The sequence below is a fragment of the Echeneis naucrates genome, chromosome 15 (genome assembly GCF_900963305.1).
Source record: "Echeneis naucrates chromosome 15, fEcheNa1.1, whole genome shotgun sequence".
NCBI classification, from domain to species: Eukaryota; Metazoa; Chordata; class Actinopteri; order Carangiformes; family Echeneidae; genus Echeneis; species Echeneis naucrates.
Window position 1 is genome coordinate 20,821,585 of NC_042525.1, and position 144,179 is coordinate 20,965,763.

Consider the following 144,179-nt stretch of genomic DNA (forward strand, 5'->3'; position numbering starts at 1 on the left):
CTAGCAGAACAGTCAATGTCAGAAATTTTCCATCACAGCGATATGCAGCCAGTGTTAAGGTGCATTACTGCCATCTACTATGCTGGAGTTTGGACTAGTTAAACATCCTCTCTACACAATATATATAGCTAGATTGATTTATTTGTAATTATCACTTAGTTTTTTTCTGGAATGTACTCACTATTCCAATGGCTAAAACATTCTTTAAGGGTCATTACAAGTTTCTTGATTTCATTAATTTGTTCTGTTTTGGACAGTATTTACATGCTCTTACTCCTTTGCTCAGCAAAACTCACATAATCCTGAAAAATGCTTGTTCACGACATCCAGTGGATGGTTTAGTTTGATATATCCAAACCTCTGCCTTATTTTATTCTACCTCTTAATTTCTCACTGTGTGAGTCAGCCTTTTTTCCCCCTGTGACCCAGCTGTTCTACCAGAACAGTTTCTTTTGATTATTCCTTTTGCTCCTGTTTGCTAAGAGAAATGTATGCAACCTTCTTACCTTTCAAAGCTTTTTTGTTCATGAATCTTTCGTTGCCCTTTGTCCGTCTGTGTCCACATCAATCAAATCAAATCAATTTTATTCATATAACGCAAAATTTTGCGCATTAAAAGCCTTGTATGTTAGCAGAAGAATTTTAAATTCTACTCAGAATTTTACGGGAGCTAATGACAAGAAGCTAGCACAGGAGGAATGTGATCTCTTTTTCCATTTACTGTTGCTGTTACTGTTACTATGCAGCAGCATTAGAGAGTAATATGAACACCTTCTCGTCAAACTTGACAGGTCCGTTGATCTTAGTTGACCTTTTGACCCTGCCCTAGTCGACCAATGAGAGAGTTTCCCTGCCCCTTTAACCACTCCCCTAGCGTGTCCACACCCCTAGTGATGAGGTCACAACCAATCAGATCGTTCGAGGGCGGGTATTAGAAGAAGAGCACCAAAGTTGTAGAGATAGGACGTAATCCTCTGCTGTACTGAAAGGAGAGGAAACCCCAAAGTGTTGAGAGCAAGAAAAAATGGCTACCATCCGGACTATCCTGATCGCTGAGAGTCCATTAATGAGTTATAGCAAATTACGAGGCGCTCCCAAGAATAGGGTGACGTATTTGTGTCAGATTCAGACTCCAGCACCCGAGGCTCTCCACAGAGATTGGAAACTGTTGGACGGCAGTGCCTGGGGGTACGTGTTCAACTATACTTACCAAGAGATGTTTTTTTATCAGTTGGAAAAAGAGGAGGTTTACAGCCTGACGGGATCGAGAGCGACACTCACCTCGACAGACTGGTCAGCACTGACGCTGGTGGGTGTATCAAATTTGAGCGTGAATGCTGTGAAAGAAGGAGGAGAAGAAGAAGAAATGGAATCATCAGGAGTTCTGAAAAAAAAAATTGTAGCCAGCATTGCGTGGGAGACCAAGAGTACCCCGTCGGGTTGATGGTACTACAGAGCTGCCCGTTGGGTGAGTGAAGGGTGTGAGGACGAGTTTGTGTTGGAGTATTAGAACAACGAATGCGGAGTGTTTCAGAGATGTTTGCACATTCAATTCAAGAACTGGTTGACGGTGATGGAGGAATACACGGAGAAAATTAAAACTTTGTTTGCGAGCAGTCAGAGTTCCAGAGACATTCTGCTGGTGAGAAAATTTCTGGTGTAATAGACTCCACTCCTTCTGTGCCATTGGTCTACGAATAACTCCTCCTCGTCCTCCTCCTGACCAATTCCAACACGCTTAAAAAAAAAGTTCTGTTCCATTGGTGTGCGAGTAACTCCTCCTCTTGGCCATACTGAAGCTGTCTTAAAAAAGAGAGAAAAGAACAAGAAGATAAAATCATGTTTTTCCTACCCACATTGGTTTGCCTGCCCAGTCCTTGTCCTCGTCCTTCTAAACTACAGGGTAGTCCTAAGCGGTCTTCAACACCACCAACAGCTACGCAGAGCGTTCCTGACACGCTTTACTCCCAGCTGGCTAGTCTGAAGCAATCTTCAGAATCTTCATCGAAAAGTGAACCGGAGAGAGGGGCTGCGACCAACGGACGGCTGTCCGCCATTCTTTTGAACACTGTGAAAGCCGTGATGTCTCATTTGTTGAACCATGTCATCACAGACATTTTGCCACGGCCAGCAATCTGAAAGCTTCGGTGGTGGAAAGATTCAACCATACATTGAAAACTAGAATGTGGAGGTTCTTTTCCTCTCAGATACAAAGCCAAGTTCAAGATGACTATGAATCAGGGGGACACAGTGAGAATATCCAGACTGAGAGGAAAGTTTGATAAAAAATATGTAAAGAGCTTTAGCAACGAGCTATAGTTGAATAATCTATATTCAATTAAAAATTTAAAGTCTAGGTTCTCCTTTAACCTTCTGAGAGTTTTATATTCCTTTCTCATTGCTTTACACTCACTACACTAGCTACACTACCTCAACTTCTCTCACTTTTATTATTAAACACATTTCTATCTTCCATCTATGGCAAAGTATTTGTTTATCTATGCCCACAACCTGGTTACACAATTTGGAAGTCAGTATCACTGGGGTCCTGATAGACTTGTACTTTCCTTGCGAAATCTCAACGTAATTTTCAACTCCCCAATTTATTGAATGCTCACCACTGTTCCTCCCACAGAGCCTCTGCTGTTTTTATTTTCTTTAAACTTATCAAATCAAATTGACCCCATTATTATATATATCTTAATTTTCTTACTTCCTTACTTCTCTATGCTATTATCACTTAAACAATGCCAGAATCACCCCACTCCGGTCCATTCACAACATAGTTGTGCCAACCCAACACAGCTTGGACCACCTTTCAGACTTCTCTGACTGCTTTGTTCTAGTGTTTTAACATACGTTTTTGCAAACCAAACCTACTGCAATATTGTCTTCAGATAAAATCACCCTCCACAGCAAATCCTCTTGGATTACAGTGACACCAGCCACCACAGCATGATGATGTTCCAGAGACCAGAATAATGGAGAGAGGGAGGGGCATCAATGCTTTTAACTTATTTAGTCTCAACTTTATTTATGGACAGGATTTATTTTATAAAATGTCCCTAATTTAACTTATTTAATAAGATGTGAAGTCTGAACACACCCTCATAACCCTATTCAGTTACACTTCCTGTAGTACCACAGTGACAACATAGTTTTTAGTGAATAGTATTCCTGACACAGTGTGGCGAACGTCTTTTGTGAAAGGAATGTTTTCCCAGTTGTTGCCTGATATGTTACTTGAACTGGTCAATGGTCTGCACCAAATGTTTTCAACTGGTGAAAGTTCTGGACGGCAGTCAGAGCAGTTTAACACCTGTACTCTATTATTAAGCCACACAGTATGTGATTTTGCATCTATATATATATGTGTGTGTGCATGTATGTATAAAGAACATATATACAGAAGATCTGGTTCTTTCTCTAATAGTCTGTATGAAATGTGAGGTTTAGGGGTTTAGGTTAGGTTATTTCTTGTACATTCAGCTAATTTCCTAAGTCCTGCCCTTAACCCAATTACTTATACTCAATTTTAGGCCCATCTCAATTTTTCCATCATCTGTCAAAGCAATTGTATTCCTATTCTTAGAGATACAGGTGGCAGGTTAATAGAGACATAAATATTCCAAACATGATGACCCTAGATACTTTTTCATTGGCTTTTTATTTATCTTGAAATGCTTTCTTACTGCATTCTTATAGAACACAAAATTCAAACTCTTTCCCTTCTGTAGGCAGGAACAGTCGTAGTTTTCAACCTGCCACATTGATAGTGTCTCCTCAGTTTTTCTTCAACTCAGGGGGTGGGAATATTGCCCAGGGCTGTGCATTTTTAAATTTTGTTTTTAAGTGTGTTTATATGAACATTTGATATAACTTGAAATAAGGAAGCTGATGCATATCACAGTAACATGCTACTAATAGTAAGTATCAAGATTTAAATTCTTTAATAAACAAATTGCAATTTCTCTTATGTGAAAGAAATTATCTTTGTATTGCTTTGCCAATACTGCAACATTGTAAACCATTGGACTTAAAATGCCTTTAAGGAGGTGAGGAGGAGGAGGTGATCTTCTCAGAAACTCACCTTCAACTTAAAATATTCTTGCCATGCCTTGCTTGAGCAGACAAACATATCTTTGTTAACTTACGATACCTGATGATTCAGTTTTTGATTGGGCTCTCACACTAAAAGCCTTTAAAAGCCGCCTAAATTCATGATACCACAGTTCAGGTGCGTCATGGTGTTAGTTAGAGAGCCAATGTTAACATGATTGTTATTGTGTCTGTATCTTAAAAAAAAGATCCCTGATGTTACCCCCCACCAGGTCATTGATTCATTTAATTGCTAATTAATATTAGTAGTTAATTATGTGGCAGGAGATAATGTAATAACCTGGTACTACAGGACATAAAAATAGAATTATCTCATGGGCTAATGACTGAACCTGATCTTCATCTGTATGCCTGGACAGGAGTCTCTCTGGTTAGTATCCAGTCAAATGGACATCACACTGAACACGTGACTTTTAAGTATTGTTCTTTCAAAGTGTCATGAGCTTCATTAAGTACAATGACTGAAGCTGAAGGAAAGGTCATCAACCTTCTATGAACACACCCTTCATCATCAATCCACCATCAGTGCTTTCATTATCATCCATCCATCATTCTATCATACATCCATCCAGCCATTATAATCCATTAATCAAATAACTTTAACTTGAGTATTGGTATTTTATTAACATTCCTATCACTAATATTTCACCAAGTTACGAGGTAAAATGATCCTTCAAATATATTTAAAGACCCACTTCCTGTGTTTATTTTGACCTGGTGGGCTTCTTGGTCCTGTATAAATAGGACAGAGACATCCCACTATTATAATCTTACTTCTAATTTAACCTGGCCCCAAGTCCCAAATGATAACATTTAAATCAAGTTGTGGACACAACAGGACACTAACTCTGAATCAGCGCTAAAATCCAAGAAGTTAGTTTGGGATTAAGGGAAAGTACCAGTTTTTTTCTGGATCATTTAATACACATTGATGTTAAATGGATGACATACTGTCGAAATCTTGGGGGTCTTAACTGGTAATGGTGTGTAAACATTCATGTTAACTCACTGACAGATCCATAAAGCTGAAGAGGTTAAGGAGACACTTGAGCTGTCCCAAAGCTACACTGCTGATGCTCTGTTGGATCAGACTGTGGCCACTATCAGGGTTTGTTAGTGAGGACTTCAGTCCACAGAGCAGCAGAGTCAGCTCTGACATAATACAAACCAGTTTGGTCAGGGCATACTGAGGCGTTAATGGAGCTATTTGTATATTTTGTTATATAGCTATACAGACAATGTTACTATTAAGCTGTTCACTTAGCAGTCTAGAGGAAACATTACTAGTTCATCATCAAATTTCATATGTTTACTCATCAAGAGCTGTCTCCAAAGGTGGAAATCAACACTCTTGTTTTGCTTCTATCGCTATAACATATTTTCCTTTACTTCAGTTCACATGCTAAGCAGGTAGCCCTTGCCCAGTTGGACTCATCATCACTCTCTCATCACCCTCTGCTCCCTAATCACTGCAGCCACTAGTCCACTGTGAATAAGCAGAGCTGCTTTTAGAGCATGAGTTGGAGATGTTAAATACATGCTGGTTGAAGCTCTTGCCAAAACTGCTGAGTAAACAGCTGGTAATACTAACACTATGTAGTGATGGCAGCAAACAAATTAACAGTTACAAATAGCTCCTTTACCACTCTTCCACTTTCTTGCTGTGACCTTAGCTACCACACATTAACATTAACCACTCTCCATCAGCGTCAGTTTAGCCCTTGAAATTGCTCGCAGATAAACACTCATAAGTTTTACAGCAGATCAGTTCTTGACATTCAATGGTCCATCTGCACAAAGTCAGTTTAGGTTGGCTCACTAAAACGTATCAGATACCTGGCTGTTTCTTGTCATATGTTCGAGAGCTTCAGTGATGAACTGATGCTTCATTTGAGCCATTGCTTTTGGTCCAGAAATTGTGACAATCTCCAAGCAGAGTTTCCATCAGAGTGATGAGTCTCCTGTCTGAGTACAACACCTGCAATCTCAGAGGGACTACTGTTACAGAGTTCTGGAAAGAACTCATCCTCTAAGCCCCAACCAAACCAACCACCACACCCCACCCAATTCTACGTGACATACTCCTCATCATCACTAGGTTCTGATTTAATGTGGTCTGGTTGCAGTAGAGGTAAGTGTGGTACTGTAGTCCTAGTGCAGACATACCACTCTTTAATGTTAGATAACTGAGGTAAGGCTGGGTTGACTGAACGCTGGCTCCTCCGTGGGGTCCTGCTCTGCTGCTTCTGGGACAGCTGATTCTTCAGGCCTGACAGGGACAGGTCCAGTGGCATGGCCATTGGAGATGAACTCTGCAGCAGCAGCTTGTGGTCCACGTTGCTGGCTGAGCTGATATCTGTCTTATAATTGGACAGAAGAGGAAAATGAGCATTTTTGTTGGCAAGTGAAGGAGAGAGGCAGTTAATTTTGAGGTTGAGGGGCTCAAGGAGTGCCTGGTGAGGTTGTTGGAGCTGATGAGGAATGGAATCGTATGAGTCCTGGGGTTCAGAGGTAGGTGATGACTTGATGTGAACTTTCATGTGTTTTCGCAGGGAACTGGGGTGGGTATAGGACTTGGTGCAGCCCAGGGCCTTGCAGTCGTAGGGCTTTGAGGCGGTGTGGACCTGCGAGTGCTTCTTCCGGTCACTGCTGTTGGCAAAACGACGTTCGCAGAATTCACACTGGAAAGGCTTCTCACCTGCAACCACAGGACACTTACCATAACTAAGATCATAAACAGATAAATTATATTCTCCTGTGTGAAAACTGTTGATGATTAAATGTAAAAACAATGATCCAATTTGTAAGAAGTGATCTAAACTCATTTACATATTCTGGGTCCATTTTAGTTTGTTTTACTTCTGATATTCACTTAATTTAAATGTAATGTCTACAGTATTTTTCTGCTGTCTGTTGGAGGATGGAAATGAGCAACAGTGTGATCACATAACGAAATCTGATGACAATCAAAGAACTTTAGGGTGAAATGTAGGAGTGCAGTGTCAGACAGCTGGGTCATCAGAGGTCATATGGATCCAGAGCATACTTAAAAAAGCACTTAGACATGGTCAGAGACAAAGCACTGAAAAGTCCTGCAATTGCCACCAATGAGTGCAGACCTTAAAGACCTCAAAACAGCAGCTTGAAGAAGCACCCTTCAAATCTTATAGACCTGTAGTAGATGCCAAAGAATCCAGAATTCAGTGCTCCAAAATTCTATTAGAGAGGTGTGAGGGAATAATTCATGGTTTTAAGAAGTTATTTATCTCAGTTATCTATTCTAAGAGAAATACTACCAAATATTAAGTTGAATGTGCCATTAATTTTGTCTTTGGAGTTTATGTGTGGACTTTTCCTTTTTTTAAAATAGTTTTTTGTGTTGTTTCAATGTAAATAATAGAAACAAATACATAAAGACCAAAGAATTTGTAATTGCATTGATAATACACTAAAAAGTGTATTATCTCTCAGAAATGCAAGGGTTTCAATATTTGTGGCTATGACTATATGTATATGTATATCTGGAAACTATGTGTATAGAATGATAAACAACCTCAGACTTTTCGTTTACAACACATTAATGACAATGCACTGTTTTAAGCTCTCCCGTCACGTTACTTCTGACTCTTCCTCCTGCTGCTCTCTACTGCTTTCCCGTCACCTCAAATGACTTCTGCAGCTTGGAGTCCTCGAGGAGACAAGGGAGCTATGAAGGACGGAGTATACCATAACTGAACCGGGCCTCCGTAAACATGGAGGGATTCCTCTCTGACCGCGGACGGTCTTTTAACATCAATTGTGTGTGTGTCAGGAACTGCTGTACTGACACGGGTTGCAGATTACAGTATCCAGCTGTGTATGTGTGTGTATGGGCTTAGGGAATTATTAAACCATACCAGTGTGAGTGCGCGTGTGGATCTTGAGGTTCTCTGAGCGCGCGAACATCTTGCCGCAGTTAGGAAATGCGCATGAAAACGGTTTTTCCCCGGTGTGCACGCGGATGTGGTTGATGAGTTTATATTTAGCTTTAAATGCCTTCCCGCCGCGCATGCACTCGTCCCACATGCAGACATGACTAAGGGTCTCGAGCCCCGCCGCTACATGCTCGGTGGTGACGTGGTCCACCAGCTCGTGCATGGTGTTGAAAGTTTGGTCGCAGATAGACGTCGCCGTCCGCCCCAACCTCTGTCTGGAAGAAGTTCGATCAATCCATTTGCAGACCAGTTCAGTTTTAACGGTGGGGCCTTTGGAGAAATCCAACAGGCCCTCCACCCCGCCACTGCTATCAGCAGAAGCGGTGATGGCTCTTTGCTGGGGCGGTGTGACGATGCTCAAAGCTCCGGAGTTGTTGTTCCCCAGCGGAGAGACGAGGCCATTGTGCCTGGCCACTACAGCCGACCGCTTCATGCTCGGCACGGCGGGCTGTCCCGCTCTCGTTGCCAACCGCAGTCCCCCTTCCTCTCAAAAGCAGCTCTGTCCGAGAAGCAGAGCGTCCGCTGTGTCTCCGCTACCTATCTACGTAAATTCAGTTAAAAGTAGGGCCCATGCGGCGATGTTTTTACTCCCGCTGATCGTTGTTAGATCCTCAGAGTCAGAGCCTCCATGCTTTTATTTACTGTGTGAATGGAGGTGAACGGAGTCGAAGGAATTCAGTCGGCCGCGGCCCAACACTTTTTTGTAGCATCCTTGTATCATTTCCTCCTCTTCTTATTTCTTTATCCCTGTTGCGCAAAAGATTCAGATATTTCTGGGAAAATATGGGCATCTGCATTATTGAGGTAACACAGCACGAGAAACACGAGGAATCAAGAAAAATTTCCATGTACCGTAATGTTATTCTCTTCAGTTACGAAATCATATCACTCATGTTGCACTGCCAACATAATAATATTGGTAAGTATCAAGATCTCCTCTATGTACTCAGAACTATTCATACTGCTCACTGCATTTCAATGTGCTTCACATGATGACATAATGAGTCATAAGAAAGTAGTATGACAAATTAAATAAGAAATTGCTGATGTATGAACACACTTAAATATTTAACATTAATATCAAATCATGGAGGGATTTGTTTATTTATTTTTTTATTTTTTTAATAATTCTATAAAGAGTTTGATTTAGCCCTCTATATGGCAACTGCCATGAAGTGTTATGACTTGGTGCTGTATACATTAATTTGATTAGATTTTTTTTTTTTTTTTTATAGAAAAAACAACTAATTTACTCTAGGGACTAATGACTTAAAACAATATTAAATGAAAAGATGGGGACTGTCCAACAGCTTTGAAGAAAAAAAACTTTATGGTCTTTGCAATAAATCAAAAAGTAATGGTTTTATCCCAGAATCATCTAAAATGCTAATATCAGAGGGCCAGAGGAGTCACTGGTTCATAGTGGTTAATTATGTGGGACTTAGATGGTGGCATGAAGGGATTTCAAAGAATATAGAAAATATCACAGTTCAAGGTCACCCACAGAACACAAATCTGGGACAAAGCTGGACACCAAACCAAAGAACAATGCCCCTCATTGATGTATTTTAACACTGAAATGGTCTTTCTGGCGCAGATCCTCCTTACGAGCCCCGTAACCGTCGTTAATTTTCTGCCCGATAGGTGGATGTTGAAGGTCTTTATCTGTGGTGTTCATGTAAATGTAAGATACTCAGCTGATTTTAAAATATTACATCATGGTTTTCATAATTAGTTGAAGTGACAAGTTTAATTTGACACTGAACCATGACTGTGCCAAGTTACACTGTTGAAGTGATAGTTTGGAGTAACTGTGAAGTCACAATGTGAAGTGACTGTAAAGTGGCAGTGTGACTGGACAGTGTGGAGAAAATGGCAAAATTACAATTTGAAGTCCCAAGATTTGAAGTGACAGAAATTACTCTGATGTTTAAACATGAGGTTAAAAATAACTTTTTGTTATTTAAGTAACAAAACAGTTTGAAATGACAGTGGGACTGTTTTAAGTGACAGTCTGACCTAACAGTGAGATTTGCTATTGTAGGGTGACATTGTAAAGTACATTGTAACATTGATACAATGTACTTCACTCTTTTCTTCAAACTTTGGCCCAGGAACTTTGATCTCTCAGTTCCTGAAGTGATCTTAAATGAGGTCTTCTAAAATATCTGCTTGACCCAATAATCCCCCGTCACCATACAAAGTTTTATTCATTATTAAATAGTATGATTCATGACATCCTTTAATTGGCTTGTTCATTAGTTTATGATTGAATAATCAATCTATGGTTAATCATTGTGATTGTGCATTCGTAAATTGTATTTGAAAGGTAAACATTTTAAACATTTTTGTGCCTCTTCTGATTAAGATAAAATCAATTGTGTCATGTTTCAAAGACATCATCATGATGCCCTTGTGTTTTCAGCCTGCTTCAGTAAGGCCCAATTTTAGCCTAGCTTTTGTCCACGTTCCCCTCTGTGCTTTCTTGGGATGGGTCCACCACCTTCAGAATGGTGGACTATTAAGCCCTCTGATGGCCAGTCTGCATTAGTGCAGGTTTATCACTGTGAAAACAGGAAGTGCAACTAGAAAACAGAGGAAGAAATAACATAGATTATAGGTTCCGACCTTCACATATCCTTTATATACCCTTCATTCCACACATTCTCATCAGCTGCGAGAGAGACTTGACCCTGGAGTGACACTTGGTATTGGGTAGTGGTTGGTTTATTGTTCTTCTTCTTCTTTGAGGTTTTATGGCAGCTGGCATCCTGTTAGTTGCATTACTGCCACCTACTGGAAATAAGTATGTCTATTATTTAAATTCTCCTTATCAATGCTGTTCTTAAGAGAAATTCAAATGAATATATCAGGCAGTGCCCTCTCTCACCACACTCAAAAATACTTTTAAGACCTGTCCCTATCAGTCCAACCTTTCCCACTCACATCATCACATTCTGTCTTTCCTAGACGTATCTCCTACAGTTAATAATAGCATGTTCTATTGTTTCAGCTTGTTGATAGATATCACACACACACCAGTTGGATGTTTTCCAATGATCAAGATAAAGTGTCTCATTTAAATTACTGTGTCCTATTCTAATTCTACGCATTGTTACCACTAGTCATTTATTTCCTCCCCTGTATCTCTCAGTACTCTCTATTTTGCATTGAATGAAGACGTCTTCCCTTTGTTTCCTGATCCCAGTATTGCTGCTACTCAACATTGACTTTCTTCCATATAATATCCTTTCTATCCCTGTGACCTGGAAACGAAAAAGTGGTAGAACATGGATTGATGGATGGATAATATTCTTTCCCTCTGATTTAGAAAGTTTTATTGTGATGAGGGGTAGGTTTGGGATTGGGTCTATGTTCATAAACCTTATTTTGAAATTTAAGCGGAAACTGAGAGGGAGGAAGATGGAGAAATGGAGATGATTCAGAACAAATGTTCAAGGACGTTTAGTGATGTTTGTTACTCTTCTGAGCAAAGTTGTGAGGAATGAAAGGGAGGACAAACATACAATATAACTAAACATAGTCCGGCCAGACAGAAGAGAGAAGAGGAGTGGAAAGTTATTGTTACTTTGGGGAAGGAAACCAACCACTTCCACCTGGTTCGGATTACCAAATCACTAGAGAAGGAAATCGGTAAAATCAAATTTGCTAAGCTATTTAGTAACAGATGGATTATGATTTCAGCCATTGATAAGAAACAGCAGGCAAAGATACTAAATATGAAATATTTATACATATACTTGATAAGCACGGGCTAAGCATTTAAGTACATGTCCCAGGGGAGAAGGCCAAAGTGAGAGGAATCATTTAAAATGTGCCACTAGAAATGACTATGGACGAAATAAAGAATGAAATAAGAGGACATGTTATTGAGGCCGGGAGACTGCAAACAAGGAAATGAGGCTTCTCAGTGCTAGTTGAGTTTGAAGTTTGAAGTTAATGCCAATGGAGGTGAAAACTGAGAGGATTAATTATAAGGTGAGGGACTACATTCTTCAACCACTGATATGCTTTAAAAGCCAAAGAATGGGGCATACGGCAGTGCAGTGTAAGGGAAGGCAGAGATGTGCAAAATGTGTCAGAAAGCATGAATATGGAAAATGTGACAAAATTCCCAAGCCAAAATGCTGCAACTGTGGTGGTGCATATGGATGTTGTAGGGTGCAAAAACAAGCTAAAAATTTATATAGGTACAAAATCACAAATAGGGTGTGTCAAGATGAATGAAGGAATTGAAAGGCCTACAGAACAGAATGAGAAAAAATAATAAAAAAATAAATAAAATGAGGTTTGAGTGGGCAGAGGGTACCTCACAGAGGGCAAGCGGTGAGCAGCAGAGACCAACCAATACACAGTAGATACATTCATCTACCTCCCCTTATTGAGTTAGTGTAATAGTTTGTATTTATGCAAATATGTATCCAAGGGATGCTATTGTGATGTTGTTGGTTTTATGTAAGTACTAACACTATACTAATTTCCTGCAGATGGGAGGATATAAAAGGCAGTGAGGGATTTTTAATGGATGATTATTGTTGGAGCCTGATGTCAGGAACAATAAATGGCACCTTCGTGTTTGTATTTTAAATTACCATCTCATGCCTCTTTCTTAAAAATCATGAAAAAAATTAAAGCCACTGCCAGCCCATCCAACAAAGATGGTCAAGCGGGATGCATCACACTTATAAGAGAGGGGATAGCAGCTAGAAGTTTGTGCAATACAACACATTTAGATTGTGTAATCACAGAAGTATGCAAGGCAGATGGAAACCTAATTATAGTCAACTTCTATAACCCATGCAAACCTTTAAAGGTAGAATTACTACAGCAGGTAATAAGCAGGCCACAGACTGGTACTCTAAAGGAAATATGGTGTGGAGACTTTAATGCACATAACAGCCTTTGCGGGAGTAATCATAAAGACAGTAATGGAGATATTGTTGAGGAACTGATGGATATAAAAATGTTTAAATGACAGCAATGGAACAAAAATAGATGTGAGAACCAACACAATGTCATGCATTGATCTAATATTAATTTCTAGTGATTTAGCTAGTTCATGTGAATGGTGTATTAAAGACAACTCTACTGTAATTGACCATTTTATCATAACATGTGGCATTAATGCAAATGTAAACTTTCAAGAAAGGGACACAATAGAGAAGTTGTGCTTTTCAAAAGCTGACTGGGGAATGTTTGAAAAGGTATGTAGTGAAGCAGCTGATTCAGTTGAAATGGATGGTTCAGTAGAAGAATGTACGCTTCAAATCACAAACCTCATAAGACGTACAGTGCCGAGTAGCATCCCAGTAAAAGGAATAGGGGGAGCAAGGAAGTTGGTACCCTGGTGGAATGAGGAATTCACAGTAGCTGTCAGAGAGCGTGATAAAGCACTCAAAGCTCTATAAAACTACTTAAACCAGGAAAAAGTAATGGACTATCAGAGGAAAGAGGTAATAGCTTGTAAAGTTATTAAGGATAGTAAAAGAAATACCTGGAGGAATTACTGCTCCACAATAGGAAGAGAAGTGGATATTGGAGAAGTCTGGTCAGTGCTGAAAAAAAAAAAAAAATTAATGGGGAAAGGGCATCAGTGAGAATCCCAGTGATAGAAGCAAATGGAGTTTTAGCAATTACAGATAAAGAAAAAGCAAATGCTCCTGGAAATAACTTCACCAGTGTACATAGTGGGAAACATCTAGATGAGCTGCACACGAAAAGGAAAGAAGTGATGAAAGAGAACAGAGATGTTCACAAAAAGAAAGCTATAACACATCAGTCAGTACACTGGATGCTAACATCACCATGTTAGAGCTATTATCAGCTTTAGATGGAACTGGATACACAGCAGCAGGGGGAGATAAGTTAAATTATAGAAAGCTATCGGAACAAGTGTTGAATCCAGCATTGCAATTATTTAATAATAACATCTGGGAGATAGGGAGGATGCCGGTGAGTTGGAAAAGTGAATTAATACTTACATTTAATAAACCAGGGAAGGATAGGAGCAGTCTTGGCAGTTATAGGCTAATAGCATTAACATCACATTTGTGCAAATGGATGGAAAAAAATACTAGTTAAGAGGCTGAATTATTTTTTAGAGAGACATAATTTAATAACCAAAGTTCAAGTTCAGGTTTCTTGTACTTGTCCCTGTAGGGCAATTGGTTTTGCAAACAAGCGACAAACAAAAGCACACAGGTACATACAATCACAGCCCAAGAGGGAAGGGGAACACAGTGTGCCAAAGCAACAGTAGACACTGGGACATAGTTGATAAGAAAACAACAACAACAACAACAAAACCGAATATGCCAAATGCATACATGTAAATAGACTACACAGAGTAGGGAAAGTGCATGTTACCAGTATGGACATCATCATCACCAACAATACCAATGATAAGCAGCATCAAGATCAACATTACATAAAAATCATGAAAAACATGATCCTAATGAGCATCATCATAGACAGCAACAAATGAGCTAAATGAGTACCCACACATTCAAGTACGACTCCTCCCCTGATACGCATTCAAGAAGGAAATGGTTGTATGGATGAAGGAGTGCTTATATCTGTTATATCTGCCGCCGACCAGTGACATTTGTCAGTGACACCGGCATCCCGGTCGAGGCGGATCGGGTCGCCAAAACCATCAATAGCCATTTCCGCGTTCGAGTCACTGTCTGACAGCCAGGTATCTGTAAACGCTAATAGACATGCGTTTCTGAATGAATGAACATGAATGTTGAAATAGAACATGGACTTTGCAGGTCATCAACTTTGTTCCGGATAGACTGGGCGTTAGAAAGGGGAATACGAGAGAGCAACTGTTCTTAAAGATTCCGCAAGTATATAACAGGATCTTGATTGTAATATCTTTACTAGTTTGTTGTGCCTGTTTGATTGGTTGTTTGTTCGTCTCGTAAAGAAGAGAATACCCCGTCTACATCCCATCCTCCGATACGGTAGGTGGCGGTATGCACCTGACAATAAAAAGTTGCAAGAACAAGAAGAAAAAGAAGCGGAAGCGGAAGAGGAAGAGGAAACTGGGATAATGTCATCCCTGTCATGCGCCTCATAGACGAACACCACCATTCTACTTTTGGTTAAATTTTGAGATGTCGGATTCTCCGGACGCCAACAGCCTGCTCTCCGCCTCCTCCCAGCTCAACCTGGTGGAGGTGGACGCGGTGAGACTGTCTACTTCGTATTGATGTGATGTAATGGAAAGAACTGATGGTTGTTTTCTCACCGTTTCTGAACGGTGAGATGTGGCTATACAAAATGCCACCGCTGCAGATTATGTTTTTATGTTAGAATGTTGAAAGTGGTCATCGTGAAGAAAACATCATGCCATTGATGCTGCTGAAATCACCACAGCTTTGTTTGAGGCAGAGCTTTAGAGCTTGTCCCAATACAACCCCTACCTCTACTTTTTAAAATTGTGCGGTCTCATGAGGGTTGTGGTGTCCAATTCCCTTTTCATGTAGGGGTAGGGGCTGTAAATCTAGCCTTTCAGATCGAAGGTTTTGAGATGCTGACCTCCCGAGGAAGGGTCAGTTAAAATTTCCCGGAATGCTGCACGTCATAATTTGCACACTGAATCAAACAACAATGGCGACCCCCTGAGAGCTAGAGGATGCGGAGAAGTCGGAGAAGAAAAAACACAAAAAATTCACAAGAGACAACAGACGTCGATGGTATATTCTTCTCCGTGTACTTCTTGATTTATTTATCAACCGAAGCATGATGAATGCTAAAAAACCGATCGCAACCGTAGACTCAATGTTGCTGCCGGGGCTACGCAGTCACTTGCGTGCCCGAACGTAAACTATGAGGTAAAGTTGCAAGTGGTGTTCAAATGCCTAGGGAAGATTACAAAGCCCTACACGTTGTGGCTTCTTTTCGAGGGTGAGGGCTAGGGGTAGTGATTGGGGAGAACATTGGGATTGGGCCTAAGACTGAGACTTTGCCTGTGTCCGTGCTCAGGTGGATATTAGTCACCTTGATCACATTTCCAGGACTTTGCTTAAGAATGGTTGGTTTGATATTGGCCAATACTTGTTTAGTACTTTGGCATCAAGACTGCTCTTCTTTAGAGGAGGCTAAATGACAGCAGTTTTTAAGGCCTTTGTTCCAGTCTGAAGTGAGATGTTGACTAGTTGAGCAAGTTGTGGTAACAAAGTGCTCAGCACAGACTTTAGAAATCTAGTGGTTAACTCATCAAGGCAGCACGTTGATGGGCTCAGATGATCTCTTCGACTGTTTTGCCACTGACAGGTGTGACGTGTCAGCTCTAGGTGTCCAGCTGGATTCAGAGTAGTTATTTGTGTTATTGAGGTCCTGGTCAAAGCTCAGTCCAAGATTCCGAGCAGTGGAGCTGAAGGCAAAGGAAATGCCGTGAAAAGTGGTTGGATGATTAGATAACGCTTCTCTAAGGTGCTGAGGACTAAGTACAATAATTTCGGAGTTCCAGGTTACCCAGGCCTTAATGTCTGTAAGATGTGCCCCAAGTTTGACTAGCTGATTCGTTTCATTTGGCTTCATTGACAAGTTCAATGAAGAGTGTCATGAGCATAACATTTGGGAATTGATGCTGGGCTTCCTGACAATAAACCCCTAAGGAGGCATATATAGAGTGAAATAGATTGGTCCGAGTACAGAAATGTGGAACTCCATGATTAACTACAGTGTTTGAGGAAGAACCATTGTTAATGTAAAGAAACTAATATTTGTTTGATAAAAATGATTTAAACCAACTTAGTGTGGTTCTTGTGATCCCAATTTCATGTTCTGGCCTTTGCAATAACATGTTATGGTCAATGGTTTCAAATGCATCACTAAGATCCAACAGGACTACTATGGAGGCCAGTCCATTGTCTATAGCCATTAAAAAGGCATTGGTAACTTTTACTGTCATTGATCATTACATTCCTAAAATACAAATCATTCTCATACATCAATAGTCAACTGGAAAGAATAGCCGAGATTCATAAATAAATATTTTCTAACCATACAAAAAGAATTCCAACTGGCTCAGCTGGAGACAGTTGTGTGCATGCTCAGTGGATTGGGGGAAACATTGTCTATACGTGATGTTAGTGCATAATGAGCTACCCTCATCAGAAGTAATATGATTCCATTGTTCATTGTGAGGTGTAGTCCTCCTTAATACACCTACACAGCTGGAACATGGATGTATTTGTGTTTGATGCTGAAACATGACTCATTCTTCAGTTAAGAAACAAATACTGTCTCCTTTTATGGTACTGATTTGATATTCTGCACATATTTCTGATGGGGTAAGATCTTTTAAATTTACTTCAATAAACACAAATCAATAGCTGCCAGCTATTAGCAGTCATGGATTCTGTTCTTGTGGCAAAGGGAAATCAAGGGGGCATGGCTCCAGCACCCGCCGTGACCTGGAAATGGATAAGTGGTAAAAGATGAATAATGAATGAATGAATGTATGAAGGGAATCCAACAGTAAGGACCTTCTGTATCACAACAGTAAGGAGCAAGCATGTGTCCTGTCTTTAACATTCCCCAGCAGAGAACAGTCAGCTATTTTGATAAAATTCTCAAAAAAAGGATGTGGACTGCGCTGTGTTGTCGCTGTTAATGTTCTCCAGCATGGAATTGTATGGACTGGGCTGCTGTTCCGGGGAGAAGCTTCAGATGTGACACAGAGAATACACTCTGCTCTCTAATATTCTGTTTTCATTCTTCTCAGATTGATGATAAGGAGTTTGACATTCCCCAAGTGGACACACCCCCCACACTGGAGAGCATTCTCAACGAGGTCAAGTACATGTTACTGTTTGACTACAAGAGGGTACTGTACTGTATCACGAACTGTTTAGCAATGATATTATCTGAATTAACTGTCTCACCTCTCCACAGTCTTAAACATTGATGTCCTGAAGTGTGGTTCTTCTGGAGTGACTCTCTTTGTTAGGGTTCTGGAGTTAATTTAATTTTTATTTGCATTGATCAGCTTATTGTCAACAAAAATAAGTTCTCAGGAACAAACCGAGTTAACCTTCCTGTCATGTTCACCTCCCACCCCTTTCTTTAGTGTTCCTGGTCAAATTTGACCGGTCTGTTTTAACTACTCTGAAATTGTGTGTGTTTTTGTTTGTGTGTATTCTTACACCACATCATAACAAAGTTGCGTCAAGGCACTTTACATACTGAGCAGGTCTAGATCAAAGGTTTTATAAAATTATTTTAAGAGACCCAACAGATATCCCCATGAGCAAGCACTTGGTGAGAGTGGCAAGGAAAAAACTTTCTTTAAGAGGGGACAACAAGCTCACTGATTAATTTTATATCTTTTCCATGAAATGAATGGCTTACAGTTTAAAGAAATCTAACACAATGTTCAAGGAAGACATGCAGGCAGATTGTGTTCAGAATATTCAGAGATGAATATTACACAGGACTGTGTATCCTGTTTCATGTCCGTATACAATAAAAGCTCATATGGGGATCAACAGTATCACAGCCTTAAGAGGCAGAACCAGCCTCTTGGAGGGGGGAGTAGGGAGAGAATGAGAGCAGGAGGAGGAGATATTCAACACAGATTTAAGCAGGAACATATGATACTATATGAAGACTAGAGTTCTTTGGGGAAAACATGGTTAGAACAGGGACTTCGGGGAAACATGGTCAGTAGTATGTCAGCGCATGCAAGGGGCAGGGAGAGGAAGACAAAGACAGACCGATGCTCAGTGCTTCCCCCAGCAGTCTAGGCCTATGGGAGCATAGCTAAGTAGTAAGTGAAAGTAAGTGACTTTTTAGCTATAAGCTCTGTAATATAGAAAGTTTTAAGCCTGGTCTTGAAAATTGCTAAATAGTCTGCCCCTGGACTGGAAGTTGGTTCTGTAGAAGAGGAGCCTGATAACTGAAAGATCTGCCTCCAGATTTACTCTTGGAGACTCTAGTAACTACAAGTAAACCTCCATCTAGAGAGCGGAGTGGCTTACTAGGACAGTAATGAACTATAAGCTCTCTGAGATATGATGGAGCTTGGTCTTTAAGAGCTTAATACGTTAACAGAAGGATTTTGAATTCTATTCTGAATTTTAACAGCAGCCAATGAAGAGAAGCTAAAACAGGAGAAATGTGATCCCTTTTTCTAGTTCCTGTTAATAATCATGCAGCAGCGTTCTGAATCAACTGAAGGCCTTTCAGAGATTTGTTTGGACATCCAGATTGTAATGAGTTAGAGTAGTCCAGCCTAGGAGCAATGAATGCGTAGACTAGATTTTCTGCCTTTCAACCTTATATTAATCGTGTGTGTGTGTGTGTGTGTGTGTGTGTGTGTGTGTGTGTGTGTGTGTGTGTGTGTGTGTGTGTGTGTGTGTGTGTGTGTGTGTGTGTGTGTGTGTGTGTGTGTGTGTGTGTGTGTGTGTGTGTGTGTGTGTGTGTGTGTGTGTGTGTGTGTGTGTGTGTCTACAGTTGGAGGATGAAGAGGAGCCATTTGTTTTGGAAGACACATGTGTACTGAGCACAGATAACATGGATGCGCACTCCTGTGAAACATCCTCTCTAGCCAGCTCTGACAGTGGAGACCCAGCACACCTCAAACGGCATGAACTCACAGACACACAAAGACACAATATTCTTGAGCAGTGAGTGGGATTTGCTCCCACAACTAAACATTCCCCAGACACAAGCAGTAAATGCAGATATCACTGTAGCTAATAAAATAGGTAATTTAATCTGTGTGTGCATGTACATGTCGATATATTTTTATGTGTGAAGAAAGCGGAAAACAGTGGATTTGAACACCACCGTTCATGGCTCTGTTCTTCGACACAATCTGTTGAAGGGGATCTCTGCTCAGATCGTCTCTGCTGCTGTAAGACATTCACAAACACACTCATACTGACACACCTACACACAAACAGACCGTATGCACCACTGGTCACTCTGTTAATATCTGTGTCCCTCTCACTCAGGACAAAGTGGATGCTGGGCTACCAACTGCCATAGTGAGTATTAGTAATTATGTCAAAATAGAGGTGATGTCATGTCGAACACTAATGATGATGGTGCAAATAGGAACAGAAGGATGCCAGAGGTACTGATCACATGGTCACCTGTAAAATCACTCTGCTTCTGTACAGTAGGCTGTTTTATAGGACATTCATCAAACCTAGAGCAATGTTTACATAACATATTTCTCAGCTGTGAGAAACAGGAAGAGAAAGGTCATCAGGTGATGACTCCTGGCTCTCAAGTGAACAGCTGCAGAGCTTAGTATTCATTGTGTGACATTAATACACAGATGTATATGTTTTTGTGGACAACTGTATGTCACCTGAGCTTCTCCAACACACATATATATATATATATATATATATATATTTATTTTTTTTTGTTTTTGTTCAGACAGTGTCAAGTGTGATTGCTGTGGGGACGTCTCATGGTCTGGCTCTGGTTTTTGGTGAGTCTTGACCTGATCATTCTTTTTAGATTGCAGAGTCTAGTTACTGAAGTGATTCAGACTTAGATATAGAGAGATGGAGTCATGACAAACAGAGACATACATGTTTACACAAACCCAGACTGACGATTGTGGAGTTTACACTTTCCTGCCCTCCAGTGTTCGTTCCTGTCATCCACACTTGATACAGGTGTCATCAGTTTCAGATTAAGTCCCCCCTTTACATTTAGGTTTTCAGTCAACATCCTCTCAGACCATGTCATCCTGAGGACAGGTTAAAAAGGCAAACGTATCTGTATACTTTCTGTCGTGCCATGGCCTTTTTGTAAACACTAACACCTTGCCTCTCAGCAAGCTGGAAGGTTCCTCCAAGAGGTTTGAGTTCAGGCATGAATCAATACATATGATTCATGTCTGAGGAGAGCAGTTCCATGATGTAAGATTTAAGATTCTCTGTTAAGTGCTTGATTCTGGTCTTTAAAGCAGATTTAATTTAAGAAAATCGGCACTATTGTCAGTACAGCTGTGTGCGAGCATGTGTGCATGTTTTTTTTACTGGTTGGATTAGACACTGTGGCAGCTCAGACTTAAGAATGTTGAAGTCACTGATCTGGACAGATAGTGATTACAGAATCTGATAGATCTGAAGTTTTTATTTGTCAGACATCAGCTTTAGAAATGGACAGTGATTACTGAGCACTACTTCAGCTAAATAACAACTCTACCAGAAAGTTGAGGTGGCTGAAACATTTAATCCACCTTCATCACATGTAAGAACAACTTGACTGTATCAATTAGTACATAGTAGTGTCACTAATATTCACTCTCAGAGTCGCTTCACTTGAGTCTGACATGGAGGCACTGACAACAACATAGTCACCCTCATAAGAAATGCATGAGCCATCAGCTTTTGCCCTTACAAAATTGTTTTCACATCCATTGTACATGATATCATACAGATTGTAGTCGCAATTGTTCCCTCTGTCGAATATCCCTACAGCAAACCAGTTGGAGTAGAGGTTTCTGTCATAGGGCACTGAAAACATGACAGCCATAATGTGGCTGTAATCGTTTAGGTCTGCATTGAAAAGGTCGTAGGTGAAAACACCAACAGCTCCAGTTGCAGCACCAGTTGTCTTCTTGAACAGGGCACTGACAGCCGAACAGGGACCCACCATGGGTGGAAGAGGGACCTCACAGCAGCCGCTCTCGGTGAACACCCTAAAGACACAAACTTGTTGTTAAGGGGTCGCTTGAACCCAACCACTGAGTCAACTGTGTCACATGAGTTAAATCATTATAGACCCCTTGATGTGATATTGTAACCTGTAATTCCCTCAGCCATTCCTTTTGAAGTTCATTACCAGGCCACTTAATCAAACCACCACTTTCAGAAGCTGGTTTTGGGATGATGTCACAGGCACCAATATAGAATGCTCCCAGCTTCAGTTAAATTTTCCGCTTAACTATGTACTGGTGGATCAGAGTGGATGCCAAATGACTAAAGGAACAGCACCTCTTCATATCAGATATCTCACTTACACAAAACATTTAACAGGCACTAGGGCTGGGCGATATGGAACAAAATCCTATCATGATATTTCATATCAGTCGATATATCATGGTATAAACAATTAACTATTTCTGTTAAGTTTAAAGCAGGTCTATGGCTCCTCAAGCGTCTGTGGATGATCTTGAAGGTGATATGGCAGAGAGGGAAAGTCGCTGCCCAGTGGAGACACGCTGAAGGCGTCTGGATCCCGAAGGAAGAGAACTCCAGGAACATAGAGCAGTTTTGTATAACCTTGCTGCTCAGCGTTGAGCAAGATTTTGAGCAACGACTAACCAAGTTATGCCTACATGGACACCTCTGTCCAGAAGGGGTGAGTTCCTGGAGTGCCTGGGTGCCTGGAGCATACAGGAGTGGTGACACAGTTGATTCGGGAGGCAAGGGAAAGCAAAGGAGACTTGGCAATTCTATGGCTTGACTTAACCAATGCCTATGGATCTATCCCACACAAAGTTGTTGAAACTGCACTGACAAGACACCACGTTCCTGGGAAGATCTGCAACCTCATCATGGACTACTACAATGATTTCATTTCAAACCAAGTAACATCTGCCTGGCATCGCCTAGAGAAGGACATATTCAACGGCTGTACAATCTCGGTGTCGGTGTTCTCCTTGGCCATGAATATGATGGTCAAGTCTGCGGAGGTTGAATGCAGAGGGCCAAAATCAAGATCTGGGACGCGGCGGCCCGCCATAAGAGCCTTTATGGATGCCTCTAGTAATGAAAAAAGATGAAGTGGCCGATCATTGCTGCTTTACAATTGGAGGGACCAAGATTCCAAGCGTGACTGAAAGACCCGTCAAGAGCCTGGGCAAAATCTTTTTACAGCTCCCTAAAGGATGCAGTGGCTTTGCAGCAGACCAAGAGTGACCTGACTTCTTGGCTCACAGCCATTGACAAATCTGGTCTCCCACCAAAGCTCAAGGCCAGGTTTTAACAGCACAGAGTCTTGCCTAGAATACTCTGGCCCCAGTTAATCTACGAGGCGCCAATGACAACGGTAGAGGTACTAGAGAAGACACTCAGGCGGTTTCTAAGGAAATGGCTGAGGCTCCCTCGGACCTTGAACAGCATTGCCCTATATGGCCAGTCCACCAAGCTGCACCTCCCTCTCAGTGGACTCTTGGAGGAATTCAAAGTCACCCGCTCCAGAGAGGTAATGATGTACAGGGACTCTGCAGATGTCAAGGTGGCCTCGGCAGGAATCGTTAAGACTGGGAGGAAGTGGCAGACACACAAAGCCTTAGGCAGAGTAGTGGCACAGCTGAGGCACAAGACCTTGGTGGGCACCGTGGCAATGGGGCGTGCAGGCCTTGGTAGCTTTCCTAAGCCACGCTACAACTGGGCCCGCAGCAAGGATAAGCGACAACTGGTCCAAGAGGAGATCCGTGCAGAAGTGGAGGAACAATGTTGCAGCTAGATGGTCAGCATTTTCAAGCAAGGAGCATGGACAAGGTGGGAGCATGTGGAACCTCTCAAACTCACCTGGGCAGTGCTCTAGAGAGCTGAACCTCTGTGTACAAAGTTACTCATACAGTCTGTGTGCGATGCCCTCCCAAACCCGGCTAACCTGCACATCTGGCACCTAGCAGACACTCCGGAGTGCAAACTGTGCCAGAGGAGGGGCAGCTTGGAGCACATCCTGAGCTGTTGCCCAAAAGCGGGGGCGGTATCTCTGGTGCCATGACCAAGTTTTTAAAATCCTTGGTGGATTCCATCTGCACAGCGATACAAAACAGCAAGTCCCAGGTCACCCCAAAGCAGTCAGTCACCTTCATCAGAGCAGGGCAGAAGGCAAACCACCAGACCAACTCCTCAGGAGGGCTCCTCACCACCGCTCGTGACTGGCACCTCCAAGTTGACTTGGGAAGGCAACTGAAGTTCTTGGCCAACATCACTACCACTTCACTTTGCCCAGACATGGTGTTAACATTGGAGTCAACCCAGCAAGTGGTGCTACTGGAGCTGACTGTCCCCTGGGAGGACCGGATTGACGAAGGCAATGAGCACAACGGGGCCAAATACTCAAATCGAAACCGGGTGCAGAGGTTTTGCAGGTCACTCACTACAGCGAGTGTTCAAACTACTTGGCATTAAAGGACTGCAGTCGAGGAAAGCCACCAAGAACATCCTTGAGGCAGCAGAAAAGGCCTCCCGGTGGCTGTTGATCCATAGGGGGGATCCGTTGTGTGCTACTTGGTCACCGGGGTGTCATCACCCCCAGCTGGGTCGCCCGGGTGAGGGTGTCTGATTAAAGACCCAAAACACCCTATGACCCCAGGTTTATCACTGATGACGTGTCCAAGTATCACCGTGAGGTGTATTTGAGTTCTAAAGGTTCTTTTTTACTCCTATGTGAGAAGATTACACATTAATGTTGGTTTAAATATAATTTATTTTCTGTCAGAAGTTAAACATATGAAATGTACTACAGACCTTGTAGAACTGTATTTCAAAGAAATAAAATGATTATGTAACTAAAATCTTAATTCTGACTAGTCAGAAGCTTTTCTAGCTGGCTTGGCATGGCGCGATTCTCATTATCATTGGCTGTTTGTGTTGTCTGTCAAAACATGGATGGAACCAGTTCTATCGACCATGCTTTATATTTCTGTTGAGGAAAAGTTTATTTGCAATCATTATCATTTTATCGCCCAGCCCTAACTGGCACCCTCCCTTTTATTTGAGCCTTTTTTTTTTTAATTGTTCTTGTTAGGAGTGGGGCTTACACCTTTAGCTTTATAGTTATTATGTGAACAAATAATTAGTCAGAACTGATGTCTGTGAAAAGTCAAATTTGTTATCAAATGCAGAGATGTGAAGCTGCAGCTCACCTCTAGCCCCTGACTTGACCTTGGCTCCTACCCTAATACATATGGTCCTCAAATTTGTATTTTTCCAAACTCTGCATATATTTCTCATGTGGTTATTGACATTTATATTTTTTCTTCTTTGATATAAAAACTAAAGGTATCTGGAGGTTCTCAGTCATCCAGATTTTCTGAAGATCTGTTTCTTTTACTATCGTTCTTTCTTTTCTTCACCTGTAAGATTTATCAACTTGCTTTACTGTAACTGTAAAAACTCTTAACTATTTTAGCAAAGTAAAAAATTGAGGATTTTTTTTGAAGATGTGATTTTTCATCTCCCCCCCATTTGCGATACATTGTCTTCTTACATCTATTCAATGTTATCAGTGCAACACTTGCTTATGCCAGGTTTTAAACTTTAGAAGAAGACAAGTACAAAAGCAGCATGTAACCTCGGGTTGGCCAGAGTGTAGCAGCCTGAGTTGTTGTTAATCTCCACAGAGCAGTTGCGATGAGGCATTGTGATGAGGTGTGGGGCAGTAGATGGAGGAGCAGCAGATATGTACTGGAAATTAGATAGAATCAGCTCACACAAAAGCCATAATTAAATATACTTTAAATACCATATACTACAATTTTAGTTTTCTTACAGTGCTTGTATATAAAATCTCTTGTGAACATGAGAACTGAAGACAGTGGTAATATAGTTTGATCATATTCTGCGACTGAGACAAATCTCAAACTGAACTCAAAATAAAAATATAGCTCAAATCAAATCAGATGTACTTAGTATGATTGAAACACACAACTACAATCCTAGACTACAGCAAAATTACAAGAACATTGATTACGAACTGCTGATGAGTAAATAATAGCTTGTTTATACCTGGTTGCTGATGCTGTTGATTGCATCATGAGTATCTGCTGTGAACAGTTCTTAAATATGTAAATGTGAACTCACTCACCTTCTTCAACTTGGGATTAAAAAGCTCCAGGCTGTTGTTTGAGCCGAAACTGTTGGCCCAGGTTTCAGATTTGGTCCTCAGTTGCACTGCTTTTGAAATAGTAGCTCTGTATTGACTCAGGTTATCAGGATCTTTAGTACCTGCCTTCTATCTGTACTGTATCAGCTGCCTGCTCAATTCTGTTCCCGGACCTGATAACCACTATATCACTATGGCTGAAGCAGTTTGACTGATTAAATATGGCCTGTGCTTTTGTATATACCTTAGGAGATTAGGAGGCTAAGGATGCATTGTCATGCAACAGTCACAAGTTAACCATAGCTATCATAGCAGAGACTGATGAGGATCAGCACTATTCTGTTCACAGACCGTGTGTGAATGAGGCTTGTGCTCGGTGGACATTGACATCAGTAAAAATATCTCCTTTTAACAAAATAACAAGGCACCAGTCTTCTGTAAAGGGTGACGTGTTTTGCACAGACTGAAGTGATAACGCAGGCACTGTTGAGAAATATCTGCTTTGTCTAAAAGCACAAATATTTGTATATCAGTTCACAAGGTTATGATAGAACAGTAGACCAGTTGATAAGATTGATTTAATCACTATTGTGTGTATTTATTATTCCAGTGGACTGTGTTCAGTAAGTATACTTAAGTGTAAAGGAGTTGAAAGAGCCTCTTGTGACTTTAAATATCTTTCAGAAAGGTTTAAACACAGATGAATTGTTTTTCTGTTCTGTAGGGGGGAAAATAGAGAAGAAATGACAGTGATCGTAACAAATAGTGACAGTAAAAGTTACAGTAAGAGTTGCACTAATTATGATAGCAATCGTGGCAGTAATAATAAAAATTGATTAGATTATATTTCCTTTATTGTCCCACAATGGGGAAATTCACGTTGTTGGAGCAGCAAGATTTTTAATTTAGGAGATAGAGAGAACGTCAATCAAACAGCAAACAACAGAGACACACAATAGCAGGTAGTACTACCCATAGCAGCAGTTGTAACTGGCCAGTTTCCTTCCCTTTTATATAAATATTGCACAGTATTATTCTTAGTGTGTGTGGTGTCTACTGGGCGGTCAGTCCTGGTCACTAAACAGTTTTACAGCAGCAGGAAGGAAGGACCTACGATATCTCTCCTTCACACACTTGGGGTGAAGGAGCTGCACAGTGCACTGATGGTGTCCTGCGTGGGGTGGGAGGCATTGTCCATTATTGATCATAGCTTTGCTATCATCTTCCTCTCTCCCACCAACTGCACAGACTCAAGGGGGCAACCTAAGACAGAGCTGGCTTTCTTTATCAGTTTACCGAGTCTCTTCCTGTCAGCTGTAGAGATAATGCTGCTCCAGCAGACCGCTCTAGAGAAGATGGCTAATGCCACAACAGAGTCAAAGAAGGTTCTCAGGAGCGCTCCCTGCACTCCAAAGGACCTGAGTTTCCGCAGCAGGTAGAGTCTGCTCTGACCTTTCTTATAATGTGCATGGGTGTTATGAGTCCAGTCCAGTTTATTATTCAGGTGAACACCCAGGTACTTATAAGAGTCCACTCTCTCTATGTCCATTCCCTGGATGTTCACTGGTGATTGGGGGGCGTGATTGTGTCTGCGGAAATCCACCACCAGCTCCTTGGTTTTCCCCGTGTTTATCTGGAGGCGGTTCCACTGACACCAGTCCACGAAGTACTTGATCAGTTCTCTGTATTCCCTGTCATCGTCGTCAGTGATGAGGCTGACGATTGCAGAGTTGCCAGAGAAGTTCTGCAGATGGCAGTGTGCAGAACTGTGCCTGAAGTCTGCAGTGTACAGGGTGAAAAGGAAAGGAGCCAAGACTGTTCCCTGTGGAGTCCCCATACTGCAGACCACCATGTCTGAGACACAGTTCTTTTTCCTCACATACTGTGTGAAGGACACTAATAGTAACCCTAATAACACTAATAGTAACCCTAACTGGACAGCAATAACAGTGGTAAAGATGTAACAGTAGTTTCAGTAATCACGAAAGTCATAGTGACACTATGGAGAAGAGATGGGCTGAGTCAATCCCTAAGGACGAGCATTTGTAATCAATGAATACAGCTGTTGTGTGAGTTATCAACAGTCAAATTATCATTTGAAAATACAAACTCACACACAACCTCATATTTGAGGAAATATGAGTCCACAGATATGAAATGTGTCTGAAGTTTTAATAGTGATGCATTTGAGATGTGACTGGAACTATACATCTTCTCTTTTTTACTGCTAACAATGATGCCGGAGCAGGAAAAGGTATGCTTCCTTGCAAATTTTATTCATGTTCTGTCTGGCTGGATTGATTCTGAGCCATTACTGCTCATACCCATTTTGTTTTTGCCAAGCTGCTCTGATGCATGCTTTGTCCTTTGGTTTCTGCAATAATCAATTTGTATTGCTTTTCTTAATTTGATTTCTGGTTTGGTATACATTTATACATTATATATATATATATATATATATATATATATATATATACACACACTTTTGCAGTGCAAAGTTTGTCACAATCTAAGGTAGTTAACAAATTATGTAACGTTAATTAACGGTCATTAGAACGCCTGTACAGCAGAGTAACAATGTCTGTAAAAAGTCCCAATGCTGTTGTACTCAAATTACTTGATTGGAACCAGCTGTTGTATAACATGTATTAATATTGAGTCAGACTTAGAGTACCACCTACTAGATGCTGGAAGTCTCTTTCAGGTCCAACAATTTTAATCCAAACTATTTCAGAATCACTGAGCATCATCTCAAGACCTTGAAGATGATATGATCTTGTTCATTCCTGAAAGGTGTGGCTTGGCGCTGATTTCAATGTGTTGCTGTAAGACAGGAAATCTTCATAACTCCATCATCCATCATCCAATCTGCCCCAAAATTTGTACACATGCTTCAGGTCCAGGCCTATTTCATATTCTACACAGGGATGACTCAAAAAATTACCTTGAAATTTAAAATGCCCCTGCTCAGGATTGATTTACATGAACCAAAATTGGTACACATCTGTATCATTAGGAGCTGCATAAAAAAAGTAAAAGGACCAGTATTCTCACTCAAACAGGGTGTCAGCCATCCAAATGACTTCACATTTGCTGATTGTCCTCTGAAGACCTTGAAAATGAAACACTATCAAAAATCTTTTTTGTCAAGTATCTTAGCCTGTCACCAATTTCAATGTGTTGCCATGGGAAAGGAAGTCCTTGTAACGCCAACATACAATGTCCAATCTTCACCAAATTTTATACACAAGATTCGACTCCCACTCTGAACACCTCTATGTCCCAATCCTGAGTCACACACAGAGCGCCAGAGTTTTGTGCTGATTTTTGTTTCCTCTTTCCCCCTTTTAAATTTGAGAACAAAAAAAAAAAAAAAAACAACTCAGTTTCTATTTTTCTAAAATGATTTGTCCTCATCTCTCCAGATACCAACCAGGCCCTGCGGCTGTGTCTGGGAACCAAAACAACGGGGGCAGAGTTTGGAGCTGTCTCTGCCCTCAGCATCAACCATGACTGCTCGCGACTTCTCTGTGGGTTTGCCAATGGGCAGGTACTGAGTCCACTGATATGCACACATACACACACAAAAAACACAAATATGCTTTTCTTTTCCCTCTATTTTTAAACCTTTAAGGAATTAATACGAATGGTGCTATGTTTGTATTCAAGCCTGAGCCCAGCAGCGCAAGCTTTTAAATTGTTTTCTGATGCCCTCTGATGATGCACCCCTCTGTTGTCTCACTCATGGTACAACTTCCGGGTCACAGAGCAGAAAGAAAACAGGAAATAGAGAAAGGAGTTTTCCACGGTCGTATTTTAATTCCCACTTTCCATTTAAACGCATGAAATTACAACGGATAACAACCAAATTTTCCGTTTTTTATTAAAGAAAAAAAAAAAGCAACGTTTTTTTTTTTTTTTTTAAATCTTAAAATAAAAAGACGAATGGCTGTGCCGTCCACAGGCCCTTTTAGATCCAATCCCCAAATCACTTTTAAAACCATTTTATTGATTGAGTACAAGCTTTGAAATATTGTCAATTTTTTAAATAAGAACAGTATTTTAGAGAAATATCAATCTGGTTTTAGGACAAATCACAGTACTGACAGCCCTTTTAAAAATTGTTAATGATAAAGAGTACCATGGACTCAGTCCCGTTGCTGCTGGATCAAAGCGCTGCTGTTGATACAGTAGATCACCACATTCAGTTGGATATGCTTAGAAACCTGGTAAGACTGTCAGGTACTTAACTGGTTTTATTACTATCACACCGATTGAAGATTCTTAGTACAGTCAGTATGGATACATGATCCTCATGAACCTATGAAACAAAGCGTTAAATTTTGGGTCCAATACTTTTTACTATATATGCTCCCACCTTGGTTTCTGCCTAAATGTCTATCTCTCACAACCTGCTTACCTGTCTGCCTGTCTCTCTATAGATTACCATGTGGGATCTGGCCAATGGGAAACTTTTGAGAACCATTACTGATGCTCACCCACCAGGAACAGCTATATTACATGTGAAGGTACAGACTTACACACATTCACAGAAGGGATTAACTTTTACACTGAAATTGTTCACCACTTGTCTGTCCCTTGTCTGCTATTGTTGTGTAGTTCACGGATGACCCAACTCTTGCAGTGTGCAATGACAGTGGAGGATCAGTTTTCGAGCTGGCCTTCAGGTAACTTACTCACTCTACATTAACAATAATGACCTACTACCTTCTCCTGCCTCTCTGCACTCTTTATATTTTTCAATATAAAACTCTGTTTTCAGAGAGTTAACCTGTGTTATCTGGCATATGAGAAGTATGCCAATGAACAGACATAGACTGATAATCAGATACCACTGTAACCTGGTTATTATGAAAGCTATTATGTTAAACACACATTTGATGAGAGTAATAATGTTCACAGAGTGGCAGTTAGTGAGATACACCACACGATAACGAAGAAACGCTTTCCTGCAAGACAGCCACTGTGAAACAGACCGGATAGTTGATCAGATCCCAGGCAGTTTACAGTGTGAAAAAGTTCACAGTGAGACAGATCATTCACTACTCACATTACTCACTACGAGCAAAGTATCTTGCAGTCATTAATGTTGGAGTTGTAATTTTTGGAGCTTGGAGGTAAGGGATATGATTTAAGAGCAGGGCAACCTTTGTCATTTTGATGTCTAAGACTGTGTGCAGGAGTAGGCATTGTGGTTCTCAAATTGAACATTGCATATACCGTCAAGCTTTCCTCTTCAGAAAAGTAAGGCTTATTTAAGTGATGCGAGATCTTTGGGAAGCCGCATTGTGACCATGTGTATGAAGGGAAGTGGTGTTGGCTTGGGTTGGAGGGAAAAGGTTTGCTTCATGTCAGACAGTTGAAGCTGGAATTCTGTTGCCAGGGCTGGGCTCTGCTTTTGTTGTGAAATCATTGTCAGGCAGCTGAGTGTCTGTGTTCTGTGTTTTGGCTCGGTAACGAAGATTGTTCTGCGCATTGTGCAGCTTTCAAAGGACTAGAGTCCAAATGTAGCATGTACTACTACTGTGCTACTATTTACATCGACTGCAGCTTCAAGGGCTTTAACCTTAACTATGGCGGAAGCTTCCTCTTTTTTATAATTAAGCATTTCTATTGAGGCTTCAAACTTACCTTTTTCTAGTTTCAGAAAAAGGCAAATTTTCTCCTTGACGTCGGACATGCTTGGCCTTGCATGGCCTTGCTGCCTCTGCTCTTGGTCTTGTCTTGGCTGCAGCAGACCCCGTTGATGATCCGCTTGAGTACGAAGCAGAACATGTGGTGCGGGGCCGCATCTTTATTGAAGTTGCTCTCCGCCATGGCATTGTGCTGTACCTCTGTGTAGACACTGCTGTGATGGTCATCCACTATCCACGTCCTGATAAAGGGAAAATCAGAGATTCGGATTTCTTTGCAAAATGTTTGTTCAATATTGGGCCACACTTAGTCTAACGAGTTTGTCTTAATCCATTTTAGTATATATTGTAATCTATTGGCCAAGTAGTAATAAAAGTAAAAGTTTGGTAATTCCAAACCACCATGGTCTTTACTCGTTTCTTTAAGCTTATACATGGTGGTTAAGCTTTCCAAAGAAATTTGGAGATGTTAGAGTCTAGTGATTTGAACCAAGTCAGGGGAGGTTGGAACCATCGAAAAACATAGTTAATTTTTGGCAAGATCATCATTTTCACTGTTGCTACTCTTCCCATAAGTGATATCGGTAGTGTCCTCCACCGGTTGAAGTCGTCCTCTGTTTGTCTGTGTATGTGTGTGGAAACTGAAGAGCTTAATATATGATTTCCTGCTTTGGGTAGATGTCTGCTTATAAGTAGTGTAGAGGTGATAAAATCTTTTTGCTGTTTTTCTCATGCGCCAATTTCACGGACATTCCAAGTGACAAACTGTAATTTGTTCATGTCTTTTTTTTTTAGAGTAAACACAACAACTTATGCAACAAAAAAATGGACCAGATTCAGTAATTAACTCCCTTACAACAAACTTTGCCCTGCCTCTTTGGGGTCGTCAGGTGGGAACCTCCTTTCACCGGTGTTTTGTCTAGTCAGTCCCACAACACCTCAAGGAGGCTAGACAGTGATCACTGGCGTCCCAGAGTCACCCCCCTAATGCCAGCCATCACTGCTCCTCACACAAAGACAATTATCTCAAGCAGCACTACTGTCAACTACTCTGACCTCTCACCAACTGCACCAGTGAAAGCGGGGTGGGGATGCAGACCCTGGTTTGGGTAGGGGGAGAAATAAAAGAGGTGTAGATAAAAGTAGGGATGGGATACAGACCCTGGTTTGGGTAGGGGGCATGAAACTATAGAGGGTGCAGGAGGTGGTGAACAAGCTAAACTAGCAGATTCAGCAAACAAACTCACCTGAACAGTCCTATAATCAAACCAAAGGAAACCAATACAGGCCAACTCACCTGGACTAAACACCTAGTCTCAAAGAGGCTCAAACAGGCCACACCCTCCACTTAAATACACTTCCTCTTCCTAGATTTGGATTGGATCCTCCAATGCTGGCTGTTCACCAGCTCCTTCTGCTTGAAGTGTTCAATATGTAAACAGTTTGTCATCTTTTATGTGATTGTCTCGTGCCCACTAACCAAGGAAGAACAGTTATAAAAAAAAAAAAAAAAAAAGCAGTCTTTGCTTAGCTTAGAGATCTAGTTGGTCTGATGGGGAAAAACTGCTTCAATTATAGTAATGTGCAGCAGTTTTTGTCAGTAACCGTAATGGCGTTATAAAGATTGGAAGAGTTATCAATTAGATTAATCTTTAGACAAAGACAAAGAACCATTCATTCACACCCCAGGGCAATTTAAAGTTACCAATCAACCTAAACATGCATGTCTTTGGATGGTGGGAGGAAACCCGAGTACCTGGAGGAAACCCACGGAAGTACGGGGAGAACATGGAAACGCCACAAAGAAAAGCCCCATGCCTAGTAACCAAACTCTCAACCTTCTTGTTATGAGACAACAGTGCTAACCAGTATGCCGCATGCTAACTGCTGCCATGTTGTGTAACAGTAATGCAAAAAGGATTATAAAATGATGCTCATATAAACATGTATTCACTTGGCATACAATTAAAGTAAACTAATTTGTTGTAAAATAAGCCTTAATTCAGGTTCAAAAAACCTGCAAATTTTAGTATCTTTAAATTATCACTGATTCTTGAAACTTTGGCAAAAACATGTCTTGCTAAGAAAAGTGCTAATTCTTTTGGAAATAACATTTTTGTTATTCTTTTTTGAATAAAAAGAATCAAAGTTATAATCAGTGAGTCCTTTGCACGTATGTAAGGCTCTTTTATAGGCTTTCTTTTTTTTTTTATTTTTATTTTAATGATCACATGCTGGCTGTTTGGCTACAAATTCAGTTAGCCTCGGATTGGAGATAAAAAGCAATAAATTAAATAAATAAATAATAAATAAATACATTCCAGATGACCCCATTTTCAAAGCTTCAGCTTGACAGTTTACATGTATGTATGTTAGCTATTATTTCTTAAACATGTTGATATTTTTGGACACTGCTACTGTCACAACCATGACATGTCTACATGTCTCTTTTGTAAAAGATTTTTTAGATTAGATTATGTGTGAGAGTCAAATGGTCCTCATCGGAGTCTAGAATATACAGTAGTGTTCAAAATAATAGCAATCCAATGTGACTAACAAGATTAATCCAGGTTTTTGGTAGATTTTTTTTATATTTTAGTATATTTCGTAATATAGAAATGTAAATGAACTGTGGAATGGTTTTAAAAAAATCTTGGAATGGAATAACAGCTGAAAGGTGCCACAAGTTTGTTGACTCCATGCCACACAGATGTGAAGCAGTTATAAAAAACTGTGGTCATACAACTAAATATTACTTTAGTGATTCACAGGATTGCTAAATCCTAGAAACAAAAAAGTTTGTACAAAAGTTTGTCTCAAATAAATCAATAATATATAATAAGTATAATAATACATATAAGTAATAAAATAACCACACTTTATGTATGTGCTAAAAATACATCACACAAACATAACCACACACACACACACACACTGCGTGCCCAGTGAAGCAAACAATTTAAAGGCTGACCAATTTAAAGGGCAGTTTCTCTGCGAGATCTTTTTCAAACATGAGCAATGAGAGGCTATTCAGTCTGTCTGTGAGCATTGTCGCTCTGATGGCTTTGATTCTGCTGACAACTGAAAAAAGGCGCTCCACAGAGCACCTTGCAACAGGCAAAGATATCAGAATACAAAGCGAACAGTTTATCAGTAGGTTGCAGGTGCAGGTGTCACGAGGCAATTTTTACATGTGAAAATAATTTTTTTTTAATTTTTATTTTGAATTATTTTGAACATCATGATTATATACTAATAGTCTAGATTTAGACTACATCATGTTAATAAGGCTATAGAAAAATAAAAAAAAATGTAAAATTTTTTGGGTGTGCCAGCTGTCTCTGTGGGTGGCACACCGTAGCACACCCGTGGCTTTGCCACTGTTACTCAGAACAGCTTCTCACACAACATCCAAACATGCACAAAATTTGAGCCACATGTAGACGGAGCTGGGGCATTGCTTCAGGAATGGAACAAATAAGCTGTGTGGGCCTTGCAGTTTTGTGCTTTGCCTTTAGTGTCCCATTACACTGCAGCTCAATCAGCTCCAGCTGCATCTGTACAGGTGCAGTTTCCACGAAGCAGCTCGAAATAATTTTTTTGTGCTTAAAAGTCACCATAGTGCCGTGCGAACTCAGTGTGCAGTGGGCTCAATTTATTATTTTAATTTAAGTGCGCATTTTGGAACACCGTTGTGTCGACTTGGTTCATCATTACTTGACAACAATTTAAGTAACTTTTTTTCAGAATTAAAACCTGTTTTATCCAAATTCTCAAGAATCAGTGTTATAATGGAGTGTGGAAAGGAACAGGGCAGATTAGCAAGGTTATAAATATCAAGGTTTTGCTCATGACATCATTGATGTAGCTCCCTTACACCGTGTTTACTTTTAGATTGAATTGAATATCTGGTCAATTCTTACATAATCTTAATAATTGCATCTTCAATGATGGAAACCTTTAACAAGCAGTAGGTGTTTTGATACAAATGATCTGCCAGGGCACTGACTTTGTTATGAGTAATACTAGTTTACATTTTAGAGTTATTTATCGGCGCAATAAAAAAAAGAACAACAGCTTCACATTGTAGCTTTATAATTGCTATTACTATTATAATAGTGTTACTTCTTCATATGACAGCCATGTGTGAAGCTGTGTTTTTGTGATGGTTTGTCCTTGTTTTTAGGAGGATGATGGGGATGCGCTCATGTGACTCTAGGTGTCTATTCAGTGGTTCTAAAGGAGAGGTCTGCTGTATTGAACCACTGCGTGCTCCTCCAGACTTCAGAGACCATCCCATTACACACCACTCCCTGTTGGCCATGGCCTCTCTCACCAAAGTATGCAAAAACACATCCTTCTGCAATATGCTTGTACAAAGAAGTTTTTAATAAATCTCAACTAAAGTACACTACTAAAACGCGGTTTGTCCTCTCAGATTCTTGTCATTGGACTAAAGCCCTCACTGAAAGTCTGGATGACTTTCCCATACAATAAGGTTGGTATTGATCATCCTGTTAATGACCAATGGAAAGGTTCATGTTGTGTTCATATTGTAAGTTCATGGCAATTAAAGGTTACAACACCTAATTGAAGCTGTGACTAAAAAGTAAACAGTAGTTTTCAGACAAAGACTGGTCAGTCTACTTTTTTTATGTCTATGTGTACTCAGGTCACAAGGTTTTAAATATACTCCAGCTGAGGTCATCAAGGGGGGTTGAGGTCCTGCAGTAATTCTTTCATTAACGCAAACCTTGTCACCAGTCTGTCCTGATCCAATGACCTAAACAGTGACAACTGTGTATTTCTTCATAAGTTTTCTGGCTTCAGTGGTACCAACATGAAAACACACATACCTCCCACAGAGAGCCTCTCACAGTCTGTACAACGTATGGGTTAATTGACTAATCTAAATGTTGCTTTAAAAAGGATGTAAGTTAAAAAAAAAAGTAAGTAAAATGTAAAATTCATACAAACTGTTACATTTTCCAACTTTTTCACTGCTGCATCATTATTATTTTATTATTACATATGAGATTCTCTTTTCTCTTTCTTTTCTCCAGTCTGATCCATCCAGTGTTCCTCAGCTGGCCTGGCATTTTGTTCCTGTCCAGAAGACAGTCAACCCAGTTTTGGCTTTTTGTAAAGGAGACATAGTCCACTTCCTCCTGGTATTCAATCATTCATTCATCTTCTATCGCTTATCCATTTCCGGATCGTGGGGGATGTTAGAGCTAGAGCTCATATTGTGCGAGGGTGGGGTACATCCTGCACAGGTTCCATCACAGGATGCCATAATATGTTTATCTAAATTTAGATATTGTTTTGAGTTCATTCAAAAGACATTTTTTATGATCATTGTGAACTTTAATCAGCTCTGTATGATTATTACCATAATAATTTTTTACAGCTAGCAAAGTTTTTCAATTTTGAACTTTGTTAGAAATATATTTCTACCTGTTTCTGCTGTACTATTCCAGGTGAAGAAGGAGGAGTCAGGGGCCATCCATGTCATCAAGCAAAGACAGCTACACCTCAGTTGTGACATCATTAGTCTGAGTGTAAGTACCTGACTTAAATTTTTCATGTTGTACACAGCCTAGTTGAGAAATACAGAAAAATCTGTGTCTTCTGTCATACACAACCCATGCCTTGTCCTTTCCTGTCTCTGTGCCTCTGCAGTGGATTAATAGTAGCACACTAGTCCTTGTGGACAGCCGAGAAAAACTGCTCGTTGTGGACCGGCCTAGTCAGGAAGTTTTGGAGACTCTGGACTTGGAGCAGGTGCAGCTGGTCTATAACAGCCGACATTTCAAATCACTGGCCACAGGAGGGAATGTCTCCCAGGCTCTGGTGAGGGATCAGCTGATGTATAATGAGGTCAGAGATAATGCATCACATTTTTGGGTTAGACGTAGTGTAATAGCACTTCAAACTGACAGTAATGGCAAAATTTGATTGATTTTAAATGTATCTAAAAAAGCTAACTTTTCATAACCAAATGACTGATACAAGTTTAGCAGCTGTTTTGGACTATGGGGATGTCACTAAAAGGTTAAACCAATTTATTTTCAAATTTTATTCTGTCAAGATCAGCAGACCTAGTGAATCCAAACTTCAATACTAAAGTCAGCAGCAAATCATGGGGCTATTACCAATGCTTAATTTATAAAATATGAGGTTCTGGAACACACACGGGGGTGGTACTGTCCACTGAAGTTGTTTTTAATTGCAGTTCTTCATGCAGAGAAAATTTGCTAACAAAAATTAACATGTCAGTTTTAATAGCCACTGATATTGGGTTCTTTCACTTCTGTCTTTTAGGTAATGATTAGATTTAGACTTCCTATATTGTCATTACTCAAATTACACAGCAGTGCATTCAGGGAACACAATTCCGTTGCATTAGCTTCCAGAGTTGTAGCAGGCAGTATTGAGAAGTAGGGGAAATTACAGCAATCGTATGTGTCTATATACATATATATACATACCTAAACATATGAGTGCAGTAAATATATAGAAATATAGAAATGAGTGCAGATGACAAGATATGTACATGGAATATTGAACAAACATTGAACATAGCTGCAAATAGAACTGTGCGCTTTCAGTTGTGGTTTGGATAGAAATAAGAATAGATAAATAAACAGAAGCATATTGCACTAAACATTTAAAAAGTAGTCAAATAGTTGAAAAGCCAGAAATACAGTCCATGTAATTGTTATTTGGCATTCAGCAGCCTGATAGCTTGGGGGAAGAAGCTGTTCCTGAGTCTGGTTATTCTGCAGCGGATGCTGCGGAACCTGCCAAACGCCAGCAGGGAAAACAGTCCATAGTGGGGGTGGGTGGGGTCAGAACGGATATGGTGAGCTCTGGCTAAGCAGCACCTGTGTGCAATGTCCTAGTTGGGGGGGGGCAGGGTCCCAATGATCTTCTCCACTGTCCTTCTCCACTGTCCTCACCACTCTCTGCAGAGACTTCTAGTCTTTGCAGCTCCCAGACCAGACAGAGATGTTGCTGGTCAGCAGGCTCTCGATGGTTCCTCTGTAGAAGGTGGAGAGGATGGGAGGGTGGAGGGAGGCTCTTCTCATCCAGCACAGGAAGTGCAGGCGATGCTGTCCTTTCTTCACCAGGGAAGTGGAGTGAAGTGACCAGCTGAGGTTGTCTGTGATATGCACCCCCAGGAACTTGGGGCGAGTGACGACTTCCACAGCCGTGTCGTTGATGAGGAGTGATATGTGGCTGGGTCGGGTTTTCCTGAAATCGACAATGATCTTCTTTGTCTTGTCGACATTCAGGAGCAGGTTGTTTGCCCAACACCAGTCCACTAGATGTCTCACCTCCTCCCTGTAAGCCTGTTTGTTGTCATCCTGAATGAGGCTTACTACCGTTGTTTCGTCCGCGTACTCTAGGATGTGGTTGGCGCTGAGAATGTGTGATGACGGTAGTGGATCATCAGGGTGAACAGCAGGGGGCTCAGCAGATAGCCCTTGGGGAAGCTAGTGTTCAGGGAGATGACACTGTAAGTGTTTTTGCCCACCCGTACAGACTGTTTTCTGTTGGTGAGGAAGTCCAGTAGCCAGTTGCACAGGCTCAGATGGAGAGCAGTGGAGATGGCATCCTCAGTGGAGCGGTTTGGCTGGTAGGAAAACTGGAACGGGCCTAATGAAGGGGGGCAGTGTGGAGATGATAAAGTCCTTTATCACCCTTTCAACGCACATCATGATGATGGGTGTGAGTGCAATTTGGCGAGTCCTTAAGGCAGGTGATGGTTGGTTTCTTAGGCACTGGAATGATTGAGGCAGACTTGAAACACGGAGGGACAACAGCCTGGATCAGTGAGGTATTGAAGCATGTGGGCCAGCTGGTCACCACATTCCCTGACCACCCGTCCTGGAATGTTGTCAGGGCCCGCTGCTTTCCGCACATTCACCTTTCTCAGGGTTCTCCATACAGTGGTGCTCGTCAGAGTGGGGGGTGGCTTTCCTCACAGGGGTGTTATTGATAGCATCAAACCTTCTGAAGAACTTGTTGAGCTTGTTGAAGAAGCTGATGTCGCCTTGGGATGGGAAGAGGTAGCTTTGTAATTAGTGACAGTCTGGATGTCCTGCCACAGTTGTCTGGTGTTGTTGGGGTCATGGAAGAAGCCTTGGATCTTCTGGCTGTGGGCACACTGTGCTGCCCTGATATCATGGTTCAGATTGGCTCTCACTGATCTGAGTGCCACCATGCCACCAGATTTGAATGCAGCATTACACTCCCTCAGGCTTGCATGCACCTCCTTGGTCATCTAAGGTTTCTGGTTGCCCCGTGTGACAATCGTCTTGGTGGTTGTGTGTACCTCCAGGCTTGTGAAAGCTTCATTAAAGGTGTCAAGCAAAACTGGGGAGATTGAATTTGCAAATGCTTTAAAAAAATTCGGCAATAAACCCATCAGGGCCAGGCCTGTTAGAGCATTGCATACTTTAATTGCACTAATTAATTCTTCGGATGAAAATGGCTTGTCAAGGCTAGTCTTGTAATCAGGTTTTATGTTAGGTGTTGGCAACTTGCTTAGGAAATAATTTACTAAAGAATTGTGGTGGCAAAAAGTTGACAAAAACCCTAGGAAAAGAGTCTGCACATGTCAGTTGTCTTTTCTTGAGTTTAATAGCAATAATACCGTATGAACAGTCAGTCAGTGAGAGAGCCCTGAGCTCTCCAAAACATACAGGTTATATAGTATTCTTGATAAGAATGGGTTTAATAAACAAAATATATGGTGTTAGCGTCATTCTCATAACAATCTGTCCTGCTGAGACCTTGAGCACCTTGACTTTTCAGTAACCCCAGCAAAGCTCTTCCATAATACTAGCAGAACAGTCAATGTCAGAAATTTTCCATCACATTTCCCCCTTTTTAGCATTTTAATGGTAAACGGAGCATAAACTAATAAATCAGTAATTGCAAATAAATGTGTTATTAATGGGAATGCACACTTGTGAGAAGGAAATTAAATGAAAGAATACCAAAGTTCAAAGAACCTTATGTCAAGAACGAATACGAATAAAAAGGAATAATGAAAACAAAAGTGAATAATCATGTGAATACACGAACTTAATCAGCAATACATATGAATGTGATTAGACTTATCTAGACTTATCAACTGCTAAACTTGACCTTTAACTGTCATCATGAAAGAACCAATTTTATTGGTTAGATGTTCAAAAAGGAGTGGTTGGTACGCCAGCATCGCAAACTAATTAACACATGAAAGGCGTCCTTTATACAACGAAAGTAGGCATGGTTTAATGAAAATTTCAACGTGGACATTTTCAGGAAACTTTCAACAAAATGCCCAAAATTTTTGAAGTTTTTAGTTGTTACGGTTTTATCATAGTGACTGAAAATGCCTCAAACAATAGAAGACGGCAAGCCCACTAGCAACGTCATGCCAGCAACAAAGGGTGTGTGAACATAGGTGTATTATCTTTAAACCGTTTCTTTCACCAACAAAATATTGTATACTGTCAGAGAAACAAAACAGAGAACAAAAATTTAGTTTATTTCCCAATTAAGTTTTCAACGAGCCTGCTCACAAAAAAGAAAAAAAAAATTGGATGCTGTTTTCTATTGCTGTGGAGTATGAACGCTCTTCGATCAAAGCCCTACTAAAACATTGAATAAACTCAGTGGCTTGGGAACCGGAGGGTCGCCGGTTCACATCCCAGCCCGGACAAAGAAAAAAGTGTGATGTGTGGACTGGTGGATGAGGTAGTGCCAATCCACTTCCAATCCACTTCCCTTGCGCAAGGCACCGTCCCCCGCTGCACTGACCAATAGCAGCACCTTCACTCTGAAAACAGGGTCACCTCTTCGCATGTTTTATGACATAGGCCTGTGTGTGTGTTGTCTGGGGGCCCACACATATCTCTCTGAGTGTAAATGTAACTTCATTGTGTGTGCATTGATCTCAGTATGTGTACAATGACCAAAAAAAAAGCTTCCATTAGGAAAAAATAGGTAAATTGAAGATCTAAACCTGTCAAATCTGTATTTCACTTTCCTCCGCTGAAAAACTAAACATTGTGATGAAGTAAATCCTGTAGATTCCCCAATCTTTGAGAGGGAACACATGAATAAATGACAACTCCATTGTGACTCTGCTGAGGTCACTTTGTTCTCTGTCCATCCTGCCTACTTGCTCTCTCTCCCATTTACTCATTAGCTCTGTCCATTTTCTTATTGAGCTGATGTGTATGACTTGTATGAGCCATTGAAATCTAAATTCTGTTAGCTGGAAGTGAGTATGTAATTTAATAATTTAATGTTTCTATGTTTCAGGCTTTAGTTGGAGAGAAGGCTTGTTACCAGTCCGTCTCCAGCTACGCCGGACAGATAGTCTACCTGGGCACCAAGGTACTGCGTTTTCTGTCTCTTTGACCAGTTGTGATAACCAATCATTGTTTTTATCTATGTCTCAGGAGGCACGCACTAATCGGAAGGTTGGTGGTTCTGTGTGTACTGTACATACAACTTTAGTCTATTTAAAATTGAACCACAGTATGGTTCATAGTGAATGTTGATGACTTGCATCTGCTATCAACACTGATGTCAGCTCCAACTTCACCTTGCACTTACATGATTCCAGTCTTTTTAGCTTAGCTGAGCACTCAGAGATATACTGGTTAATTTGTAGAAACTAGTAATTTAAGTTCAATTTCAGATCAGCAACAATGAATACACATATAATCAAAAGAAGAACAACTCTGAAGAAAGTTAGTAGCATGAAAAACTAAATATCACTGATTCTTTGGCAACTTTGGCAAAAACATGTCCCACCAAAAAGTGCTCATTCTGTTGGAAATTAATAACATTTTAAACATAATATTTTATAATCAGTGGGTAGTTTGCACATATGTAAGGTTCTTTTATAGGCTTGTTTTTAACTTATATTAGTTTAATGATTACATGCTGGCTCATTTCACATTCAGTTGTCCTAGGATAGGAGATAGTCTGTAGTCATGTACAGAACGTCAAATACTGTGACATAGTTTCGTGTTTTGAGATGAGAAATCCTCCCTAGTCAAAGACAAGGGTACAAGACAACAATGTATGAAGCTTGGGTTATAGTCAACCAATGAGAAAAGTACGTCCTCACAGCAAATTGCATCTGTATGGTGGGGCTAAGTAACCTATTGCTTGGTGATGAGGGCTTGTAGATAACAGTTCAGCGTTCTGAGATATATGTAGTTATGCAAAGATGAATTATGCTTTTGTGTTACTGTCCTTTCAGCTGGCTATTACCTTTCTTTTCATATCAAAAATTGTATGCCTTGCTCTGGAACTTTCTCATAAGCAGGCTTTGAAACATTTCATGAACAACGCAGTAACAACAGGGTTCAAAATCTCAGCATCCAGTATCAATCAGTTACATTCAAAACCTGATTAAGCTTAGTATACTTACTCACATGTCTAGTAAGTTAGACATTTACCTGCTTCATAGTGTGAGCCGAGATTTGTATAGAGCAAATGCTACTGTCAAGCCCCACTCACAACATTATGGATCAGCTAATATGTTTATTATGTTTTTGTGAAACACTGCAGACGTGAGCATTTTTGTTCTGAAATGGTCATGATCCTTTCGAAATCCTTTAAACCTTTAGTTTGCCGGTGGAATAGCGATTCGTACAACCGTATACGCAACAACCAGTCAAGTTGAAGCTGGGAACTGTTTGTAAATGTTTGACAAGCAGTTGTTACCTCCTTTTTGTCAGTCAGAACTGCTGGTGAACAACAGCTCTTCCCTTGCCAAGATGTGCGTGCAACATTATATGACATTGGCTTGAAAAACGGTCTATAGGGGATGAGGTGTGCCTTCACTCACTTTCTCATTCACTATTATGCCATGTTCATTTGGCTGACGCCATTTGGGATGCACATAGTGCACCTCCTATCTACCTACATAGTATACAATACCCCTTGTAGGTTATGCATCTCCAATAACTAAAGCCAAATTAAATGGCATGACAACATTTAACAGATCACAACTGCCCTTTTATGCATGAATAAAATGAATATGCATGGAGTGACTTTATTCCTTTTGTTACCAATTTAATTATTTATTTATATGGTTTAAGAAAAACTAACCTGATGTTTGAAATTTTAACTCACACAGGAGGTATTCTTATTTCCATTTATTTTATCAAGCACTTATCTGCCTCTTAAAGGAAGTTTTTCCTTGCCACTGTTGCCAAGTGCTTGCTCATCGGGGGATCTGTTGGGTCTCTTTAAATAAATTTATAAAGAGTTTGGTCTCGACCTGCTCTATATGTAAAGTGCCTTGATGTAACTTTGTTATGATTTGGTGCTATACAAATAAATCTGATTTGATTTATTAATTTATTTATTTATAACCCTTCTTTTATAGGTTATCTATGCTTTTATGTATATATGTATGTATATATTTAGAAAGAAGAAGAAAGGGAAGATAAAGAATATCAATGTTATCACAGTGCACAGGATTGTTTTTGGACCAAATAGTGAAATAAAGTTGTTAAGCAACGCACCATTGACTTGAGAATTATATGCTGTGATGAGGCCACTGTCACCACCGTCACATTAGTGTTACCACTGTCAGAGGGAGTTTTATTTGTATTGAAAAAAATATGCTTACAATGTTTCTTCAGAGCTGTTGATTTATGAAAATACTAGTCTCTTTTAATACAAAAATATGTTTAAGTAAAAAAAAACAACAAAAAAACTTCATATTTAGACTTAAAGTAAACGTGTGATGTTGGATCTTTTAAGGACAGTATAAAAAAATGAATTTTCAATATTTAACAGCCTTTATGTGCACTAAGGATGCCAGATAATAATTTTCAAGTTCTAAATACATATTAGACCAAACAAAAAAAAAGTTGCCTTTTATTGTGTCTGACGGTGTTCACAAAAACAAGATCATAACTGAAAAAGATATCGATTTTATGAAAAAAAAAAATAAAAATACACAATCTGGAGGTGGCACCGGTACAGCCAAGACGTCACTCTATAATGATATATGTTCAGATTTTGTAATTTAAGTAACTTTTTATTTTCAATGTTCGGTTTGAAAAGTGTGCATTTGATTATCAGCTATAAAATCAAAATGTATTAAATTCAATTAATAATGTGGGGCACCACCCGGAAACTGGGACCAATAACCAAACTGTAAATGCTGCCTCATAAACAGTTGTTCAATTAGAGGACCCGGTATCTGAGATATCAGTACCACTAGGTGAACAGTGAAGGTGTGAAATCCAAGCTCGGACTCTCTCAATCAGCTACCTGTCACAATAAAATATGCACAGTAATGAAAAGAAGACTTCCCAACAATTGTTTCATTTAATAAATGTTTTACTACTAATGTTAGACTAGGCGTATCCGGACTAGACCAGCAATTCTTAAATTGAAAACTCATGAATTTAGTGTAAATACCTCAGACTGCTTTATTGCATGTTCCTCCTGAACATGGAAAGGTGGAGCACATAGTCCGTAGCCGCAATGTTTTCAAAGACTTCCAGTCCACTGAACAAAGCAATCAATTTGGCTAGATTCATGTTAGCCCCGCCCTCTGATGGGTAAGTTTGACAGATAAAATTAATGAATTAATGAAGCACTGCAACACAGGACCATGAAATAATTAAATATATAGTGAAATTACTATATATATTTTTTGACATTACATGAACTAGTATTTTAATTGACACATTTAAGTAATTATTTAAAGATATATTTATATATTTCATTCTGTCCATTTTGGTCCTCCGTAGTGCTATGCTGGCGTTATCTGACGATCGGATGTGTGGCGCAAACCGTGCATGAGTGAATGAACGTGTAGGTGTGTTTAGTGTGGGTTAGTAAGAGAGAGAGGAAAGGAGACCGGCTTTTGGTCCTGCAACTGTGAGAGGGGAGCAGTGGTTGCCTTGACTACAGAGTCTGCAGCAGGTAGTCTGTAGCCCTCTGTCTGGTTGTAGACTGACAAAGAAACTTAGTATTGAAAAAGTATTGAACCATGTACGCCTATTTTTTGTATAATAAAAAAATGTTAATATGATCATGCCGTGTACAACTGGTTAGAATTCATACAACAAAGGACAGGACAGATCGATTGAGACTACTGGGGTTGAGTTGTGAAGGCTCTCAGCAGTACTGAGACAAGAGGTTGTATTAGGAGCCTGCTGGTTCACTTCAGTGTAAATGTTGATCAATCAAAGTATATAATTTCACCTGCAATATAATTATTTATTATTATATTATAATTATGTAAGTTCAGCTATGATACATTTAATATACTAACATTCTGTTGCAAAGACCCATAAACGTCTTGTGGGTCTTTTTGATAATGTTTAATCAGGCAGGTCATAGAATCCTTTAACAGCCTGATATTCTCTTGTGTTGCAGTCGGCTCACATCATGACTCTAAGGAACTGGAGAGAGGTATGCTAACATTATGCTTACATATGATTGAGAGGTCACAGGATAGCCACACTTCTGAATCATAGGAAAAAACTGATTTCCATAACTAGAAACATACGGTCAATGTAGAGTGTTAATATAAAGCTGTTAATAGAATGAGCAAAACAACCAGCACCCAGTTTTAGTACTACCATTCACAAGCATGTGTATTTTACTCTATTACCCACAGAATGCAGCATCCATTCATAATGCTACTTAATTTTATAATATTATTTTTCATAACTTTTGTATGTTGTGTATATATGTATGTATACATTTATTTGCTATCTGTGACATCTTTGTGTTTTATGTTTGTTTTTCTTCTTGTGCACCAGTTTGAGTTACACCTTCAGTTTTATTGTTTGCTCTGCTTTCAATGACAAATAAGATTATTGCCAACTCAGGCCTTCAGGCTCCACTCCCCTTTCTTCCTCCCAATTGGCTACCAGAAAGAGTATTATGGCTTCACCCTACAAGGCCATTGTTTTCGGTTATTGGTGCTTCTGTTTGCTGTCTCCCTCCCCACATTGGTTTTCACCAGTTGTGATACAACCCTCTTGTGCCCTCAAGTCATGGACCATGAAAATTCTTCTGTACCTGTCATCACAAGTTCTCTCTTTCGGCTTTTACCTTATTTGGGGCCTGACAGACTTGCATGATTGTTTTTTCCACAGTTTCTATGCCAAATGCCCCTCCTGTAGCAACCCTCTCCATTACCTGGGCTTGGGGCCAGCACAAGCCTACCACTGGTTTGTGTTGTGGCTGGATTTTGAGCCTGGGACATGCAAAGCATGTGCTCTACCACTGAGCTACGTCCCTAGGACACCCGTCATCACAAATAATGCTATTAATATCCAATCAGCACAGTGCGCCAGCAGTCCTTGTCTTCTCCAACCCTCTGTGAGAATGTGGTTGGTGTTTACAGCCGACTGACAACAGTGCGAACTGTGTTTTAAGAGCTTGCAATATTCCTGTTAATTTGAATGGGAAAGTGTGTCCAAAATTTTGACTGATAGTGTATGTATGTACAGGTACACAGACACGCATGTGTTTGTGAGTGCGATATGTGAATATCATTGAAATAGAATGTTGATACACAGACAACTACCTTTGACTGACTTTGATTAACGTCACCATCTCTTTGTGACTAGCGGATAGACTGCCTGCTGAAACAAGACCATTTTGTGGAAGCGCTCTCTCTGTCCTGGTCCTTCCACGAGGGAACTGCTAAAGCTGTGGTTGGTGGGTATAATGCACATCGCTAAAATGCTCTATTTTTACAATGTAGCATGTAAGCATGTAAGTTTTCTGATTTTGACATTTGACCTGCTACACTTGGTCAAGGACCCATAATCAGACCACCATTTCTTTTAGTCCATACATATTCAAAACAAACTTATTTAGCATAATTTCTCAGAAACAGTAGTTATTCAACTAATCTTCAGTTACAGTCAGTCTGCTCAACTTGCACTCAGATGTTGTAGTCTTTCTCTCAAATCAAATATGAGGTAGGGTTAGAACTCAAGACATAAAACTAAACTTCAAGACCAGGGCAGATACTTGTAATCAGTAGGGGCCAAGTGGAAACATTCCAGGGGAACTCCACATAGTAGAGGGTGGGAAGGTGTAAGGCACCATAAGACATCACACATCTGGTTGCTGTTTGTGAGATGGAGAGTAGCTCACTGTGGCCTTGGGGAATAAGTTAAAGGTCAGTGGACATCAGGAGAAAGCTCAAGGACCAGAGACCATCTTTGAACTTAACTTGCCACATCTCTTTATAGCTCAATTTGAGTGGCCGCTACTGAAGTGAAGTAAGGTCAAAGGGGTTCCATAATTACTATTATTAATTAATATAATAATTATTATGATATTATTACCCATTTTAATATCTATTCATTTCTAAACCAAAACACTTGCAGGTGCTTTTGTTCTCAAGAAGCATCTCTACGATGCACTGAGATGCGTCCCAGCAGCTACCCACGAATAAGCCGTCTTTAACCCAAGTGACCTAGTGGCTTTTTCTGTAGCCTCACTGGCAGATTGAATGGCCCTCTTCTTTTCTGCTCTGGTGACCGATCCACGTGAGGACCTAACAGAAAGAATGTCCTGCAAATACTCTACAGCCAAAGTCAATGGGCTCGTAGAATGTCTTCCAGCCTCTGCCCCTGCACTCCTCCACTAGTTCCTGGTATTTGGCACGCTTTTCCCAAGGCACTGTCAGTTCTAGGATGATCAGGTGTTTTTTGACCCCTGAGATGAGGATCATGTCTGGACGGGGTGAAGTTGTTGCAATGTTCTGTGGGAATGTCGGCGCTTTCCCAGGTCAGCCTGCAGCTGTCAATCAGAGGCTGTGTGGAGGTGACCTGTTACTGGGTTTTTTTTCTCCAGCTTTGATAAAAGTGACTGCTTTCTTTGGTGCATGGCGGTGTTTGCCAGTGTTAGTGGCTGACGCTAAACTCTCAGCAACTTCCATAGGCACCTGGTCAAGTCGCCACTGATAGCGGCCATCTGTTAGAGCCTTTTGGCAGCTGCTGAAGAGATGTTCTAATGAGCATCTTCCAGAGCAAAGTGGGCAGGAGGGCGTTTGCTAGGCTTGGCAAGGCGTTGTAGACCGCCTGCACCAGGAACTGGACGTGACAAATCTGCCTGCATGATGTTCGACCAGGTGATCCTGTGCTGCAGTGTATTCTCCCATCTGGTCCTGGAGAAGGTGATGTCTTTCCTTGCCCTCGGCCTTGCCGACCTGAGTCCTATGGAAGTAGCCAAAACTCGCTCTACCGATTGCCACAGTGACCACCAATGCCTTCTGTCTCAAGTGTGCCACCTCCACTGCCTTCTCTGCTTTTCACTTCCGTCCTGTCCTCACTGCGATGCCGGCTGCTGACACTTTAGCATCCCTGTATTGGAGGTATTCCCGTGTGTGAGTGAACATGAACTCTTCTTTGAGTCCACTGAACAGTAGCTGAAAAATACTGTTTTTATTTATCGATAAATTGAAAAATAAATCAGCCAATCTCAAAATTAGTTTAGTATAGGTTAACTGGAAACTGAGTGTAGGAAAGGAGGGAGTGAGCATCTGGCTTCATGTTCCATGATAGTTTCTGTTCCACAGAAGGTTCTGTTCTCCAATTCACAGGTTTCCTGATCTAAAGAGGGGAATCGGTTCAATCCAGGGCTTCTCTTCATATTTCCAGGGATAAACAGAGAGATGAGTAGCAGCTGGGAACAATGAGATTATGATGAGAGGCAGGAATCAAAAACAGACAGGGTCGGTAGCAAGTAATCAGTCCAATTAAAAGTAAACACAAAAACTTGTGAAAAAAAAGGACCAGACTCAGTGATTAACTCCCTTAAAACAAACGTTGCCCTGCCTATGTGCCCTACAGACAATATCTAACGAGGCCAGTGAGCAATGATAGCTAACATGTCTTTGGGGTCATCAGGGTGGAACCTCCTTTCACCGGCGTTTCGTCTAGTTAGTCCTACCACACCTCCAGGAGGCTAGACAGTGATCACTGGCGTCCCAGAGTCACCCCCCCCAATGCCAGCCATCACCGCTCCTCACACAAAGACAACTATCTCAAGCAGCACTACTGTCAACTACTCTGACCTCTCAGCAACTGCACCACTGAAAGCGGGGTGGGGATGCAGACCCTGGTTCGGGTAGGGGGCATGAAAGTATAGAGGGTGCAGGAGGTGGAGAACAAGCTACCACCCTAGTTGCTCCGCTTCCTTACCTAGATCTCCATACCTGAGCTTTTTCCTTTCAAATCAAATCAAATCAAATCAGATTTATTTGTATAGCGCCAAATCATAACAAAGTTACATCAAGGCACTTTACATATAGAGCAGGTCTAGACCAAACTCTTTATAAATTTATTTAAAGAGACCCAACAGATCCCCCGATGAGCAAGCACTTGGCAACAGTCGCAAGGAAAAACTTCCTTTAAGAGGCAGAAACCTCGAGCAGAACCAGGCTTTCATATACTTCTTCAACTGAATCCTCCCATGGCACAGTCAGCTCTATGAAATACACTCTTTCTACTCCTAGACCACAAAATTATATCAGGCCTTAGCTTTGTACAGGCTATTTCCTGGAGAACAACAAGCTTTCCTCCTAAATCTGCCTGCATCTCCCAGTCACTGGCATTCTCTAAGCTGCCTTGCCTCCTTGTTATCTTATTTACTTTCCCTCCTTCTTGAACAAACTGAATTGCAACTCTCTTTGCCTAGGACCTTCCAGAATTTGCCTGCCTCCGTATATCTTCAATGCCTGCAGCTAAGTTTTTTAAAACCTGGTTATGTTGCCACGTATGCCGTCTTTGTGTTTTAGGTTTAGAGTTTTAGGTTTTGGTGAGTTGGCAATACTCCACAGCTCTTTCCAACTAAGCTTTTTCTTCTCTACACCTTCCCAGTTCAACTACTGTCCCGGCTTAGCCTGAGCCCTTGCCCTTGCATAATATTTCCTCCTGTCTACGAACCTGCTCCACGACTAGCATGTCAACTTGACAGCTAAATAGACAACTTGTCAGCAATGTTAGTGCCAAGATATTTATAATTATTGACCAGAAATGCTGGAATGTTGAATGCTGGAAAGTTGTGCATGAACAGAGGAACAATCTGGCAAAGAGCAATGGGAGAGTGGAACTTGTATGGGGAGAAACCAGGTGAAGCCAATAGAGCTGTGTGTGATTGCATTGGAGCAGAGCAGAGAGTGTGTGATAACGGGTAGTGTTCAGTCATCAGGAGTGTTAACATTATGAGATTTATAAAGAAGTTATGTGTTCAACCAGATATTGCGTAGAATGAGTGTATTATTTTTCAAAAATCATCACAAACTGCAGTAACAAATCTCATGTCCTGTTTGCTACAGTAAACAGATTAACAAACCCTCCTATTCCACTGCCTTTAGACCTATATCTACAATGTTTACAGTTTACAGTACTCTTTAATGAGAAAGGAATTAAAAAAGAATTAAAAATATGATAACCTCCGCAACACAACTAACAGCTCGACATCCAGCTAGACACCTAGAGCTGACACATTTCACACCTGTCACTGACAAAACAGTCGAAGAGATCATTCGCAGTCTGAGTCCATCCTGCCATGAGTTACCCACTAGGTTTCTAAAGTCTGATCAGTTTGTTACCACAACTTGCCCAACTAGTGAACATCTCACTTCAAACTTGAACATTTCCAAAGGCCTTAAAACTGCTGTCATCAAGTCTCTTCTAAAGAAGAGCAGTCTTGGTGCCCCAGTAGTGAACAACTATTGGCCCATATCAAACCTACCATTCTTAGGCAAAGTCCTGGAAAAAGCTGTACACCAACAACTTACTTACTTTCTCCTGTCTAATAGTGTTTTTGATACTTTCCAATCAGGCTTTAGGCCCCACTGCAGCAGTGAGACAGCTCTGATCAAGGTAACTAATGAACACAGATGCAGACAAAGTCTCAGTCTTAGTTCTGCTGGACCTGAGTGCTGCCTTTGACACGGTTGACCAGATAATCTTATTACAGAGGTTAGAAAACTCAGTGGGAATCTCTGGTACTGCTCAAAACTGGTTTAATTGCTATCTCAAGGACAAATTGGCAACTCTGAATCCAACCAAATGGCTGTGATCTGTGGGGTTCCCCAGGGGTGAATTCTAGGACCCCTATTTTTTAATCTGTACATGCTTCCATTAGGCTAGCTAATACACAGCTATGTGTCCTACCACGACTATGCAGATGACACTCAGATCTACATGTCACTGACAGCAGGTGAACATGGGCCTATAGATACACTCTGTCACTGCATGGAACAGATCAATGTGTGGATGCAAAACTATTTTCTCTAGTTAAATTCAGACAAAACTAAAAGTTTTGTCTGTGACCCACAGAAACAAAGAAAAAGAGTTAGCAGTCACCTCAAGACTCTCTCTAAAACCTAATAATCAGGTTAGAAATCTAGGGATAATTTTACACTCAGACCTGAACTTTAACAGCCACATTAAATCAATAACATGAGCAGCTTTTTTATCATCTAAAAAGCATTGCCAAAATCAAAAGAATGTGTCTAAACCAGACTTGGAGAGAGTAATCCATGCGTTTGTCTCCAGCAGGTTAGATTATTGTAATGACCTGCTCAATGAGTTGTAAGACAACTGCAGTACATCCAGAATGCTTCTGCTTGAGTCCTGACTAGAACCAGGAAATACGGCCATATTAGCCCAGCGCTCAGGTCTCTGCACTGGCTTCCTGTCACTCAGGGAATAGACTTTAAAACAGCTCTGCTTGTGTACAAGTCTCTTCATGGTCTGGCACAAAAGTACATATCTGACATGCTAGAGCCATATGAACCATCTCAGGCTCTGAGAACCTCAGGGAGTGGTCTCCTGGTGCTACGCAGAGTCAGGACTAAACATGGTGAGGCTGCGTTCCAGTTTCGCAGTTATGCTGCTAAAGTCCGGAACAGTCTTTCAGAAGATGTGAGACAGGCCTCAACTCTGACGATGTTTAAATCCAGCCTGAAAACAGATCTATTTAGGTGTGCATTTGACAACTGAAAGTATTTTATCTGGACTTTTTTTTTAAGCTTTTCATTCATTCAATAATTATTTTATATGGCTATTTGTATGGCTACTGTGAGAGAGATTAAATGTTCCAGAGAGAGGGTAAAAAAGAGAAAGAGATGATGACATGAAAAAAAAGGTAAAATGTTCTAACTCAAACTGATGGTCATTGCTGGGTAAACTACCAATTTTCCAATAATGCCTCTAATGGGAATGGTGATGAAACAGCAAAATCATTCCAGAGTTAAAGAGGAATCTTAAGAGAAAGGACTCAGAGAAAAATCTTTATTCGTGGGTCTTCTATACACAAATCTCTGAGGTATAGAGAAAACAGCTGCTAACCAAAAAGAACATGCAGGTGTATAGACAGTGGTATGAAAAGGTTTAGGCAACCCTGACAATTTCCATCATTTTTATTTTAAATCATTGGGTGTTTGTATCAGCAATTTTATTTTGATCAATCAAATAACTTACGGACAGCATTATTTCAGTAGTGAAATTAGGTTTATTGGGTTAACAGAAATTAACATCAAAATAAAATTAGACAGGCTAATATAAATCACATCAATATTTAGTCAAGCTTCCTTTTGCAAAAATAACAGCCTCAAGATGCTTCCTATAACCTCTAATACAGAGATGTCCAAATCCAATCCTCGAGGGCCACTGTCCTGCATGTTTTAGATGTTTCCTTCTCCAAAAACCGCTGATTCAAATTAGTGGCTCCTGATCAGACTTCAGCAGAGCTTGATGATGAGCTGATCATTTGAATCAGGTGTATTTGAGCCGGAAACGTCTAAAACATGCAGGACAGTGGCCCTCCAGGACTGCAGTTGGACACCCCTGCTCTAATGAGTGTCTGGATTCAGGATGAAGGCATTTTGGGACCATTACCCCTTACAAAGCATCTCCAGTTCACTTAGGTTGGATGGTTGCCGAGCATGGACAGCACTCTTCAAATCATCCCACAGATTTTCAGTGATATTCAGGTCCGGAGACTGGGAAACATTCAAGAACATTGTACCTGTTCCTCTGCGTGAACGCCTGAGTAGATTTTGAGCAGTGTTTTGGGTTGTTGTCTTCTAACTCAGCCTTTGTTTCATCAGGCCACAAGACATTCCAAAATGAAGCTGGCTTGTCCAAATGTGCTTTTGCATACCTCAAGCGACTCAGTTTGTGGTGTGTGCACAGAAAAGACTTCTTCCGCATCACGCGCCCATACAGTTTCTCTCTGTGCAAAGTGCGCTGAATTGTAGAATGATGCACAGTGACACAGTCTGCAGCAAGATGATGTTGTAGGTCTTTGGAGGTGGTCTGTGGGTTGTCTTTGACCATTCTCACCATCCTTTGCCTCGCCGATATTTTTCTTGACCTGCCATTTCTGGCGTTGACAAGAACCGTACCTGTGGTCTTCCATTTCCTCACTATGTTCCTCGCAGTGGAAACTGACAGTTGAAATCTCTGAGATAGCCTTTTGTATCCTTCCCCTTAACCATGATGTTGAACAATCTTTGTTTTCAGGTCATTTGAGAGTTGTTTTGAGGCACCCATGTTGCCACTCTTCGGAGGAAAGTCGAAGAGAAAAACAACTTGCAATTGGCCACCTTAAATACCTATTCTCATGATTTGATGCACCTGGCTATGAAGTTCAAGGCTTAATGATCTCACCAAACCAATTTTGTGTTCCAAGTAATCAGTTCCAAGTAGTTACAGGTGTTCAAATCAACACAATGACAAGGGTGCCCAAATTTTTGCACCGCCTATTTTTCATGTCTGATTTAATTTCATACAACTTAATATTGCCACACTAAAAATCTTTGTCTGGAAATTACCCTAGTTCAAATAGCTTTTATTTGAAAATGAATGGCATGCCAATGTGATCTTTTCCTGTAAAGACAGAGCACCATATTTTTCGCACTATAAGGTGCACTTAAAATCCTTAAATTTTCTCGAAATTCAGAAGTGCGCCTTATGCATGAATTCTTATTGTGCTTACTGAACAATTTTTTGTGGTACACTGTGCTCAAAAATCTTTCTAAATGTTCTGGTGCGACTTCGGTAAGCAAGCCGCTCTGCTTGATGGATTGTCGTAGCATTCCCAGTTGATACAACAACAATGTATTAACGTTGGTCCTTGGTTGGATATGGGTTGCAATGTCAGAAAATATTAGATAGATTGTGTAGTGCTGGCAAGCAACCATCATCCCAACATTTAGCCAATGTTACCTTATTATAATTACACGTCAAGCCAACGTTAGGTTTCTAATGTAAACCTAATCTTCAAATCCATATCATGATCCAATTATAATAAAATTTTGGGATACAACGTTGTTCCAATGTCACACTAACTTCAGGTGTTTGCTATCTTGGCAATGATAAACCAGTCAGAGAACAGTATGCAGTATGCTTACCTCTATTTGTAATACCGCTACGTACTGTGCTTCACTTTATGTTTTATCATGCGCCTCATAACCCGGTGTGCCTTATGTCTGAAAATAGACCTGTTCATTAATATTGCACCGTATAATGCGGGGTGCCTTATGGTCCGCAAAATAGGGTAAATTATTATGCAGCCTCAGAGGGGTGCCTAAACTTTTTCATACCACTGTAAAGTGGAAAAAAGCTTCTGCCAGAAGAGGTTCCTCAGAATGCTATGAATTATTATTAAATAGAGATTTTGTGAATGTGGAGAATTGTTGAAATAAGAATCTGTTATGTGTATGTTTCAGGCCTATTTGGAGACACAGTAAAAAGGAAAGGAGTGATAAGTGACAAGGTAAGAGCAAGAGACCACTGACTGCTTTTTTTAATCTACCCCTCCTGGACATTTTTGTGCACATCTTTGACCATAACTCTCTGTGCACAGATGGTAGAAATCCTTTGCAAGTTTGCAGAGTATGCTTTGAAGAAATGTCCAGAACAAGGCAAGATTCAAGTGATGGAGCAACATTTCCAAGTAAGCTTACATTTCTTAAATAACATACAGTGGGCCAGATGAGGTCTGGCAGTAGTGTCCAAAGTGGTGGTCTAATCTTCCAAATCAGCTGCTGAGTTCTTCCAAAGTTTCAGGAAAAAAGATGAAGTCCTTTGAGGTTGCAGTTTTACTGCAAGTATTTGAACAAACAGCTGAGTGGGTCAGACCCTGGGGTCTGAAAGCACACTGAGTGATAGCGCTCCATCCCTTCCTCATATACCCCTGTGGTCCCTTGTTTTCTTAGCCTGAGGCTTCCCCTTTCTTTTAGAGACAACTTGCCTGAGCAGAGCCCCCACCATTTGAAATCCACCCACTTAGTGTTCTTTATTTGCCACCACTAGACTTTACCACTCACTCGTCTTTGATCTCTCTCTTCTATTCGTGGCACACTCTCATCGGCTAAACAATTCTTCTGCATGTCTATTTTGGCCCTTGACCGTCTGTCTCCCTCATTCTGTTTTTTCACTAGGCCAGTACTACCTTTTCTCAAGGCCAACGCTACTTTTTTCTTTCGCTTCTTTTTTCACTTTTCTCCTATGCCAACATGTCTCATACCTTTCTGCTGTACATCATATGTGTTATCTGTGCCTCTGTTTTCCCTGTTGTATATCACACATGTCCTGTATGGCTCTGTTTTTCCCCTCTATATATCACATCAGTCATGTGTGCCTCTATCACTTCACCCCTTCACCCTGTGACTATATCTGTGTCAGCCTTTGCATGTTAAAAGCTGTGGTGTAGAAGGGGGTGGGTCATTTTATGCATGTAAATGACTTCTCAGTCACCACACTTGAAAAATATCATAACTTATATTCACCTGCCCAAGCTTGATCAAAAGTGCTTGCTAAATTATGAGCTCATTCCAAAGAAAAGAAAAAAAAAATCATTCATGGCGACAGAAAACTTAAATGATGTGGTCCAAAAACAGTTTTTATCCACTGCCTCTTAGCCAAATATTTAGTGTTTTCCATATGCGCCAACACCCATTCACCTGACCTTTATATCCTCCTGACGCACGCAACATGCTGTCTCGACACATAAAAAACAAAAAACAATAATATTAACATTCTTGGCAATGCCATAAACAAAACACACATTTCCACTGTAAAACTAAGGTACCAAATATACAAAAGTAATTCATTTGAAGATTTAACGGCTGCAACATACAGGCCCGTAATTGTAATACACAATTACCAATTATTAAGCTTACTAGAACGAAGTTCATAAAAAAAAATAAATAAAATAAAAAATAGAAATGTGGCGGTGTCGCCATGTCTTGTGCATGCATATGTGTGTGGAGCCTGGGCAGATTCCAGAACAACCTCCAACAAGAGACACAGTTTGGTGACAGGTCGCTCCAACACTGACGTCTGGGTCAAACGCGACAAACATGTCCTCTGACATCTGTGATTGCCTCTGTGATTCTTCCCTTTGAGCCAGGGGTTTCTTGGGGAGGTTTCCTCAACTACAAGTACAAGGTCCTCAACGACTGCAACACTATGTTTCTCTATACCTCCAGACTTTTTTTACTGCAACCTATTATATGTGCTAATTTTTCCGTCAACAGTAACAGTATGGCCTAACATTGTTCACGCTGAAGCACTGGCCAGTATTATTTTACTGTTGCTGCTGCTAAAGTTGAAGCTAGTTTTAGCTACTTCTGTTTCAGTTAGAGGTTCTCTGTTGATGGGATCTCTACTCATGCGCTCCATTTGGAAACTGCGCCTTCACACCGAGATGTGAATCTGACTTTGAATGAAAACTAAATACGGACATTGGCCAAAACCAGGCACACTCAACAGGGACAGGAAGACAGGACAAACCTTAAACCAGACCTACTACTGGATTTATGCCTGAACACCACATATTTCCAGTTCAGCAATAACTTTAACAGACAAAAGTATGGCTGTGCTATGGGCTCACCAGTATCCCTGATTTTGGCCAATTTATATATGGAAATGGTAGAACACAAGGCTCTAAACTCATATGAAGGTACACCACCGAGCCATTGGTTCAGGTATGTGGATGACACGTGGGTGAAAATCAAAACCCAAGACGTACAAACATTCACTGGACACATGAACTTTGTGGATAAAAACATCAAAGATGTCAACGATAACCACCTACCCTTTTTGGATTGCGATGTACACTTTGATGAGGACAGAAGCCTCAACATATATACAGGAAACCCACACACACAGACCAATACTTTCTCTTTGACTCACACCACCCATTGGAGCACAATCTGGGAGTTATCAGAACCCTACAACACAGGGCCAATAATGTACCAACCACCACTTGGGACTAAGAGAAAGAGCATAAGCATTTAAGGGGAGCTTTCAGCTATCCAAGTTGGGCCTTCAACAAAACAAAAACACGCTCCAAAAAGAATAACAACACAGAGAGCACTGAGGAAGAGAACAACAAATGCAAAAAAAGTGATTCTGTATATATCTGGGGTGTCCGAAAATTTTCAACAAGCATCAAATCATCGTATGTTTCAAACCAGGCAACACTCAGAAAAGCAACCTTATATATGTATTCCAGTGCAGTGAGAAAACCAAGGTACTATACATTAGTGGAACTAAACAACCGCTAAACAAACCCATGGCGCAACATTCGTTCCAAAGTGATGAAGCCTGGGATACGGAGGCGAAAGAAGTCCAGTTGTGTTCGATTCAATTGTTGGCTGGATATGTCTTCATGGAGACACTCCCACCAGCAATCAGAGACCTCTGTTCAGGGCTCTGTCAGGCCCTCACAGAGGTGCACTTCCAATTTACTGATCCTACTTCCTCCACACTTAGTGTTTTCGCCATCATGCAAAAAAAAAAAAACAAAAAAACTTGAACCACCATGTGGGTTTCAGAATGACTGTGTGGTGTGAGCGCTGTCACTAGTGGACAAGCCAGGGAACAACGAACAAACCCCCAGACTGGTGACTAGACCTTGCACCTGGGCCAAAAACCTGGAGATTCAGACTTGGTTACGATGCAGGAGCAGGACCTGATTATTCAAACTAGGTGATTACAACCTGCCTCCGCAAAGAGACCAAAGAATGCAAGCTCTCCATCAAGCCTTGCCACACGTAACGCTTGTGAGAGACGTGCTGGTGTACAGCTGTAGAGTGAAATCTCTGTTGGAGGCAGCAATCTCTTTGAAAGTTTGAGGGATGTGAGAGATTGGAATCTCCCCCCACTTCTGAACCTCACAACTTACGCTGATACACCGACAACTTGCTAATAATGTTGTCAGTTAAGCTTGTAAGCTAACATTACGAGCTAACAACAGCTAGTAAATGGCATTAGAGTGGCTACACTTATTGTTAATGTTAATGTTACCTGGTGATTTGTAACAAGCTCACAATAGCACACAACAGTCTTGCTCCAGGAAGTTACGTCTTATATGAAGCTACGTATATGAAAAATATGAAGCTATACATTTGCCTAATATCAACAAGATGGTAAATCAATGGCGGGTACAACCTTTCGTGGTGTGAGTGATTGTATCCTATAATATTAATGATAGGATATTATCAATTACCATATTTTTTAATTAATATATATTTACTGAAATGTTTCGTACGTTGATATGACAAATTATAATTAGCATACCTACAAATACATGTATATGCATTTTTTTCTTTTACACTTTTCATACAGTTATATTTATATTACATCATAAATGTCCACCAGTACTACCCTCTCACAACTGATAAACACATCAGCAAAGAGCATATGGTTGTCTGACACACGTGAGTGCGCACTCCCAAATTCTTCACATTCTTTTCTTATCATCTGTACATCTTCATAACTGTTGTTGCCTTTGTTGTATCCCCATTGTATGTTTGCCTGTGCATTTCAGGTGTTTGTTTTCTAACCACTGAGTACACACAATAATGTTTAACTATATCCCTCTTCTCTGGTATGTTTAGGATGTGGTTCCAGTCTTGGTGGATTACTGCCTACTTCTCCAGAGAGCGTAAGTATATGCACACATTATGCAACGAGTATCATTCAGGAAGTCAGATGAGATCTGAAAGGACCAAAGAATCAATGACCAATGCTGAGTTTTGGAGTTATCCCCATTGGTTACTTTTAAACACTAGTGTATGTGTGTATGAAATGTGTGTGTATATGTTTGCATGCCTGCAGTGATTTGCTGTTCAACCAGCTGTATGATCGCCTGGTCGAGAACATGGTTGCTAAAGGTGTTTTTCTGGAGGCGCTGGAGTCGTACATTGTGGTGGATCGCCTTGGTCACCTCACCACACCCATTATGAGGGACCTCTTGGCTCATTACCATGACAATGGTATGATGGACAGTCTGGAGAGATGCATAGTCCATCTGGATGTCACCAGCCTGGATATACAGCAGGTTGGAATCTATGATAATGCGTCTAGCAATTGGGTTAGCAAAGAGCCCTAATTAGTGAATACTTGTTGGAAACATGCATTATTGTCTACAGTTAAATAATCTAATATAAGTCTGTCTGTGTTTGAAGGTGGTTCAAGTGTGTTGGGAGAACCAACTCTATGATGCAATGATCTATATTTTCAACAGTGGCATCAATGATTACCTTACTCCTATGGAGGTCAGTTGTTTTCCCAAAGATTGTGTTTTCGCTTTCATTATCTTTTGGCATCACTTACATGACTTTGATCTTAGTTTGACTGAAATGACAATGTTTAATGTTATTTTAATTTTGTTTTCATGAATTGCATGAATGGCTTCAGCTTTAGTCTAATATAAATACTTTTCAGGTTGTATGCGTTTCTATGTTTGCATATTTCAGAAACTGTTTGCAGTGATTGGACCACCTCTAAGGGAGGGTAGGAGCCTCACAGGTAAGGCTTAAAACCCCACAGACAGACAACACCAATTATTCTAAGTAGGTCAATAGTAGAGAGTGTCTTTTTCTCTTCTTGGACAGATGAGGAGGTCGTGATAGGAAACAAACTTTTAGTGTACATAAGGTAAGTTACTTTAGTCCATTTGTCATTTATTAGAGGTTCCACAGCCACAACTCAGTCTCTTCTTACTTCATGAAAAATTAGATATGTAGCTGATGTGGCATTGGCAGCAAGTATTGGAACATGTATACATCATTCTAAGTGTGTGTGTGTGTGCGTGTGTGTGTGTGTGTGTGCGTGGGTGCGTGCTCGCATGTATGTGCATATATTGTGTGCATAGCTGCTGTCTTGCAGGAAGAGCATATCCATTGGGAGACATCCCTGAAGACCTTGTGGTTCAAGTCAAGAACCAGGTGTGTAAATCCATATGTGTCTTAGTACAGTGGTTCCCAAAGTGGGGGGCGCAGAGCAATTGATACAATGTGATATGCAATTATTTATTTATTTATTTTCATTTGATGATCGCTCCCTTGGGCAGCACGGCGGTGTAGTGGTTAGTGCTGGTGCCCCACAATAAGAAGGTTGCAGGTTTTGGTCCCGGTCTGGGCCTTTCTGTGCAGTTTGCATGCGCTCCACGTCTATTTTAACTGGTGACTCAAAATTGTCTATAGGTGTGAGTGTGATTGGTTGTCTGTCTCTGTCTGTCTCTGTGTATTGGCCCTGCGATGGACTGGTGATCTGTCCAGAGTCTACCCCACCCTCACCCAGAGTGGGCTGGCATTGGTGCCAGCACCCCTAGGACATAGAAAAGTGGGAGTAGATGGATGGATGAATGGATTAATATCTTTCTACACTCAGCCCATGTTCCATTTATTAACACAGTGACCACAGACTGACCAGCAGTTCGCAAACTGTACATTCACATATTGTTACAAAATGTACAATTTTTATGAAAAAATTAAGATGAATTTTAATTTGAACTCTGGGCCGTGTTTCCCACTGGGTAGCTTGCCAACAACAGTTGCTAGAGTTTTAGGCGAGGAGTCTTGTCCCAGTCTTGGCTCATATGGGATTCTAGCAGTTTGACAGTGCTGGGTCATATTTTCTCCAAGATGCACCAAATGTTCTCATTTGGTGAAAGTTCTGGACTGCAGGCAGCTGTTTGTTGTTTATTGTTTATTAAGGATCCCCATTAGTAGTTACCGTAGTAACCAACTTGTCTTCCTGGGGTATAAACTATAACTATAAAATACAACTATACTTGCTGTTAACAGTTAAAACATTTAATAATATTCATAAATCTAAAAATTCATTCATTTTCTCAACATACAGTCAAGTCCACAATTACAATCTAAAATGAGATTTAACTTTCTTTTTAAATACCCCCTTACTTACAGTACAACAGAGATAGTGAGGCAGACTATTCCACAGAGTTATTGTTCTATCCATAAAAGATCGTGATAAGGCATTTGTTCTTGGGTAAGGCACCTCCAGGTGACCTTTGCTAGACCCTCTAGTGCTATGGTTGTCCACAGTATTTTGGAATATTATTTGATTGAATAGAAAAATCTGGTGTTTTACTGATTAAGACTGATTTAAACATTACAGCTTCAGCCATATCTACACTTTCTGGCCTATGAGACCTAAGATTTGCAGATGAATTCACTGTTTCTACATAGCATGGCCGGTGACTCCGGCCAGGTGGAGAATACTGCAGGCCAGGTGGAGAGTGCTGCAGGGCCAGGTGTTGGCTGCAGCAACTAAGCCCAGGCCTGGCTGCTTGAGCAGCTGAATAGGCTCAAGTTGGCTCACAGAAGAGAGCAGGCTGATATCAAAGCAAACCTCGATATGTCAAGGGTTGAAAAAATCATCCATTGATTTTTATCTGATTTCCCTTTTGTTGGATGATTAACAGTGTTTCAAGCCAGAGATAAGCGTCCAGGATGACACAGAGATGACACAATCTCTGTTGGAAGCAACAGTCTCTTTGAAAGTTTGAGGGGTGTGAGAGATTGGAATTTCCACCCCTCCTTTCGGACCTCACAACATATAGTAGGCACTAAGCCTGATGGGTGCATTACTTCATCCACCTCTCTTCTTACCCTGATGTGCCCATCACTTTGGAACACTATAAATCTGGACTCATCAACCATGCATTGCATTGTTCCAGAGTACAATCTTTATGCTCCCTAACAAATTGAAGCCTTTTTTCCCTGATTAGCAACACTGATAAGTGGTTTTCTTAAGGCTTGAGTTCCCTTTGCATGTGGAAATGGTCTTACATTAACTGTAGATACAACTTATATATCTTAGAAAGATTTTTCTTTTTTGGAGAGATCTTTGTAATTTTAATGACAAATTCTGGTGGCTGTATAGTGTTCTGCAACATTGGAATTTTCTTCTTAATTGTCTATATCACTTGTAGGTACTGGAGAAAATTTCAATTCCTTATTTCACAAGTTTTGAGTCAGTGTGTGTCATAAGTATGCTGTCCTTGAAAAGGTGATGGAGATGGGTGATTTATTTCTGGTACCAAGTGCTAAAATGAAGAGGGCCTTTGTTATCCACAAAGTCTGAATTGTGCGACTTGTGAGTTGTGTGGAGGATGAGGTCATTATTGTGTTTTTCAGAATCAGCTTTATTTGTCAAACGTGTGAACACAAACAAAGAATTCTTTACTGGCAATTGTTGTCTCTCTAGTACACAAAAAATAAGAAAATAAGTGTATAATAAACATAAAAAAATGAAAACTCTCTTATATATATATATATATATATAAGTGAGTTTTCATTTTTTCATTCTCCTATAGGGGAGAGTTGGGTAAGATGAGCCAATGGGTAAGTTGACCCACCCCTTGTGTCTAGGTAACATGCACATGTACATTTTTGTCATGTGACCATACATGGAGGAAGCACCCATCACTACCATCTCAGTGTGGTGTGATGCAGAGAAGCACATGGGAGATTTTTATACAAAAAACAGTTTTTTGCTTGTCAAAGTAAATTTTCGGCATACCAGGTAAAATAATTGTTATGTCAAAGCAAATTTATCCAGGTCTAAAATTATAGATTATACATGTTGGGAATTTGCTAACATATAATATCATGTGAAATACTTGCTTATAAAGATTAGCCTGAATTTCCAAGCTAGCATGTTTTTTCCAAAATGGTGGCCATGGGGCAAATTGAGCTAATAGTTCAACTTATCCCACAATAACACACTGAAATTCAGTTAAATCTCTGACGAACAAATGGTATTGTTATGCTCACAATTCTACCCCACACATCCCATCGTCTTCAGCCCCTGGATAAGACTCTTGCATACTTATGAGTGTGTATACACACTCCTATCCAGAGGCTAAGAGTGTGTCAATTCAAGACCATCTCTTGATGGTTGGATGATCTCCAACCCAGGCAAAACAGCCAACATATGCCAAATCCCTGGCTCTGTGAATGATGCTTACATGTCAGCAATGACACCACAAAAGATCTCCTCTTGATTTAGATCCACTGGGAATTTCCCTTACAAAAGAGATGTCTTCTCCAATGCAGAGTTTGAGTCGTTCATAGTGTCAGACAGCAGCAGCCTGCAGCTACAGGTGATGCAACCTCTCTTTCTGCTGAGTCACCTTCACCAGGCCCTGCACATGCATGTGCTTTACCAAGTAACACAGATTCAGACCCCAACCACGTGTCTCCTACTGAGATTTTGCCCTTACCCAAAAGTAAGCAGCCCAGGAAACAAACAAACTGAAAGCATGTGAAGTCAAGAATCCTGAGTTATGCACCTGAAAAGCTAGCAATCAAACTTGCCCATGAAGAGAGGAAAAATAAACAGAAAGGCAAAACACAAAGAACCATCAAAGAGCAAGGAAAGCTGAAGAGGAAACAAACCCAGATGAAAATCACAGTGGCAGCTTTGAGGAGAGTGATTTTGCCATTCCATTTGATGACACTTTTGAGAGCATGAGAGCTACAGCGATGAAAGAAGTGAACCAGATGTCTCAGATCAGAAGAATCCGAGGGATCACAGGCAATAAGAAACCCACCTTTGCATTCAAGGAAAAGGATGAGGCATTTTTCCCAGAGTGATGTGCTGAAGAAGTTGCCTCAATCTCAAAAGGCTGGAGGAACTGCCCGGAGGGAGCAGCAATTCATATTCCCCTGTCCCATGACAGTTAGAATATTTAATAGTTATTTTGATTAAATGCTTTTGAAACTAACTGGTGGTTTGTTCTCATAATTCAAAATGGTTGAAACTGTTCGCACTATATGCTCAAGTTTACGTTTTAAAACTCAGCTGGTCAGTTTACCCCCAGATGGCTCCATTTACCCACTCACTTGGTTCAACTTACCCATAGCCTGGGGCAAGTTGAGCCACAGGAGCACTTTTTTGAGAAGACATTACCTTGGGCAGCGTTGTCAGTGATGCATTCTGATGATTTTATTAGATAGGAGACATCCTGAAATAAAGGTATATGTGTTTCTATTCTATTTCTGTGCTTTTTTTTTCCTTGCCTGCAGGACAACATAAGTAAAAAGCGGCTCATTTTACCCCACTCTCCCCAAACAAAAATACATATTTATATATATTTACATTTGTGTAGAATGGAATTGACAGCTTAATGCAAGTTAACTTTTAGCTGTTAATGTTTAGGAGGGTGACTGCTGAAGGACAGAAGCTTCTCCGGTGACTGTTAGTCCTAGTTTGGAGGGCTTTGGAGTGTCTACCAGTTGGGAGCAGTTCAAAAAGGGTGTGCCAGGAAGGTTCCTTTATGATGTTCCCTGCCTTATTTTGAGGTCTGTAAGATTACAAGTTCTGTTTATGCAGCAAGGGGACACCGATGATGCGCTCAGCCGTCATCACAGTGCGCTGCAGTCTGGTTTTGTCCTGCTTGATAGCATGACTTCAGTGTAGAACTGCAGCAGCAGCTCCTGGGGCAGTCAGTGTTTCCTCAAAAGCCACGGGAATTGCATCAGTTAATGGGCCTTCTTGAGGACAGAGTTGATGTTTTCCTCCCACCTCAGATCGCAGCTGTAGCCGCAGGGCTAGTAATGATTGTGCGGGGACAGAGCGGGGGGATGTTTCCTAAAGTCCACTATCTCCACTGTTTTTGCAGATTTTTTTTATTCATCCCACGTATAGGAAATCCCTTGTTGCAGCAACAACCAGGTATAGAAAAAAGATATAAGAATATAAAACAAATATAGACAATATATAAATCAGATTTCAAATCAGATTTATTTGCATAGCGCCAAATCATAACAAAGTTACATCAAGGCACTTTACATATAGAGCAGGTCTAGACCAAACTCTTTATAAATTTATTTAAAGAGACCCAACAGATCCCCCGATGAGCAAGCACTTGGCAACAGTGGCAAGGAAAAACTTCCTTTAAGAGGCAGAAACCTCGAGCAGAACCAGGCTCAGGGGGGGCGGCCATCTGCCTCGACCGGTTGGGTTGAGAGTGGGAGAGAGAGAGAGAGAGACACACATAAACAAAAAATACAAACCAAAAATATAAAATGGTGGTGGTAGAGATAAAGGGAGAAAAAAAATACAGTAGTGCAAAAAGAAAAATTATGTAGATGAAAAGTCTCATGGTGAATAAAAAGGTTTGCAGTTCAGAACGAAAAACTCCCAGGATTCAGTGAAACAAAGAGTGCAGAATGAGTCCCTGTTGGTCCTGTTCAGCAGAAGCAACTTGGCTATCTTGTCAGGCAGAGAGAGGACATTGGCAAGATGAATCACTTGGAGAGTGGTGTGGAGACCCGCTGACTTTCACCATGGCTTGTTTTCCCTGTCTGTATCTTCTCCATTCTCCATGGAGAACTGCTCCTCCGCCGACCAAAGGTTCTGAAAAACTTTCCATGTTTGAGCAGAAAGTTGGCAAAATGTCTGAAATGAGCTGTGATGTTTAGAAGCTCATCACTACTGAAAGTGATTGGGTCTGTGAGTGCAAGCCCACCAAAAACACAAAAAATACACTCAGTACACTGAGGCAGGCATCCTGAAGTCCACGACCATCTGATCAGTCTTATTGGTATTCAGCTGGAGATCGTTTAGCCTACACCATTTCAAGAAGTCATCTACATGGCTTCAGTATTCCTCCTGTTCGTCCCTGATACATTCCACAATTGCAGTATTGTCTCTGAGTTGTAACAGAAACCAGATGTTTACAGGGTGGACAGGACCAGTGAAAGCAGTCGCTTGAGGTGCTCCAGTGCTGCCAACCACAGTTTCAGAGGCAGTCCTTCATGCTGTCAAACTGTTGTCTCTGAGTCAGGTAGTTCATAATCCAGGATACCAGATGGGCATCAATCTCCATCTGCACAAGCTTGTCTCCTAGTATGAGGGGCTAGATGGTGTTGAAGAGCTACGGAAAAATGAAGAGCATCATTCTCACAGCACCTCTCCCGATGTCTAGATGAGAGTGAGCCCTGTGCAGGAGAGAGATGATGGCGTCTTCAACACCCACCTTTTCCTGGTAGGCAAACTGCGTTGTGGACCAGTCGCTCCATTCCTTTCCTTTCATCATATTTGAGGCTACAGGGACAGGTCTGAAGTCATTCAGCTCATTGGGATGAGGCCTCTCAGGGACAAGGGTGAAGAATGAGGTTCTCCACAGCGTAGGTACTTTCCCTTGTCCAAGGCTCATATTGAAGATGTGCTGAAGAGGCTCTCCCAGTTCCCCAGCACAGGACTTGAGTGGTATGGGGTACACTATGCCAGTTGCTGTCCTGGGGTTTAGTCTCCTCAGCTCACCTCTCACTTGATCAACCTTGATGATGTAGGGAAGGGAGGTTAAGGCATCCTCGCTCTGCAGCTGAGGGAGTGGTTCCTCTGTGGATGGTGGGTTGCGACTTCTGGCTGGCAAGAATGGGGTCACGCTGCCCATGGTGACGCCACGGTGGAGGGGTAAAGCAGCAATTGATGCTGGAGGACATGGTGTTGGGTAAGGTGTGGGGTGGCCAGCAGGCTATTGCAGCAGGGGCAGGGCAGTCAAACCTGTTAAAAAAAAAAGTGGTTGAGCTGGTTTGCCCTCCTCTGCTGTGCTGCTGCTCTTCCTGCACCCTGTGATGCTTTTCACGCCATCTCAGCCCTCCTTCAAGTCGTTCGTCTGCAGTTTTCTGTTCAACCTTCCTTCTATATTTCCCATTTGCCTCTGTAAGTCTGGCTTTGAGCTCCCACTGTATGTACTTTGTCTGGTCCCCATCATTAAAAGCCCTCTTCTTTCTGTTGAAGAGGTCCCTAACATCACTGGTATTCCAAGGCTTGTTGTTTGGATAACAGCGTACAGTTCTTTTTGGAACAACAATGTCCATACAGAAGTTCAGGTAGTCAGTTGTGCAGTGTGTGACCGCTTCAATGTACTCCCCGAGTGAATTCTGCAACACATTCCAGCCTGCTGACTCAAAGCAGTCGCTCACTGCTGCCTCACCCTCAAATGACCATTTCTTGAAGGAACATGGGGTGGTTGGTATGCATCCCTTTAATTTGCATACATTAGATAAATTGTCCTGTTCTTTCATGAGGGGCAGTCACCACCTGTTGGAAGGCATCCAAGTTTGAGTCCAGTGAAACATGGTTTAAAGCTCCAGAGATTGCAATGAAGGCTTCAGGTTCTTAAGTCTGAAGACCTGCGATAGCAGAGTGAATGACGACACACACTGTCTCAGCCACAGCCCATGGAAGGATGTAAACAATAACATTAATGATTTGGGAGAACTCCTGGGGCATGGAGTATAGACAGACTGACCGCCAACAATACGATGTCCAGGCAAGAAATAGGCCCCTCACCAGCTCATGTACAGGGCTGCACCACTTGATGTTAAACTGAGAGTGCCTACCTTTCCGTTTGCCATTGAGTTTCAGGTCTCTATCAGCCCTCGCCAATGAAAAGTAGCTTCACGTTGGCATCAGAGATGTTGCCGTTCAGCCACATCGCCGCAAAACTTAATGCATTCACATTTCCCATCGAAGGAACTGGCAGCTTATATGGTATATATGATATGGCTCTTGGATTACCCTGCCGGGCGGGTGACCATGGAACCGGCAAAGAGAAGGCAAACAGAAGAAGGGGTGTTGGGCAGGTCACCTGGCTAGGCTAAAGAGAGCACAGAACAGATCAGCACTTCCCAGCCTCTTTGTAGCCAACGCCAGGTCCCTGAGTAACAAAATGGATGAGCTGAGACTGAGTTTAGAAACCAGAGGGGTATACTACGAAGGAAGGTCAACAGAACCGGGCCTTCTTTAGGTGAGCTGGCTCGACAAAGCTGAAAGCTCCAACCAGAGATAACAAGTATCACAACGGTGCTTATCAACTTGATTTGTTGACCCATGCTTGCCTCGTCAGGCTCTGTGCGTGTTCACATAAAAAGAGGCGTATATGCGTCATTTGATGCCATTTCCGCAGAAAAATTGTTCAATTATGTGTTGCATATTTCAGCCAAGAGGAGCAGATTATGATAATGGAGAGCTATGAAGAGTTTAAACTCATAAGAATAGCTAAAAGCAACACTGTTTCTACAACAAGGCAAGCGATAAAGCCTTACAAAACATGTCAGATTGTGTAAGTTAATATAGCCGATATGATATATCATTATATAACTTTAATTCCCTCCCTGACATTGCCTCAAAATGAAGCATACATGGAAATCACTTAGATTAGGGCCAAATTGAAGTGAAATTAATTTGATTTGTCTTATTTGTTAAAGTTTAAGTAATTTTCTAATTGGTGTTCTATTAGTTATAGTGCCAGCAGTGCAAATCTGGACCAAGCACAAAAATATAATCCAAAGTGGTATGTATTTGCTGTGCATTTATCACTCTTTTAGTGGAATGTGGATACATTGCGTAACATAGTAAGTGTTCATATTATTTTAAGCAAACAAAGAAAAATTACTGGAGGGCCCCGCTCCAGCAGATTACGTTGCCTCAGAGGAGCTGGCACTTGCAAACAATGAAGGGTGGCCGATCATGGAGGGGATACAACGGGGTATTAAATCAGACCCTGTTGCTGGCAGCTCCCAGCACGAAGTTATTGTCCAGGGTATGTATAAGTGCTTTGGTGGTAAAATACTAAATTACCCTACGCAGAGGTAACTGTCAAACTGTAAACTGTCATGTACTCTTACATGAACACCTCAATGGTCTGTTAATACAGGTTGGAGCAGACAATGTGAGGGCCCTCTATAAAAGGGATCTTGAGCTGGATAATCAGAAAAAGAGCTGGAAATCAAGAAACTAAAACTTGAGATCGAGCAACTGGAATAAGGGGAAAAGGGTACTGCAGTAAATGCTACTTTAAAATGTTTTGTTAATACTTCAGACTTTTCCTTTTCCAGAACTTAATAAATAATTAAATAATAACTAAATAATAAAACATGATGGGGGGGGGGGGGTGAAAAACTGCAGCTGATGGCTGTGTTACTGTAAATGCATGGCTTCGTTTGGTCCCATTACTTACATATAGTCAACAAGATACATATGTAACATATTCTCTCAGCTGAGAATCTGTATCGCTCATAGAGAATATCGTCATAAAATGCCAACAGATCTATCCGGTCTGGAAAAACTCTCTCCCTCCGAAGAGTACATATAACAATTTTTGCACCTAGATCCACTGGATTTTCCAAAAACGTTGAGGCCATGTTCAAGGAGGATGATCGGTGAAGGGACAGCGCTTTTTATAGCCAACTTTAAGCCAAAAGTCAGAACAAAAACTGGTCCTGATAAGGTTATGTTCGCAGCATAAGTTACCCCAGTGATACAGCCCACTTAAAAGAGAGCCACCTTCGTGACACAGGAAAGTTTGTCTTTAGGCTCAACATAGCTCACTAAGGCACTAATCTCGCTTTGTAGTACAACCACACGGGACACTTGCGTGATGGTCATCACAGAACACACACTGCAATGACAGGAACAAGGAGTCAGGTAAGAGCTGCGGTGGTGGCTTATATGTTTACACAAATGTACTGCCCTTCTCTCTCTCCAGACCTGGCGTTTATAGCGGTAAAATGCAGTACATTCTACCTGCCACAGGAGTTTTCTGTTATTTTGACTGCTGTCTACATACCACCGGACGTGAATGCTAAGCTAGCACTCAACTACCTGCTAACTGCTATCAATAAACGACAGGAAACATATCCCAATGGTGTTTTTATTTCTGCTGGAGACTTCAATCGTGTCAACCTGAAGAGTGTGCTGCCCAAATTCCACCAACATGTCAAGTGTGCTACCAGGGGCCATAATTGTTGGAATGTGTGTATTCAAATATCACCAAAGCGTACAGAGCCTCCCCCTAGCGCACTCCGAACAGTTTGACCATGAAAGACTGAAGCCCACTTCCAGAACTGTTGTGACTTGGCCTAAAGATGCTTTTTTACAACTGCAGGACTATTCTGAAAGGACAAACTGGAGTCTTTTTGCTTACTCGGACGTAAAGACTTGTACCTCCATTGTTCTCTGCTATATCAGGACCTGTACTGACAATATAACTACCAAGAATGCATCAGAGTTTTTTCAAACGGGAAACCTTGGATGTCAAAGATGGTCCAGGTCCTGCTGCTCTGCGCTGAAGGAGCGCAGAGCAGGGGATAGAGAGCAATACAGCACAGTCAGGCATAGCGGGAAGAGGGTCATCAAGCAGGCTGACTGCTAATCGGGAAGATCGAGGTTAATTTGTCCAACGGGTCCAGCACGCATGTGGCGAGGCATCCAACACATCACAAACTACTGGGGAAATCAACACCCGCCACCAGACAGTAACACCCACCTGGCTGAGCAGCTTAGTCATTTCTTTTCATGCTTTGAAATTGAGTGATAATGGGTCCGAGCCTTCACTGTATGCTGCTGCTGTTGCTACTGCTACTGCTGCTACCCCCCCTCCATCTCTTCAAATCTATGAGGTGAGGAGGATATTCAGCTCAGTGAGCATCGGGAAGGCTGCAGGGCCAGATGGATGGTTACCAAACTGCTAGGCTTGGGTCTCAATAGCACTCTGTGTATGTGGATTAAAGACTTTCTCACCAAACACCCACAGACAATCAGACTTGGTGCTCTCCTCTCTCCCACTCTGCCCCTCAGCACAGGCACACCCTAAGGCTGCGTACTAAGTCCCATATTCTCTATATACATCAGACTGCACTCCCACATGCTCCACAAACACAATCATTAAATTTGCAAATGACACAACAGTGGTGCGATTGATCTCAGACAATAATGAAACACACTACAGAGAGGAAATAGGCTGATGGAATGGTGCCTGGACAATAACCTCACATTTAACATCAAAAAGACCAAGGAATCATCTTTGATTTCCGGAAACACCACAAGGACCACACCCCCCTAACCATGAGGGGACAAGAAGTGGAACAGGTCACTAGCTTCAAGTTTCTGGGGATCCACATCGGTGAGGATCTCATATGGTCTCTCAACTCCTCCACTCTTGCGGACACTAAAGAACTTACCAACCTTTTATCTTTGCTCCATCCAGAGTGTCCTGACATACTGCCTAACATCCTGATATGTGAAGTGTACAGAGGCAGTAAGTCTGCAAAGGGTCATAAGAACTTCTGAGAAAATCACTGGACTCAGTCTGCCTTCACTGGAAGACATCTTCAAAACATACTGCCTCCGTTCCAATACCAACATCCTCAATGATGCAAGTCACCCCAGTCATCACCCGTTCTCTCTGCTACCGTCTGGGAGAACGGTTTCTTCCACAAAAATGTAGTGGTTCTTTTTAATGTTGTTTTATCTATGGATGATTCTGTATGCAGGTGTTGTGAACTTGGTTTTCTGCTCTTTTATTCAGGCATGGCACATTAGAATTTAATTGCACTTTGTGTAATGACAATAAAATCTATTCTCCAGAAGCCTTGCCATAATCTTTGCTTGGCCCTGCCTCCCTGGTAGCATCTCTGTAGCTCCTCTGGGATGGGGTGAACCGTGATGGCATGACCCATTGTCCCATTGTCCAAGCAGCAGCTGCTTCCTTGTATAACAAAGTTCCTCCTTCTGCAAATTGTTCAAGTGATTGTCATATCCTTAGGATAGATAAAAACATACCCAGTGTGAATTAAAGTTAAGGTAAAAAGCAGAATGGAAAGTTAAAAAAGGACACAAGGCAAAAACTTTCACACTCAGTTTAACCCTATCTGGGTGTGTGTGTTAGTCATTGTGTTTCTGAATATGTCTGTCTGTGGCTGTCTTTGTCACACAGTAATGTATTAAAAAAGTAAATAGCATGGACTTTAATGCATTCTGTGATTCTCTCCATATATATTTGTGTGTGCACGGTTCTATCTCATGTATGAGTCATGTATGAAAATAGTGAACATTGAATTTAACCCTGTATGTATGTATGTATGTATGTATGTATGTATGTCTGTCTGTGTGTTGTATGTCACTGAATGTGTGTGTCTGGCAATATCTCTGTGTCTATATGTATCTTTCTTTTTATTATTATTATATTATATACTGTATATTTATTTCTGTGCACCAAGTTTTTTGTTGGCATCCACGGCAGACTCGTCACTTTTTAAATAACCAAACCAGGCGGGGTTAGGGTTAGGGTTAGGTGTTACACAATTGAGGTTATGTGACCCCTTTTTATAACCAATATCTTTTGTCTCTGCTGATAACACCTGCTAGCTCTGAAAGTTATCAGAATTTTCGTAAGGCACTGCTCCTTTCCCACCAATGCATATTCTCTTTACCAACTATTTTGAACTTCTCTGCCCCTGGCTGCAGCTCACTGCAACTAAAACAACTAACAACTAACTGACTCATAATAGCAAATGGACATATCGTATGGCTAATAGCTGTTTTTTCACTTATTTCTAACTTGTGATATCTAGTAAATTATTTCCGAGTCTTGTCATCCTTGGTAACCTTTATATTCTTGTGATCCTGTGTTGAGTTTTATTGCACAGCTCAAATTTTTACACACAGTGAGTGACAGACACAAACAACACAAACAAACACACACATATATGTGTACAACCACACACAAATATATGTATATTTATGCTCTCTGGATTTGTGTTTGTTTGTGTGTCTGTGACTGTCAGGTTTTTGAGTTCCTCATCCGTCTTCATTCAGCTGATTTATCAGAGGAGGAGGAGGTCTTTCCTTTTATTCGTACACTGCTCCACTTTGACACCCGGGAGTTCCTCAATGTCCTTGCCATGGTGAGCTCTCTTTTACCTTGCTAAACACATTTTTTATCTGAATGACACAAGTTAAAATGATTTGAAGATGACTACTGTACTTGTGAAGCTCCCAAGTACAGCTCCCAAGTTGTTCCATTGATTTTTTTTAATTTTATTTTTGTTGCTTGAAATGATTTATTACAAAATTATTGTAAAATTATGTGTAAAGCCAAGGTCAACTGTTTTGAGAATGAAACAATTTTCACTGTATCTGCTGCCTCAGTTTTTATGTTTTCAATTCGCATGTACTCCAGAATGTTATGAAGAGTGATCAGATGAATTGCAAGTAATGGCAAAGTCCCTCTTTGCCATGAAAATCAACTTTTGAATATTTCCATTGCATTTCAGCCGGGCCAGCTGACATGTCAGTGATTCTCTCGTTAACACAATTCAAATCAAATCAAATTTATTTGTATAACACCAAATCATAACAAAGTTACATCAAGGCACTTTACATATAGAGCATGTCTAGACCAAACTCTTTATAAAATTATTTAAAGAGACCCAACAGATCCCCCGATGAGCAAGCACTTGGCAACAGTGGCAAGGAAAAACTTCCTTTAAGAGGCAGAAACCACAGGCAGAACCAGGCTCAGGGGGGGCTGCCATCTGCCTCGACAGAGACTTTGGCAGAACATGGTTAGTAAAGGCAGTATAAATGCGTAGAACCGGGTGAAACAGTTTTTTTAAGAAGGATGGTTCTTATCAGCGCATGCAAGTGGGGAGGAAGGGAGAGCGAGCGAGAGGGAGGGAGGGAGAGAGAAAGAGGGAGAGGGGGAGAGAGGGTGACAGGGAGAGAGAGAAGCTCAGTCCTTCCCCCAGTAGCCTCGGCCTACAGCAGCATAGCTAAAGCGTAGAGGACTTTAACTTTTTAACTATGAGCTCTGTCATACAGGAAAGTGTATGACATCAGTGTATGATAAGCCTGGTCTTGAAAATTACTAAAGAGTCCGCCCCCGGACCGATGCTGGAAGTTGGTTCCATAGAAGAGGAGCCTGATAACTGAAAGATCTGCCTCCAGATTTACTCTTGGAGGCTCTAGGAACCACAAGTAAACCTCCATCTAGAGAGCGGAGTGGCCTGCTAGGACAGTAAGGAACTATGAGCGCTCTGAGATATGATGGAGCTTGGCCATTGAGAGCTTTCTATGTTAAAAGAAGGATTTTGAATTCTACTCAATATTTTACTGGCAGCCAATGAAGAGCAGCTAACAGGAGAGATATGATCTCTTTTCCTAGTTCCTGTTCATATTCGTGCAGCAGCGAATAGGAAAGAGATGGAGGAAATGAATGGGGATTTAAAAGAAAAATATCGGAGGAAAGTGTAGGCAGTGTGCGCGGAGAGATTTGAAACCCCGGTAAGGCCAGATACAAGCACTGGATAATTACATTTTACAAACCATCATGGATAAAAAAGGACCATCTAATAGTAACGAGGGGTCCAATATAGATGTAAGCCCAATTCAGAGTGAATCGGTCTCATAGAAGGACAATAGTGATTCTCCAGACTCTGAAGAAACTATAGGAATAAGTTTAGCCCTTGCGTTGTCCTGCGGGTCAAAAATGACCCACCACCATGTTTAGCTGCAAACAAACTCCCAAAGAAACCAAAACACTCTTTTTTTTCAACTTGAAATTTTATGACTTTTGCTAAAGGGACCCCAACATTAAAAAAAGTGAAACTCTGGTTTTGTTTACATTTCCATATGTGCAGATGTGCATATGGAAGATATGATCTCTTTTCCTAGTTCCTGTTAATATTCGTGCAGCAGCGTTCTGAATTAACTGAAGGTCTTTCAGAGATTTGTTTGGAAATCCAGATAGTAATGAGTTACAGTAGTCCAGCCTAGAAGTTACAAATGCATGGACTAGTTTTTCTGCATTATACTGAGAAAGGATGTTTCTGATTTTCCTAATGTTTTTCAGGTGGAAGAAAGCTGCCGCCTAACTTGTTTTATGTGAGGGACAAAGGACATGTCCTGGTCAAAGATTACTCCAAAATTACTCCTTTCTTATAGTGGAGCTGGAAGCCAAAGTGATGCCGTCCAGACTAATGAGATGATTAGATAGTATTTTAATGAGGTGCTTAGGACTGAGTACAATAACTTCTGTTTTGTCAGAGTTGAGAAGTAAAAAATTTTTAGTCATCCAGACTTATATGTCTACAAGACATGTCTGCAGTTTGACTATCTGAGTGACTTCATTTGGCTTCATTTATAGGTACAGCTGAGTGTTGTCTGCGTAGCAGTGGAAGTTGATGCTGTGTTTCCTGATAATGTTGCCTAGAGGAAGCAGATAAAGTGTAAAGAGGATTGGTCCAAGTACCGAACCCTGCGGGACTCCATGACTGACTACAGTACATGAGGAGGAGCTGTTGTTTACATGAACAAACTGATGTCTATCTGATAAGTAGGATTTGAACCACCTTAGTGCAGTTCCTTTAATTCCAATTTCATGTTCCAGTCTCTGTAAAATATTATGATCTATGGTGTCGAATGCAGCACTAAGATCTCGAAGGAGAAGTATGGAGGCTGATCCATTGTCTGAGGCCATTAGAATGTCATTGGAGACTTTAACCAGCGCTGTTTCTGTGCTATGATGGGCTCTAAATCCTGACTGAAACTCTTCAAACAAACTGTTCCCATCCAGATGGTCGTGTAGTTGTTTTGCTACAGCTTTCTCAATGATTTTAGAAATGAATGGAAGGTTTGATATGGGTCTATAGTTTGCCAAAACATCTGGATCAAGATTAGGCTTTTTAAGCTGGGGTTTGATGACTGCAGTCTTAAGTGCCTGAGGTACATAACCCAGAAATAAAGTCAGATTAATCAAATCTAGAATGAACGGCTCAATTACATAAAAGATCTCTTTAAAGAGGCTAGTTGGTACTGGGTCTAATAGACAGGTTGACGGTCTGGATGATGAAACTATAGAAGCTAGCTCTGAGAGATTCAGAGGTGAGAATGATTCCAGATGTAAAAGAGGCGTTGCAGCTGATTCAGGAATTGCTGTATTCAGTAGGAGATTTTTATCTAAGGTAGGCAAGAGCTGATAAATTCTTTCTCTGATTGTGAGAATTTTATCTGTAAAAAAGTTAATAAAATCATCACTGCTTAGAGCTAAGAGGATCACTGGTTCAACTGAGCTATGGCTCTCTGTCAGCCTGGCTACAGTGCTGAAGAGAAACCTGGGGTTGTTCTTGTTTTCTTCTATGAGTGCTGAGTAATATTTTCTTCTAGCGCTGCAGAGAGCTTTTTTAGATGTTTTTAGGCTATCTTTCCAGGCTCAGATTGAATTCTTTCTTTTTGAGAGGGGCGGCATTGTCAAGATTTAAACACAGTGTGACCATAGTGCTTGTCACAAGGTCATCAACCTGCGTATGGGAGAAATCCTCATTTGAATTTAGAGATGGCATTGTTGGGAATGATGACCAAATGTTCTCTTTAAATTTAGGATATGATTGTAGAAGTGAGTGGGTTCATTCACATACTGGGAAAAGCCAATTGAGTCTAGTAGGGAAAGAAACCCAGAACTAAGGCTGTCGCTTTCTACATCAACATGCATATTGAAATCTCCCAGTGTAATGATTTTATCTGTACTGAGTACTAACTCTGATATAAACTCAGAAAATTCTGAGTACGGACCAGGTGGACGGTATACTGTAACTAACAGAACTGGTTTTTCACCTTTCCAGTCTGAGTGGGAAAGACTAAGAGTGAGGCTTTCACAGTGTTATTTAAGACTGGCTTTGTGGCTGTTTTAATTTCAGTTAGGTTTTTGTTTTCAGCTCCTCTTCTGTTAAGTTTGGGTTTATTAACATTTTTCTAAATTTAGGTGGTCGGGGGACAGACACAGTTTCTATAGACCTAAACATAGACAGAGACTCTATTCTATTCTCGGCAGGTGACCGCTCTGACTGAGGCGCAGAGGAGCGTGTTAAACTGCAGCTCTGCCTCCTGTCCTTGACTCGGGATTTTCAGAGTTTTGGATTTCTAATAAAACCGGCCATATTCCTAGAAATGAGAGCGGCCCTGTCCACGGTGGGATGGACACCATCTCTCCTAATTAGACCAGGTCTCCCCCAGTTATCTGTGTAGCCCAAGTGGTTTTCGGGAAACCACCTCGACAGCCAGCGGTTAAATGATGACATGCGGCTGTACATGTCATCACTGGTCCGATTGGGGAGGGGGCCGGAGAAAACTACAGTGTCCGACATCATTTTAGCAAAAGTACACACCAATTCCACATAAATTTTTGTGACTTCCGACTGGCAAAGTCGGGTGTTGTTACTGCCGACGTGAATAACAATATTAGCATATTTCCGTTTACCCTTAGCCAGCAGTTTCAGATAAGACTGGATGTCGCCTGCTCTGGCCCCCGGGATACACTTCACTATGGCCACCGGTGTCGCTAACTTTACGTTCTTCAGAATAGAATCGCCAATCACTAGAGTCGGCTTTTCAGCGAGTGTGTCACTGAGTGGGGAGAACCTGTTGGAAACGTGAACTGGTTGGTGCTGAACCGGGGGCTGCTGCCTACGACTATGCCTCTTGTCTCAGATAGTCACCCAGCCGCCCTGACTATATCCCGGCTGCTTGGGAGCCACTGGGGGGGAGGAAACTATCTCGGCTGCTGCCTGAGCTTGTCTAGGTCGGCCCACACTGGCTACAGGGGGGAGGCTAGCTACACCAGCATAAGTTGGGCTCGCTTAAGTGCGGAGCCGTGATTCTAACTCATAAATTTTCGCCTACATTTCTACCATCATCCTGCATCTATGACAAGAGGTGCTATCATAAAAGGAGACAGACAATTGAGAGTGTTGACAAGGACGGAGCTAGAGATCACTCTGAATAACACAGTGGAAACTTTAAAAGAAGGGTGGTGCTTGAAATCATTGTTCTTCCTCTGTTACCTATGGTTACCTGCAAGGAAACACTTGCTGTCATCATTGCTTGGCACAAAAAGGGCTTCACAGGCAAGGTTATTGCTGCTAATAAGATAGCACTTAGATCAACCATTTAGCAGATCAAGAACTTCAAGGAGAGAGGATGCCCAAGAAAGTCCAGCAAGCGCTAGGACCGTCTCCTAAAGTTAATTCAACTACAGGACGGGGGCACCATCAGTGCAGAGCTTGCTCAGGAATGGCAGCAGGCAAGTGCGAGTGCATCTGCACACACAGTGAGATGAAGAACTTTGCAGGATGGCCTGGTGTTAAGAAGGGCAGCAAAGAAGTCACTTCTCTCCAAGAAAAAGAAAGAAACATCAGGGACAGACTGATACTCTGCAAAAGGAACTGGGATTGGACTGCCGAGGACTGCGGTAAAGTTTTCTCTGATGAAAACTGATTGTTTGGGGCATCTGGAAAAAAGCTTGTCCAGTGAAGAAAAGGTGAGTGCTACCATCAGTCCTGTGTCATGCCAACAGTAAAGCATCCTGAGACCATTCATGTGTGGTGTTACTTCTCAGCCTAGAGAGTGGGCTCACTCACAATTTTGCCGAAGTACACCGCCATGAATAAAGAATGATACGAAAACATCCTCTGAGAGAAACTTCTCCCAACCAACCAAGAACAGTTTGGTGACAACCAATGAATTTTCTAGCATGATGGAGCAACTTGCCTGCAGTCTACCTTCTGTTTTAACATTTTTAACGTCTTTTTTTTTTTTTTTTTTTTTTATGTTTTTCTGTAGAGTGTATGTCAGAGACTCAGTATGTGCACTGTGCACAGTTTTTCGCACCTCCTTGCTTGGTATTGTTGTACCTGAGCCTTTTTGGCAAGGCGGAGGGACACCATGACAGCTCTGGGAGTCGAGTCACTCTCAGTCATGAGCTTCTCCTTTCATTAAGGACTACAACCAAAGGTGTAGTGCTGGTGGAAATACCGGAGGAGCTGTACAGACTGTACACTCCGGACAATATTCCTTCTCATCAAAAAAGAGGGGGAAAAGGCAGATTACGTCGGAGACTCAAAAGCTCAAAAGTCTTGATAGCTGCCGCCAGTTCCCTCCGTTGCCGACAGTTGTGTTGTCAAACATTCAATCCATCCAGAACAAGGTGGATGAACTCGAAGCATGGGCCTAAGTTAAATGAGAGTTTTAAGAAACTTACCTCCTGGCCTTTCCCAAAACTTGGCTCTCTGAGATGGACCGAGACAAGGACCTGTTTCTAAACGGGTTTGGCAGCCCACTTTGGCTTGACAGGTCATCAGAGATCACCGGGAAGAGATGAGGAGGAATGTGCTTTTACATTAATCAGCGGTATTGTATAGTAGTGGTGACCTAAGAGCAGCCTGGCAAGGCATTAAAACTATGGCCTCCATGAACCACTGTACTTATGAGACCAAGCAATTTATCAAGTTTAATTCGTTTTTCTCTCGTTTTGAGAGGCCTGATTTTACTTTTATTCCCGAAATTACCAGGTTGAGAGACTCTTATGTACCACAGAATGTCATTACCATATCTGAAGAACTTATCACAGCCTTATTTAAGAAAACAAATATGAGAATGAATGAATGAATGAATGAATGAATAATTTTTCACTAGACACTGCAATGTGCCCAAGGTGTCCTCCTGCAATGTGCAGTAGCACCTTTAGAGATATATTTACTGAGAAAATGGTGACGTATTCAATACCTATTTTACCCACTGTATTAATTTCCAGGCTATAGGCTAATTATTCATATCAGATATCATTATACATATTTCGACCTTGTATAGATGTTCTGTAGACATCAGAACCAGATGTCGGAAAAGCTTATTCTGCACCCACGGGAGACGTCTTTTTGCTCAGGGGGTACATTGTGGTCAAACGTGGAATTGTCCCAAAAGCTTTTGAACTGCATTTAAGTACTATCCGTCCACCTAGTGGCGACAGTTGTGACTTACATTTCACACAATGCATGAAGTGTCTTTTCTTGACCAGCACCAACTGTACCCAAGCAAATTTGAGTTAAATTGTATAACTAGTGACCCATCTAACATTAGTAAAGAGGAGCCATCTGTCTTAGGACCTAGTGTTCACACAAAGAAGCATGAGGCTCGTATTTTCTGTTTCTTTTTTCAAGTATATTTCAACCTGCTTGCTTAGAAACTGTCTTTGCCCTAAACATTCTGGGATTCTAAACAAAAAATACGAGTTGTGAGTGTAGCAACATGGGACCTAACTTGGGTATTAGCCCATTTGAGAGGACCACAGTGAACGTTACACTCCACTGTTCCCTTCTTTTCAGCTGCCAGTCAATTCCAAGCAACACAGCTGAGTTGGCGTGGAACTAACTCTGCAAGAACAAAAGTTACCAGCAGCCTCTTCTGTAAAACAGAAACCACATAGCCAGACAAGGGTTAACTCCACCAGGAATTGTTTCCTTTTCTGGACCTGACTAACAACAGCAGGGCATAGCACACCACAGTTAAATACAAAATTATGAGCTTTGTTAATGCAATCTACTAATCACTAATCTACTAATAATGTTATTTTAGCTACTGGGCCTACATTCCAGCACTTTCATGCCTTGGCATCATAGAATCCCACTTTAACAACCACTAACTCTCTTTAAGCCCATGAAAATGGTCATCCAACAATATATTCTGCTGTAGGGTGACAGATCAGAGAGGGCTGTTGAGGATCATGCCATTCAGTGTTGGGGGAAGCAAGTGCACACCACCACACAAGGGAGCTTATTGACCAGTAACTTGTTGTGCAACATTTGACCTCAGGTCTGAATAATGCCAGCTATTTGTTCTTTTTTACCTTCTTGACTCCCCCTTAGTGCAACATGGCACTCTGCACAGGGTAGCAGTGCAGAGCTAAGGGTAGTTGTTCTGACCATTCTGTTAGTCTAGTTAGACCTCTGCTGACTACTCTCTAACATGATGTGTTCATTCCCCTTTTTAAAAAGTGAAACTTACATTTTGTAATATTTAAGATTTTGTTTCAACTTCATTCTAGACCTTTGAAGACTTCAAGAATGACAAGCAGGCCCTTGAGTACCAACAGAGGATAGTGGACATCTTACTTCAGGTAAACTGATTCAATGTGTTGTATTTATTTCATATGTTTGTGGATAGAGAAGATAAAGCTTGGGGAGAGGTAGAGTGGTGTGAAAACGCTTAGGCGTGTTTGTATCAGCAATTTCATTTTGATCAATCAAATAACTGATGGACACAGCATTATTTCAGCAGTGAAAGGAGGTTTATTGGATTAACAGAAAATGTGCAATATGCATCAAAACAAAATTAGACAGGTGCATAAATTTGGGCACTCAAAAAAAAAAAAAAAAAAAAATTAGTCAAGCCTCCTTTTGCAAAAATAACAGCCTCTGAGTGTCTGGAGTGTCTTTTGGACCATTTCTCCTTTCAAAACATCTCCAGTTTATTTAGGTCAGATGGTTGCCGAGTATGGACAGCGCGGTTTAAGTCATCCCACAGATTTTCAATGATATTCAGGTCTAGAGACTGGGATGGCCAGCGTTCTCTGCATGAACGCCTGAGTAGATTTTCAGGGTCGTTGAAATTTTCAGTACTGGCGTAATTTCAACTTTGTGATTGACTCTTGAACATTCTTCAAGAATCTGCTGATATTGAGTGGAATCCATGTGACCCTTAACATTAACAAGATTCCCAGTACCGGCACTGGCCACACAGCCCCACAGCATGATGGAACCTCCACAAAATTTTACTGTGGCTGGCAAGTGTTTTTCTTGGAATGCTGTGTTCTTTCGCCACCATGCATAATGCCCCTTGTTATGACCAAATAACTCAATCTTTGTTTCATCAGGCCACAGGACCTTATTCCAAAATTAACTGGCTTGTCCAAATGTGGTTTTACATACCTCAAGCGACTCTGTTGTGTGTGTGCAGAAAAGGCTTCTTCCGCATCACTCTCTCATACAGCTTCTCCCTGTGCAAAGTGCGCTGAGTTGTTCAACAATGCACAGTGACACCATCTGCAGCAAGATGATGTTGTAGGTCTTGGGAGGTTGTCTGTGGGTTGTCTTTGACCATTCTCACCATCCCTTGCCTTTGCCACTCTGATATTTTTCTTGGCCTGCCACTTCTGGCCTGAACAAGAACCGTGCCCGGGGTCTTCCATTTCCTCACTATCATAGTGGAAAATGACAGCTGAAATCTCTGAGATAGCTTTTTTTAGCCTTCCCCTAAACTATAATGTTGAACAATCTTTGTTTTCAGGCCATTTGAGCGTTGTTTTGAGGCCCCCATGTTGCCACTCTTCAGAGAAGATTCGAAGAGAAAAACAACTTGCAATTGGCCACCTTAAATACCTATTCTCATGATTTGATGCACCTGGCTATGAAGTTCAAGGCTTAATGATCTCACTGAACCAATTTTGTGTTCCAAGTAATCAGTTCCAAGTAGTTACAGGTGTTCAAATCAACACAATGACAAGGGTGTCCAAATTTTTGCACCGCCTATTTTTCATGTCTGATTTAATTTCATACAACTTAATATTTTTGATCTTTTCCTGTAAAGACAGGAGTAAATTTATTATTCAACTTCAAATGGGTGCCTAAACCTTTTCATAGCACTGTAACATCTGGCCTCGTCTAGTTTTTACTTTTCACTTTTCCTTCAAACCAGTGAAAATAACTGAAACTAACCACTGAATAGAGTGATGTGGTCACATTTCATAATTATGGGAAAGTTCCTTAAATCCAACAATACTGGGAGAGCTATTAGGTCAACTGAACATGCATGTCAGTCATTTTGTGTTATTATTTTTTACTATAACAGTTTTTGTTCTCTATATTTTTCCTTTGCCTTGATTAATTATTAATATCTCTGTCTGGCTACCGAGGTGATGGTGGACAATCCAGACTTCATTCCCTCCCAAGTGGGCGGGCTCTTCACCTTTTTGGCACGACAGTTGGCGAAGCCAGACAACACACTTTTTGTGAACAGGAACCTTTTTGATCAGGTGAACAATCAGATCTCCTTACTTTCCCAAGCTTAAGAAACAGGGTACTCCAGAATAAGCTGAAATCTGTTATAAATTCTGTGGCAAGAAAAAGTGATTGAAATTTTTGTTCGTCAATGTTTATTTAATTATGGTCTGACAGTAATCTGCAACTGGATTTTCACACACCAACACATGCAGTGCCATTTTTACACTATAGTGCTGTGTATTCTTTCATAAATTCAACATCAGTTAAATCAGAATTAGAGTGCCACATCCTGGACACAGGAAGACAGCCTCATTAGACAAGCATTATCCAATATAAATTATATGAAAAAAAACATGTCATTCATTATTATATGACCACATGATGTTAAACTGATGGCTTTTCTTTGATACAGACACTCGTGAACTATTTCATGGTAATTTTTGAGTTTTAATGCATTTGGGGAGAGTCTAGGGGCCTCCAACTTTAAATACATTTAATTAATTAATTTATATATTTTTATTTTATTTAGTTTCTTGTCATTGACCCTTTTATTGCTTTTACTATGATTGTGAGTGTGTATGTGTGTGTAAGTGTAATTATATTGAACTATATTATTTATCTTCCCTCTGTAACTTGTCAGTTATTGGTGCTGATTTTAATATTATAATTTTCATTGTTACTATTATTAGTAATTATTAATTATAATGCTTTTCCCACTAGTTTTTACTTTTTCCAATTTAATTATTTTAATCTCAGACGACTTGAAATAATTATTTTGCTTCGGCATCAGTTTAAAAAAATCGACTCAATTAATTATTTTCATTGAATCAATGCTAAAATATTAGGTATGACGGATTACTTCACTTTTTTATTTTTATTTTTTTTGAGTTCATCCAAAGTTTAATTTTTTTCAGTGCAGTACACTCACTCATACCATGGTTTTTTCATGCAACACATAAAGCTTTTACCTCAAAAGACTCTGCAGGGTTACCAGGGTTATTATCTTGTTACATAAGAAATGTTCAAGCCGCAAGTCTTAATCCATATTAACCTGCATGATGGTGGAGAATGGAGGGGTACTGTTTCTTCTTCATGATACCCTTTTACTTTAAACAAATCTCCCACTCTTTCACCTGCAAAATGTCCATGGCACTACCACCACCATGGTTTATTGTGGGTGTTACACATGTTGCTTTAAAACGCTTACAAGCTTGTCCACAGGCATAGACTTGCTTTCATCAGTCCAGAGAACCTGTTTCCAGTTGACATAAGTCCAAAGAGCCAAAGATTTTGATTTGTTGAAGTTGCGACTCTCTAACCTTCAACCCTACAATTAAGCTCTTTACTTGTTTTGTTAACATTTATTCAGGAATGGTCTGGTAACATAAATTTATACCTATAGGTAAATAAGGAAAATGTTTGTATCAATGAAAGCAAAGTCTGATCACAACTCACGACACAAGTACATAACATGTTTGTAACCAAATGTTTGGCTTGTAGTGTAGAACTGGTTTAGTCATTCTGACTTGTATGTAATAGACAAAGTGCTGGTATATGAGGTAAATTGGTCAGAAAATCAAAGTGATCTTTGAGAAAAAGTGATATGATGTACTGGTGCCAGGAGTCCACTTCCATACCACCCTAATCGTTTTTACATGACCCTGAATGTGGCAGACCTTCCACAATAACACACAAACTAAGGGGAGTGGATAGGGCCCAGTTTGCGATTGGATGTAGGAGTAAGTAAAATACAACAAGAATAAATACACGGGGAGAAGAAAATTGAGATGAGATTAACTCATCACTGAACAAGAGAAAGTGGGGAAATTGGATACAAGAGGGAAAGACAGAAAAGAAAGTGTTGAGGTGGTCTAAATTTTAGGATGTATTGAGACTGTAAATGTGTTTGAGGTTGTTATGATGTCAGATGGATTTGAAAAAACAAAAAGGGAAACTAAAGCTACACTTTTTATTTGAATTTCCTACAATGAAGCTTTTTACCTTAAGATGCTATTTTTTTCTTGAATATACACTTTTTTTTATTTTTTAATGAGGCCCGAGTTTGACAAAACAAAATGTGTTTATAGTAGCCTAGTAATTCAAAATTCCTCAAGTTAAATATTAAAATGACAATAAACACTGGCAAAACATTACAAACATTTCCTTATCAGATTTAAAAGCTTTTGACCAAAGAACTCTTCCAGTTTTACATGAATACCATTGGTATAAGACAATGCCTGTGACATGTAATATTAATGATATTTAAAATTAAAGGTTGATATACTGTTTTAGGATACCTATAGTGATGTGATAGAGATATTTGATGATTTCTTGCTTGGCAAATTAAGACTTTATTTTGTTTTATGTAAATTTCCTACATTGTTCTTCATCTTTTCTCCAGGTTCTGGAGTTCCTCTGTTGCCCAGATGATGACTCTCGACACACTGAGAGACAGCAGGTCAGTGACACCAAAGCTTTACATGCTATATACCAACACTGTGCTACACTAATGTCTGCAGTCAGTGCTGTATTCACATTACATGATGTCTTTTTGGGATTGGTTTGTAGGTCCTGCTGGAGCTGCTGCAGGTTGGGACTGTGGTCCAGTTCAATGAAGGAAGACTGCTGGCTTTGGCAGAGAAGGCAAAATTGTAAGTATCTGACCAAAAACTGAAACCAGGTGTATGCAACTTTAAACAACAAGTTGGATTCATGCTCAGGCAATTTATAATCACCATTTGTGGCTGCTCCACAACTGAGACTAATAGTAACAAATGGAAGTCTCACTGATTTCAAGTTTTCCTTTAGGTAAAATTAGGCCTGAAAACTTAAGCACCCAAAAGCTTTCATAAGAGAAAAGTAGGAAACAAGTAGGAGCTTTTTTAAATCAGTAAAAGCCTCAACTGTGAAGCAAATAAGGTAATTAGTGTAGAGACTTTCCAAGAGATGTAATGGAGGCTCCTTTTCTGTGTAATATACAGTATGTGCAGTTGAATTGAATTGGAAAGCTGGTATTTTTTAACACCTGTCCACCTGGGTAGTTTTCTTATTTTAAATATAAAAGAGCCAAAAATTGTCCTGTGAGTAAGTGCTTCTGTCCATTTTCCATAACACTGAGAACTTTCAATATCTTCAATATCCGACAGTTTACAGAAAGCACGCCATTAGAATCGTCAGTATGGTAATGTAATATAAAAAATGCATGCAGTTTTGTTTTCATTAAGATGTAGTAAATTATCTGCTATCTATGATTTGATAAGCAAAACAAAGATATAGGATTAAAGAAAATTGAAGGTGCAAGTAGCGATGAACAGGCCCTCACACACTTGTGCAACTTGGAATGCACCGTACTTGTCCCCAGCCTAGCGCGTTAAAGCTTAAAACATGTTGTTGTGAGTGGCATGGGTGCAATATTTTCTAAGAATCCACAAAGTGATGTGGACTTGTACAGAGTGGAAGTCTGAGCATGTGAGCAAAATCTGGGCAGATTGAACAATGTATGTATAAGTTGTACAAATTTCTGTTATGACTCTCCAGTCTGTAGCACTAGAGAACCAATCTAATGTTATGACATTTCGTAGTGTAGGGTATGTGAAACACAACTTGTAAATATCAGGCAAATCTGATTTAGATTGTGTTATGAGGCTGATCTCCTGTATCTAGGAGGTGGCGCTCCGTGTGCAACTCAGTATTGACAAGTGTGTCAGGGTAAGAGTCTTATGTGAACAAAATTTGGGGCAGATTGGACAATGTATGCTGGACTTCCTCTCTTTTTTTTATCAAATCAAATCAGATTTATGTGTATAGCCCCAAATCATAACAAAGTTAACAAAGTTACAAAGTCATAACAAACACTTTACAAATAGAGCAGTTCTAGACCAAATTCTTTATAAAATGATTTAAAGAGACCCAACAGATCCCCCAATGAGCAAGCACTTGGCAACAGTGGCAAGGAAAAACTTCCTTTAAGAGGCAGAAACCTCGAGCAGAACCAGGCTCAGTGGGAGCGGTCTTAGAGACTCTGCATAGGGGCCAGATGATAGATTTGGGATGTTTTGATTTGAAGGGGAAAAAAAAAAAATCAACATTTCATCATTGTCATTTGGTGACTTTGATTTATAAAGTTAAGAGTAGAAGGATTTGAACATGTCATTGATCCCAGACGGTTCAGTTCTCATGTGACCAGAGGCATCTTCAATCTGAGTAATCAGTTATGAGCCTGGCCTGCCCTTCAGCTGGTGGACAAGGAGGTGCCATGCCTTCTCGCCGTGGTTGTATATGATGCCTCATGTTTTGAGTAGTAGTTTCTCTGACTCTTTTGTTGATATTGTTAGACTTTTTTGTTGTACAATTCTGCTGTTGGAGTCAATGTGTTTGTCTAGATTGATCTAGATTGATTTCAGTAACTCTTATTTTTGTTCTTTTCTTGATTTATTTATGTGCAGAAAGAAATTATCCAGCCTCTAATGACCGCCTTCAGAGTTTCCCAAAGTAAGCTGGGACTAATGCCATCAATTTGGTTGGTTTCTAAAAACAGATCTATAGATTGAGTGATGTAGGTGCAAAAGTGAGTCTAATATAAGTGTCGAGTCCAATTTCCAAGAATGGAATTCTCTGGATTGAGACTGGAAGTTCAAGTCTAAAGTTAAAGGACAGTGTTCCGAATGTACACTTGCCCAATATTCAGTGGAGGTCACAGATGAAAAATGTATCTTGTCCATGACAAAATAATCTATGCGAGAATCAGATTTATGAACAACGGCAAAAAGATGATGATAAAGATGATAAAGTCTGCCATTTCGGAGAGATTTATGGCTTTGGGTTTTTTTTATTTATCCAAGAGGAGTCATAATGACTTGAATTTGGACCCCAGATGGAGAACACTGACTCAGGTTGGTAGTAGTTCACACAAAATTTTTGCCGCAAAGGTCAAGGCAAATGGAATCCAAAGCAGAGGGAGCCAGGTAGATGGATGGGATATTCGTCCAATAGTGGTTATGAGCAGAAGTTCGGGGCTCCAGGGAGGCAATTGAGAGCAGGGGAGACGTGCTGGAAAACTTGGGCTGAGCGGAGAGGGGGGCAGACCAGAAACAAAATCGAGAGCTATGTGGGACCAAGGTCTTCCAGGCACAGGCATCGAACGAGGGTGGACAGAGCAGAATTGGAGGGTTTTCTGTGGGCAGAGACAGCACAAGCTTGAACAAATGACCTTGTGTCTTTATCCATGGTGGCCCTTTATCACTTCAGCAGTGATAAAGTGATTTGGGGGTCCATTTCCGGGGTCAGGTTGAGTATGGAGAGCTTCCTGGATATGAGACTCAATTTCCCAGGAGATGGGTGCCACCACACAGGATGGAGGAAGAATGCGTTCTGCGTTAGCGGATGTTTCATCTGAGAAAAACTGTCAGGAGAGGGCTTCAGGTGTGATGTTCTGGGAGCCGGGGCAATAAGTCAGGGTGAAATTAAAGCGACTAAAGAAGAAGGCCCTTAACGTGGAATCTCTCTCTTCCACAAAGAAAAAAACCTACCCCCTCTAGCTCTATGATAGTGTGTGTGAAGTTGTTTGGATAAATACTGCAGGAAGAGTAATTTTTTTGTACGAGACGTGATGATTTCCTGCGTCCAGTATGTGGCACTCTGCGTGTCACTCAGTAATAACAGATAGGTGTGTTCAGAGTGGGACTCTGATCAAGCCTGGCAAATTTGGGACAGCTTGGATGATGTGTACTTATGATGAGGACATCTTCTCTTCTGGTGACACATCAAAATTTGTCCTCAAGGAGTAATAGAAGAAAAATCTTGATAATTTTTTAATCTTAAAAGTCTTGAGATGATATTCTGTGAATTTCCAGTTATTTGGATTTAAATTGTAAGAGGAGTTTGTTCGTGTGTGAGATTTTGCTAGTTTTGCACCTTGGTGGTGTTAACATGATACTAATATGAAGTCATTTGGATGAAAACTGCTGGAGGAATTCGTTAAAGTATGGAATTAAATAAAATCGTCAAAATGTGGCCAACCTCCTGTATGAATGAAGGTATGGGTGTTTGAGATTTTTTTTGTGCAGTTTGCCATGATACCAATTTTTGATGATGGTGTTATGAGGATTTCCTCTCTTATGGCAACATACACATCAAATTAGCACACTGCCATGCCAAGCAGGTATGACAAGTTCAAGTTTACTTTATTTGTCACATATAATTACAAGTAATCATAGTGAAATTCATTTGTACCACGTGTACCTCTGATCGTATATAAACACATAATGTAACAATTTATAAAAGATTAAGAGCAAGATAAAATAAGTATAACTATAAGTAAATGTATATGTATAGTGACTCAGTAAAGGGGAGGCGACATTGTCCAAAGTGCTGTAGTGCGTAAGGTGTGTGAGGTGTCCACTATCAGCTCCTTAGTCTTGCAGATGTTGAGTGTTAAGTTATTGTTCTCACTCCAGTCCACAAGATGTTTAATCTCGGTTTGGTAAGCAGATTTATCATCATTTGAGATGAGGCCCACCACTGCTGTGTCATCCGCAAATTTTATGATTATGGTCTTGGAGTCTGATGTGGCGGCGCAGTCATAGGTGTAGAGGGACTACAACAGAGGGCTATTGGCCGGTAGTCATTCAGACAGCTGGGCTGGGGTTTCTTGGTCACAAGGACTATGACAGACTGTCTGAAGCAGTTGGGGGCAGTACACTGAGAGAGGGAGAGAGATTATACTTACTGAATGTGAAATCATTTGGATTGAAATTGTAGGAGTAGTTTGTTCATTTATAAAGCATGGTCCTTGACAGTGACTTCTTGTGTCCAGTTGGTGGTGCTCTAAGTCTGACTCAATCAATATTGATACATTAAGAGCCAGATTTTGCCAGATTTTGATCATGTGTGGTGAATTTAGACCTGATTGCACAATGTATGCTGGTTTTATGACAACTTCCCTTTTTTCATAGCAAAAGCTTGCAATGCAGGCATAATGCACAAACGTTTCTTCAAACGTCTTCATGGTCTTGAGATGTTACTGAGTGAATATGAAGTTAATCAGTGTATGAGCCATGGAAATCAGCAAAATTGGCCAATAATCAAAATTTCTATTCAAAATGGCTGACTTTCTGTTTGCATGAGAGCATAGGTCCTTAGACTTTTTTTTCTGCTCATCATGATTCTTATGTGTACCAGTTTTCGTCCATGTACGTCAATCCTGAGCAAGTGGCTCAATTGTCTTGATCTCATAGGGCCATCACTGAGCCATTTTTGACACACATTTCTGCAACTAATGAAATAACAAAATTTCACACGGTCCTGACATGCTGTCCAAATTTCATGAGTTTTGGAGTATGTTAAAGTCACAAAAAAGCAGTTGAAATGGTTGAAGGATAACAATGTTAAGAGATGCAACTGGGCTCTGGCATTGTCAAGAGCTGGGTCCCTAATTATAATAACACCAATGGATGCAATAGGGCTCTGGCACTGCCGACTGCTCGAGCCCCTAATAATAATACCAAAGGATGACATTATTTGCGTTTGTTTCAAAACTTTTGCCAAGCAGTGTTTGAAGTCTGAATGTCGAGTTATGCAGTGCTTAGTTTCCTTTAAAATTTACAAATGCCTAAATTTCCATTGGCAAATATTAGCAGTAACTGAAAATTGTATTATTAGCAGAAAAAGTAACAATGGAAATTGACAGTTGTATTTTATGATAGCTAATGGTACCTGTTGTCGCAGCAGGTATTGTCCAAAAACATGGAGCAGTGATGATTCAGCATCTCTAGAATAAGGACAGGGCGAGAGAGGACAGAAGGGAGAAGCACAAACTATGGGAAGAAGCAAAGTTAGTGGCATGTAATGTTAAGATATACTGTATATATGGGAGAGAGAGAAGTGCTCAGTGCATCCCCCAGTAGTGTAGGTCTACAGTAGCATAAATAAGAATGAGAACTTTAACTAAAGGGTTTTTCATAGAGGAAGGTTTTAAGCCTGATCTGGAAAGCTGCAAGAGAGTCCATCATGTGGTTCAATAATGGTGCCTAGAGGTTCCCTAGAGGAGGAGCTTTATAGCTGAAAGATCTGCCTCCTGATTTATTCTTGGTTACTATTGCAACCACAGTGAGGGAGCAAAATGCTCTACTAGGACAACAAGGAACTATGAGCTCTCTGAGATATGATGGAGCTTGGTCATAAAGAGCTTTGTATGATAGGAAAAGGATTTTAAATTCTACTCAGCATTTTACAGGGACTCAATGAACATAAGCTAACACAAGATGAATGTGATCTCTTAATATTTACAATGAATACTCTTGCAGCAGCATTCTGGGTCAACCGAAGGATTTTCAGAGAATTGTTGGGACATCCTGATATAGTAGTAGTAGTAGTATAGTAGTCCAGTCTAGAGGTAATGAATGCATGCACAAGTATGTCTGCATCCCCTTGAGAGACAGCATCTTTTTGATCAGACTAAAAATTTCCATACCCATGAACACAAACAAACTGCAGTATTTGCAAACAGTAAATGCTTGAATGTGAATCTGATGACCTATGTATTTAAATTTTGTAGCATTCATATAATTTGGTCTCTTACCGATCTGTCTACCTGCCTGTCATCTCCCTGGTCTCCAACAGATGGTCTCTACTAATCAAGCCAAACAAAAGAGATTAAACTTAGTAGTGAGTTCACCTGAGGGTGGCATAGCCAATTTTTTTCAAGAGGTCATATGAGATATTTTGTTCAGTAATGTGATGTCTAATTACTGAAAGTCTGGCTGTCACTGTCATGAAATATCTGCAATAACAATGAAAATAAGTTACACTAAATGCAATTTCTAATGTATTCCCCTCTTTACCTCCAGTTACCAGATTTGTGAATTTCTGTATGAGAAGCAACATCTATATGACAGAATCATCGACTGCTATCTGAGAGACCCCTTGAGAAAGGTTACACATTTCGCCCAACCCATGTGTCTGGTTAAAAAGTCCTCAAGTTTCATTAAAGTAAGTCGATGTTGGTGCCTGTGTGTGTTTAGGTTGAGATCTTCAGCTTCATCCACAATCTGCTGTCTATGCCTGGTTACAGTCCTGAGGAGAAGCAAACAGTCAAAGACAAAGTGCTTCAGCACATTCAGGTCAGAGCATATATACACATGCTTCATCAGATTGTGGAGCTGATTCATACAAACTACTGTAGGGGCATGACATTTCCAGGCTAGATGGGACACATAGTTAATCATGTGTGTGATCTTGGATCAGATCCCTCAGCCTATGTACAACAACTGGATACACCAATGGATTTTGTCTTTAATCGTTGATGTGAAACAAACAGTCCTTTAACAGCAAGGTCTTTGATGAAAATATTATTATCAGTGCCTGCATTACCAAACAAGTCCTCCAACATATGTGCACAGGAGCTGGTGACCCTTGACCCTTGCAAGTCAGCTGACATTGTTCTACTTCACTTTACTCAAGAGGTGCAGCAAATCATCTCAGGACTTCAGGTAAAACTCAAAGTTGTTAAATATTTGAAGTTACTTGCACAGGTTCTCTCTGAATACTCATAAATACTCAAAACTATCTACACTAATGCTGCTATTGGTCTGGCATTTTGTTAACTTCTTGGCAGGTTTCTTCTCATAGTGGAAGTGGACATGCAGCCATGTTATTCACCACGCTAGTGTTTGGTTTGCTTCATGTTTGCTGAGTGGAGGTATAACAGATAACATGGTCTACTGTTTCTCTATCTGTAGGATGACCAGCTCCTGTTCCAATTCCTTAGCTTTCTCCTGGAGCCTCGGTATGTTTTTTGTCTTGTTCTTGTGATGACTCGTGCCCTCTGTCCTGCAGTTTTATGAATTTAGCTCCGCTCCTCCTTGTTTTCCTCACAACCCTGTCTCTGTACCTCAGGGAATGCCATCAGTTACGGACTTTTCTGCCTTTGGAGCGTGACCTCCACGAGCTCTTGCTGGACTTACTGTGCCGCTATGCACCACAGCAACTTCTGAGCTTCCTCCAGGCTTCTCAGCACTACAGGCTGGAGGAAGCCATACAAGTACTTAGTCCTATTATTGTTATGTGTTGAGTTTTACTGTTTGTGTGATTGTGTACAGGAGTTAAATATGTGTATCCATAAAAAAAGAAGAACATGGGTGTTTGTCCAATTGATGTTCAATTACATTTTACCTCCACATTTAATTTTACCTGCAATCAGATCTGCCTATACAATCAGATGACCTACAGCTGTAAAGCAAGAATCTGTCTCTCACTAGACCACAGAGAAATACCACCACAGTGAGGCCACAGCTTATCTGCTGGAGAAGAAAGGCGATATTGATGGAGCTTTCTCTGTGCTCTTGGAGGTAGATACACAAGACACTCTACACACTCTTTATAACCCATTGGTTTGATGCGTGAATTAGGCACTGTAATACTGTATCATCAATCAAAAACCGATAGTCACCTGTAAATCTGTGGCATCATCAAAAGGAACCCTTTTTCAAAGCAGTGTTTAATAAAATTAAGTACAATTATAAATAAGTAGTGAAATGTAAGTATTAATGCACAAATTAATGTTGGCAAATGAATATTGCAAAATTAATAAAGTGACAGAATGTCCATGAAATTTAATGTAAAGTGCAAGTATGTGCCACTCCAGCTCAAGCTTCCAGCAGAGCCTTCACACCCCTGCGGAAAAGACTGTTTCTCATCATTTCTGTTCGTGTCCTTATGACACATAGCCTACCAGAAGGAATGTCCAATGTCCAAAGGATATTGTCCAAGGTGTGTGTAATCGGAGATGATTGGTTAGTCTTTAGACTGGCTGCCTTCTTCCCCAGCTCCCTGGTGTTCACTCCCCACATCAGGTCCTCTGAGAGATGAACACCAAGGTGCTTGAAGTGCAATGAAGTGCCACCATTTTCCACCATTTCTCTGTTCGCCAGATTGGCATGTGTTGTGTCCTTATGTTTCCTTAAGGACACAAGGAAACATAAGGCATTGGTTTTGTAGGCAAACAGGTCCAGGTTGGGAGGGATGGAGGCATTAATATTTTCCTTTTTTTTTTTTAACCTGTTCTGTCCATCAGCTGGGGCAGACAGAATGAATGCTCCTGGTGCCTTCTTGTGCTGAAACAGTTTTACTCTGCAAAGGAGTCTAACATACTCCTCCTGTCGCCCTCTGCATTTAACTTATTGGCAACGGTACTGGTTTGATGGTAAAGCTACCGGGCTGAGGCTCAGGAGTGGATAGAAAGAGAGAACAGAAACATGATAGGGAAGACAGGAGGGGAGTACAAAAACAACAGCAACAGCAGCAACAGTAGAAACATGGGGGGCATACAGAAACAACAACGTCAACCTAAGCAGTCAGAGCATTGGTCACAGGGTTTTCCATGGAATCTGAGTTGTACACCTTGTATGTGTGCATCTTGGTTTTCAGACTGTAGGTGTTGGACTTCAAAATGTTATGGATAGAGTCTTGTGTAGGTGCTGCGACTTTCCCAAGTCTGTGTTGGATTTCTTTTTGGCAGCATTTTCCTGGCTGATCAGGCTCAAGCAATTCAAGCAGCTCTTACTTATGGTGACGTTTACATGTGTGCTGGCATTGATGGACATCATTTGGGTTTTGCTGGTATTGATGAAGCCTGTTTAGCGGGCATATTCGGTGAACTGATTAGTTTTCTCTTGCAGGTGTTTTGTATTTGTGGACAGGAAGCAAAGTCTGAGACTTTAAGCTGGCTAGTGAGTGTCCACCAATTGCCCCAATGTCATTGCCTCACCTAATCAATGACAGTCAGGAAGAGGATGGGTGAGAGAATGCAGCTATGGCATACTCCAAATTGTACAGGGATAACTCTGAGATGGTATTACCAAGTATGACACAGCAAAATGGTCGCAGAACCTCCCTATTATTGTGACAGTCTTATGGGGGATTCCATGACTGCAAGATTTTCCACAGGGTTCCGTGGTGAACGCTGTCAAATGCTTTCTTGAAATCAATTAAATTAGCAAACGGGAGCATTACACACACTGTTCATTGCTCTATGATGTCTATGATGTATGAGATTAAATATCTGATCTATGTGTAGCTGGGACAGTCTGCAGGCCCCAGCTACTACTATTCTGTCCAGGATCACTCTCCAGCACACTTTGATGAAGATGGAAAGGAGCGTGATCCCAGGTCGGCTGTCACATTTCTGGACGTTTCCTTTCCTGGGGATCTTAACAATTAGGCCCTTGTTCCAATTATTGGGGGTATTTTCTCCATTCCAGATGCTCCGGAAGAGGATGTAGGTGTTTTGAGGTCAGCCTTTAGCATCTCAATATAGATGGAATTGATCTTCAGCTTTGCCAATGTTCATAGCTTTGATGGTCTTTGTTACCTCCTCTGTAGTTGGGGCACCAACAGCGATGTTAAGGGTATTAACTGCAGGGGAGGAGGTGGCAGGTTCATTAGGCTCTGGTCGATTAATCACTTCTCCAAAATGTTCAATGCAGTGGGCTGTTTCCTGGCCTGCCAGATTTATCCAGTGCAGGAAATGAGAGCTTGATGTTATTTCCAATAAGGAGCTTGGTGATTTTACAGAGGGTAGTTAGGTTTCCCCTTGCTGACGCAATTTTGGCATCTTTTGCAAGTCCATGCATGAGAGATAGCTTGTCCCATCTGGCACTCCTCTTTACCTCCTTCCACTTTTCCTTTCTTGAGGGCTGGTTGATAGACTTGTGGTCAGAAGAGCCAAGTGGTGCAATTGTATAAGACTTATATGCCCCTTTTATGTTGCCATAGCACAGGTACAGCACCTTACCACGTCTTGTTAGATAGGTTACATACTGGTAAAGGTGACCTTTTTAAGACGGCAAGTATTGAAATCAGCAAAAATTAAATGGGGGGCATCAGGGGAAATGTTTTGGAAACAGTGCACAAGTTTGACAACAGTGGATGTTGCATCCTTAATGTTGGCTTTAGGATGGATATATCCTGCCCAGGATTAATTTTTTTCTGCTCTATAATCCGTCTTCCTCCTCCATCTAAATACTGGAACAAGCTTTGCTCTGCAACTTCTAAATTTATATGGAATCAAAAGCGGCCTCGACTGAAAATGTTGATTTTGCACAGGAGGAGACAGGATGGCGGTGTGGCTGTTCCTAATTTTGAATTTTATTTTTTGTCGTTTATATTCAGACCCCTGCTCTCCTGGTTGGATCCACACTCTGTATCTTGGCGCATGCTAGAGCAGTTGATCCATGGACACTTAAAGATGTTCTCTTCATTAATATAGCTAAAAAACACTGTAAATTGCGTTTTGGCCCCATTGTTTCCCATATAGAGATTGCCTGAGGCACATTGTCACATTTCCTTTCAGTAGCACACCTGTTCTCCAGTATTCAGAATTGAAGCATTACTAATTGATGGAAAGCCTATTTCTGACACCCAGTGGGAACATAGGGGGTTCACTATCTTAAAGATATCTTTGATGACCGTGGACTACTCTCTTTCTCAGATATTAAGGATCCATTTAATCTGCCTGGCTCCCCCTTCTTCTTTTATGAACAGTTGAGGTCAGCACTAAAGGCTTATCGTGTTCCTTGGCAAAATTCTTGACCTACTCACCCACTCCAATAATAGTTTTTTTAAACAGGCCAAAAATAAGGAGATGGTATCGAAAATCTATTTTTTTACTGGTAACAAACCTAACAACACCCTTGATAGAGAAGGTTGGGAAAAGAGACAATCCTGACATATGATGCCACATGATGCGTGGCCCAACATTGAAGTGTCTTGTAACCCAGACCAGAAAATTCACTTTAGTTTCTTTCATAGAAAATATCTTACCCCAGTTAAGCTTTATCATATGAAAATTATTAACAATTCTTTTCAAAACCTATGGTCATTACAGGCTCAGGATACTTTTGCTCATATGTTTTAGGACTGCCCTCCCGTTGGTCAATTCTGGAGTAATGTCACATCTAAAATGTCAGATTTGATACAAATGACAGTGCCTGTATCTATTATTGTGTTGCTTTTGAACAACCTCTCGTCCCTTAATCTTTCCAAGCTTGATGAGTATGTTATATTTGCCAGTTTGACGGCAGCCAACGGACATTGCATACATAGAATTATCTATGGAGTTAACGGTGCTGGCGAGCGAAGTCTGCTTTCTTGTACTGTGGACTCATTGAAAAATATATTATGATTTAATAGTTCTTCCATCAGTTGTACTTTGGGTGTGCATGTGTTGGTGTGTGTGTTTGTATGTTATGTGTACATTTTATTCCCATTATTATTTATATGTGTATATATATATATATATATATATATATATATACTGCTTATACTCTGCCATACCATTGTCAAGTTGTTTCTTCTTTATTCCTTTTTTAACTTTGTTTTGTTTGTTGTTTTTTCATTGATGTGACGTTCTAAATTTGTATTTTGTTTTTTAAAAAAAAAGTGAAAAATCAAATAAAAAATTGATCGAAAAAAATATGATCAGACTAATATTTAGACTATCAATACACTAACTTTTTTTGACAAAATATGATTCAGAGTAACAAACCATGGTCTTTCAGTGTAGCAGGTAGATTCATCAAAAATTAATATTATACACTACCAGTCAAAAGGGTTGGTTTTGACTGGTAGTGTATTTTCTTGTTCATCCATATAAAAGAATATGTGGTAAAACAGAATTTTTAGCATATTTCAAATTTCAGTTTCACTTCCAAAACTTATTCACCAATGTGTTTATTAACCCAGTGTTTGGGAGGATATTGGTAAAAATAAAAGTATACAGAAATTATTATCTTGAATCTTTGAAACTTTTTCACCTTTGACCCAAAAACATCTCAACTGTTGCTGTGACTCCACAGGCGCTAAGGGAGACACTGCGTCTCCTTACTGCTGGGAGGCAGTCAAAAGCTGAAGTAGCAGGTGAAAAGCAGGATGAAGGGAAAATCCAGAGAGACTCAACTCTGACCAAAGTAAAGGACTCACTTAGTGACATCATCAATCTGTGTAACCGCAGCTCACACAACCTCTTTCAGCAACAGAGAGAGGTACATGTATTTGAACGTCCGTTTTTATGAATGTCAGTCAATGTGTCTTTCTATGATTTTGTTTGCACACACTCTCATAATGGCTCCTTGTTAGGCTCTTTGGTTTCCTCTTCTGGAGACGATGATGGATTCTCAGAAACGAGTGAACAAACATGATGCCAAACACACATCTGAAGGTAACATTCACATAATACAAATTTGTTCATAGGTTTGGCAGTGCTGCACTCCACTAACTGGGACTTCTTTATGACTTGGGCATTGATCTGGCCCCCATAAATTAGCTTTTATGTTGAAATGCTTGCGTGGCTGGATAGCACTTGATTGAAAAATAATTGAACACCCCTGAATTAGGCAATGAGTGTTAGGAGAGCTGGGGTGCTGAGTTGATTCCAAGCAGGTGTAGAGGTGACCTGGGGGACACAGAAAAAAAAAAATAAATAACTGAGTCACAGCCAGAATTGTGATATATTTGACTAAGCGTCTGATCTTCTGCAGTGTTATGGTAAATCAATATGCAGTTTTTGATCAAAAAAATTGATTTATTCATTTAATTTATTTTTTCAGTGTTGAAGGAGCTGACGATGAAGGTTCTGAACTGTATGAGCAGCTTCATTTCTCTGCCAGCCATCATCCAGCGAATTCTACAGGTTTGTGTTTGAGTTTGCGTATAAAAAATAACACTAAGAAATATTGATGGGAAAGTTAATCTCAAGTCTGATGATGCTACTCTTTGACCCTGTCAGGACCCAGTCTATGGGACAGGAAAACTGGCAGAGCTCCAAGGCCTGATTCTGGGTATGATGGACAGTTTTAACTATGAACAGGTAAACTACTGTGTAGTTTAAAGAAGAGGACTTCATTGTTTTCATGTCCACCTTTTTTATTCTTTGTCTTCCTTAAGGGTTAAAATAACTGAACACTTTTTCACATTCTGTGTTATACACACATCAGACATAACATTATGACCACTGACAGATGAAGTGAATAGCACTGCTTATCTCTTCATTGAGTCACCTCTTAGTGGGTGGCATATATTACGCAGCAAGTGATTGGTTTTTCCTCAAAGTAGATTTGTTGGAAGCAGGAAAAATGGGCAAACAAGAATTTGAGTGAGTTTGACAAGGGCAAAATTGTAATGGCAGATGACTGGATACGATCAGCTCCAAATTGCAGTTCTTCTAGTGTTCCTGGTCTGCAGTGGTCAGTATTTATCAAAAGTGGTCCAACCAGCAAGTAACAGTGGTGAACCGTGCTTTGTATAATGTTCTTTTTGAAACCTTGGGTCCTAACTAAGTGTTGTCGTAGTCCTTGTGCACATGGAAATGGTATTCCCTGACGAGGATAATGGAGTACAACAAGTATGAGTTGGTGACTTGGCCTGCCATTTACAGATCAAAATCACAAGGAATTTGACTCCAGTTCACTTTGCTCAAAGCATGCAAGTGTTTTTAAATAGGAAACATAAATAGTAAATATATAAAGTACAGTAAGAGGGACAAGAGAGATAGAGATAAAATAAAAAAATATAAAAAATTCTAACATAAAAAAAATGTTCTTGAGTGGTCTGACTCCGATCCATGAAAGCACCACTTGACAGCTTACAGGACTCAAAGGATCTGCTACATCTTGGTAACAGATACCACAATACATCTTCAAAGCATCTTCAAAGCTTTGGCAGCAAAAGAGGGACTAACACACTATTAGGCAGGTGGTCATAATGTTAAGCATTATGATTAAGCATCATAATGTTAAGCAGGTGGTCATAATGTTAAGCCTGATCAATGTATATTGTGGGTAGCAGTTATCAAGAAGATTTTCATACACGGGAGCAAGGTTTTATTAAAACCTCAGTCTGTGATATATTTGTAAATAAAGCAGCAGATCTTAACAGTGTCCCTTCAATGAATGACATGTTCACTGACAGACTGTGAAAACATCAGTAAAACACAATCAGTTTTGTTCATCTGTACCTCACACTATTGTACCTATGATTTTCATGTAAAAAAACAGACATTAAAATTTACTGTTTTCTTTAGATTTTACTTGAAACAACCACCAATCTGTTGAACCATGATCTCCACTGGTCCCTGGCTCACTTGCGTGCAGCTGTCACCAGAGGACTCCATCCACGACAAGACTACTGTAACATTTGCCTTCAGCAGTATAAAAGGAGGCAGGACTCCGTTGAGGAGATCATTGTGTTCATGTAAGACACACCTATGGTCACAGTCAGTTCTTTCTGTCTGCAGGTCTCTATTAGGAGCTCAGTCTGTCTACAGCTTTCTTTATGTAGCTCTGCCTGTCAGACAGCGCTGGCCCTAGGTATCCCAGTATCGACCAGGGGCCCCATCATCTGTTGGGGATACCACAAATAGGGGAAGAACAAACACCAATTTTTTCACTACAATTTTCTTATGTTGTCTTATATTACTGTGCCAGATAAGAGACTGAAATCTTTTCCACCCATACACACAGTACAGGTTCTCCTCAGGTATAATACCATCATGAATGTGGATGATACCACCATAATTGGGCTGAGAGAGCATGCATGGACGAGGTGGGACAACTTTTTTTGTCGGCATTTGTCCTCATAGTTTATCACCACAAGGTGTTTCAACTTTTTATGAGAATGATGCAATTTTATTCTTGTAGCTAAATATTTTATTATTTCAGTGCGTGTGTGTGACCATCACCAGCCCTCCCTGGAAGCTAGGTTGTTGATTGATGCTAGGAGGCAAAGGAGTCAAAGAAAGGGTGCCTCCAATCACTGAAAATTTTCATCAGATCCCTGATACGTGCCACAGTAGCACTATCATCCGAGTATTTCTGGATGTTGCAGACAAGGGACGAGGGGTAGCTGCTCCAGAGTTTTCATAATGTGCAAAATGAGGGCCATTCGTCTGTAGTGTGTAGTTCAGCTGGACATTTAATTTATGCTACTGGTACAATACAAGATGTTTCTGTGTTGTAACTCCTTTCCACTCTCTTTCTGTATTAGACATTTGGCTTTAGTAATGTCCTCTTTGACTCATGTTGCTCCTGTTTAAATTGTTATTTGTCAACATCCCTAAAAGCCTCCTTTTTCTGGCTGAGGATTGCCTTGATGTTACTTGTGATCTAGGGTTTATTATTTGAGAATCCGCATACAGTCTTTGTAGATGCTGCAGAAGTTGATGCGTTTAGTAAAACAGTTAACCTGTCTGTTGATGTCCATGCTGTTTTTATCAGTTTGCAGCAGCACATTCCATACTGCATTCAGAACCCTTGCCTCAAGTGACCATTTTTGACTGTTATTTGTCTGTTAGTTATCATATAGTTTTTTTATTTTGTGGGTTATTTTATGATTATAATTGAAGGAAATCATGATGACAAAGCTATGCAGTTTCTGTATGAACATTAGTAGTGAAATTGACTTTGGTGTCTAGTGCCCCTGGTGAGATACTGAAAGCAACAAGAGAAGTTTAAACTGACTGAATTCAGCTGTTGCAAACTTGTGTCTTATCAGCTGTGGCCACCTCTACCATGTCCAATGCCTGCAGCAGAAGGACAGCGGTTGTGGCATTTCTTTGGCCGCACATCAGCAGTGGAACTGCTTCAAGTGTTCATCAAGCCATGGAGGAAGAGGTGGACCTTCCATTGAACCAAACAGGGAATGCAGCACGTCCCTGGCTCAGGTGAGTATCTTTGTTTATGATTTGTTTTTTTATGCTTCTTTTATTGACAGTTTTCAATATGTGAAACCTACAGACAGGCACACAATACTTCAATCAATTCTGCTGACCACCACCAAGCAGGTCTTCTTGCCTTTTTCATTCATTCATTCTTGTTCTTATGCAAATTCTGGGTCGCGGGGGATGCTGGAGCCAATACCAGCTCACATTGGGTGATGGCATGGTACACCTTGGACAGGTCCCCAGTCCATCGCAGGCAGACAAAGACAAACAACCACTAACATGCACACTCATACCTACAGGTAATTTAGAGTCACCAATCTAGGCACAGGGAGAACATGCAAACTCCACACAGAACCAAACCCGCGACCTTCTTATTGTGGGGCAACAGCACCAACCGCTATGCTGCCAACTGCTTGCTTTCTTAATACAAAAATAATTTACTGGGCGAGCAAGAAGGAAAACATGACTGCATTCTTTAAATGACATAAGAGGCCCACTTCTGGCTTGACAACAGTAAAGATGGCAGCAAAAGGATTAGTATTTAATTTTTTCACACACAGTAGTGTAAGACACTCAAACATTGAGGACCAGAAACCTTATACCAATGTGAAGGATCAGACCATTTCATCCAAGGAGATATGAAAGAATGAAAGAAATATGAAGAATGCATTAGCAAAATAACCACAGTAAAATATCCCATGTAGGAGTGAGTAAGCCCTGTATTACACTGTACATTTTTTAGATCAATCCTTCTATGTAAGGATTAAGTTAAGACATGTCATACACTGGGCCTATTTCAGGTGGGAGTAGGATATAATAAGAAATTCTTTGAAGCAAAGCTACAGATTTGGAAATTAAAAATTATGATTCTATTATTTCTGTGCAGCTCCAAAGTAAATTGGTCATAGGTGACTTGCTTTGAAAATAATAAAGGTTAAATAAGATAAATTGAAAGAGGTTCCATTGTTTTATTAAAAGGATAAGAACACAGACAACATCCCTGGCAAATTCCTCTATAAAAGAGGAAATATTCAGGGGTAGTAGTATCACATTGGTACACACTGAAGCCATCAGGTTTGAATATAATATCTTGAACCTACTAATAAACATAGGTCTGGATTTGTCCAGACATTTGTCTACAGCGCAGTTGTGGCTATGTTGAAGTACTCTGAGGTGCCTTTTATACACACATGTTGGTGTATTTCGCATGCATGTAGGCTGGACAGGCTTCATGCTGTTGACATGAATCTGTTTACCAGATTTTCTGTCCATCTTGATTCCCAAGGGGATGTGACCCTATGTACATTTCTTAATATTATTTATCCTGGAGCCAGCGTTAGCTAATGGGTAAGTGGTCAACATTGTGTGTATTGCGTTGTCCTTTGGCACAGCCTTAATTTGACACAAGTACAAACAAGGTTTCCAGGTATCTCAACCCATTTTTTTTACTTTGGCCTTATTAGGCAAGATTCCCAAATGTTTTCCGGAATCTATCTAGACTGTTAGACCATCAGCGTCCAGGTCAGGGTGACCCAACTGAAGCAATGTCTTCCCGTTATTCAATATTCTAAAATTAGACACAGGGTAGGGGCGGAGAGCTCCCTGGACAGGCTGCCAGTCCATCGCAGGGACAACATACAGAGACAAAGAGTCACCAATTAACCTAAACATGCATGTCTTTGGACGGCAGGAGGAAACCTACTCAAGCACAGTGAGAACATGCAAACTCTGCCCAGAAAGGCCCCAGGCCTGGGAACCAAACCCAGGACCTTCTTATTGTAAGGCAGCAGTGCTAACCACTATAGTTTTTTTTTTTTTTTTTTTTTTTTACTTCTTCTGTATGATATGTGCATCAAAACTGATATATGAAGAGCTGACATTGAGTGACCCACAAAAAATGGTATGTTTTGATCAGATGAGTTTACCTGTTACACAGCAATAGGAATGCTTAATACAGTAGTGTTTGAATTTATAGCAGTCCAATGTGACTAACCAGATTAATCCAGGTTTTTAGTATATTTTTGTATTGCTCAATGGCAAACAATTTATCAGTAGGTGCAGTAGATTCGCAGAAAACCAACAAGACCCAGCATTCATGATATGCACGCTATTAAGGCTGTGCAATTGTGCAATTAGTTGAAAGGGGTGTATTCAAAAAAATAGCAGTGTCTGCCATTTACTTTACAAACTCAAAACTATTTTGTACAAACTTTTTTGTTTCTAGGATTTAGCAATCCTGTGAATCACTAAACTAATATTTAGTTGTATGACCACAGTTTTTATAACTGCTTCACATCTGTGTGGCATGGCATCAACCAACTTGTGGCACCTTTCAGCTGTTATTCCACTCCAAGATTATTTAACAACATTCCACAATTATTTCCAAAATTAAATCATTTCTTGATTTAGCTTCAGAAACAGCAATTTTGATGTCACCCCACAAGTTCTCGATTGGATTAAGGTCCAGGGATCGGGCTGGCAGCTCCATAACATTAATTTTGTTGGTTTGGAACCAAGATTTTGCTCATTTACTATTGCGTTTGCGTCTTGTTGAAACACCCATTTCAAGGGCATGTCCTCTTTAGCATAAGGCAACATGACCTCTTCAAGTATTTTGACATATGCAAACTGATCCATGCTCCCTGATGTGCGATAAATAGGCCCAACACCATAGTAGGAGAAACTTGCCCATATCATTTTGCTTGCACCACCATGCCTCACTGTCTTCACTGGGGACTGTGACTTGAATTCAGAATTTGGGGGTCGTCTCACAAACTCTCTGCGGCCCTTGGATCCAAAAAGAACAATTTTGCTCTCACCCGTCCACAAAATGTTCCTCCATTTCTCTTTAGGCCAGTTGATGTGTTCTTTGGCATATTGTAGCCTTTTCTGCACATGCCTTTTTTTTAACAGAGACATCTTCTAACTGTCACAGTACTTACAGGTAACTCCAGACTGTCTTTGATCATCCTGGGGCTGATCATTGGATGGGCCTTTGCCATTCTGGTTATTCTTCGATCCATTTTGATGGTTGTCTTCCGTTTTCTGCCACGTCTCTGGTTTTGCTCTCCATTTTAAGGCATTGGAGATCATTTTAGCTGAACAGTGTATAATAAGTTTTCCCCTCTCCAATCAACTTTTTAATCAAAGTACGCTGTTCTTCTGAACAATGTCTTGAACGGCCCATATTCCTCAGGCTCTCAAAGAGAAATGCATGTTCAACAAGTGCCGGCTTCATCCTTAAATAGGGACCACCTGATTCACACCTGTTTTTTCACAAAAGTGATGACCTCACTGATTGAATGCCACACTGCTATTTTTTTTAACACACCCCTTTCAACTAATTGCCCAATTGCGCAGCTTAAGAGCGTGCATATCACGAATGCTGGGTCTTGTTGGTTTTCTGAGAATCTACTGAACCTACTGGTAAATTATAAAAAATATACTAAAAACCTGGATCAATCTGGTTAATCACATTGGACTGCTATTATTTTGAACACTACTGTATATAAATGGAACAAGGACTTAAAACAAAGCCATTGTATACAGTTTAGGATTAAAGATGATTTTTTCCAATGAGGCCACAGTGTGTTGGTACACAACAGCCTGCTGTAATATGTAAAAGCATTTGATGCCACTTGTGTTATTGTGACAAATCTCAGAGACAATTTGTAAAACTAAAACTAACATGTCCTTTTTTGCTCTCAGACTCATGTCAGATCAATTCATCGCGACTTCAGAGAAGAGGCTCACAAGAAGAAGGTAAGTGTCATTGTATCTGAAATGTCTCCATACAGTGATCCATACAAGTCTAACAGTTATTTTCTGTTATGGCTCAGAAGTCTCGTTAAATATTTTTATGCTTTGCATTTCTGCTGGTTCTTCATTGTGGCCAAGATGTTTGTAGAGACAACAATGGACCTTCAGCAGGAGCAGTCCTGGGATCAGCTACGCTCTTTGTACCGTGGACCATCCAGGGTATGAACTCAAAGTCTTGCAAAAAAACATTTACAGATCACATAAGTTTTGAAAATAAACATCCCGTCAAATATCAATAATTTTACGATGTGGTGAGCCTCTGACCCCACTATAAGAGCCTGATGACTGATGATTTCTGAGCCTCAGGCAGTTTCAGTTCATCTTCTTTGACTGCACTATATAGAGGTTACCAGACAATATGTCAACCCCTGGCGCTACCGTTTTGATTTTGATATTTACTTTAAGTTCCCTGGGAGACAAATAATCTTCTTTGTAGTTCTATCTAGGGGTGCAGGTTATCAATCAATGAATCAATTCATTCATTATTTTCTCACCTTATTAATTGATTAATTGATAAGCAGAATTTTTCTTAAGAAGATGGATTTTTCTTGGTAGCAATAGAGTCTTTGTATCTGAACTTAAAAAGCTTAATATTGCTTACAGTATACTGAGTAAATCGATGATTATGATCATTAATGATCATTGATCAACTATTTATTACAATTTGGGATACAATAGTCTCCAGTAATGGGTTAGATTCCTGAGCCTGGAGCCTTTCTCTGTGGAGTTTGCATGTTCTCCCTCTGCCTGCATAGGTTTCCTTCCACAGTCCAAAGACATGCATCAAGGCTAAATGATGACTCTAAATTGCTTGTATTTCTGAATGTGAGTGTAAATGGTTGGCTGTCTCTGTCTCCGTTTGTCGGCCCTTTGATAGACTGGCCAACTGTCCTGGGTGAACCCCACCCTCGCATGGAAAATCAACTGGAATTAGATCTAACACCTTCTGTGATCCCGAAGAATAAGCAGTTTAAAATGAAACAAAAAATAATACGATGTAGGCTACCCTCAAGAGGAAATAAATTGTGTGCTGACTCTTCTGTGAAATTTATTAGTCCTCAAAATTTAATGCCCTCTGCCTTCCTAACATCACAAACCTGGCTTTCCAACCAGTTTATGATTAATTGATAAGTAACTGTGCTGCTTTCTTGCAGGGTGGTTTAATGCAAGTTATTTAGGGGGTAATTTAACAAATTTGTTGAGTTGCTGTACATCTAAATTGTCTTTCATCGTCTATTTATTTGGAATGCTCCCATACTGCACACCATTTTGTTTTTGGTTAAAATTTGTTTTCTTGGTTTATCATGCATTTTGGTTTATGGTGTCAATGTGGTTAGTGGAGTTTTTTCCCCATTAGGTTTTGGTGAAGCCTCAGATTATTGTGACTTGGATCTCTTGAAGCAGCAGGGAAATGGAGGAGCTATGTTCTCAGGATCGTATCTGTGGCTTCACAGGTTTTAGTGAATAAGTGCACCCACCTTCTTTCTAGTTTTATCAATGCACATTCAGATTAAAGATAGGTAAGATCAGAAGGTAAACAGGCGATTCACATGATAAGCATTGGGGATACATCAATATACTGGAAAGGATGGCACCTTATGGATTATGTAATATTGCAGATTTATATGAGGGAGGGATGTCTCATAGGTAAGATGCATTTTTGGAAATATCTGAGTATCAGAGACTGCATTACCACCAAGATACGGTTTGATGAAGGAAATCACATCATGGATTACATCCAGCTACCTGAGGAACACCAAAGAGCTTCGGTATTCTATACAGGAGCAAACCAACTTTTCAGTGATGGATGTAAACACCTGAAAATAGTATGGAAAAGAGACTTGTTGAGGAGGAGGAGGAATGGATAACAATTGTAGCCAATAATGGAAAACGTCAGGGAAGCTAAAAGGAAAAGTACAAAATATTACATAGGTATTATTGGACACTGCAAAGGCTTAACAGAGCAGGCCTAATGACAAATAACCTCTGTTGGAAATGTCAGAAGAAAATTGGAACATTGATTCATTGCATCTGGGAGTGCCCAGTTATTCAACCCTTCTGAGAAAAGATCATAAGCAGTCTAACAAATTGGCTGGGAAGGGGTATACCAGTGCCCCCGAGATTATGCTTACTGGGAGACAAGACAGAAATTCAAAAAGTAACGAATGGTGAACTCTCTGTAAACATGGCTGGCAACACCACGGCCACTAGGATAATAGTTTTTTTTTTGGAAACCATAAAAAAAAAAGCCTGAACTAAAAGAATGGGCTAACATCGTGATAAAGACTACCTCATATGAGCTGATGCCTAACAGACTAAATAACAAAAGTAAGGGTGAGGTATCAATTTGAGAATTTTTTTGGACTCACACCGACAGATTAGTCTGCAACATGAATGACTCTCCTTAAAGTATAACTCATCCACAATATTAAGGTAGCCTGATGGAGGAATGTTTCCTAGCTATGTTGCATTTGGTTGTTTTGATGATTTGTATTATACCTTATCTTCCTTGCATTCTCTTGATTTTGTTGTACCCGTGATAATGCATGCGTTTTGAGCAACACTCAAAAGTGTGCTTCATATTGTGAATCTCTGTATTGTCATACACCAAAGCAAAAAGAAATAAACACTTGAATTAAAAAAAAGGAGAAGGTAAACAGGTTGGGGAACATCTGGTATGGATGAGGTGTCTGTGTCAGGGAACTGATACTAAAGGGCTCCAATGGTACCAACAGAATATTCCTGACACTGGAATTGCAGATATTTTTAATTATGTACATATCTGAATTCTTATATCAACCACTATTACTATACAACCAATATTATAATATAACCAGATGTCGGATGATAATATATCCCTGCCTAGGTGACATTTTTGTGTTACATAAACCCATCAGCTTTAACATTAACATGTTATGTTATTTAACATACAAGTAAATAACTTGTTATATTAAGCATCAGATGAACATTTCGTTCTGAAGTTGATGCGTCTACACAAGAAAAATGGTGAAATTTAATGCCAAAGTCTTGGTGCTTCATACCATGCCTCAATGAGTCAGGGCTAATTTGGTGGCACAAGAGGGTCCTGCACAATATTAGGCAGGTGGTCAGACCGTTGTGGTTGTTTTTTCTATGGGTATATGGGGTCAGGTATCAGTTATTGCAGCTCTGGGTTTGTTGATGGTTTTTTGTCTTGTATTCTCTGCAGCTCTCCATCCTGTCAGACCTCTCCCTCTGCCACAGCTCTGAAAAGTCAGGACTCCTTTTTCCAACTCAACCAGGAAATGAGACATTCCAGCTCAAACTCTCTCCTCCACCTCTGTTGGAGGAGTAACTCCGTGGCTTCTCCACTTTTTCTTTTCGTTGTCAAAATGTAATTACCAAGAATTGATTCATAAACTGGCTGTTCCTTCCAATATTTACTGTGTTAAAATGTTGATTTCAAATATTGAGTCTTTAACCCTAACCCTCTTTTGATATTTAGTAGAATAAAGCCTTAATTTCATGTTTTTGAAAAACTCTGTCAAGACCAAAACTCAATATACTTGATTCCAAATGTGTGAGTTCAGGAAGGTTAAAATGCAGACATTATATTAACCAACAGCAAACTGATTCTACAATCATGCTGTTCTTAGTCTCAGCGTTAGGCTTTTGTTAGGACTGTGAACACACAATGTAGATTCTAATAGGATTGACATATTAACACACAGCATGGCCCCTACACTCATGTCATCCCTGTTGACACGAGTGCCTATATGACCTGATTAACCTGAAGCAGCAGGTCTCTGTCACTGTAGGAGAATGGAACAGCCCGTGTAGATGCTCATAGTTCTGGTTCCTTATGCAGAGACTAGGAAGTTCTAAGGCAGGTTGTGTGTGCATAAGAAAGATGTGGGCTATTTTAATGCATGTGCGGAAATGTGTTTTTGTCCTTTTAAATGTCTCTTACTTCTCTTCTTAGGCAAAGTGTAGAAATAATCCATTGTCATACATTGTGTCTGTACGTGTGCATCATCTTTCTTCCTCCTCCTGCAAAGCTGAGTTAAGAGAAAATGGAGAGAAATTAATTTATGAGTCAGGACTGAAATATCAGGAACTTGAGCAAAATAAAAAGCCGTTGACATTGACATACAGTGTTTATGAGTCTGTTCTGCTTCTCTTCTTACCTTCACATCTCTCATTTTGTGAAGGGAGTAGCATCAGGCTGTAGCATCTGTGCTTAACCTTCCTTTTGTGTTAGCTTTCTGCTACTATCTCTTGTGTCAGCAAATCTGTTTTGACCTGAGTCTGCATGTCTTAAAAGTCATAAAATACCCTCAAAAGAAATATTTATCATCCAATTTGTTTCTTACCTGTTAGTTACCTTGTTAGCCTTCCATATCCATGAAAAGATTGGTTTTAATATTTTTGGTGTGTAACCCTTTACGCTCACTTCAAGTCTCGAACAGTCACCTTTTCATGCTCAGCCCCCTGGTATACTGGTGAGCTGCGGAAGATGAAGACGGCTGGGTGTGTCTTCAAGCATCACTCTAATGCATCTCTTGATGGTGCATAAACAAACCTACAAGGAAACATCAGAGGGTCCCTGAAGGATCAAAATTCTGCTCTACCATGATCAATTATAACCCTGGAAACTCCAAGCAACTTTTCTCAACCATAAATCACAGAGGATATGCAACAGCTACATCACCTTTTTCAGGAAGAAGGTTGATACCATCTGCTCTCTCCTCTCCAGCTACATCACCTTTTTCAGGAAGAAGGTTGATACCATCTGCTCTCTCCTCTCCAGCTACATCACCCTACCAGTCCTGACTGAACCCCAGCCTCATACAGCCCAACTCCTCTGCTGCTTTGATGTCATCTTAAAGCTGGAGGAAACATCATTAGGAAAATGAAGGCATCCTGTGTCCTAGATCCCAACCCCACAGTTTTGGTCAAATCTCACTGCGAGCAGCCCACTCATCACCATCATCATAAACTATTCCCTACAGACTGGCCATGTCCCACCTCAACTGAAAACTGCTGTCATTAGGTCACCCCTCAAAAAATCTACATCAGACCCAGAAGTCCTTGCCAACTGCAGACCAATCTCCCACCTCCCATTCATATCCAAAGTACTGGAAAAGGCAGTTTCCACTCAACTCATTCATCACCTAAAAAACAGCAGTGTCAGGTTTAAGCCACCTAGAACATTATTAAACACACTGGGAAGAAAGACAAGGGACAACAGCGCTCAGATAGAGATATGTTCAGTTACACTCTCCATCCATCCTGACGTATCTCTTCTGTTCTCCAATCTTTATTTCCTTAGGGTGGTCCCTAGTTACATGACGTTGCAGCTCTAAAGGGTGGGGAACACACAGCTGCAACGTAGTGGATAGATGCTTATTGTATAATCATATTCAAGGTACACCTCTGAAACATGACACACCAAACACTTTGAGAAGCTAGTTCATAAACGAAGTAATCTGGTTTCCACCTCCTCCGTCTTCATGTTCCTCTTCAAAGGTTGTTGCTTATCTCCGCAGGTATGATCTCAGCTCCTGTTAGGAAAACACAAGTTTCTGCATTCTTGCAGGGTTAGTAAAAGTAGAGCAATACTGTGATAATCATTTTATGTACATTTATTCTAACATTTCCCTCCTGTTTATCACATTCTTGCTCAAATTCTCATATCGCTCTGCTCAGTCACTTCATGAAGATTTTCAACTGCGAGATAATTTTTATGAGCACAAGTAAGTTTACACTTGGAGGTAATGTCTTTAACATTCATAATCTTTTTAATCAGAGAACAAATCCAGTAAATTGTTTATAGAGTCTTCTTCCCCACTACTCTCCTCATCAGTTTGAGAATTACTATCCAGCAAGGGGTACATTTGAGCCACTTTATCTTCCATGGGTGAAATTGCTGTAGTAATTAGACGGTTAATAAGAGAAGGCAGGCAGGGTACACAACAACATCCACACAAAGTTAAGATTGCAGCAAACACTGCTATAGAGACCAAAACAGAGGACACTAGAGCTTTATATTTTCTGAAAACATCCATCCAGGAATCCCACATTGAGGTGTCAACCCCAGAGTGTTCTTTCATCTTGCCATTGAGAGCTCGGAGTCCCTCTATGGCCTTAGTAAGGCTGCCATCAGCAGCTGTGTTGTTGGGGATGAACGTGCAACACTGCTCGCTGAACATAGCACACACACCTCCTTTCTCAGCCAACAACATGTCCAGGGCTATCCTGTTCTGGAATAGCATGAGAGAAGTCGCAGACAACTGTCCATGTACTGCCTCGAAGCTACTTTGTGTCCAATTACCTAACTTTTGAATGTTGTAGTGGATGTAGTTGATCCTGTCTGCATTTTTATTAATTGTACACCACCAACATAAAAATGACTCAAATCCTGCTGCTACTTCATCTACTAATTTGTATTCATCTGGAACACCTCATGGTACACCAATTGCATCAATATATGTAGGATCACCGTCTGATAACCAGGTTGCAGATCTTTTCTTGCAGTGCCATTGCTCAGGTAAAACACTAGATAAGTTAGCAGTAAGTTCTTTAGCAGAGATAGGGTGTATGGACACTGGTAGTAATAGTGTTACTAGAGCACAAAATCCTTTCACATTTTTAGGCAATTTGTCAAATAATCTGTCGTCACCACACCACCACCAAATGTCCCCTGGAGGCACCGGTTTGAAATGTCCGGTCACAGTTATTATCTCGGAGCACCACTTACTGGAGAGATTGCCCAAAGGCTTTCCACCTCCTGTTATATTTATACAAGTGAAGTTTCCAAATGCAACTCTTTTGGAAAATATAGGTTTCTCTTTTTCTGACAGTGACTGGAAACACAAAATCCCACTTCGCACAAGTGATGTTCGGATTTGTTTTATTCATCACTTCCACAACACATTGTTTATCGATCGTTGCAGGTATTGCTTGTAGTATCGGCCTAGGACCCATACACACTACACAATCACCTTTAGTTGTGTTTGCAGCATGTTCTACCATAAGTAACCAGTTGTTGCTTTGTCCTGAAATACCTGTTATAACTTGGAACCATTCATCGACTTTTATCTCACCATTATGGTTAATAATTTGTATGTTAACAGCACTTTTGGGGCCAGTCGTGAGGCCTCCTATGGTGTCATTTTTCTGTTCCGTTTGTCCTGCTTCAGCAGGGCTGGTCATATTAGGGCAGAGACTCAAATGTACGCAGGGGTCCTTGGCAGTCTGTCTATATACACAAAGGCTTAAAACATGACACGGGGCCTGTGTGGCATGGTCTTTACTGTTATCTTGCAAAGGAACTGCGGTGGTATTAAACTTCAAAATTATCTGGTTGTTATCTATGCCAAGTTGTAGTTGTTTAGTCCAGTTCTGTGCATGTAGATGGTACCCGTATGAACCATGTGACCATCCGCTTCCACTATATGCAAACACTTGGCCCCATCTGTTCCCTCCAACATGCTGGTAAGCCCTATCTCCTTTCGTGATTTTGTCCTGTTGTGAGTCTAGGTAAAATATATATCCTTTCCACTGATCTGCTGTATATCCGCCCAGTTTAAATGACTTCCGTGGTATGAATACAGTGCTAACAAACTTACTTGCATTATAACAGACATAGAGTTCAGTTGTGATTCTTTCCCCATTATGGGGACGGTTACACGGATTGTATGGCAGATTAGGCCATCGTCTTTGAACTGATCTTGAACTACATCTGATTCCTTCTTTCATCTGATTTAACGTTTGTACTGTATCTGTTCCATCCCCTCAGGGTGGCTTCCACAGGTACCATATTAGCAGAAAGGTTATTATAAGGAATATAGGCACCAACCATCCTCTGATGGCCCGTGATAACCACTTAGGAGTCATTTTAGTCGCAAAATCGGTCTCCTCTACTTGGTTTGGTGTCTTGTAAAAACTTCACTGACTTTCAGGTCTATCCAGCCTCTAAACGTCTGGATCTACCCTATTATCAGTCTTTGGCTCACCTCCCCTATCGGAGCTTTCAACTGAAATGACCTTTTTACAGTGCGTTAAATGAATCCATGTTGGCATATAATCTGCCAAGTTTGCTTCGTCATCAGATTCCCATTGATTTTTGAATTGTGGTAATCTATAAGGTCTTCCAAATAGCATTTCATACGGAGTTAGACCTATTGAGCTTGTAATATTGATATACAGTTTCACTAGATCAAGACACTGTGTCCATGGTCTTCCTGTTTCTTCAATACATTTCTTTAATCTATTTTTTATAGTTCCATTCATTCTTTCTAGCAAGCCTGCACTTTGAGGATGATAAGCACAATGATTCTTTAAATCGATGTGGAACATTATTCCAATCTTTTTTACTGTCTGATTTACAAAATGTGCGCCGTTATCACTATATATTTTCTCAGGAATTCCGTATCTTGGTATTATGTCTTTACACAGTGCCTTAGCTACTCACTGTTTATGGAGTCCGCCGTGGCCACGGTTTTCCTGGGGTCCACGCCGCCCGCCGGAATCCTCCGGTCTGTTGGGATCCGGCTTGAAGGACCAAGTTAATGTCAGGTTTAAGCCACCTAGAACATTATTAAACACACTGGGAAGAAAGACAAGGGACAACAGCGCTCATTTTACTTGCAAGGAGAACAGATAGAGATATGTTCAGTTACACTCTCCATCCATCCTGACGTATCTCTTCTGTTCTCCCATCTTTATTTCCTTAGGATGGCCCCTAGTTACATGACGTTGCAGCTCTAAAGGGTGGGGAACACCCACCCTTTAGAGCTGCATTTTATGTACATTTTATGTAATCATTTTATGTACATTTATAATAACAGTCTGTTAAAAAAATTCAGTCTGGTTTCTGCCCTGCACATAGCACAGAATCTGCTCTAGTCAAGGTCACCAACAACCTCCTGATGCCAGCTGACACTGGTTCTCCATCACACCTCATGATCTCGGCCCTTACAGCTGCATTTGACACTATGGACCACACCATCCTCCTTCACCCCCAGTGCTCCACCATTGGCCTCACAGACACAGCCCTCAACTGGTTAATGTCATACCTCACTGACAGAACAAAATATGTTGCACTAGGACAGGCCAAATCGCACACCCACAGCATCACTCAAGCGTTGCTGTTGGGGCCCACCCTTTTCACCCTCTATATGCTTCCCCTTGGCTGTGTCATCAGCAGTCATGGAATCTCATTCCATTGCTATGCTGATGACACACCATACCTGAAAACAAACCCCACCCCTTCTGTAACCCTGCCACTATCCACCCTCACCACCTGCCTGGAGGAGATAGAACTGTGGATGAAACTAAACTGACTGAACTATCCTGATTGGCACCCCAGGTCTGTTCATCCATCATCACCAGCCTCACCTTCTTCGGCTAAACATAGCCCTCTCCAAAACAGTCACCAACCTGAGTGTTAGAATGGATGCTAAGAATGAGCGAGGACACCACTATCTATATCCGTATCTGTATCTTTTCCATTATCTGTAACTGTATTTGTACTCGGAAGGGGCAGGACTTAAACTAGAAATGTGTTTTATATAAATTTTAGGCTTAAAATTGCAACTTTTCTATGAGTTGGTTAGAAGCTGCAATATTTATTGTAAGCCTCAATATAGTTTTATTTACAATTTAATTTGTATTACACCAAGTTAAGAAGAATGAGCCCAGATGCAAGATCATACGCACAGTAAGAGGGACTGTGCCTTAAAATAAAATAAAATAAATAAATTTAGGCAATATTTGATCACCTTCTAAATGCTGCTCTGAACGTCATTTTCATTCTCTTTCTATGCTATTAAAAATTATGGCAACGTTAGTAGAAACATCTGTAAGAAACTAAGTTTGCATCAGTATAGGCCTATACTTTTTTCAGAGGTGTTTATTTCTGTTCCTTAAATGTGACTCTATTAAGTAATGCCCTCAGTTTTATATTATTTATTTATGTACTTCTTTATTTTTTCTACTTCAATTCTGAATAACTTGCATGTTAAGGCTGAAGGACATGTCAGTGTATGAAACCCTAGCTTACTAAGCTTGTATATAGGCTACAGTCCCACTCTCGGGTGTGTTTTTTACTTGCATGTATTTAGCAAGGAGCAAGGAGGGTTGATTATTTGTTTTTCTTTTTCTTTCCTATATTTCATAACTAGAATAGGATTGATCCAGGGATCTATCCATGAATAGCTGGAAACAGCATCAGCTATTCAGTTGGGAAAATGGGGCTCGTTCTTTCTTATGGTTCATTATGTTAAGTGTATGTTCTGATGGTTAAATGTGTTGAGCATCTCAGTCATGTCACTTTTGTTAAGGGACCATTGTGGTATAACATTTGGAATGTCCCAAAGAGTAGAACTTAAATGTATATCCTGGAATTGTAGAGGTTTACAATAAACAAAAAAAATCAAAGACGTGATGAATAAGCTAAGAGACATGGATTCAAAAATAGTCTTCTTAGAGGAGATTCACACTGTAAAGGAACAAAATTTAAGGATAAGCAGGAGATGGCAGGGAAACAGCTATGCAGCATCATTTACATCACAAGCAAGAGGAGATATGACTCTCATTAGTACCTTTTCAAGAGACCTCAAAATTTTGTGCATATTACAACCAGCAGCCTAGGAAAATGAGGACGCACCACAAAAGCCAGATGTAATTTGGCAAAGTAAGTTTTTTTGCCTTGGATAATAGGGAGAAGGAAATGGGTATTATAACAAAAGGAACAAACTGAGGAAGAGGGCCAATGGATGTCGGTCAAATAAAAAAGGAATAAAACATAAAGAGGACTCACTGTGAGCTAGGTATACAGTTATGCTCATAATAATAGCAGTGTCTTTAAAAAGGTGAGTAAACATAAAAATTCGGCAAATAAATTGAAATAGAATGTGCAGTGTCCCCAAAGCATTTGTGTGCATTAAAATACAAAGCAAGAAAATTGGAAAAAGTAATTGGATTTGAAAATATTTTAAAGAAAGTCAAGAAATATAATGTTCAAAAAAATAGCAGTGTTGGCATCTTTCTTTACAAACTCAAAAATGTACGGTGGTTCAACTTTCCTGAGAATCATAACCTAATATTTAGTTGCATAACCACGGTTTCTGATGACTGCTTCACATCTGTCCTACATTGAGTCGACCAACTTCTGGCACTGGTCAGCAGGTATTGCAGCCCAGGACAATTGTACTATGTTCCACAATTCCTCTGCATCTATTGATTTTGCCTCATTAACAGCACTTTTTATGCCAACCCACAAGATTTCGATGTGATTAAGGTCCGGGGATTGTGCTGGCTACTCTATTATTTGAATTCTGTTTGTCTGGAACCATGATTTTGCTCGCTTGCTGGTGTGTTTGGGGCCATTGTCTTGTTGAAACACCCATTTCAAGGGCATGTCCTCTTCAGCATACGGCAACATGGCTTCTTCCAGTATTCTGATGTACTCAAACTGATCCATGATCCCTGGTATGCGATAAATAGGACCAACACCATAGTAGGAGAAACATCCCCATATCATGATGCTTGCACCACCATGGTTCACCGTCTTCACTGTGTACTGTGGCTTAAATTCAGTGTTTTCAGGACATCTGACAAACTGTCTGTGGCCCTTAGACCCAAAAAGAACAATCTTACTCTCATCAGTCCACAAAATTTCTTTTGAGGCCAGTCAAGGTGTTCTTTGGCAAATTCTAAACTCTTCAGCACATGTCTATGGAGGCTTCTTGCTGGTAGCTTGGCTTCACATAGACGTCGTCTGATTTTCACAGTACTCACAGGCAATCTTAGATCTTCTTTGATCCTCCTGGATCTGATCATTGGCGTAGGTTATTCTCTGATCCATTCGAATAGTCATTTTTCTTTTTCTTCCTCGCCTTTCTGGTTTTGGCTGCCATTTTAAAGCATTTGATATCATTTTAGCTGAACAGCCTATCATTTTTGCACTTCTTTATAGGTTTTCCTCCCTTTTATTAATTTCTAAATCAAAGAACGCTCTTCTTCTGAACAGTGTCTTGAACGACCCATTTCACTGTTTTTCTAGGACAAATGCACAGCCAGCATATGCTGGGTCAGTTGCCTTGATCCTTAAATAAGGGCCACCTGTTTAACACCTTTTTGTTCACATAATCAGTGACCTCACTAATTGAATTCAGCACTGCTGTTCTTTTGAACACGCCCCTTTCAGTAAATGATTCAGTTTCACAGAATCAGCAGCATGTACGTCATGCCTGTTGGGTCTGTTGGTTTTCTATACCTTTACTAACCCTTCTAGAGACGTACTTGCAGTGTAGAAGTAGATATACAGTTGTTTTCAAAATAATAGCAGTCCCACATCCCTAGCAAGATAAATTGCTGTTTTTGTTAGAATTTCAATGAATTCAATACCGAAAGAAAAGAACACAAAAGCTACCTGTTTAACTAAAAACCCGAAATAACCAGCATCCCTGCACCTAGGGTAGCCGTACATTACCAAATATGTGAAATGTGAAGAAACAAATATCAGTACTATTATAAAAATAAACCTGGCCACAGTTCTTCAGAGGGCAGAAATATTGAAATAAATACAAAGTTGAAAACTAATGCTATAGGGAACTCCCAAAAATTCTCACCAGTTGTCTGAGCACAGAGCACAGCCGAGGCGAACCTGGACTGAATGATGAGCTGAAACTCTTGTAGGAAACAAACAGGCTAGTGGCAGAGGCGCGTCCACCTGGTCAGGTGCCGCACAAATCTGTGCAGAGGGGAGGGTCCAGGTGAAACAGGAACAGAGGGAAAGGTGCCGTACCAATCGGAGGGAAGGAGGCATAGCCAGGTGCGCACGAGGTGAGAGAGAGACAGCACTGATGCTGCACACATACTCTGCAGCCATAACAGTACAAAATTTTAGCAAGACAGCTCCAAGAAATATTGCCTAGTATAATACATACGGATCAAAATGGGTTAATTCAAGGACGCCAAGGATTCCGTAACATCAGAAGTTGCTAATGTTATTCAAGGCTTGAAAGACCCCTCCAATAAGGCCCTCCTATCCGTAGACACTGAGAAAGCTTTTGATAAGGTGGAGTGGCCTTATCTCTTTAATATCCTGGAAAGATTTGGATGTGGCAAAAGATTTTTAAAATGCGTTCATTTGCTGTATTTAAACCCTACAGCAGAAATATAAAAAATATATATATATATTTTTATATGACCCAATCACAATTAAAAGAGGATGCCGTCAAGGGTGCCCTTTATCCCCGGTATTATTCACTTTAGCGATCGAGCCATTAGCAATAGCTATACGAACATATACTGAAATAGCTGGAATAACAATCGGTCATACAGAACATAAATTTGCATTCTATGCAGATGATGTTATTCTGTTCATCTCACACCTTAGAACTGTCCCTGTGTGTGAGTTATGCTGAAGTTGCTGGAGTGGTATCTCAGGATATACAATTAATAACTCCAAGTCCTCAATTTATTATTTGATGAGGGAGAGAAAGAAAATCCACACAGAGAAGCTTACCAGTTTAAAATTGGAGATCAATTTATATATTTGGTAATAGAAATTACGTTCAAATTAGCTCTGATTGTAAAATCTAATTATGATCCATTGACTGAGGAACTAACAGAGTCGATTATACATGGACGTCCCTGCTCATATCCCTGATTGGTAGAATCAACATAATAAAAATTAATACACTTCCTAAGATACTATATTTATTTCAGAATATTCCGCTGTCTCCACCAGATGGTTTCTTAAAGAAAATAAAAACGTTATTAAATGGATTTATATGGCAAAACAACAAAGTTAGAATTAGACTATCCTTGTTACACCTTCCTCATAGTAATGGAGGTTTAAAGTGGATTATTAAATTTTATTTCACAAGGAATGTTCCACAATGGGTTAGGGTTAGGGTTAGGTAACCCTAACCCTAACCCCTCTGATGAAGCAACAAGCCTTGCGAAACGTCAGGGAAATATTGCTCCTTTATACACGACCATATTCCTGATTTTTAAACAATTGCAGTGCATGACTTGCTCTGCCTTTGATATTTTATTACTTTTATTGTTATAGTTGCTTTTAACTAATAAAGATAGTTTTTAGCCACCGTTGGGGACTCCAGGCCTTCTGAGGAGGCCCTCTTCCAACAGTCGAACTGTTTTTTACTAACTTGGACCCAGGCTCTTTTCCCCCAGCAGTAATGTGATACTACGCTTCAAACACCTGCCAGGAACACAGAGCCAGAACCACCAGAACCACTGGACTACCTCCATCCTCAAACAAGGTAGGAGTCTCCTCCTCTGACTAACTACTATCTTTTACAGGAATTGCTGGTGTACACAGGAGCTAGTGGAATGTTCGGACAGACACACCACAGAACACATACACATAATTATACACCACAACCATATAGAACACACAACACACACTACACTTCCCATACACACACCAACCATAGGACATTAAACACACCTCATACACCTATTCCTCATACATCATTAGTACAACGCAGACATACACATACGCACACACACAGAGACTCATTAACACACATCAACACAATGTCATCTACACTACCATATACTCAACCACCGGACCAGGAAACAAGATGGATCAGCAAGCTTTACTTCAAACTTATACAAGCCACACACCACCTCGGTATTATTAATAATGCAATCTCTACCAAGACCTTCCCACCTGGCATGCAGAGACAATCAAATCACCTTACCAACTTCATCAGACCCGCAGCCCCATCAGAAGAGACCACTGTGAAAGTCACACAAAATACCACTACTTGGATGCAAAATAACATGATTATTCTGAAGGACCATTATACATCTCTCATGTCCCCCTTCAGCGTCATGCCCAAGAATCCACAAGCTCTTCAGATTGCCACTGGTTGGGCTAAGAAGAGATTCCGCAAGAGACTCTCTCCCACCACTCTCCATACAGTAGAACGCCACATTGGTATTTCCCAATCAAATTCACAAACACCTCAACAGCCCTCAAACCCCCCTCTTCCCCCTCCTCTTCCTCACTTTAACCCAACGAGAGGACATGATGACCCCCTACACATTCCTTCCTTAATCTCCCCCTCCCCCTTTTCTTTCCCTCAACAACCAAGATCAAGACGAGAACACTGACTCCCCTCCATCCCAGAAGCTCCAGAAGAGGACTTCCCAGAACTCCCACCAGCAACAGCCCCAGATCAACTCTCTCATTGTTTTGGCATACGTAGCCCATCCACAGAAGAAACCACAACCCAGAATCACTCCATCCAACTCATAAAATTTCCATCACCCTCTCTTAATCAACCAATAATTTTGCAATCAAACCCTCCCCAGGAAACTCCCGGGATGACGCGAACACTTGGCTCCCCCTCCCCTTCACCTCCCCAATCCAGAAAGAAACCTGGCCTACTTCCGACACCCACCCTCAACCCATATACGCAATCATCCATACGCCCCTACATATCAAATCTTCCAATCTACACCCGACCCAAGATGCTCCAACCAAGACGACATATCCCTGTTACTTCAATTGCAACCAGCCATACACAGATCCAGACCCCAGGACACCACCAACAGGAACTACCAATAGACAGTGGACACCAACCACCTGCCACATCAACAGAGGTAACCCTGCAAACACCACCTTGGGACCCTGCGGAGATTAAACCATCACTAGCAGAACCTAAAACATCAACTCCACTACCACCCAGAACAATAAAGACCCACTCAATCATCCAGACCACCACACAAGGAAAGGATCCTGGACCCTCAACTCTCACCCATTTTGTCCACCACTCCAGAATCTTTTCATATTAATAATTGCCTACCCCTCTCCACTCCTTCCTCCCCTCCATCTCAGCCACAGAACTCTATAATCCCAGGTACGTCCCCCATAACCGTCCCCAGGACACATAGGATAGAAGCCATGATACACCATGATACTGTTACCATACCAGGACCGGAACCTGAAACCACACCAGGACAACTTCAGACAGTTTGGCTCACTAACCCCACCACAAAATCCAATTCACACATTTCTGTAATCACGACTGACAACATTCTCCCCCTTTCTCCAGCAGATGGTGCCAGTGGCCAAGCAGACAAAAAGGAAAAACAGATCCCTGAAATGGAAGAGATGGGTAAAAACATGATGAACGGGCCCCCAAAAGTCACTATGACTGATATCATGACCCATTCTGAACCCTCTCTTAACCAAGAAATTGATACAGGGATTCTGACTCCCAGTCTGCCCACACCACTGGCTGACATTCAGACTAACCCACATCAGACTCCAACATTATTGAATCAAAAAAACATGACCTTCTCCTCACCCACAAAACAGAAACCCACTTACCATCTCGCCAGACCAAATCGAAAATTGCAAGATTGGTTTTTTAAGCCACGCAAACCGGTGATAATCCTGGGAGACTCCAACATTAACAGAATCCCACCGTACAGTAACTCCAATATTCAACTGGACAGCTATCCTGGGGCTAATCTCTACTATTTTTTAAAGATCTGTGAAAAAACCATCACCAATCCCACAGTTAAGATTATTGTCTTTTCCATTGGTTTGAATAATAGGGACCAAGACAAAACAAACGCCAAACAGTGCTTGCAAGCCTTGAGTTCTAGCCAAACAGGCTCGCTCCACTTTTCCCAATGCGGATATCTACTTCCCTATCATCAATTATTCACCCAACCTCACCTTGAAACAACAAGCAAACCTCAAACTTCTTAATAACGCCATCGCCACACATTTCCCATTTCTGGCAGAAATTCCTCATGACACTTTCAAGACTGAACCAGACAACATCCACTGCACCCCCACAACAGCCACAGCCATCTTTCAGTATTGGTGTAAACAACTAAATTTATAATTACACCTGAACCGACCCAGGACCCTCACTACCAATGCCCGGACCCCAACAGAACCTTTCTAATTACTTCTCATTCCCTTACAACTCAACAACTGGAACCTCATTCTACCTCAAACATCTGTAACCTCTCTAAACTCTTGATCCTCTCCACGGCACAAAAATCACTCCTGGTGAAAGGACTCTCATTCATTCCACGCCCCACCAAACTTGACCGGCAGGGACTCCATAGGGACCTCCATGACTACCACAGACGTCTTAAACTCCTGGATCACTTCTACTCCAAACCGGACTTTCATCACACCCCCTTTACTGGAACATCCACCTGGGAACCAGACACTTCCCAGATCCACAATAACATAAAAAAACTCATCAAACTGGACCAAACAACTCTCAGAACTTACAAAACCCGGATGGACATACCTGATAACCTCTCACCTTCAGAACGTCAAGCTCTAAAAACTTATCATTTTATCGATATCATCCGGCCCATGGTCGTCCCCAGCCACGCCCATCTCTTTACAATAGACATCAACAGTCTTTACACCAATATCAATACCAACCTGGGACTCAAAGCAGTACGGACGGCCTTCTCCAGGTACCCGGATAGAAACCGCCCAGATCAGGAAATCTTACATCTACTCAACTTATGCCTCCAGAACAACGACTTTACCTTCAATAAAGAACATTACCTCCAGGTAAATGGGACGGCCATGGGCCACAGATATGCACCCTCATATGCGAATATTTATATGAGTGAGTGGGAGCGGGAGGCCTTACCTAAATGCACACATCAACCACTGTTTTTTCTCAGGTACCTAGACGACATCATTGGTGCCTGGACACACGGGTTAAACCATTTCCAGGACTTTGTCCAACCCCTCAATAACCACCACCCCTCCATTACAGTCACTCACACCATAGACCCGAATCAGATACATTTTCTGGACACTACAGTCTTTTTCCAACCAATCAACTCAACACATAAAATAATGTTAACCAAGGTCTACTTTAAGTCCACGGACACCCACGCACTTCTACACAAACACAGTTATCACCCGAAACACACATTCCAGGGTATTGTTAAATCACAACTCATCCGTTTTTATAGGATATCATCTACTCTCCATGATTTCCATATAGCCACATGCACATTATTCAAGAACCTCAGACATAGAGGATACAGCAAATGCTTCCTCCGAAAGATTAAAAATACGACCTTGGCCTCCTTAGCCCCCACTCATTCTACACAACAGGCCATAACCCACACAGCCATATTTTCTACTCACCACATACAAACTAACACAACAGCATCACCTACTGGATTACAACGGACTCATCCTCAAGCTTCCCTGGCCCCCTATTCAAGCTAGGGTCTTCAACCTCGCTCCCTAAACCTGGAAAAGGATCCCTGCACTCTACTGGACACTGGGAACCCTCACACTGGAAGACAATTAATTCCCCTCATTTCGACCTTCTCACACAGAATTACACCCCTCCTGTGTACTGTCAGGGAACACTTCAACAGAATACAACCCTCCCACCCCTCCCTCCAGAACCACGACATCATCTCGGCCTATAGACGGAATAAAAACCTCAGAGACATCCTGGTCCACTCTACATTCTCCAATCCTAACCAAACACCTGGATCACATTACAGCAAATACTATTGCAACAGGAAATTCATCACCAACCCATACAGAAAAAAGGCCAACCCAATCCATCATTCACTTTCCCTTACCTCCAGCAATCTGGTATATATAATCACATGTACATCTTGTAATAAACACTACGTCGGAGAAACTAAACACCCCTCCTTGTCAGACTCCACCAACACCTTTACAACATCAGAACTAGCAAACTCACAACCTCCCTAGTAACACACTTCCAGACCCACTCTCCGGACAATCTCATCATCACCGGCTTGGAATCCCATCAATACTGGACCATGGCACAAAGGAAAAGAGCCGAAAAAATATGGATATACAAGCTCGGCACCACAATACCCACAGGACTCAACGACATCAACTACAGGAATTCCTCGACTTAATAGCCCAGCAGCAACATATCATTCATCCAATTCCTTCTCTTTAGCACCCCTACAGGACAATATACCTTTCACACTTTGAAAACCCCTCCCTTCCCTACTCCCCAACCTCAACCATTACTACTTCACCACTCTGACCTCCTACTCTCCTAACCTTAACCAGATTCACTTTACCAACCAGACCTGCCCCTTTTCCCTAATCTTAACCATTACCGTTTAACCAACCAGACTTTCTCGCTCCCTAACCTTAACCATCACCACTTTATCAACCTGTCCTTCTACTCCCCTAACCCTAACCATTATCATTTTACCAGCCTGACTTGTTAATTCCCTAACCTTAACCAACACCACCTCATCAACCTGACCTCTCACTCCCCTAACCCTAACCTTATTTCCTCCTTCTATCCATTTTTCTTTTTTCCCTTCCATCCCAACCCTGACCTGTACCAGCCCCCCCCTGCCAGACCATTACTTCATCGCTACCAACATAACCCTCCAGCACCTCTGTGAACATCCTCTTACTACTGCCAAGAATTCATTATTTTATTATTTTATTATTTTATTTTTTCATATTATTTTATTATTTATCCTTTTAGGTTTGATGTGTCTTTCATGTATATCATCGATTTTATTAAACTTACGATCGTTGTGGTCTTTTTAAATTGCCTACTGATAATACATTTCTATTTTTTAAACTTATTTTTGCCATTATTCTCTGCCTTGGAGTTTATAATTAAACCATGTACCTAACCCTAACCCTGTACACTTATTCTTGTCATCAGTGCTACCATCATTCCTCGATATAACTACACCTTTAACTTTAAGCACAAGCTCCGCCTCATTTATATCTTTCAGTGCATCAATATTGACAGTACTTACTACACTAACCTGTGGATAGATGAATAAAAGGTGAGATTGGAGGGTTGCGGGCCCCTGTCGGGGACTTGAGCCCTGGCTCCCTGCCTCTTGGCCCTCTGCTCCCTGGCTGAGCTATACTTTAGTGTACTCTACATTCACTAGAACAACATCCAAACTTGACCCTCCACAAGACTTCAATAAAACACCAAATAAATATATATATATTTATTCATTTATTATTATTATTATTATTTTTTTTTTTTAAATAAACATTGTTTTTAACAACTACAACATCCATGGCAGAGTGGGGGGCTCTCGTGCTGGGGCACGACCGGGTCAAATACAAAAAGTACAAAGAAAAAATCACTCCACCCCAAGACGGTTTGGCCAGTACACCCAATTTTAATAGAAATGCAGTCTGCACGGACCCTGGCCCCCATCGTGCTGGTGCCCAACCGGGGCCTCGAAACCCTGCTCCTCCATGCCCCGGTCTGCCGTTTTTCAGGTCAGCCAAGGTACTTGATTGAGTGGAATATCATTGCTGGTGCTCGAAAAAATGAGTTAAAGACAAGAAAAACACTAACCCTAACCCAATCTGAATCCCCTTCGAATACTATCACTCACACTAACTGAATTTTAACTATATGGTACTGCCTGACATACCTACAACTGGGGAAAGGTATCTTGATTTTATTGTACAAACACAAACACCCATAATACACACCTCTTTTTTTAAATTTTTTTATTTACTTCTTTTTTTTTATGTCTAATTTGTTCTTAAACTTTATTTTTTATTTGTATTTATTTTTTAGCCCCCTTTTTACTCTCCCCCCCCCCCCCTTTTTTCCCTCCTCCACCCCAATCCTAAACTTAACCCCCCCAAAATCCTAACCTTAACCCTTTCCCTCCCAATACCGAACCCTAACCCCTTCTCCTTCCCATATCCTAACCTTAACCCTCTCGCTTCCTAACCTTAATCCTTTCCTTCCCTCTCTATCCTAACCTCAACCCTTTCCCCTACCTTCCTATCCTAAACTTAACCTTGTCCCCAGCCCCTAATCCCAACCCTTACCTCCCCCCCCCAAATAAAAGGAAAAAAACAATTAAAACATACCTTAAAAAGTTATTTAAGCCACCTGTGCCAGAGCGGCTCAGAAATGCAACAATGAGCCTTTTGTCCCCCAAAGCTAACCTTGCCAGTGCCTGGTTGGCTTCTTAACCCCTTACAAATGTAAAACAAGTATATATATATTATACTTTTTCTTTTTTTTTCTTAAAAAGCTTTTAACCCTATCTTACTGGCTTTAAAATGAAAACGGCACCTGTCCACCCCTACTGGGGGACGGATGGTTTGGCCAGGTGCAGGGAGGATCGCATGGCCCAATCACAAGCCATCTCTAGACCATGTGGTCTAACCTCCCCCTTTTTAAATCCCTAACTCCCACTCCCCAAACATACATCCCCTGATGAAGCCGACAGAGGTGAAACGTCGGGAACTTCAGGTGTGCACACTGAGGAGTAATTCCCCTGGAAAAACTTAAAAGTTCCTGGAAATTCTCCATACTTCTTCTCCCTGGGCAAACACCACCAGGAGATACTACCAATTTCTCCTTCAAAGGAAGAAGACCAAAGAATTATTTAAAAAGTCTCTTTTTAAACTGAAAACCCTCCAGAACCAAATCTAGATAAATCAGTTGACTGCAAGGACCACACCCTCAAGGATTATGTAAATTCCCCTAACCCTAACCCTAACCAGGACTAATCCTGAAGTAATTCCTTCACAGGTTGGTGACAGTATATTTTATAGTATTTTTGAATATTGTTTTATTTTCTGTAGATATATATACATACATTTATTTTATTGTTTACACATACTGTATATATCTTATCATATTCCTTTTTTTTTTTTTTTTTTAACACTGATTGATATCCATACATTTCCCCTCTTTGTTTTAGTGCTCTTATTGCTTTTGATACCAATTTCGTAACCTTCTAATCTCATTTTAGCGTCTAGGACCTTGAGTGATCTACAGATTTTTCCTCTTTTCGTTTTAACATGGCCTCCAAACAACAGAACAAGAACTGGTCCAAAAACAGGGTAAGAGGACATAATGTAAAATCTGGAAAATCAATAAAAAAAGTAAACACCAATCCGGAAACAAATTCCAGCCTGAGCCTAACCAAAACTTACTTTAAAATACTTCAGGCAATTCACCACTTTGAAATTCTAAGCACGGCCTCTCCAGCTCCCCAGGGAATGATGAAAAAAGTCAAACTAGCGGCTTTCATCAAACCCACCGGGAAACTCTGGAAAAAGTCAGAGCCATTACTATGACCTGGCTTGAACAAAATATGAAAATCCTTATAAATCATTATGATGAAGTCATTGCTAAAGGACTAGAAACAACAAAGAGTTGGAACCAAGAAACCTTTAATAAAGCAGTGACATGGGGTAAGATTCGATATAAAAACAGACTAACTGACAGTTCTGTAAATACATAAAAAATTATGACTCTTAGAGAGACCTCCCCAGCTCCCAGTACTCCCCCTCAGTGGTCAGCTCAGGACTTTCCTCCTGTGGTCACAACACCTCTTACAGGTAAAACAGAATCTCCAGGCCCATCTCTCTTCTCGGAAGTGGTGAAAACACCTTCCTCAACTCACCAGGTGCAGGCCCAAGCCAAACCAACTTCTACGAAATCTGACGGCCCGGAACCACAAACCATCCCTCAAACCTTTCATTTGAAAACAGTTACAGTGAACCTTGAACCCATACCAGAATCCCTTAGAAAAATCTCCTTTTCATTAAGGAGAGACGCTACAGATGATGATGAGGCCCCTCCTCTCTTACCAGGAACCCCCTCAGTGGCTGAAACATTGGCTCTTACCAGAACCTCCACACAGCCCGCCATACAACTAGAACAGAGAGAAAAGAGAGTAAAAAGAGTAAAAAATCAGGGAGACTCTGATGAGAGTGAACTAACTACCCCTCAGCCCCTAGACCACATAACAGCTGTCTACAGTAATGTGGCCTTACTGTGTAGTAACTCCATCATCTCTTTGTCTCCCCCAATTCAGGACCAACACTAGACCCAGACAGTGGCAAAACGGACTCTTTCAAAAGAAGGAATAGAAGGTGGAAATCATGTGATGATGGGTGATACCTCCAAGGATACACAATGTCCAAAGGACTCCCAATCTGAATCCCCTTCTAATACTATCACTCACCTTGATGAAGAGTCCGTTGAAAACACTCGTCCCGAGCCACATAGACATCCTAATACTTTTAGGAAAATTTCAGAATGGTCCTTCAATGTCCACAAACCTGTAGTCATTATTGGAGACTCTAATCTCTCCCGTATTCCCCCTTTCACTAGTTCACAGGTTCAGGTGGATAGTTTCCCTGGTGCCACTTTTCTCCACATCAAGGAGATCCTCAAAAAGAACTCTCCTATGCCAACAGCAGAAAGAGTGATCCTATCATTAGGACTCAACAACTGCCTTAAAGGCCATAACAACTCTACTACCTGGAAACAATTACAGCAACTGTTGAAAACCTGTGAAACGCTCTTCCCAAAGGCTCAGATATTTGTCCCTTTGATAAATTACTCAGAAAAACTCAATAAAATTCAACAAGAACGAATAATAGCATTGAATAAAACGATTCAAGAAAAATGCCTGTTCTTACCGGACATTAACAAATTACTATTCCAGACAGAGCCAGATGATCCTGTCCACTGGACAAAAGAAACAGCCTCCAAAATTTTGGAATTTTGGCTGGATCAAATAAATTTTTCATAGGGGAGAATAGCTTCATCACTACTCCCCCTGGTTATGCAGGCATATGCAGGGGCAAAGAAATTTGCCCCTGCATATGCCAACCTATATATGTGCCTCTGGGAAGAAACAGCTTTCCCAAAATGCAAAACCACTACTCTATCTAAGATATCTAGATGACATATTTGGCATCTGGGGAGATTCCAGGGATGAATTCCAGGCCTTCTTGGACATCCTCAATACTCACCATCCTGCTATAAAAGTCACACACAACATACAAAATGAACAATTAGAATTCCTAGACACTCAGGTATTTTTTTTTTTTTCAAATATAATAGAGGGAAAAAGACTGGGCATCAGAGTATGGTTTAAGGATACCGACAGACATGCTCTTTTGCATAAAACCAGTTTCCACCCCAAACACACCTTCAGAGGCATTATTAAATCCCAACTGATCCGTTTTTACAGGATCTGCACTTTCCAGGAACATGTAGACAGGGCCACACACACATTATTCACAGCTCTGGCAGCTCAGGGTTACAGTAAGAGATTCCTTAGATACATCAGAACAGAGATTAGAGACCTGTTTTCCGGCACAGGCACTTACCAGAAGCCACAAGATGACAGGTCCACGATACCCTTTGTGTCCACCTACTCTCAGGCCACCGGGAAACTGGGCTCCCAACTTAAAGCCTATTTCCAACAGGCCCAAGGAGAAAACACAGCCCTGAGAGACTTCAGGATCATCTCAGCATACAGGAGAAATAAAAACCTACAAGATATCCTGGTACATGCTAAGATGAAAAAGGAAACCCCACCCAGAATGCAATATTTCACCCACCTGAAATTCCTTACGAATCCTCTGACGGGTAAGAGTGCCCCAATTTGGCAAACTATTAATCTCAAAACCACTAATGTGGTCTATGGCATAAGATGCCTACGATGCCAGAAACTATACATTGGGGAAACCAAAAATACACTGGAGATGAGATTAAAACAACATTTATACCAAATCAAGAAAGGTGTTAAGGAATGCCTCCTCTATTCACATTTTCAATCACATTCCATTGATAATGTACAAGCCTTCGGTCTGGAAAGCAGGAGAAATTGGTCAACCCTACAAAGGAAGAGAGCAGAAAGGAAGTGGATAACTCCATAGAACCATTAGGACTCAACATGAAATAATGCACTTACCTTCACCTCAGACGCACTTCGTTGAGTCTTACACACCCCCGATTACCATTGAAGGAACGCTAGAGTAGACTCTTCTAATTGGAGAAAAAATCATGTATGTATGTATTTGTGTATATATATATATATATATATATATATATATATACACACACACAACTATTATTCCACCTTTTTATACCACATTTTATACGTTTTATTGGACACTGATCTTACTAACAACAAACATTTTTTATTGGATACAGCGGCCATACCTTCGATCAATCGGGGTTTACTTAATGACTAGCCCGTTCCACTCCTTCCACTAATAAATCACTTACCTTCCTTTTTATCCGCGACCGATGGCTTCTACATGTTTTTAAGTGAAGGCGTACCATAATAGCTCGAGGAACGTTCTTACATATATTATTTGTTGGGGAAAACAAGCCGATTATCCGGCACTCACCGAATAATATTAAGGAAGTGACGTCGTAACACCTTCCTGGTCACCCATTACCCTGGTGACATCATCCAAAGCGGAAATAAAATCCAACCCCCCCCCCCTTTGTTATTTTTTTTATGTTTTTTTATCTTTTTATATATTTTAACATACATAGAGGTTTCTTTACCTCCCTGTCCTAATCATTTCAATTTTAATTTCTCTTTTTTTTTTTTTTTTACAGTGAAATTATATTTATATTTAATATATATAATTTATATTTCTCTATTTTTATTATTGATTGATTTATTTATATATATACACTCACATCACAACGGATCTCTCTTGTACATGAATAAAATTAATATGCATGGAGTGACCTCTTCCTTTTTTTAAGAAAAACATCTGTTTATTTATTTATATTTACTATGAAAAACTAACTTGGTGTTCAAATTTGAAATTTTAATTAATATAGAATGCATTCTTGTTTTACTTTTTATACAAGCACTTATTAATTAATTGCACTTATTAACTAATTTATTTCTAACCCTTCTTATTGAGATTATTTAATTTTTTTATATATATGTATGTATATATTTATTATTAATGTTATTTTATCTATTTATGCATTAATTTTATTTATTTATTTTAGGTTCTTTTTTCTTTCTGCTTATTTCTTCCTTGGACAGCACTAACTGGATTTTAACTATATGGTACTGCCTGACACACTGACAATTGGGGAAAGGTATCTTGATTTTATTGTACAAACACACACAGTACACACCTCTTTTTTTATTTTAATTACTTTTTTTTTTAATCTAATGTCTAATTTGTTCTTAAACTTTACTTTTATTTTTATTTATCTTTTAGCCCCCTTTTTACTCTTTCCTTCCCCCACCTTTTTTTTTTTTTTTTGCCTCCTCCACCCCAATTCTAAACTTAACCCCGACCCCCCACCCCCACAAACCCTAACCTTAACCCTTTCCCTCCCAAACCCCACTCGCCATCACTCCCCCCTTATCCCAGACCAATAGAACCAGAAAATTCATACAAACCATAGCTCAGGTTCATTGTCCGACTAATCAATCCAGGACCAGGCAGGGCGGTGGACCCCCCACGACTCAATGGCACCCATGATGAAAGGGTTAAATAAAGTCAACCATGACATCACCCTAACCCAATCTGAGCCATTTCCAGTACCGACTATGGGCCACCAGGGGGCCTCACTGCCCGGCCAAAGCCCCCAAAGTACCAGCACATCCTTAGTTGAAATTCGCCAGCAACCCTTACCTCCCCTTTCATTTCTCCCAATACTCTCCCCACAACTTCAACAAGACATCCAGGATCCACTTCGTCCCTCGCACTTCCCTGATCATCCGTACTCCACAGAGAGACATCCTTCGGCATCCTTATCCCTGGACCCGGACCAACCCTTCCAGCGGGACTTCTCCCTCTCCCAAGAAATTCACAATCAATCATCCTTCACCACCACCCTCCCAACCCCAACCCCCACTACTCATCCTCCTATTTACAAAACCAGTATGTCATATTGCCCGGCCCAGCAGAAAAATCCAGGACTGGCACTTCAGATGTAAGAAACCTGTAATTATACTAGGAGACTCCAACATAAATTGCATCCCCGGACACAATAACCCCAATCTACAACTAGACAGTTATCCTGGAGCCAATGCTTACCACTTCTGGAAAATCTGTGAGAAGACCATCGCTCAACCCACTGCCGAAATTGTCATCTTCTCAGTAGGTATCAACAACAGAGACCAAGACCCCAAGCAGACCACCCTCAAGCAGCTGAAGGCCCTTTTTCGACAGGCGAAGTCGACCTTCCCTAATGCTGATGTTTACTTCCTACTTATGAATTACTCCCCCCATCTCACACCCATCCAACAAAACAATTTGAAGATAATCAATAACACTATGGCTACTCATTTCCCGTTTCTTGCAGAGATCCCACATGATGTATTCACAGAAAAAGACAACATACATTGGACAGAAACTACGGCCCAAGCCATCTTTGCTAATTGGTGCCATCTCTTAAATTTACAATAAACATCACAATCAATTTGGACAACCAACTTCCCCATCTACACAATTATTACTGTTGCTATCCTTTTGCTGTTCATTTTTAACTTGTTTTGCCCTATTTCCCCCCTCCCCAACCTCTACCCACCTACCCCCTCTGATCCTGACTTCAACCGTCCCCTTTACCCTTTCCTAACCTTAACCTTCCCTCTTACCCTCACCCTAACCTCCCCCTGGTTTCCAATCCTAACCTCAACCCACCCCCTCCCTCTACAAATCAAACCTAACTTCCCCCCCTTTTTTCTTCCCCCTCCTTCTCTTTAAGCCTAACCCTAACCCCTCCCTTCTCTTTTCCTAACCTTAACCCTTCCCCTTCCCCATTTCCAACCTCAAACCTTCCCTTTCCTCCAACCCTAACCCTAACCCTAACCCTTTTCCCCTGAAGAAGCAGCAACCCTGCGAAACGTTGGGATTTTTATTCTTTGAGGAAAAACCTTCATTTTCCTGTTCTAACTGTGGTGGAGGGCTCCGCCTCTCCTGGCCCTCTGGCCACCACAGATGCTCCTTACCTCTTTTTGAGCTCTGTTACCACCAGCCACCGTCGCCAGACCTGGAACCAGGCTCTCTGAAGTACTGCAAACTGAACCTTGGCTGTATAACCTCAATCTCCAACTGAGACGACCTCCAGCGGCCATTTCAGGTAAGGGCTCTCCACCACCATGTCTCACACACAGGGTGCAGGTTTTTTCTCAAGGAATAGGACAGGTAATGCCTCACAATACACACACTCCCACACTCCATCTCAGTCTCCACCACCTCTCATGTCCACCATCATACGTCCACCCAATAGAGCAAATACGGTTAATACACTCACAACTACTCGCACACTGATGCACCCACCAGATCCACAGACCAGACTTTCCAGCAAACAGTATTTTCAGCTTATACAAGCAATACACCATAAACAGGTTATGGACACAGCATTACACACAGGCACTTTTCCACCAGGTATGCTCAGACAGGTTAACCGACTTACAGATTTTATCAAGCCTTCCACACCCACAGCAGAAACCCGTGCTAAAATACACAATAATACTACACTCTGGATGAAAAACACTATTTCCATTCTTTACCAACATTATGCTACCATTATAGACCTCACTAGGACCTCACCATACAACTCCATAGCATTTCAAATAGCCACTGGTTGGGCCCAAAAAAGATATGGCCCTAAATTAACACCGGAGACTCTACAGAAGACCCTACAAATCCTCAAGACACCCATCCACGCCACCACCACGGGAGTTCAGCCTCAACCAGCAGACACCACTGCTCTAACCACCATCACTGAAGAGGATTTCCCACATCTACCTGCACCAAAAGCTCTGAATAAATTTTCATTAATTTTTTCTCTCCAGAGACACTCTCTCAAGAAATAACCCCCGCTCGAATTAAATCCATATCCATCCAACCACAGCAGACGAACCAACAGCATCAATCATCTACAGCTCCCTTACAATCTGTGCCCCCCTTATCATCCCACCTGACTCAGACAACACTTCCAGCCAACTACTTTTACTCAAAGACTCAGCCAGGAACCCACCAGCAATCCAACCAGGACCTCGCCAGCACCAGAAGAGGACCCATTAAAACCCAACAGGCCTCCCACCCAGTTCCCACTCCTCCCATTTCCTCAGCTTTCCCCCTCACTGTCACAGGATCCTCACATAGCTCTCAAGCTAAGTCACCTAGCACAACCCAGATTTTAGCCCAAATACATCCTCCACCCTCTGCGGAAACCATTCGCTCACCAGTACTTCAACGCACCTTTCTCTATACTAACTCTAATGTCTCTGTTTACACTATTGACACCATTTCCACTTCTTCTCCTTCCTCCTCAATAGATGCTGCTGAGACTCCTTTGAGCCAATCCGAACAACGACCTATAAACAAAGAGGCGGCTGTAATGATGACAGGGTCAAATAAGGTTAATCATAACCAAAACATAACCCAATCTGAGCCCTCCTCTCCTTACAGGCCGAACCAGGCCACGCCATCTAGCCAGCCCCTCCTCTCTCCTAGTGTCAATGCAGCACCGGCCCCTTGCATTACTTCCTCTTCGCCTACTTCTCCTTCTGTACCAGATTCAATTCAACCTCTCCCCTCCTCACCCCATCCACTGCTCTCTTCTCCTCCTATCCCCACCCATTTACCAGGCTCCTCCCCTTCCCCCTCACATTCTAACCTCTTGGACCCCTCCACAATGCAGGATCCCTCAATTTCCAGCCCTTTGTCCTCACCGGATTATCACCCGACAGACTTAATTAACAACAACAACTCCCCTCCCTCCTCATCTCCTCCACCTCACTCCGCTGAACTTGGCACTTCTACTGTCACTGCCTCCTTTCCCGGTACCACCCTCACTAACCCCATAGCCGCCACACAGGCTCTCCTCAATCCCACCCTCTTCAAACCCACCCTCAATATTGCACGACCCACCCGCAAAATTCAGGATTGGTCTTTCAAACCTATAAAACCAATCCTTATCCTCGGGGGATGTCCTCGGGGACATCAATAGAATACCGGCCCACGCTCATCCTCATATCCAACTGGACAGCTATCCTGGTGCTAATGCCTATCATTTCCTGAAGGTCCTGGAAAAGTGCAATCCACACCCCCACGTCAAGACAGTCATCTTCTCAGTAGGCATTAATAACAAGGACCAGGATCCCAGGCAGACCACCACCAAGCAACTCAGGTCTCTATACCGTGTGGCCAGATCGACCTTCCCCGATGCAGATGTGTACTTTCCTATTATGAATTTTTCACCTCACCTCAACCTGTCGCAGAAAAATAATCTCAAACTAGTTAACAACATTATGGCCACCCACGCTCCCATACTTACAGAAATCCCTCACAACACCTTCCATACTGAAAAACACAACATTCACTGGACCCCAGTCACAGCCAAACGGATATTTGAAAACTGGCTCACCCAACTAAATTTACCATAAGGCCCAAACCCAGCCCGGATACACACACACACATACATCCCACACAGCCTCCGAGGGACCTGGACTGGAACTCCTCATCCAACTTCCTCAACTTAGCCACCCTCTTCACACCCTCTACACCCCAACGGCAACTTCTGGAGAGGGGGCTCTCTTTCATCCCACGACCCACCCGTTTTGACCGGGAGGAACTACAAAGGGACCTTCACTTTTTCCATAGACGTGTAAAACTCATTGACTACTTTCATCCAGCTCAAGACTATCATCACATTCCATTTACCCACCCGTCTCACTGGCAACCTGAATACGACTCGCTCCACCCATATACAAAAACCTTCATCCGTAGTAACAGACGAACCCTGCAACGTTACCGACCCCCGATTGACATTCCTGACAATTTAACAGTTACGGAACGCAGGGCATTGACAGACTTAACTCGCAACCCAAATATCATTATTAAACAGGCTGACAAAGGTTCAAAAACGGTTATCATGGACAGACAGCACTATCTCCTGGAGGCCAACCGCCAACTTAACAACAACGATCATCACAGACTACTGGACGACTCTATTCAACCCCAAACCCAGACCAAACTTGGGAATATCATACAGACATTATACAATAAAAAATATATTACAGCTAAACAAAGAGACTTCCTCTACGGACCTAACAACCCACGACCACGCTACTTTTACCTGCTTCCGAAGATCCATAAAGAACCTCACACCTGGACTATTCCCTTTGTGGTTCCTCCTGGCAGACCAATAGTTTCTGACTGCAACAGCACCACGTACCATATATCACAATACATAGACCACTTCCTAGGCCCCCTCTCCACACACCCCAGCTATATTAAAGATACTTATCACTTTCTGGACATCATCAGATCCATAACTGTTCCCAACACAGTTTACCTCTTTACAATAGACATCGACAGCCTTTACACCAATATCGACACTCAACTCGGACTTTATCTAACTTTTATCTGCCATCTTTAAGAAACACCCTGACTCCAACAGACCGGACAAGGAACTCCTCCAACTGATTGAACTCTGTTTGACTAACAACGACTTTCTATTTAACAATCAGTTCTATTTACAGATCCACGGAACAGCCATGGGCCAGAGATTTGCTCCCTCCTACGCAAATCTCTACATGAGCGAGTGGGAGGGAGAAGCCTTATCCAAATGTCCCCTTCAACCCACCCTTTACCTCAGATTTTTGGACGATATTTTTGGTATTTGGCCCCATGAACTATCATCATTCACAGATTTCATAAACATCCTCAATAACCATCATCCATCAATTTCCGTTAAATATACAATAAATGCCACACATATCAATTTCTTAGACACCACAGTTTTTTTCAGGCCACTCAACACTACTCACAATTCTCTCCAGACAAAAGTCTATTTCAAACACACCTTGCTTCACAAAGCAAGCTACCATCCTAAACACACATTCAAGGGCACTATTAAATCCCAAATCATCCGCTTTTTTCGCCTCAGCTCCAGCATTCAAGATTTCCACATAGCCACGAGTATTCTTTTTCGTAGTCTTCGTCTTAGAGGCTATTCCAAACGCTTCCTCCGCTCTATCAAATATGACACCTTGGCCTCTCTCGCTCCTGCTCGCTCATGGCCCAATCTCCCTTATCCACTCCAGGTCCCTCTACAGGAGCCGTCTCTGGGCCCATCCCCTGACTGGACCACTGACTCACACCACCCCTCCCCTTACCCTGATCCTAACCCTAAACACCTTCCCGACCCCACCCCTCACCCTAACCGCCCCTCTTCCACCTACCCTGACCAGGGTTGCTACTCTTTCTTCCCTTCTAACCCTAACCCTAACCCCTAACCCTTCTCCACAGAACCCTCACCCCATTTCCTCTCCTAACCCTAACCACCCTCTACTCCTTACCTCTAATCCTAACCCCTAACCCTACTTACCACGTTTCACAATACATAGATCATTTTTTAGGCCCTCTCTCCACACGACACCCCAGTTACATTAAGGACACATACCATTTTCTGGACATCATTAGACCCATGACTGTTTCCAACACAGCTTTTCTTTTCACAATAGATATTGATAGCCTTTATACTAATATCAACACAGAACTTGGCCTACAAGTCGTTTCCACCATTTTCGATAAATTTCCTGACCCCAAGAGACCGGACAAAGAACTTCTCCAGCTTATTGAACTCTGCCTCACCCACAATGACTTTTTCTTTAATAACCAGTTTTATTTACAGATTCACGGCACGGCCATGGGCCAGAGATTCGCTCCATCCTACGCCAATCTCTACATGAGCGAATGGGAGCGAGAAGCCCTGTCAAAGTGTCCCCTCCAACCCACTCTCTACCTTAGATATCTAGATGATATTTTTGGCATTTGGCCCCATTCACTCTCCGCGTTCACAGATTTCATACATATTCTTAATAACCATCATCCATCCATATCAGTTAAATACACAATAAATGCCTCACATATCAATTTCCTAGACACCACAGTTTTTTTCAGGCCTCTCAACACCACTCACAAATCCCTACAGACCAAAGTATATTTCAAACCCACGGACACACATGCTCTCCTCCATAAAGCCAGTTACCATCCCAAACATACATTCAAAGGTACTATCAAATCTCAAATCATCCGTTTTTTTCGCCTCAGCTCAGACATTTTAGATTTTCATAAGGCCACCAGCATTCTTTTTCATAGCCTCCGTCTCCGGGGCTACTCCAAACGCTTCCTCCGCTCCATTAAATATGACACCCTGGCCTCTCTCGCTCCCATTCGCTCACCGCCCCATTTTCCCCACCCACTCCAGGTCCCCCTACATGAGCCGTCTCCAGGCCCATCCCCTGATCGGACTGACGACTCTCACTACCAGTCCCCTCACCCCGACCCTGACCCTAACCACTCCCCCAACCCCACCCCTTACCTTAACCGCCTTTCTGCCACTGACCCTGACCAGGGCCGCTACTCTCCTCCCTCTTTTCCAAAACCTAACCCTATTCACCAACCCACCCCCACCTCTAACCTTAACCATCTTCCACCCTCTGCCTCATCCCACAACCCTCTACCTACTCCCTCTCCTAACCTTAACCACTCCAATCCTAACCCCAACCCTTCTTTCCCCTACCCTAAACAGGGTCTGTATCCTCCTCCATCTCCTTACCCTAACCCTAACCCTCAGGTCTTTCCGCCCTCTAACCTTATCCATCCTCTTTCCTCTTTTCCTGATCCCAACCCCTCTTCCTTTCCTAACCCCAACCACATTCCTCTTCACCTTCACCTTGACCCCGCTAAGCCTGGAGACGTCCTCCACCTACCTTGCTCACACACACACACACAACTCATCACTCCTCACCCCCATCACCTCATCTCATCCCCCTCATTTCCACTTTTTCCCATAGAATTACAGGCCTACACCGCATCATTAAACGCAATTTCCCCACTCTTCAGACTCGACACCCGGCCTTTCTCAACCATAGAATCATCTCCGCCTATAGGAAACACAGGAACCTTCAGTCCATCCTCACCACAGCCAAGTTTTCTGACCACAGGCCCACCCCGTCATTGCAACATTCTCATCATTACAGAAATAGAAAATACATCCACAATCCTCATACCAACGCCGCACACCCCACATTAGGTTCCTTTTCTCTCACCACTACTAATGTTGTATACATCATCACTTGCACCCTCTGCAACAAACATTATATAGGTGAAACCCAACACTCTATTCACACCCGGCTCTCTCAGCACTTGTACAATATTGGGGAGGGTCGACTGACCACCCCCTTGGTACAACATTTTCAAGTGCATCCTTCAATCCATCTCATCATCTCGGGATTGGAAAATAATGACTACTGGACCATTGGGCAGAGGAAGCGGGCGGAACGGATTTGGATCCACAGGCTCGGGACCACCGTACCAGGAGGCCTCAACGCTGACTAAAGCTCTCCAGGCGCCTGTACTCCTGGTGCGGTCGCCCCGGGCCTGCGCCCTCTTACCAACCACAGCTTTCTCCTCCCTTATCCTCCACACAGCAACCTAGACTTCCCATTCCCATTCTTCCAGGAGGTTTATCTGAGACTTGCTTTTTAGTTTCTTTCTAAATAAAGTTCTTTTAAATAACAACAGGTTTCTCTTGATTTCATTTATTTTTCTTAGCATTCTTCTATCATTATATATTCTTATACACGGGACTAGCACTAAAAATTCTATTGCATGTTTTATTTTCATATTGTTCTTTGCATATTAGCACTTATTTTATACTATTATTAACCAAGCACTTATTTTATTATATTATTTATTTATATATGCATGGGTTATGTCATAATTCTATGCTTTTAGCACTTACTATATTTTTTATCCTTTTGTATTATGCTTGTCGTTTTTTCATTATCATAGCACTTATTTTAGCATGTGGCTCGCATCCCTCCCTCTCTCAGCACTTATCTCATGTATTTTTAGCTTAGTCCCTGTCCTGTTTCTCTACCCTGTCCATCTTTAGCTTCTCCACTTACCTCCATTTTGTCTCAGCTCTTCCTCCATTTTGATTCCTGTGTTCTGGTTTGGACACTCACCATCAACTACCAACACATCAACATACAATTTTATTTCACATTTAATTTTTTCAAACATAATAAGTTCCACCGCCTTATTTCCTCTCCACCGGGACACTGTCCCCCTCCGTGGGCTTCCGTCCCTTCCTCTGCCTTGTTGCCTCTGCCTGGGGTTTGAACCCTGGTCCTCCATTCCAGAGTCCTCCACGATCTGCCTGTGCCACTGCAACGGCCTCCTATTCACTCTCCCATGGCCACCTCACTTTCGGCAGCAATAATCAACAAATTATTATTATTATTTATTTTAATTTTTTTTTCCTTCTCCTCTCGTGTAGATCCGCCTCCTCTTCTAACCCTATGGCCCAGCCCTTTCCCTACCGTGACGCTCCTTCTGGGATTTGAACGCTGTTCCTCTGGGTCGGGGTGCTCTGTCTTTCACTTGCACCACAGCTACTGCTTTATGTGCATCCTCTTAAGGTCATCCCACCTTCAATAGCAGTCATCAAATTTTTTTTTTTTTTTTTTTTTTCTCCACAAATTGAGCAGTCCTTCATCACAGTTGGCCAGTGCAACAACAATTTTATCTAACTCATAACCCTAACCCAACCCCAACCCTAACCCTTCTCCACAGAACCCTCACCCCATTTCCTCTCCTAACCCTAACCACCCTCTACTCCTTACCTCTAATCCTAACCCCTAACCCTAACCCAGGAACCCCTCTTCCTGTCCTAACCTTAACCAAACTCCTTCCCATTCTCACTCTGACCTTCCCAAGCCCGGAGACGGCCTCCACTCACCTCACCTCATCCCCTTTGTCTCCACCTTTTCACACAGGATCACAGGACTACATCGCATCATTAAACACAACTTCCCTGCTCTTCAGACCCGACACCCAGCTTTTCATAACTACAGAATCATCTCAGCATATAGAAAACACAGGAACCTTCAGTCCATCCTTACCGCAGCCAAGTTTTCTGACCATAGACCCACACCGTCATTGCAACACTCTCATCACTACAGAAATAGAAAACTTATCCATAATCCTTACACCAACGCCACACATCCCACATTAGGTTCCCTTTCCCTTGCCACCACTAATGTGGTATACATCATCACCTGCACCCTTTGCAAGAAACATTATATAGGTGAAACCAAACACTCCATTCACACCCGCCTCTCACAACACCTGTATAATATTGGGGAGGGCCGACTGGCCACCCCCTTGGTGCAACATTTTCAAGTACACTCGTCAACTCACCTCATCATCTCAGGAAGGGAAAACAATGACCTTTGGACCATTGGGCAGAGGAAGAGGGCGGAACGGATTTGGATCCACAGGCTCGGGACCACCGTGCCAGGAGGCCTCAACGCAGACGAAAGCCCACCAGGCACCTAAGCTCCTGGTGCGATTGTCCCGAGCCTGGGCCCTATTATCGTCCACAGGCTTCCCTCTTCTCATCCCCTACACAGCAACCTAGCTCTTCACACTATTCCCCATTTATCCAGGAAGTCTACCTGAGACTCGCCCTCTATTTTTCTTAATAAAGTTCTTAAAAATACAACAGATTTCTGGCCTGCATTTATTCTTATCATTTCTTACTCTTATTTAAAAAAAAAAAAAAAATTTCACATGGGACTAAGACTAAAAATTTGATTGCATGTTTTCATATTTTATTCTTATACTGTCTTTGTATCTTAGCACTTATTTTATACCATTATTAACTCAGCACTTAATTTTTATATGCATGGTTTTCTTGATAACTCTGCTTTTAGCACTTATTACTCTTGTTTTATTACTATAGCACTTATTACTTTGTTTTATTACCATAGCACTTATTTTTAGCATGTTGTCTGCATCTTCCCCTCTTTTAGCACTTACCACATGCATTTTTAGTCTAGTCCTTGTTCTGCTTTTCTATCCCTTTCACTTTTAGCTTCCTCACCTACCTCCATTTTGTCTCAGTGCTTCCTCCATTTTGATTCCTTTGGCCTGGACGGGGGTGGAGCTCCGCCATCTTCCACCAACACTTTGACACACGATTTTATTTCATTATTTATTATTCACACACATAATAAATTGCCCCGATTTCTTCTCTCCACCCTTGTCATTTTTCCCTCTGGGACATCTTGTCTCTTTCCGCGGGGCTCCGTCCCTTCCTCTGCCCTGGTGCTCTGCCTGGGATTTGAACCCTGGTCCTCCGGTCCTGGGTCCTCTGCTCTCCATCTGCACCACAGCAACGGCTTCCTGCTTGTAAAACAGGCGGTCGGGAGGACAGGAGCTGGGACCTAGCTGATCTTCCAAGGCGCCCCCGGACCCCGGGATGAACCTCCGGTAGAAGTTGGCAAAACCCAGAAACTATTGCAGCTGTTTCCGGGAATCAGGGACGGACCAGGAGGTGACGGCAGAGACCTTGGTGGGGTCCATCTCCATGCTACTTGGGCCAATGATGTACCCCAGGAATGAGATGGTGGTGCCGTGGAACTCACATTTTTCAGCTTTCACGAACAAAGAATTCTCCAGCAGAAGTTGGAGCACGACCTGGTTGTGATGCACATGCTCCCCCTGGGACCGGGAGAAGATCAGGATGTCGTCTAGATAGACGAACACGAACTTGTTCAGCATGTCTCTAAGAATGTCATTAATGAGTGCCTGGAATACGGCCGGGGTTATTGGTGAGGCCGAAAGGCATTAGGTACTCGTGATGTCCAGAGGGCTTGTTGAAAGCTGTCTTCCACTCGTCCCCCTCCCGAATTCCGACCAGGTGATAGATGTCGCGAAGATCCTACTTGGCGAAGATCCTGGCCCCCTGAAGCAACTCTGCGGAGGCGATGAGGGGCAGGCGGTAAAGATTCTTGATGGTAATGCCATTCAATAAGATTAACACCAGCTCCAGAGTCAATGAAGGTGGTGAGGGTTTGAGAGCCCCCTCCATCAGCAGCCGGATATGGAACAGGGGTCGTGAGTTAGGGGGAGAGTCTTGGGTTTGGCTCAGCAGGACCCCCCTGTTCACTGCTGAGCAACGGGAGATGTAGTGTCTAGCCTGGCCGCAGTAGAGACAGAGGTAATCCTAACCCTTCGCTGCCTCTTTGGCGAAGGTGTGGGGCTGCAGAGCGAACAGAATGGAGCAGTTTGTCAGGAAAGGGTTGCAGCCCTCGGGGTCCCCCGAATAGCGTTCTGGGGTACCCACCTGGGGCTCAGGAGCGGAATCAGCGGAGGAGCTGGAGCTGGAGGGGCATTGTATTCAGAAGGGCTGCAAATGGGAGGGTAGGTCAAGTTCCCA

The 144,179-nt window shown here is 41.2% G+C and overlaps 2 protein-coding genes across 7 annotated transcripts; one reads left to right on the forward strand and one right to left on the reverse strand.

Moving 5' to 3' along the window:
- Positions 1 to 3,793: 3,793 nt before the first annotated feature.
- On the reverse strand, positions 3,794 to 8,737 carry LOC115055086 (zinc finger protein ZIC 5-like). The gene is made up of 2 exons (XM_029520545.1): positions 8,016 to 8,737; positions 3,794 to 6,817 (listed from the first exon to the last, which is right to left on the reverse strand). The coding sequence occupies exons 1-2, from the start codon at positions 8,524 to 8,526 to the stop codon at positions 6,189 to 6,191; spliced, it is 1,140 nt and encodes a 379-aa protein (XP_029376405.1). The 5' UTR covers positions 8,527 to 8,737; the 3' UTR covers positions 3,794 to 6,188.
- A 6,440-nt stretch (positions 8,738 to 15,177) lies between these two features.
- Positions 15,178 to 110,355, forward strand: vps8 (VPS8 subunit of CORVET complex). 6 transcript variants are annotated; one of them, XM_029520541.1, is made up of 46 exons: positions 15,178 to 15,307; positions 17,854 to 17,922; positions 19,584 to 19,714; positions 19,890 to 19,986; positions 20,087 to 20,119; positions 20,520 to 20,574; positions 28,189 to 28,194; positions 29,366 to 29,490; positions 30,383 to 30,469; positions 30,561 to 30,628; positions 35,781 to 35,934; positions 36,033 to 36,092; positions 36,658 to 36,765; positions 37,075 to 37,155; positions 37,277 to 37,447; positions 41,918 to 41,992; positions 46,016 to 46,051; positions 47,221 to 47,311; positions 55,353 to 55,399; positions 55,490 to 55,579; positions 59,532 to 59,578; positions 59,752 to 59,974; positions 60,102 to 60,191; positions 60,393 to 60,444; positions 60,531 to 60,573; positions 60,791 to 60,863; positions 73,527 to 73,646; positions 81,614 to 81,685; positions 83,480 to 83,599; positions 85,969 to 86,025; positions 86,136 to 86,218; positions 92,414 to 92,498; positions 92,588 to 92,686; positions 92,966 to 93,055; positions 93,305 to 93,351; positions 93,462 to 93,606; positions 93,824 to 93,913; positions 98,420 to 98,605; positions 98,700 to 98,781; positions 99,170 to 99,252; positions 99,349 to 99,429; positions 100,642 to 100,811; positions 102,111 to 102,279; positions 105,988 to 106,041; positions 106,177 to 106,257; positions 109,307 to 110,355. In XM_029520541.1, the coding sequence occupies exons 1-46, from the start codon at positions 15,236 to 15,238 to the stop codon at positions 109,430 to 109,432; spliced, it is 4,224 nt and encodes a 1,407-aa protein (XP_029376401.1). In that variant the 5' UTR covers positions 15,178 to 15,235; the 3' UTR covers positions 109,433 to 110,355. The 6 variants fall into 6 exon arrangements, with proteins under 6 accessions (XP_029376401.1, XP_029376396.1, XP_029376398.1 ...); XM_029520536.1 differs by lacking the exon at positions 28,189 to 28,194 and having other exon boundaries at positions 19,584 to 19,756; positions 37,277 to 37,474; XM_029520538.1 differs by lacking the exon at positions 28,189 to 28,194 and having other exon boundaries at positions 19,584 to 19,756.
- Positions 110,356 to 144,179: the final 33,824 nt, after the last annotated feature.

What these genes read in the sequence shown, in the direction of transcription:
- LOC115055086 (XM_029520545.1), bottom strand. Translation starts at nt 8,526, where the DNA reads ATGAAGCGGTCGGCTGTAGTGGCCAGGCACAATGGCCTCGTCTCTCCG. An exon ending in CCACACGCGCACTCACACTG is followed by an intron (nt 6,818 to 8,015) that starts GTATGGTTTAAT and finishes CTGTGGTTGCAG; the next exon opens with GTGAGAAGCCTTTCCAGTGT.
- vps8 (XM_029520536.1), top strand. Translation starts at nt 15,236, where the DNA reads ATGTCGGATTCTCCGGACGCCAACAGCCTGCTCTCCGCCTCCTCCCAG. An exon ending in CAGCTATATTACATGTGAAG is followed by an intron (nt 30,470 to 30,560) that starts GTACAGACTTAC and finishes ATTGTTGTGTAG; the next exon opens with TTCACGGATGACCCAACTCT. An exon ending in CCATGGCCTCTCTCACCAAA is followed by an intron (nt 35,935 to 36,032) that starts GTATGCAAAAAC and finishes TTGTCCTCTCAG; the next exon opens with ATTCTTGTCATTGGACTAAA.